General features: G+C 46.0%; 1 protein-coding gene across 1 annotated transcript; it reads right to left on the bottom strand.

Annotated features, from left to right (window-relative positions):
- Positions 1–211: 211 nt before the first annotated feature.
- Positions 212–65,399, bottom strand: EEPD1 (endonuclease/exonuclease/phosphatase family domain containing 1). Its single transcript, XM_080975919.1, has 7 exons — positions 63,665–65,399; positions 24,898–24,949; positions 15,549–15,659; positions 13,976–14,110; positions 12,923–13,055; positions 1,430–1,624; positions 212–690 (listed from the first exon to the last, which is right to left on the bottom strand). Exons 1-7 carry the CDS (start codon positions 64,513–64,515, stop codon positions 491–493), a joined length of 1,677 nt encoding a protein of 558 aa, XP_080832045.1. The 5' UTR covers positions 64,516–65,399; the 3' UTR covers positions 212–490.
- Between the last annotated feature and the right edge of the window lie 56,497 nt (positions 65,400–121,896).

Raw genomic sequence — 121,896 nt, 5'->3', positions numbered from 1 at the left:
GTGAATACTCCCAACACATGCTAAGTATGCTGCCACAATTCCTACTGTAAGTGATAGGATAGCAAACAGACAGCATTCACTAGTCTGTTTATCACTGAAATATACTACATATGCTATACATATATAACAATAAATTAATCTGCCCTTTCATGGGCTTCTCTTTGTTATTGTGTGACATTTCATTAGAAATCAGAGAGGGAGATCATGACTGTACAGTATTAAAAAGTGCATTTTATTTGGAGTTGTCAGGTATCCAAGCACATCCGTGTCCACCAAGTCCCCGTAAAAAGTCACAAAACACAAAAGATGGGATACCCTAAAACATCCATTAAGGGACACAGAGGTGGGAATGGAAAAGGGAGATGTTAAAAGCAGAAGCTGATTCTTTTTAAATGAGAAAAAAGGCAGTTCTGGTTCACTGTCAGGCCTTGAGCAAAGGGATCTTCTGACCATCCCTTCTAGGAAAGGGCATGGTTTGCATTTTCTTTCATCATCGCTCATGTTTAGCATTTGAGTCGCTGCATTCCACTATCACGCCGTTTCCGTTCCGTGTTATCTCCTTTCTGTTCCAGTCCCTCTCGGTGTAAAATTCAGCTAGCACAGGGCAGTGACTTGATGCAACTCCACCCCACGACCAGTTATCAGGGATCCAGGGGTTCGTAAGACCTTCTCTCACAACTGCCCAATGACCTGTGTAAAGAAAAGTTTACAGGGGAGAAAGATGGGTGTGAATACTTGGGGGAAACCACCAATGGCACAAAGCAAAGGGTCTTGAATATGAATGTTGACCTTCTTTTAGAGAATCTAATGGCTTTGCATCTAACTAGTTCCTCTGAGCACCACGAGGAGACGCGTGAAAACTGCTCATGCATTCAGAAGAAGATCATAAAGTGATAGAAAATAAAAAACCAACCCCAAAAAATGAGTGTATCACTGTTTCTTCTGCCTATAAAGGCATCTCCTAAAGGCAACTAATGTATTTCTTTAAAAATCAAGAGGAAATAGTACATTTCTAGGCACCCTTAAAAGCTACATTTCTAATCTTTGTGGCCCTGAAGGAAGTCTTGACAAAGGTAAATGTGTAAATTAAGAAGGAGAGATGTGGATCTGCAAACATGGGGAAATATGTAGAAACAGACCCAGAGGAGCTGGGATGAGTTGCAGATCCCAGCTGTGTGTGCATTATTTTTATAAAGAGACCCATCTCTGCTTCATATGTTTACTCCAACAAACACAGATCAAACTCTGTGAACATACACCAATAATGAACATTGTGTATGTCGCTTGTAAAGTGTAAAATAGGCTAGGAGAAGTTGACATGAAATTTGCCACTTAACAAGCCACATACAACCTTTTGTCATAAACAATAAGGTATTTTTAAAAAATAAAAGCTTGATATTTTAAACTTCCTCCCAAAATGAAACCTTACCAGTGAAAACCTTTTTCAAGCTACGGCTGATCCAGATGTTATCCACGGATTTGGAGCCCTGAGGATTCTTTGTGCTGATGTTTGTAAATGTGCTGGCGGGGACCAAAGGATGGAACTTCTCCTTCCTCAAGAGGTCGTGGTCGCCACTGTCGGGGGCTTGACTGAAGTCACCTAAAATGATCATGTCTTTTTCTCCTAGGAGTGCGGAGAGCAAAAATAAATACAGAAAGAGTTAAGTGATAGGATTGTGGAGCATATCAAGAAAGCAGCTGTATTCTTGGTCCAGGACCTTTATTCCTCAGACTCTGTTAAGGGTGGCTCGATCTCTGGGTTCCTAGGCCTACAACAGGAGTGGGGAGGCTGTGGCCTTCTGGCTGCTGCAGAACTTCCACCAGCCCTGACCACTGGGCAATGCTGGTTGGGTCTGCTGGAGTCCAACAGATTTCCCATGCCTGGCCCACAAAATACCCTCCCATTCTCTTATTCTTCCACCCTCAACTGTTCAAAGGTCTCTCCAACTCTGCCCCTTTTTTCGTGTTGCTCTCCTGAAACTTCTTCTGTGACTGTGGGTGTGAGGCCACCAACTCATCCACCAGATCTCTCCACAAAATCTACCTTTCCCCCCAGCAAGACCTCCGGCTTTTAGCCTGCTGTTGTTACGTATTAATCATATTCCACGTAGGTCTGAAGGCGATGTACCAAATATAATGAAAAACAGCCAAGAAGCAGTTAATGACAGCGCAAAAAGTAACAGAAGGTGGATTTAAAAACGAAGACACTGCGGACACTCATGGCAGAGGCCTATTTGTCCAACTGGGAAAGCCTGTGGGGGCAAAAATGTCCTTTCTGGAAAGTACAGATATTGGGCACCTGTCACTTCCTGACAGCAATGCTGCTCCACAGAACAGGGGCAGCTACACTGAAGGCCCTGCTTCAGTGGGGCGTTCACATCTACAGTGGTTGCAGACCTCCCAAGTGTCCCATAGCTCTTGACAAAGATCTGCTGAAATACGGTATGTCAGTTGATCAATTGCCCAACAAGCCCCTGAATTTTTAAGACGGACAGGCACACACACACACACACACGTCATCCCAACAGTGCAATCTACTCAAAAGTAGTCCCATTAAGCTTTATGGGGCTTCCTTCCTGGAAGGTGGGTATTGGATTGCAACCTCTGTGGCTCAACCCTCCTGTTTCAATTTATGGTGTCCCATGTGACCATATAGAGAATACATATTTTTAAAAATTCCCTCCAAAGGAGCACCACCCATTGAAGACGTTTAAGAGTCAACTTTCTAGTAGCTACTTCTTCAATGCTTAAAACAACGTTGTCATAAATATTTGTAAGTGTTATGTACTGAGTTGAATAGGATCCAAACTGTAGCAGTCTGATTGGTCCTAGAACAATAGGATCCAAAAGGCAGCAGTCTGATTGGTCCTAGAACAATAGGATTCAGAATGCAGCAGTCTGATTGGTCCTAGAACAATGCAGCAGTATGATTGGTTGGCAGGAACCACCCAATCCTGCTCCAGATAGAAGTGAATCCACAACCTGATTGGCTTACAGTAGAATTCCAGAATTAGCCAATCATGTGCAGCCCATTGTGTAAATAATGTATATAAAGCAGATACTGTGAGGGGACATTTATTCATTCCTCCTCACCACTATGAGCTGAATAAAGAGCATGAAATCACTTTGCGACTCTGAGTATATTTCACTGGCGACGAAGGTGGGATCCCGCTGAGCTGACTGCCACACACAGCACCGCAGCACCGCCAACTGCCGCACCGCTGCCTCGCACCGTGTATCCAGGCTTCAGCTCCGGGGCACAAGGAACTCAGAATGGCAGCCAACAGCAGCTTCTCGCCATTCAACCCAGCATCTGGAGACTGGGAAGCGTACGCCTCCCGTTTCACCTTCCTCCTAGAAGCCAAAGGGGTCACCGACGAAGAAGACGCCAAGAAGAGGGCGATATTCTTCAGCGTCTGCGGAGAGGAGACGTTTGAAATCGCCCGGGCTCTCCTTGCGCCTGAAGACGTCGCTACTGTTCCATACAAAACAATAATGGAACAGCTGAAGGGGCACTTTTCGCCGCAGCCCTCAGTGGTGGCTCGTCGAAATGCCTTCTACGCAAAGCGGCAAGCCCCTGGGGAAACCATAACTGGGTTTGTGACCTCTCTCCGCCAAGCCGCCCGGTTCTGCAACTTCTCAGAGCTGGAGAACATGCTTCGTGACCGCCTCGTCGGTGGCCTGAAGGATGAGAAGCTGCAACGGCGCCTCTACGCTAAGAAGGACCTAACGTTCCAGGTCGCTCTGGAGGAGGCCCTGGCAACAGAAGCTGCCGAGAGGTCGACCCAAGAGGCACGGCCGAGCCTGCCATCCCAACCGAGGGTCCACCATGAAGACCTCACCGACGACTCAGGATCCGACAGGGAGGAGGTGCACCGAGTACAGCAGCGCACTCAAGCAGCGCACAGACCACAGCTGCCTCGACGAGAAGGAGGGAACTGCGCAAGCTGCGGGGAGAGTCACGAGAGGAGGACCTGCCGTTTCCGCAACGCAGAGTGCAGGCAGTGCAGAAAATCGGGACACATCGCCCGGGTGTGTCGGGCTCGGCCCACCCGACACCAGGCATCAGATGACCAATCCAAGAGCCCCAGGTCCCGGGGCCCAACGCACCAAGGCAACTCGACGGAGCTCACGGACTTCCAGGTATACCAGTTGCCCCACCCCAACGTAGAGAAAATTTATGTAGAGGTACAGATAGAGGGGGCCCCATGCCGCATGGAGCTTGACACGGGTTCAACTCTATCCATAATCTCGGCAAGGACCTTAAGGAAACTGTGTCCCACTGGGGGTCCCAAACTCAGGCCGGCCCCATTCACCCTCCGGGACTTCCAGAAACGTAAGGTCCCCACAATGGGGGTGGGGACCTTCAGGGTGCAATACCGAGGGCGGACGCGGCAACTGGACTTGCTTGTGGTCAAGGGCCCCTACATTAGCTTACTGGGATTGGCATGGTTTGGACCACTGGGGCTAGCTGTCACCGGGGTGAACCACACTAGCTTACAAGTGGACGTGGACGCCATATGCAAGGAATTTCCAGGGGTTTTCGATGGGAAATTGGGACAGTATACGGGCCCCCCCATTGCGCTACAGCTTGACCCCGCAGTACGACCGGTCAGGCTCAAGGCCCGCCGGGTCCCGTTCGCCTTGAAACCCCGTATAGACGAGGAATTGGACCGACTCGTAGAGCAAGGAGTGCTGGAGCCGGTGCCTAATGCTCCCTGGGAAACCCCAATCGTCACACCCGTCAAGCCTAATGGTTCGGTCCGCATCTGCGCAGACTACAAATGTACCATAAACAAGGCCCTCACGGCCCACGCATACCCAGTGCCAGTGGTCAGCCATGTCCTGGCCACCCTGGCTGGGTCGAAAATTTTTGGCAAGCTGGACTTGGCCCAAGCATATCAACAGCTGCCAGTAGATGAGGCCACAGCAGAGGCACAGACGATTGTGACGCACAGAGGAGCGTTCAGGGTAAAGCGGCTGCAATTCGGTGTCAGCGTGGCACCAGGCATATTCCAGAATATAATGGACTCTCTCCTTAAAGGGATTCCTGGCGTCACCCCCTTCTTCGATGATGTGTTGATTGCCGGCCCCACACCAGAGGAGTTTGAGGACCGCCTCCGCACCGTTCTGCACCGTTTCCAGACGGCGGGTCTCAAGGTGAAGCGGGAAAAATGTCTACTAGGAGTGCCTCAGGTGGACTTTCTGGGATTTATGGTGGACGCAGAAGGGGTCCACCCGACTGGGGACAAGGTACGGGCCATTTGTGATGCCCCAGCGCCCAAGAGCAAGACTGAACTTCAGGCCTTCTTGGGACTATTGAACTTTTACCATTCCTTCCTTCCCCACAAGGCGGCGGTAGCGGAGCCCCTACACAGACTCCTGGACAAGCGGGCCCCTTGGGTGTGGGGCCAGCGCCAGGAGGCCGCATTCCAGGCAGTCAAGGACTTGCTTGTCTCAAACTCGGTCTTGGCACACTTCGACGAGAGGCTGCCGGTGGTGCTAGCATGCGACGCCTCACCCTATGGCATTGGAGCTGTCCTGGGGCACCAACTCCCGGATGGAAGAGAGGTACCGGTGGCGTACTTTTCCCAGACACTCAACACAACCGAGCGGAACTACTCGCAAATCGACAAGGAGGGTCTGGCAATCGTAAAGGGAGTAAAAAAATTCCATGATTTCTTGTACGGGCGGCCCTTCACCGTGGTGACTGACCACAAGCCGTTGCTTGGCTTGTTTGCCCCCGAAAAGCAGACCCCCCAAGTGCTGTCTCCTCGCGTCCTCAGGTGGTCAATTTTCCTTGCCAGCTACCAGTATGCACTGATTCACCGACCTGGGAAGGCGATGGGCCATGCGGACGCCCTCAGCAGGCTACCACTACCGGAAACAGGCCCTGACCCAGCACCTGCACAAGAGGTTATGAGCCTGGAGCTGCTTCCCGACCGCCCCATTCAGGCACAAGAAGTTGCACACCATTCCAAGAAAGATAGGGTCATCTCCCGGGTCCTGGACTGGGTGTGGAGGGGATGGCCCAGCAGCAGCCCCGGGCCAGAATTCGCCGGCTACACAACCCGCAAACATGAACTGTCGGCCCACAAGGGGTGCCTGTTATGGGGAAGCAGAGTCGTTGTTCCCCAGCCCCTCTGCAAAAGGGTCCTCACAGCCCTACACGAGACACATCCAGGGGTAGTAAGAATGAAGGCCCTTGCCAGGAGTTATGTGTGGTGGCCGGGGATCGATGGAGAGATAGAGGCCTGGGTCAAACACTGCCAGGCCTGCCAAGAATCCCGCCCAGATCCCCCAAGGGCCCCAGTCCAGTCCTGGGAGTCCGCCCGAGCACCATGGTCACGCCTGCATGTGGATTTCGCTGGCCCCTTTCAGGGGAAAACATTCTTCATAGTGGTGGACTCCTACACCAAATGGCTGGAAGTCACACTGGTACCGTCCACTTCCACGTCAGCAGCCATCCGGGTACTACGCAGGCTGTTTGCAACCCACGGGCTCCCTGACACTCTCGTCTCAGACAACGGGACTGCATTTACGTCAGGAGAATTCCAAACCTTCACAGCGCAGAACGCCATCCGCCACATCCGTTCGGCGCCGTTCCACCCTGCCACCAATGGCCAAGCAGAACGCATGGTGCGGACCACCAAGGACACCCTTCGCCGCATGACGCAAGGGGACTGGGAGTACCGCCTTGCCACATTCCTTCTAGCACAGCACAGCACCCCCAGCTCAACGACTGGCCGGAGCCCCGCTGAACTACTAATGGGTCGGCGCCTTGCAATCAGATTGGACCGCCTTCACCCCGATAGAGCTCAGGATGAGGTAGTGGTGGGGGAAGGCAGGAACCCCCGGACCTTCGAGGCCCAGGACCCAGTGTACGCAAAGAATTTTGGGGCAGGCCCAGCATGGGTACCCGCCACAATCACCAGGGTCACTGGCCCCGTGTCGTACGAGGTGCTAACGGATGGGGGGCAATGCTGGCGCCGCCACTGCGACCAGATACGGCGACGATTCCCGGGAGAAAACCAGGAGGAGGACAGGTCAGAGGAGTCCCAAGGGAACAGCGGGGCAGTGAGGCCCATAGAGCAGGAGGGGCCAGCAGGAGAGGCAGAATCAGTAAATACAGAGAGGACCCGTGAGGCCGAAAGGACACCGGAACCAGAACCACGACTGAGCGAGCCGGTTGCACCAGACCAAACAGCCGCATCACAGCCAGCATCCTTGGAACACGAGCCAGAACCCGGAGCCCGGACCAGGGAACACCCCAGGCCACAACGCACACGTAGGCCGCCGGCATACCTTGAGGACTATGAATGCGACCTCCCGGGCAGGACTGGAACTTAGAGGGGAGGGGTGTTATGTACTGAGTTGAATAGGATCCAAACTGTAGCAGTCTGATTGGTCCTAGAACAATAGGATCCAAAAGGCAGCAGTCTGATTGGTCCTAGAACAATAGGATTCAGAATGCAGCAGTCTGATTGGTCCTAGAACAATGCAGCAGTATGATTGGTTGGCAGGAACCACCCAATCCTGCTCCAGATAGAAGTGAATCCACAACCTGATTGGCTTACAGTAGAATTCCAGAATTAGCCAATCATGTGCAGCCCATTGTGTAAATAATGTATATAAAGCAGATACTGTGAGGGGACATTTATTCATTCCTCCTCACCACTATGAGCTGAATAAAGAGCATGAAATCACTTTGCGACTCTGAGTATATTTCAGTAAGCTTCCTATAACTAAATACCTTTGGTATATCATTTTATACTTATTTTGCCTTTAGATTTCGACAGGATATATCTTTGCTAAATTTCTGTGTATAACTCCGTTCCTCCAGCTGAAACACTGCAGCTGAATTCTAAGTGAGCCTGTTTTGTTTAAACTTGATCTTTCCATATAATCTGTTGCCAACCCTCTTTTCCCCCTCCGAGTTTCTTCATTTGTTCTCGGAGTTGACAGCGCTGGCCTTCTGCCTGGCAAGAAGGAGCCTCATGCTCAGCTCCCAGACAACTCCAAATGACAAGCTCAATAAGGATGCCGTGCTGACAAAAACCAGAGCCTCAAAATTCAATGAACATCCCTAATTAACATGCTAAGAATCCGTAATACTGTACATTGTGAAATGCACCCACGCAATTCAAATGCTGACTTTTGCTCGCATGATACCAGGTGGCAAAGACTATTAGGTGCCTGTTTCGGAGGAAATTTATTGCTTTTTGAGCAGGATATATTTTTAGAATATCTCCTGTTGATTCAAAATAAAAAAAATCCTTCCAGTAGCACCTTTGATTCATAAGGCTACAGGGGGAGTTAGGATGAAGGGCTGTAGCTCAGCGCTGAGAACAGCTGCTTTGCACACAGAAGGCGCCTGGTTCAAGCTCTAGCATCCCCCCATAGGGCAGGGGAAAGACGGCTGCCAGCCTGTTTCTGCAGCCACCTGCTGCCAGTCAGAGAAGCCAGGACATACTGAGCTCAGTTCAAGGCAGCTTCCTACGTTTCTGCTGCTATGCAGGCCTTCAGCCAGCAGAGGGTGCTCCTACTCAACAGCACTATCTAGTATTCCAAGAGCACAACCTAGCAGAGCTGCTTCAAATGCAGAAACTTCCTACACCGATTGCATTTCTGTGCAGGCGGGAAGCATGCAAACCCTATTCAGATTTCTACAGGTGGCAAAACACACCTGTCTGTGTGCATGGGGTGCATGCTGTGAAATAAGAAGAATGTACAAAAATCCCTGCTGAATCCAACCAAACCTAAACCAAGGCTTGCATCCCTCTGCCCACAGAGGCCAACGAAATGTCTATGAGAAGTCCAGAAACGGTAGGACAACTCCCCTCCCTGCATCCCGCCTCTGTTCCTGCAGGCCGTACACAGTCATAATTACAAACCACACTGCAGCCTTACACTGCACTCCTTTGGGTTAGCCTTTCCTGAATCTTTTTCAGCTCTAAATATCATTACTGAGACACAGTGGCTGGAACCGTCCACCGTATTCCAAGTGCGCTCATGCTATACTTGCTACAAAGGCATTACGACGCTCGTTTTATTTCTGACAGGTATGTGATTGCCACATGAGATTTAACTGTGCTTTCCAATACGGTTGGGCTTCTCTAGTCTAATCTTCCAACGTAAATATTCATCCAAAATTATCCTATGACAGAGTAAGATCGATGGGGGAAGCCGGGGGGGGGGGGGGACGGGGACGACGTGGACTAAGAAAAAAGAAATCAGTATTTGACTAAGGACCAGTAGGTAAGAGTTTCGTCAATATCACATGGTCTGGTATATATTCTATTGTCACAACACAAAGTCTTGCAAATATCACAAAGAAGTTAAATGAAAAGTCCGGGCCCATAGCGGTTTTCAAAAGACATGCACCCATTGCCCATTGAACCCTCACAGTCTATAGGGCACCCATCATTTCATCTTAGGTTGGCTCCTCCTCAGTCTTTTTTTTATTGTTTTAAAGAAAAAAGGTGCTGGGACTCAGCATTAATTTGTTACAGTAAGTGTCACACTTTAAACATTTTTTTTGGGGGGGGGAGCTGCTGGTACATTGTAGCCATAAGTATAGGTAAAAGGACCCCTGACCATTAGGTCCAGTTGTGGCCGACTCTGGGGTTGCGGCGCTCATCTTGCTTTATTGGCCGAGGGAGCCGGCGTACAGCTTCCGGGTCATGTGGCCAGCATGACTAAGCCGCTTCTGGCGAACAAGAGCAGCGCACGGAAACGCCGTTTACCTTCCCGCCGGAGCGGTACCTATTTATCTACCTGTACTTTGATGTGCTTTCGAACTGCTAGGTTGGCAGGAGCAGGGACCGAGCAACGGGAGCTCACCCCGTCGCAGGGATTCAAACCACCAACCTTCTGATCAGCAAGTCCTAGGCTCTGTGGTTTAACCCACAGCGCCACCGACGTACCTTAAGTACCACCCCCTAAAAAAGTACGGCTCCTCCTAACTCTAACCATGCGCACCATTTGACAATAGCAATTCCACATCCAACATGAGGCATGTAACGTGTGTGGAAGTAATCAAGCAACATAAAAGTATTTGTTTTCCAAGGTACCGCGTCATCCTTGGGGTCCCCCAAAAAGAGATCCCATCTCTCTGGGCTGTCAGATTAGACCATGCATAGGCAAACTCGGCCCTCCAGATGTTTTGGCACTACAACTCCCATCATCCCTAGCTAACAGGACCAGTGGTCAGGGATGATGGGAACTGTAGTCCCAAAACATCTGGAGGGCCGAGTTTGCCTATGCCTGGATTAGACCGTTGAAGTTCTTGATGCTCCCCTACAAATGGGGTCTTAGGGTAAGGCTTGCCTTCATTGGACTTGCAGGTGGGTGAAATACAGAGTTCTTCGACATTGTAGGAGACTAATCGGATTAGAAAAAAAGATGTGGTTCCTCTTCCCTGGTCACTGATTGGGATCAGTTCCATAATATCAGATCTCGATGCAGCTGGGCTGGCTCTTAGTAACAGCCAATGTGGCCAAACTGATACACCTGGCTGACAGAAGGAGAGGTGGCTTTGTGGTGCATAAACATATTATGTGACCCAGTCAGATGGGTGGAATATTTAGACATTAGCCAGAATAGCAGGAGGTGGGGGGCAAGGGCCCAAGGGGGGTGCAGGGGTAGATGCCCCCCCGATCCACAAATATTATTGAAAAGCATTGAAAGTGCTAAATTATCTGAGGTTCTGGATCACCACCCCCAGCAGGTGGTGTACTTTTACCTGTGATTTCCCAAGAAGAGCTCAACAACTTTGATTGCCTAAAAAATGCTGAACAACTTTGGCCCCCCCAAAATCCTGGCTACGTCCACAGTGGGGGCAGCCACAAAAATGGGAGCAACAACCCTGCCCTGGGAATGTGAAAACAGGAAACCATTTACACTAACTCGTTTCAATGTTCTCCCCTCAGCTATTTAAATAATTTTATTTAATTTCAAGATTTATCTGCATTCCAGATCTGAAACATGTATGTCTGTGTTATAGTGAAGAGTTAGAAATTGTACCACGCGTGTTACTACAGTGCACTTTTTATAAATTGCCCTCACTGTATGGAATCAAACATTTTGCTTTTGGAAACTGAAGGTCCGTGGAATACAAATAAATTTGACTACGGCTCTTGGGTGGGGGATGACGACTTGAAAATGCAACTTTACATTTTCACCATCGTACTAAGCACCACAGAAGTCAGTGCAACTTCCTTCTGAGTAAATACACTTTGGACAGCGTTGAAAACCTCACAGACCTCAGAATGTTGCTTGAGAGTGCTTCCATTTAACAGAAAGGACATTACTATTTTCAACTCCATTTGAACCAGAAAGAAATCAATACTTGCCTAATGGAGAAGAGAAAAACAACTCTGGAAGCTGTTTTCTAACTTTAAAATAAATGTTAAAAAAACACACAAAACAACACCAATGGAGGTAGGCACTAATTAAATTGTGACGCAGCGTACTTGATTTCAGCTCCAGTCTTTCAAAGTACTGCTGAGTCCAAATCAGATCTGCAGAACTTTCTATACTTCCCCTCCCCGTTAAAAAAATCTCACAACAGGGTAATCAAATCCAGGAAAACACAATTGATACCTCGTAACTCAAAACAAAAATGACAAGTTGAGTATTTGTTAGCTGTACTCTTCACACACCTCTTCTGAAACTGGAGATGGGTGTTGATTCAGAATATTTTAAGCTGCTGACCTTGGAAAATGGAGCTAAGTCATCCAACATTTTTGGCCTTTGTTAAACAGTAAACAAAAGTGCTGGTCACTCCTGTCCCCCAACAGTGGCCCAAGGGCTACATTAACTACGGTGAAATCAGGTTGGCTTCCCAGAATCTATCTGCACCTAACTTAGCAGATTTAAGGTAAAAAAAAAAAAGGAATAGTTTAAATGCAATTGCTTATCAAAACTGTCACTGACAAGCCCCATTTTGAAATACCATTCTATCTTTTCCCTAACACCAGGGGGATGCTATTTTAAAAATGATGCCTCCTAAGACACATGGGTTTGCCATCTAAAAAGGAATACAACTTTTTTTTTTTGAACAACTGTTCCTTCCCATATTCAAATTTTATGCACATTTAATCAATGAATTGACTAAAATGTATGTGATTCATTGACTGGCTTTTTAAATTGGATACCAGTCTACTTGATGTAGGTCTTCTGAGGATGCCAAAATGTCATCTCCTGGGTATTCCCAGGGACGTGGGTGGCGCTGTGGATTAAACTACAGAGCCTAGGGCTTGCTGATCAGAAGGTCGGCGGTTTGAATCCCCGCGACAGGGTGAGCTCCCATTGTTCGGTCCCTGCTCCTGCCAACCTAGCAGTTCAAAAGCACGTCAAAGTGCAAGTAGATAAATAGGTACCGCTCCGGTGGGAAGGTAAACGGTATCTTCATACACTGTTCTGGTTTCACCAAAAGCGGCTTAGTCATGCTGCCCATCTGACCCAGAAAAACTGTCTGTGAAAGCGGACAAACGCCAGCTCCCTCAGCCAGTAAAGCGAGAAGAGTGCTGCAACCCCAGAGTCGTTGACGACTGGACTTAACTGTCAGGGGTCCCTTTACCTTTACCTTTAGGTATTCCCTACAAAGCCAGCCTGCAAAAGGTAAAACGGCTGATTGCAGGGTCGGTTTGGATCCAGCCTGCAAATGGGCAACTTCTAAAGGGCCTTGCGTCAAAGAAGCACCCCTCGCCAAGGAACTACTGGGGCATATGAAACTGCTGAGAATTGACACAGCTTTTGAAAATAAACAGTGCAATTCTGTGCTTATCTACTCAAAAATAAATCCCACTTAACAGGTAAGTGTGTGCAGATTGCAGCTTAAGTAGATGAAGAGTCCCATCTGCTAGTTTTTATTGTTTTTAAGCAAACTGGTTGACGCTGAAGAAAAACATGGCCTTACCTTTCAGTGTTTCCTGCAGCGTCTGTGCAAAGGCTGCTAATTTATGACTATCGTGGTTTTTCACAGCATTTTCTCCCACTGAGGGCAAAGGAGTCAGATGAAGGTTAACCAGAGTTAGGTCATTCAGTCCGACCTGGAGGGGTGCAAGCAATGTGTTAGTATTAATTACATTTATTTGTTGCTTACTACATAAAATGTCTTGAAGGAAATGCGGCAAGAGTGTCGGCAGCCACAAAACTCTGTCATCTAAGTTTCAAGAAAACTGCTTTTTGTGCCCAGTTATGACATGCGCACACATTTGAATAACCCAGATTTGTTCCCTTAAAAAAAGACGCCCTCTGACATCGATGCCAAACTTCAAGCATGGCACCTTTAAAGAACATTCCCTTATCCACATTCACCCATCAGCAGTGACTATCAAGATGACCATCCCATATGTACAAAGAGACAAGTGTATTATTACGCAATCAAAAGTAAATGGTTGTTCTGTTTGTACATATATGAGAAATGATATACAGTGGTACCTTGGTTTATGAACTTAATCCGTTCCGGAAGTCCATTCTTAAACCGAAACCGTTCTTAAACCGAGGTGCACTTTCCCTACTGAGGCCTCCCGCCACTGGTGCCCTTCCACCATTCGGATTCCATTCTTAGACCAAGGTAAAGTTCTCAAAATTCCGGTTTTGCAGAATTTGTAAACCAAATCTTTCTTAAACAGGACTGTTTTTAAACCGAGGTACCACTGTATACTAATAACCATCTCCATTCTCCAGAATTGGCACCGATTTCTGGCGAGATCTTGTGAGATCTCACAGAAGTCACATGAGATCTCAATGGAACCTGCCGCCATGGCGCAACCCAGGTATGGGATGCGGCAGTGACGACACTTCCTGTTTTGCCTCAAGCGGTGAAACAGGATGTGCCGCCCTTGGCTTGCGTTGACAGACCTTTGACCAAGCATGGCGCTTGAATCCTCCCTCAAGGATGTAATACAACTGAGAACATGCCCATGCTCTCGATTTCTTTCACTCAAGAACTCTTGCGCACTGTTACCTTGAAATGTGCAACATAAGGGTGAGGATACGTCTGCCTCCCGTTGCCATTGCTGGGGGGGTTCTCATGGGAGATGGCATCCTTCAACTCTACCCCTGCTGTTGTGTCCCACAGGAAGCCAGAATATTCGACGCACTAAGAGGCAAAAGAAAGACAATCCAATATTCAAAAATATATAGATCCACTCACACTCTGATCCTGTCCTTTCCCCTCAGCCCGCTTAACAATGAGTTTCCAAAAATGAACTGAATTGACAGCAATGTGGTCCAAAGCAAGTATTATTTGGGCATCCATAGCTGAATCCATGTACCACACAGCAAAACTGAATTTGTATGAGTGTGGGTGGTATCTACTCTTAGTAGACCCATTTAAATTCATGGACCTACATTAGCTGTATCTATTAACCTCAATGGGTCTACTCTGAGTAGGAGAGTGCTTACATCTGATCAGGGTGCTGGGTGTTTTTTTGTGTGTAAATGTATGCTTTTATTACCATCTCCAAAAGGATACCACATATTTATAATGTTATATTTACAATTCAACAGGATATCCTCCTATGTGCAGGTACTTTTTAATAGTTGTTTTCACATTGTCAGTGAGCCACTAGATTAGTCATTTCGAAACCCATAAACAAATAAATATACTGTCTGGGTTTGTGGCTAGCAGGGACATTATACGCACAAATACATTTTATATTTAAAATGCATTGACAATAAAACTCTTTGCTTTCCTGGCACAAAATCTGCTGCAGTCGGACAGAAATAAGCATTTCCAAAATCAATAACAAGGTCCAGGAGAAAAGCCAGTTATGAGTAGTCAGCTCAAAGCAGAACTGAAATGCAGTCCTTGGCAAAAACCAAAACCATAGAAGCTTTTTGCTCAAAACAAGGGGTAGCTATGTCCTCAGCTGGACAAAAACACAATGTTGTGGAAAGGTCACGGCATGCAGACTAGAGTACCGTATTTTTCGTCCTATAGGATGCACTTTTCCCCCTCCAAAAATTAAGGGGAAATGTGTGTGCATCCTATGGAGTGAATGCAGGCTCCTTGGCTTCAGCGATAGCAACGGGAAGCCTCCGAAGCGCAGAGGGAGGGCTCCCACCGCGCTCCGGAGGCTTTGCGTTGCTTTCGCTGAAGCCTGGAGAGCGAGAGGGGTCAGTGCGCACCGACCCCTCTTGCTCTCCAGGCTTCAGGGATAGCCGCCTTAAGCCTTCGGAGCGCAGCATGAGTTCCCGCTGCGCTCCGCAGGCTTCGGGTTCCTTTCACTGAAGCCGGGAGAGCAAGACTCTCCTGGCTTCAGCGAAAGGAACCCGAAGCCTACAGAGCTCAGCGAGAACTCATGCTGTGCTCCGAAGGCTTCAGGGATAGCCACCAAGACACAAGTCAAGACAGCCAGCGGGATGGTTCCTTTGCTCTTTGGGGCTGGAGGGGGGAACCCGGGCTTCCCCCAGCAGCCCTGAGAAGCTCTGGGAGAAGTGGACAGGCTGCGCGAAGAACCCCCCTTGATTTCCCCGTCTAAAAACTAGATGCGCCTTATGGCCCGGTGCGCCTTATGGAGCGAAAAATACAGTACCTTGTGAGGCTGGCCTGAGGGCTTCTCTGAAACCGCTGTCTTCCAGCATCCTCGAGGGCCCTTCCATTTCCGGATGTTTGGCAGGGTTGGCTGGTTCAACTCCATGCAAAACTATAAAGGGACCAAGCAAACAAATAACAGCCATTACATATGGGGAGACATATCTTGTGAGAGAGGAGAGGATTAACCCAGGCTACCTGGTGAAGAATATTCCCAAAAGCTTCATTTTTAGCTGGCTCACATCCCTTTTCTCCGTGCGCAATTTTGTCAGCATTGCTATCTTAGGTTCGGCATTGCAGACCTTCACACTGAAAGCAAATGGAAAGCCTTTGAAATTGCCTCGATTTGCAAATTAACAGGAGGCCAAAATGTTTAAGGAAAATAAATAGGTGTAACAAATGTAGGGGTCAGAAAAAGCTACAGGGAAGCGGGGAAGGAAGAAAGGCTTCACAGCAAGAGCATCAGCATCGGGGTTTTTTTAATAAAAAAAACCCCGATTCAACAAAATTCAAAACACTGGGGAGAAGACTAAAGCTGCAAAGGCAACTCTACAGTTTTTCAGTGAAGCGGCGCTGCTTTATGCCAGGTAGAATGCCAGACTGAGGATTGTGAGGCAGCCTCCACAGTCAGAACAAGCCGAAGAATAAAGAGTCTGTTATTTAAAATAAAAATAAAAATGAATGCCATCTCCATAGAAAGGGGAGCTGGCTAGTCTCCCAAGTGTTTCAGTCCAGGCTCATGCTCTCTGAACATCCCACCCAATCCTTTTTAAAAAGAGCTGGCTGCTAGCATATTGAATATTCCCAACTGGGCTCAAAAATGGGATTCTCAGTTAAGTCAAGAGCAGTCAGTGATAAATGTTAGCCACTATACTCCTAGCACCCATTTCTGGCAACATAAACCAAGGCCACCTCTCTTCTTAAGTCTGATCACCAGGAACGGGTTTACGATGAACCAAAAGCTACCAATTTATAAAAAAATATAGACCTGGATCCTAAATTGCTCCTTTATTCACGTAAAGGGGGGGGGCAATTTCCACCAACTCCTGCCTTCACCTGAAGCCCTTCCCACAGCATATTCCACCCCATTCCCAAGGGCCCCCCAACTTTCAGAAGTCGATTTTCAAGGAGGCACAGGAGTCCGCAGAGCAAAGAGAAAGAAAGGCTGAAAAGCGCAGTTTCATGAACTGTGTTTTGTTGGTGGGAGGAAAGTAAGGATGCAAGCCAAGCTGAAGATTACTGGAATATTGTCATTAATGTACAGTGTGCTTTACACACAATGACACAACAAAGGAAAACATGTTCTTGCCACAAAGATGCGTTGTCTGTTCTGTCCTAGCCCATAAGTGACGTGCAGTGCTAATGTAATGGCTCCAAAAATAAAATAAAACATCTTGGGAAAATGATACAGGGACACATATTGGCACATCCTGAACTCTGTGAGGCAGTGCTAGCCATCCTTGGGAGTTACACTCAGCAGCAGTTCAGATCAGCATCGCTGACACATTTCTGAACTTCAGGAGAGACTGTCGGCTGTGACAAAGTGAAATCTGCAGCCCTCCTGCACAAGAAACATTGGCAGATTCAGGGGAACATCAAAGTTTGTAGGAATAGCCCCCCCCCCCAAAAAAAAAACCATGGCAAAGGAAGCTGCAGGGAGCAGGGAATCAAAACAGCCCCATAAGAACTCTTTTATTTTATTTTTTGTAAATGCTTTTTAACAGCTTATTATTACAACACACACACACACACACACACACACACACACACACAGCACTTTGAAAACAAACTACAAGAGAAAACACAAAACAAATGATAAACATATATCCATAAATCCGCAAGTATCTGCACACGGATTTACGTTATCCAATCTTTAATTCTTTTTCTATTCTAATAAGACTTCCTCCCTCCTCAACGCGGGTCTGATTTTAAACTCGATAAACTGTTTCTTTCTCATTTCGCCTTTTCGACCCTTCTCTCTGTGTGTTGTATTTGTAAACCGTAATTTGTTTTGCAAAAATTATTCGAAGCAAGTCCAGGTTTTAATTTGAGGCCACCGTTTTTTTAAAAAATAATCTCTGTACGTTCCCCACTCTTTTTGAATTTTTTGTTTAGACTGTCCCCTAACTGCATCCGGCATTTTTGCCAACTCAAGGTAATCAAATAATCTTTCTTGCCACTCTTTTTTGGTTGGTACTGTTTCACTTTTCCAGTTTTTTTTGCAATTAGCATTCTTGCTGCGGATGAGCCCCATAAGAACTCAACAGTGTGGAATGCCGGGTTGACAGCCAGGTAGAAGATTAAAAGTAAAGAGCAAGTCTTTGGTTCTGTCGCCCCCAAACTCCTTCAGCCACACACTCAAGGTAACATGCATTCACCAGGGATGCCACTCGTCACCCCTCTAATATTTAATGATTTTATGGCGCACAGAACAAAAGAAACATATTTGAGATAAGGCAGCTCCGTTATAAATGGGAAAAAGGAATGTCCTTATCTTTATAGTGCAGGTGCCTGAATGAGCAACCCAGAATACAAACCAAGAGACATTTGACTGCTTTTTCTCTCTCTCAAGCCATCTGTCACTACTATAAAGCGCACCTGCGGGCTACACATCCAAAGAAAAAAAGGAGACCGATTTGCTCACAATGAATGGAGAACGAAAGATGAATCGACGGATCCAGAAAAGAACATCTATTTATGTCAGACAATATCAAAAAGAGACTTTGATAGCTGTTTCTTAGCAGCAAAGAAAACTCCTTTTCAAATACCCTGTTAGGGAAATTTTTAATATGATGCTCTTATTGTCAGAGGCCAGGATAGAGAAAGCGGGACAAGAGGAACCCTAACTGTGTGGTTGGCTGGCATGCCGAAGGCCTCGTGTTCAACTCCTGCCAACTCCAGCTGAAAGGATTGGGTTGCAGGTGATGCCAAACACCTTTCTGCCCGAGACCCTGGAAGGTCACTGCCAGGCAGGGTAGACAATAAGGGGCTAGATGGACAAGACTTTGACCACTTAGACCAGACGCAGCCAATGTGGTGCCCTGGTTGGATGGCAAATCTCACCCTCCCTGATTATTAGCCAGGCTACCTGAGTCTGAGATGGAGCCCATTGGATCCGGAGAGTAAAATATTGATTAGTCCTATCTAGACTATTAAAGCAGTTCTCAGAAAAGAAAAAGCTGACGGTCCTTTCTCCATCCCAAGATGGCTTTTTCCTAGTCAGCTGGAAAGCACAGACTTTTGTTTTCTTGGCTGGCTATATTCCAAATGCCAAAGTGTTCTTCGCCAGTTCTTACCCAAGCAGGTCAAACGCCTTTGCTATTTTATAGCCATCAACCATCGAAAGTCATTAAAGAAAGATCTTTCACTGCTAGATACACAAGAGCCTAGAGATGGCTATGTTTTCTCTTGATATCACACAATGGCACTCCTCATAATATCCTCGCATTTGTCATGTCCGGTGCAGTGAAGGTCAATATGACCTGACTTTACTCTTTATTTGCTTGTACACGTCTTGAGGTTCAAGCCTTAAATTAAAAGTGGGAGATTTATGTAGGCATTTGCAACGATGCAATTTCCTCGGGTCAACTGGGTTTAATTAATTTCAATTCGCTTCAACTTTGATAAACCAGCAAATTGCAGAAATCAAAGACAATGTGTACTCATTCAGTTAGTTTTGGCTGGATGACTAAACAATTAATCTTGGCTAGACGGAACATGCAAGCTAAGTGAATTACACAAGGCTGATGAGAGCATTTGCAATGTTTGCAAACTCTGAAGTTTTTCTCATGTACTGCAATTTTTAAAAATTTGTTCTGTAATTTCTGCAGGAAAACTCACTCTCTTTCTCAGATAGGTACAAGAGGAAGGATTCCAGAGCTAATGCCAGTCATCTGCTGAAGAACAAGTTGGAAGTTCAACTCTTTAAGATCTCAGCTGAACTAGGGACAAGCTATGTTGTGTGGTTACTATACTGGGAGCCTTCTAGTTTAGAAAAACGGTGAGTAAGTCAGGAAATTGTAGAAGTGCAATTTCCCCCTCCATGTTATGGGGAAGGTGGATGGAAAGAAAATTTTCTCCCTTGTTCATAATGTAATAAGAATTTTAAAGTCTTAGATATATATTAAATGTTCACAAATGTACCAAGCAAACACGTACATAAATATATAAACCACATGTCTGAAGCAGCACAGGAAGACAGTCCTGAAACCATTTTGACTCCCAAGCTGACCAAATGTTTCTCTGCAAGGAGGGAGGAGGTAAAAAAAAAACCTTCCTTATTACAGGAATTTAGTAATAACCATTTCAAAGGATAACAGACTACCAGGAAAAGACTACCAGGAAAGGCAATCAGATAAGGCATTATCAGATAACCTGCCAGACAGGAGATAAACAATGCACTCAGATTTCTGTTGTAGACCACCCTTTCTGTGATGTAGGTATGATGTATCTGGGGGGTGGTCTTGAGCTACACCCCTTTCTGTGATATAGGTATGATGTTTCTGGGGGGTGGTCTTGGGTTACACCCCTTCTGTGATATATGTATGATGTATGGAGGGGTGGTCTTGACCTCCAGGGCAGGGAATTTAAAATGTCTGTATAAGGCCTTGTGCGCCATGGTTCGAGGTCCTCCTCCTTTCCTGCATGTGAGGGGAGCACCCTGTTGCAACAGATCAGTAAAGATCAGGCTTACCAGCTGCTTTGTTTCTCAATATTCTCTGGTTGGCCTCAGTTATTTTCTCCTACCAATAGGGAACCCACGTAAGGGCTCTATACGGGCTCTTGGATACCCAATAAGGGGAAAAGGGCAGATTTTTATTGTTTACAACAATAAGACTAGAACTTAAGGTCATTCAATGCAACACAACGCTGCAAGATTACGTGCAAAAAGTACTTCTCCTCTGGTTGGCATGGCACAGTAAGCCAAACCATTGTTTACCAGGAGGGTGCAACTGTATAGGCTCCTCTTCGCTCTTCCTGGGTCCTTTTTACTTCCACCCTGCACCAAGCTAAGCCACGCTTTTGCTTAGCATATCGTCCAAACCTGGGCTTGTCCTTAAGCTCTCTCTTCACGACATACCCTGTCTGCATTATAAATATAATATATATAGGAAGAAGACTGAGAAGCTGCCTAATCAGTCATTTTGTTCTTCCTGAGTGAAAGATGGTCACAAAACAAGGCTGGAAAAAGGAAAATCCTAGACTGGAAGTATCACTGAGAATTGCTTCCGACAAATGAAAGTTTCAGTATAATTTCCCTCACAGTGAGGTGAGTGAAACCTAACGCAACGAGTCAACTTGAGCTCTCCGGCCTACTGTGATTCCGCTTCATATCTTTCTTGCTTTTTTGCATTTGGCATTCACCAGTTTATTAAGCCTGAGACGCATGATTCAGCCTCGCTCGGTGAAACCCGCTTGGTCAGAAACACCCACAATAAAGGAGAAAAATTGTCAGGCTCCTGTAAAAGGTGCTGCTGGGACAACTGGCTGACAGACAGGCAACGGCTCTCCAAAGCAGTTAGAACTATTGGCTTCTTCTGCCTGTTTGCTTCGGCAAATGTCGTTGTCAGTTCCAGCCACTGACCTCAGGGGCGATGAACTGGGAGGACATACTTTCCAAGGCTGTGTATGCATTATTCCTTTAAGTAACACTGGAAGCACATTGCTTCCCTTAACGAATTATGGGCGCTGTACTTTGCAGAGGGTTGCTGGTTCACTGTAACTCTGTGAAGGGAAAACTGCAGTGCCCAGAATTCTTTGAGGGAAAGAGTATGCTTCAGATGTGCTTTAAAAGTATAGAGTGTATGCAGTCCAAGTCCAGATTGGCTATGTGAGTCGATAGCTCCAGCTGGCTCTGATTCCATTTAGCCTTGATGAACTCTTAGAAAAAGGAGTCGTTGGAAGACCAAAGAGAAGACAGTGATCACTTGGGGGGTGGGGGGAAGCACTTAAAAGCAGAGGTGGGGTTGAATGGAGATGGCTTCTGCGGCTAGGAGATGCTAACTCATACCTACCATACTTTTCCGTGTATAAAACTATGTTATTATCTTTTAAAATCATGCTAAAAAGTGGGGCATAATACATAAGGTGGACGTTTGATTGGTTGCTGCTGCGGCTGTCAGTGGCTATTGTGCGTGTCATTGGTTGCTGCGTCAATGGTTGATGTTGATTGGTCGACACATGCAGGTGAGAAATTTTGGGCACCCCCCCCCCAAAGCTCAAAAACTCTGGGCAATCCTTCCCAAAAGAAGCTCAACAACTTTGTGCCACCTCCCCCCATTTTCTGAAATTTCATGGGGGGACGTCTTATACACAGAAAAGTACAGTGCATTTAAGTTTTAAAGAAAAGCCGCAAAAAAATCAATTATTGTGGTAATAAAACCTTGCTATGCACCAGTTCCCTTTCCCAAAGTTATTTATCTGTGCATGAATATATACGTTACACACAAGCATGCTGCGTGTGCAGAAAAAGTTACATGTTCTCTCAAAGAACTGCCAGGGCTTTGGCACTTTTGAGTCCGTAGAAAGGAGGAGTGTTATTTGGGCAGGGTATAGCTCTCTCTTCTGCTTAACAGTCGTCGCATGAACAGTCTGCTTTGCTGTGAAAGTGATTTAGGACTAACAAAGATAACAATGGGTTTAATCACGATGAAACACTGATCTGGCTGAAATGTATGGAAGTTGATGTGCCGGGGAGACAAGAAAGCCATTGAGAGCGCATTTGTCGAATCTGTTATGTTCCATGCCAGATATGGGAGAAAGAAATGTTCTCTCAGAGCGAGGAAGCTGCGAAATCCATCCATCCTAAACTTGTTTTCACATGTCTATATTTTGTTAGGCGAAGGACAGAAAGCCAGCCAAACGATACAAAATAAGTTTTCGAAACTTTGCAAAAGACGCGCGCGCACACCCCAGTTCATATATAAACGAATATACCGTATTTTTTGCTCTATAAGACTCATTTTTTCCCTCCTAAAAAGTAAGGGGAAATGTGTGTGCGTCTTATGGAGCGAATGTAGGCTGCGCAGCTATCCCAGAAGCCAGAACAGCAAGAGGGATTGCTGCTTTCACTGCACAGCGATCCCTCTTGCTGTTCTGGCTTCTGAGATTCAGAATATTTTTTTCCTTGTTTTCCTCCTCCAAAAACTAGGTGCGTCTTGTGGTCTGGTGCGTCCTATAGAGCGAAAAATACGGTACATTTTCATGCCACTCCTTCTTATAGTGAACTCAGGGGGTAAACAGGAAGGCATCCAAAAAAAGAGGCCACAAAGGTGGGGAGGGAGAAAGGGAGATAGCAGTATGCTCAGAGGAACAACCATGTTTGCAGAAATACAACATTTTGTCAACCGAAAACCCATGAGAAACCACCCTCCGTGCACTCTAAACAACAGCAGCCACGGCCTAATGAGGACTGAGATGGTCACTTGCCATGCTATGTTGATAGACACTTCTAAAAGAAAACATGAAAATGGGGTGTGGTCTGCTACAGAAGAGTAGGACTGGCTGGATGGCATCCTGTGACCCAAGGCAATTGTGGGACATTTCCCACAACAATGCGGAAAGCTGCAGAAATCAGGAAGCTTCGAGAAAAGCTAGTTTTTGTACTGTAGCATCTGAAGAGGGATCCAAAGAATTGCTTTAGGCATGCCCAAAGGGTTACATGCACCCAGTGGGGATTTTTTAAAGCCCCCCCATCTGAAAAGACATGAGAGTTTCTCCCTCTGTCTGTCTGCTTCTGTCTCTCTCTCAAACACACAAACACAGTCATATCGCAAGCTCTGAAACTCAGCTCACTTTCAAAAGTGGTTTGCTGTGCAGAATTGTCAAAGATTCTGTGAGCATGTTGAAAACTTGTATGAACAGTACATAGTCATGTGGTTAATAATTGCAGTCCAGAGAATGTTAAGAGAAAGAAGAGCAGAAGACTCTTACTCTTTTACACGCTGCCTTAGAGCAAATAATAATAATAATAATAATAATAATAATTTATTTATACTGTGGGTTAAACCACACAGCTTAGGACTTGCTGATCAGAAGGTCGGCGGTTTGAATCCCCGCGGCGGGGTGAGCTCTTGTTGCTCGGTCCCTGCTCATGCCAACCTAGCAGTTTGAAAGCACGTCAAAGTGCAAGTAGATAAATAGGTACCACTCCTGCAGGAAGGTAAACGGTGTTTCTGTGCACTGCTCTGGTTTGCCAGAAGCGGCTTAGTGCCAGCCAATAAAGCGAGAGGAGTGCCGCAACCCCAGAGTCGTCTGTGACTGGACCTAATGGTCAGGGGTCCCTTTACCTTTACCCCGCCCATCTGGCTGGGTTCCCCCAGCCACTCTGGGCGGCTTCCAACAGAATATTAAAATACAATAGTTTATCACACATTAAAAGCTTCCCTAAACAGGGCTGCCTTCAGATGTCTTCTAAAGGTCTGGTAGTTGTTTTTCTCTTTGACGTCTGGTGGGAGTGTGTTCCACAGGGCGGGTGCCACTACCGAGAAGGCCCTCTGCCTGGTTCCCTGTAACTTGGCTTCTCGCAACGAGGGAACCGCCAGAAGGCCCTAGGAGCTGGACCTCAGTGTCTGGGTAGAACGATGGGGGTGGAGATGCTCCTTCAGATATACTCGGACGGGGCATAAGAATGAACCAAATTTCCTCTGGCACTGACTGCATTCAGGTGTCATGCTAAACCATGGTTTAGCACTACAACAATAAGTCTCAACAAGCCTTGAGGTTGTGCACTGTCTCCTCCCATCTGGCACAGCTATCAGAAGGAGATTAGAAATTTAGATTAACTACAGTTTAACAGCTGGGATAGCTCAGTCGGTAGAGCCTGAGACTCTTAATCTCAGGTTCATGGATTCAAGCCCCACGTTGGGCATTAGAGGGGGTTGGACTAGATGACCCTCATGGTCCCTTCCAACTCTACAATTCTATGAATGTAACATGTTATCTGAAACTTAAACTGTGGCTAATCTTAACCATGGTCTGTTGAAACAAGCCAGCTTCATAAACCATAGTTTCAAGTTGGCAGGTTTTCACTAACCACAGTTAAAACTGGTTAGTTTGCTCAGGTCCAGACAACATCGCAAGTTGCTGCAAATCTAAAACAGAAAAGGAAACGTCCACACTCCTGCTCAAGTTGCACAAAAGAGAAGTGGGAGGAGGTGCGGCCACACAAGCCCAAAGATCACCGCAGTCCATCCTTACCATGCTCAACTAGCATTATATCTGGTGCAATATGTAGTATGAAGTGAAGGGGATCTATACTATATGAATCACAGTAAACAGGGAATCCTATAGCTAAAAGAAGAGTTGTGCTTGAAAAGATGTGTGCAAGCTCTACAAACAGGTGGAAATACCTTTTCCAGTGCATCTCTGTCCACCAGCTCCTGCACAGCCAAAAGCTTGATGCTGGAAGAGAAAAAACAGCAAAAGAAGTCATTTTAAAACCAAGTAAAAGTAGCTCCTGAAAGTTTGAAAACCCTCATATGGCATGCTAGTCAGCCATTTACAACGGTGTAGTCCCACGCAGTCATTAAATCCCCATCTATCTTGCAAAAGAATGAACTGCAAGAGCTTACGCTACTTCCCTGGACACAGCTGACTTTGACTGCTCTGATACAGTGTGGGCAAGCAGGTTCTTGGCTGAGAACCCAACTACCATACCAGAATGCTGCATGCAAGAATCAACAGCGTGAAGTGGGAGTTGCTTTATTTACATCTGAAAGGCAGCTCCTTGACTGCTAAGTTTGTTTGAAGAGCTGCCTTGCTAGATCAGCCAGAGAAGCAAAGTGGTGAAGCGTTTCTTTGTCAACCTTGGCTAACCAGGTGCTTCTGGGAAGTTCACAAGCAAGACGTGCAGGGGGCAAAACAACCCTTGTGATTTATCCTGAAAGTCAGGTATTAATAGGTCTACCGTTTTGAACCTAGAAGCTCCATTTTGCTCTCACAGTTAATCAAAATATATCCACTCCCTACAAATTTGCCTGATCCTTGTCTTTTGGTTTTTTTCATTTTTTTTTTTAAATTAACATAATTGTTACAAAATATAAGCAAAACACTGCAAATACGTACACACATATACACTTCAAATAAGCACATATACATGAAAAAAGAAAAAAAGAAAAAAGGAAGAAAAGAAAAAAGAAAAAGGAAAAATTGGAAGAATTTCTTCCAAATTTATTCTACAAATATCTCGATATTAAAATAATAATAAAATTTCATTGACTGACTTCCATCGCTTACACTGCACTTCCTATATACATTTTAAGCAAGATTGTATCTGTTATTCCATATTTTTCCCATACAATCTCACACAAATATTCTAATCAATAGGTTTTCTAAATCTTTCATAAATCTATTCTAAACACAACCAACACCTTACATTTAATCCTTGTCTACATAAATAATCATTTAGACATTTAGACATTATTTCTGGATTATAGTTTTTTGTTTTTGTCTTATCAAATCAGTCAACTCTGCTAATTCCAAGTATTCGCAAAAGATCCTTGTCTTTTGAAGAGTCACTCCAGCTACTGCTAACCACCACTTCTAGGGGTAATGGTTCACAAAAGCACATCATACGGTCCACAGAATCACAGACATGGCGGTCAAGGGAGGAGGGCCCTGCCACTGGAGTCCATAAATCTTCTCTTACATACCAGGAAACTTCTCCACCTGGCTTGGTATTGAGGGCCTGGGCATAAGAGACAGACTGGGGATGCTGCTGAAGGCCATCTCTGGCACAGTGGTGGCGAACCCAGGGACAATTGGAGATGAGGGATGGAGTTAGACCAGCTTTGCCCCAGATACCTCCCCAGGAGGGGAGCCCTCTTGGCTAACGGGAGGGCAGCAGAGGCGGCTCCTTGGTGGGTGATACTGGGCTTGGAGTATTCAGCATCATGGGGCTGAATACTTTTGTGGCAGCCCTCAAGGCATGTCCCTGGGATCTGGGCCTCCTCTCAGCCTGCTGGGGTCCTTCTCTGGGTTGAATTTTTCTTGGGATCCCATCTTCTCATTCCGCAGCCTACTGTGACCTTCCCTGTGGTCGTCCACTTCCAGCTTCCTGATAGCCTCTCACTTTCCTTCCTTTCCATGACATCTGCAATAGACTCAGGACACCCTGGAGGAGAAGGTACTTAGTCTGAGGCTGCTTCTAGATCCATCACCGTGGACACAGTTGTCCTCAGCGGCTGGGGTACTGTTTAGCAGCTTTGGCTTTTAAGACAGCTAGGTTATTCCTGGATCTTGATAGTTTGACCACATGCACTGGTAGCCTCAACACTGGATTACTGTAATGGGCTCTTTGTGTGGCTACTCTTGAGGTTAGTCCAGAGGCTACAGGTGCACTGGCAGAACAGCAACTAGGCTGCTTATGGAGACAGACTGGCACAAGCATACAACACCTTGTTTGTGGGATCTGCATGGGCTCCCCATCTGCAGTTCAATATTTTGGTGCTAACATATGAGGTGCTACAGAATCGAGTTGCTTGAGAGACTGCCTTATGCCTTAAATACTCAGAAAGGCACTACAACCTGCAAGGGAGTTTCTCCTTCAAGTTCCTAACATACCAAAAGCTCACGCCACAGTAATTTGGAGAAGGGCTTCCCCTGTTTCGTGGAACAGCATCTCTGCTGAGATAAGACAGGTGCTCAAAATCTGTACTTTCCGGAAGAAGAAGAAGAGTTTGGACTTGATATCCCGCCTTTCACTCCCCTTAAGGAGTCTCAAAGCGGCTAACAATCTCCTTTCCCTTCCTCCCCCACAACAAACACTCTGTGAGGTGAGTGGGGCTGAGAGACTTCAAAGAAGTGTGACTAGCCCAAGGTCACCCAGCAGCTGCATGTGGAGGAGCGGGGAAGCGAACCCGGTTCCCCAGATTACGAGACTACCGCTCTTAACCACTACACCACACTGGCTCCAGCCAGTGGAAACAGCCAAAAACATTTTTTAATTCAATTAGCTTTTCCAGCTGGGTGAAAAGATTTCTGCCATAGATGTTCCTTTTGTATGATTTGTAAACCCAACTTTGGTTGTTTTTCTCCTATTTTAGAAAACTATTTTTAGTTGTTTTTATGCTAGGTTTGTAAATCACCCTAAGACTCACGTGAAAGGTGATTCCTGAATTTATAAAATACTATTAATGACAACAACAGCTGTTATTGCATCCATTTGTCATTACTCGAATAGGCTGCTCTGTATAATTAAACCCATCTACAAAGTTGCCTAATAAAATCCAGATTGATTCTGGCAATCTTTTCTTATAATGGGTGCACACAGATAGAGCCACATGCCCCAAAATGCTGTAGAAAGAGAAGCAGAGGGACAGAAATGAGAGTTTGCCATTGACTTTAGCCCAACCCCTGTGCTGACTCATGAAAACATGAGGCTCGTAAAGAAGCGTAAGCACCAAGCGAGGATTTATAGCACTGCATAGGGAAGGAGAGATCGTTTATCTAAACGGCGCAAGGCAACCTGCCATCCATGGCTGCTGTAGAAAGCAGAACTGATTGGATATCCTCTGTGGTTTTTACAGGACATGCAGTGCAACTGATCTAAAAATAGGAGGCAGCTATTGCTGGCTGTCCAATAGATTACACTCCTCCAAGGGCTACAAAGGTTGACTTTAAAAAAATAATAATTCTGCAATTATATCGACAGCCTTAGAGAATAATCATCCACAGAAGTGGCACAGTGTAGAGTCCAGAACTCAAATCCACAGTGAGTCTCCAACTGGCAACTTAAGGAGGATCAGAAATTCCACCTGTGTGCAACTGGGGTGAAATGGTGAGAAATGCAGGGAGACCAGTTGCACCAACAAGGAAGCCTAATATTTATTCTAGTAAGCCACAGCAGATCAGGTGGGTAACCTTTTGGCCCCTTTAAAGGCTTCTGGGTCAGGATTGCTCCGCGCTGCTCACTAATCAGAGCAACTAGCTCTCACTGCTGCCTCAGATTGCCTTGGCCTCACCTCCTAAACTCAACCGTAAGCCCAGTCTGCCAAGTTGAAGAAAGACAAGTTCATTCAAACTTTGCCAGCTGGCTTCAACCCACCAAGGAACAGGGTGTACCTGGAATGTACCAGAGAATCCACAGAGACCCAAAGTCATTCTCGGCACAATATACTTGTTTGTTTCATCCTGGTCAGATGGACAGTTCCAAAATTTTGACACAATGAGAACCCCTAAATTAAGGAAATCAAAGCAGCTCTCTCTGGGTACAAAATGAAGATACTTGTGTCCTGACCTGGTACAAATGCGTTCAAGGGGAAGGAGTCAATAAGAGCCAAGGGAGAGAAGAATCCCCATTGAACTGGGAAGAACAGTGTTTTTCCCAATGTGTGAAGGCAAGCAGCCTTCACACACCTGGCAGGTGCAAACATTATCTCCCAGTCTGCAAATACTTCATATCATCAGTTGTCACATGGTCATTTGCATTCATCCACTATCAACCAGCTAATGGGAGAGGCAGGCATAGCCACCTGACAATGTTGTACCGACTGCAGAAGAGATCCTTAAACTCATTCATAAAAAGGAGGTGTAGACTTAAAAGCAACAACTGGGCTTCCTTACTGGATAACTGCAATCGGCTAACACAAGCCTATTGTCTTCCATAGCTTTCAGGGACCAGGCTTGTAAGGTTTCGTAGCCCCGTATCTGGTGGTACCAATGGCACACCATCGTCCAGAACAGAAGCTCTTCTTACAAGAAGCCACTGTATCTGCCCATCAACGAAAGAGCAACCATTCATAGCTGAAAACGTTGCATGAGTGATGGATGAGAAAGAGATAAATTATGTCACTGAGCTTTGCATCAACGGGTAAGGGAAGAATCGAAATAAAGCCATCAGTTGGAAATATATTTTGAATAAGGTGGGAAGTTTGGCAAAGGCGCCTAAGAAATTCACAATAGTCAACACAGTAACTCACTCATTTGACACTGGGAAAACAAACAAAGGCTTTCTGACAAAGATAATATATTGTCTGTGTCATGTTTCAACATGGCAACATAAAATTACTCACACATTTTTCACAATGCTAGGAAGGTTCTTAAGCCTGATAATGTATGAAGTGGGATTTGGTGTGTTTTTTTCATCCATCCCTAAGTAACTTGTTCAACTGGCGATTGAGCCTGAGGTTATATGATGTCACATCAAACAATTCTTATCCCACACTTTCAAGGGCATTTCCTCATCACTTTCCTTCCTGCAAAAAGTGGGGCTTGGAAGCAGGTTTGATGTGCAACAGCAGCAAATCCACTTAGAATCACCGAATCTTTAATTGAACAACATGACTTTCCCTGGATGCAATTAAGCCTCTCAAAAAGTAGCAACAGTCTAGAAGCAGTTACACTCCCTGCCACACAGTTCCCATCATTTTTATTCTTCTTGGATCTTTGTTTCCATGGAAATGCAGGTTTAAAAAAACCTACGGTCTCCTACACACACCCGGTAATGCAGATTGCATCAGTTAAAGAACTGAAAGTATGACTTTTTAATCCAGTACTAATAAATTTCTTCATAGCAAAAACAGGCAAAGGAGTTAACTATGACTCAAGCAGTTAATATAATAAAGAGAAAAAGAATGTTTTTGGGGTTTGGGGGGGATACACTGAAGTTCAGATGAAATGGGGTGGCTTTTTGTAAGGCTGTCTGCAGCAGATGAATATTACTAATCCTTGAGTTCTTCCAACACATTTTGCCTAGGGCTGGTAGTGATGTGCTTCTCTGTCAGCTAACGAGGGATTTCTCCCATATTATACAGGCACTGCCCATTTAGCACAGGGGCTCCATTCCCGCCCCCAGTACGTGTCAGCAGAACATGGATAAGCATGACCCCACCCCCGTTACGTTGCCTCACGCCCTCATATTGCCTTCTTCCGGGTCCAAAAGGACCCACGTGTTGGCTATTGCATGCCATTCGGACACACCTAAAATGGTTGCCATTTGTACGTAAACAATACCAGAAAGCCCCCAAGAGTTCTTCCTTCTGGAATGACAACAGTGCCTTATTTAACTTTGCCACATGGAGAGCAGCGCATAAGACCCCAACTATTCTGATGTTCATACTGTTAAAGTTTTTTTGAGTGGGGCTCAAACCCTAGTGGTAGGATTTTGATTATTTGGAGCATTGAATGGAAGGTTGGAGGCCAGTGGAAAAGCACAGGCTAAGCTTCCTGTCTAGTGAGGGCCTCACCTGCGACAGAGGCATGAACCTGAGAAAAAGTGTTGACAGCCCATCCAAGAGGAATTCTTGGGTCTAGGCAGACAGAGGGTGCCATGGTGATGAGGTGTGTGCTTGAGGGGACAGGAGAAGAAAGTATTTACAGAAAGGCATGCTGGGAAGAAGAGGGAGAGGACAAAGAGAGAGATCCATCTTGGGCAGGTTGGCTGAAGGCTGGCTGGGAAAGCTGCTTTTGACTCCAGTGCTGCACTGCCATGGGGAAGAAGCCCCTCTTGAGAGGACCATGCTGTAAGATCTGGACTCTCTCCATCTAAACTCAGGTGTAAGTATGTGAATAAAGCACATTTCTTAAAGCTACGACTATCTCTGCCGCACCTTCAATTCTCCAAAGGCACACAGCCCCTGGTGAGTGCCCAGAACCCGCTGGAATCTTGCTACTGCTCAGCAGAGAGTGGGGGCGGCACCCAACTTTGGTAACAATACCTAAGTATCAGCTACCATAACTTGAACCCTGTTGAAGGATACAGAAAACAGAAGCGACTCCTCCCTCCTCTTCTTCTAAGAAGCTAAACCAAAGATCATCAACCTTTCTTGGCCCATGGGAACATTTTGTTTTTCTGATTTTTGAGCAAGTGCCATGGGTGCCGTCTCCTTGCCCCATCAGCATGCCACACACACACGGAATGAATGTGCACACAAACTTCATTTTTCCAAAGATAAAATGTTGTTGTTTAGTCGTTTAGTCGTGTCCGACTCTTCATGACCCCCTGGACCAGAGCACGCCAGGCACTCCTGTCTTCCACTGCCTCCCGCAGTTTGGTCAGACTCATGTTGGTAGCTTCGAGAACACGGTCCAACCATCTCGTCCTCTATCATCCCCTTCTTCTTGTGCCCTCCATCTTTCCCAAAATCAGGGTATTTTCCAGGGAGTCTTCTCTTCTCATGAGGTGGCCAAAGTATTGGAGCCTCAGCTTCAGGATCTGTCCTTCCAGTGAGCACTCAGGGCTGATTTCCTTAAGAATGGAGAGGTTTGATCTTCTTGCAGTCCATGGGACTCTCAAGAGTCTCCTCCAGCACCATAATTCAAAAGCATCAATTCTTTAGCGATCAGCCTTCTTTATGGTCCAGCTCTCACTTCCAAAGGTAAAATAAGAATGAGCAAACACACCAAAACTAACCGTATTTTTCGCTCTATAAGACGCACCAGACCACAAGACGCACCTAGTTTTTTGAGAGGAAAACAAGAAAAAAATATTCTGAATCTCAGAAGCCAGAACAGCGAGGGATCACTGCGCAGTGAAAGCAACAATCCCTCTTGCTGTTCTGGCTTCTGGGATAGCTGCGCAGGCTGCATTCACCCTATAAGACGCACACACATTTCCACTTACTTTTTAGGAGGGAAAAAGTGAGTCTTATAGAGCAAAAAATACGGTAATATGAACCTTGAAAAGCACCTCAATGGGAAAGAGGCAGTGGGAAAGCATCCCTCTTCTAACTTAGCTCTATGTACTTTTAAAGGGAGAAAACAGTAGCCACCCGAGGCTCCTCGTGACCAAGGGGCAGTGATGGAAGAGGGTGCGCCAGAGACTTCATGGGTGCCAGGAGAAGAGCTCACGGGGACCCTTGCACCCACAGACACCATTCCAGCAGCCCCTGTGCTATAAACACTAGCTGCAGGCATTACTTTTGTTGGGTACGCCAAACTGTACAGGATAGGACAAAGTCCGCAGCAGCTTCAGTAAGCCTCAGTGCAGATAAGCAGACTTGCCACTGAGTGCAACTAGACAGCTGGCCAACTTGGGAGATGGCCGTTACGCCTCCTGGAAAGCAAAGGCAATGCCTCTGCCACAACCTCAACATGCAGGGAACCACAGTGCCCAGGGCAAGAAATGGCACGCTCTTAAGCAGAAGCATCCAAGTAATAAAGAAGAAAAAGAGAGATCATAAAAGCTAATTAGGAGCACCAGAAGAGTACAGTAAACTAATTTCCTGCATGTGCTGCTTGTTACGGGAGTTACATGTGTTGTATACACCTTCTAAATCAGGGGTCAGCAACCTTTTTCAGCTGTGGGCCGGTCCATCGTCCCTCAGACCTTGTGGGGGGGCCGGACTATATTTGGGGGAGGGGGGGGAAATGAACGAATTCCTATGCCCCACAAATAACTGAGAGATGCATTTTAAATAAAAGAACACATTCTCCTCATGTAAAAACACGCTGATTCTCGAACCATCCGCGGGCTGGGTTGAGAAGGCGATTGGGCCGCAGCCAGCCCCTGGCCCTTAGGTTATCTAAAGATAAAGGTAAAGGGACCTCTGACCATTAGGTCCAGTTGCAGACGACTCTGGGGTTGTGGCGCTCATCTCGCTTTATTGGCCGAGGGAGCCGGTGTACAGCTTCCGGGTCATGTGGCCGGCATGACTAAGCCGCTTCTGGCGAACCAGAGCAGCGCACAGAAACGCCGTTTACCTTCCCGCCGGAGTGGTACCTATTTATCTACTTGCACTTTGACGTGCTTTCGAACTGCTGGGTTGGCAGGAGCAGGGACTGAGCAACGGGAGCTCACCCCATCGCGAGGATTCGAACCGTTGACCTTCTGATCGGCAAGTCCTAGGCTCAGTGGTTTAACCCACAGCGCCACCCACATCACGTATTTAGGTTGCCTACCCCAGATCTAAATCTTATTTCCAGCATGCAGTCTGATGAAAAGAACTGGCATTTAAAAACACATGATATTGTGAAAGTCCTTTTGAAACAACGCATATACAGTAATCACTTTCAGCTTTTCCCGAGTTCAACGTAGCTGACTCCCCACCTGTGAGTGAGCTTAGGATTCTAGCCGTGAGACTGGAGAAGATACAATGCTGGCAAGTAAAACAGGGAAGAGCCTTGGGAAAGCGTGTTCTCCTTCATGGAGAGCACGTGTTGCGGTGGGGTCTGCTGAGCCACCCCTCTGTTACCAGGCAGGGTCTCTAAAGATGGCCTGGGGCAGTGATTGGTTCACTGGGTTGCTGGGGTAAACGTTATGTTGCAATTTTGGTGGGAGGGGTAAAATGTTTAAATACTCTGCACGCAGCCTGGAGCTTTCTCTCTGCTGCGTGCAACGGATCACCCGCCCACCCGCCCTTGAGTAAGGGGTTGTTGCATTGACCTTGCTATGCCTGTCATGGGGTCGTCTGCCGTTGGGGCAGGGGCCTGGTAGGAATTTTGTCCATCTGGCTGATTGGCTGGCGCCATTTGGTTTTTGCCTACTGCGTAGCAAATCGTCACAACTTGTAAGGTTGCGGTTAGGCATTGGTTATAAATTGGTGGAGGAGGGGTTAGGATAGGCTGGGTCTGCCCCTCCATGGTTGCAGCGGAAAGGGAATTCCGTTAAAGGAATCCTGGGGCTTGCCATCTTTTCGTCCAATCCCTGGAATGGGACTAGGGCCGGCAAGCCTTCGGGGAGCATGCGGATGAGAATTGAGGGTCTGTGACTCAGCTCCATTTCTCCCCGACTTGCTTTCCCCCGCACTGTCTTTCGGTGGTGCCCAGGCGGGGGGACAGATAGTCTTAACCAATGCCTAAACAACCACTCACGGTTTTGTATTTAAAAAAAGTTGTGGCCAAAATTATGCCAAAAACCTTAAACAAAAATTAAGTGTGCGTTGTGAGTTATTTGGGGGGTGGCTTGGGGACCTCGACACGCAAGACATGTTTTGACCCTTCAGTCCTCTGCTCAGCGGCATGAATTCCCCTTCCCCTCCACGGATGGCCTCAACTATGGCTTAGTAGATGTGCAGGCAGGCATTCCTAAGACTGCCTCCTGATTTGCAAACCATAGTTTCCAGACAGACAGCATCACACTGGAACTGGGCCTTGATCTGTCAATAGAGTATCCTTTCATAAAAACAAAATTCTAATCTAATCTAACCCGTATTTGTTTGCTATTACGTTAACGGGGGGGGGGGGGGGATTAATCCCATCTTACTGTGCTCTAAAATAGTCTACTTGCAATTATGAAATAACCGCTCTATCATTTTTTAAAAGCAGGGTTTGTCTGTTTTTGCCAGACAGATTGGGGGATAACAGTCTTTGTGTGTCTTCTGACAGAGGCATTTACATTGGGTTTGGATGTGTCATTTAACTGATTAAAATAAAATTAAAATCCTCTCTACTGGAAGAGGTAAGGCCAGCATTCAAAACAAAGATCTGAAGGCCATAAAAACAATAGTTGGCTTACAACCTCCAGAAGACTGAACATGATTATTTTGCAGATAAATAAGCTTTTCTGTTTGGCTCCTTCGCTTTGTTCTTCTGAATTTCCCTTGCGGGTTACACTTTGATGCTTCTAAAATATCTTTTCCTCCCTCTGATTCTCCCTCACTGCCCCAATGGAAGGACTGGAGAGCCCTTTATTAAATTGTGTGATTTATTATTTTTAGAGGATGTGCAAATTTTGAAACATGGCCAGTGACGTCTCATCGTTCCTTGATATAAAACAAAGCTAAAAATAAAATTAAAGGGCTGCATGAGGAACTCAGAAATAGCAGGGAGATTGTTTTTCTTAGGAATTTACCATTTGAGGAGCTTAGTTTTGTGTGCTTGCCAAACGGCTTTAAACCCTGGAAGCAATCAAATGTAATTTAAGGTTGTCTAATTCCCTGCTTTTACAGAGCGCCTCAGCTAAACCCTAAATCCTATGGAGTCTTTCAGTGAGAAAACTTTCATCTTCTGTTAATTCTCAACAGTTTTACGCTCCTTAGGCTATATTTTTGACCCACTTGCACATTACAGACTTTCACCTATATTTTCTTTTCTGTGACATGAGTGCTGGGGACCATGCCTTGAAAGGGACAGAGCACGAAACTGCTGCTCATCTCATGCAATGTCAAGTGTGACGTTTTCCTCTGTGCATACACACTGTGGAGCCGCCATCAGTCAGCGCTTCCACACATATTTTCACGTGGATAACAATCAGGCATATAAAAATCAACTACAGCTTTATTGGTTACTAGCAGTTTCATACCTAGCACTGGCTGGGAATGCTAAGAAACAAAACAAAACAAAAAATCAGTGTAGTTTTGAAAGGCTCAGTCTACAATATAGGTAGGCAAACTAAGGCCCAGGGGCCGGATCCGGCCCAATCGCCTTCTAAGTCTGGCCCACAGATGGTCTGGGAATCAGCATGTTTTTACATGAGTAGAATGTGTCCTCTTATTTAAAATGCATCTCTGGGTTATTTGTGGGGCATAGGAATTCGTTCATCCCCCCCAAAAAAATAGTCTGGCCCCCCACAAGGTCTGAGGGACAGTGGACTGGCCCCCTGCTTAAAAAGTTTGCTGACCCCTGGTCTACAAACGTGATTCAAAATGGCGCCCAACTGTATCCAGACAAAGGACTCAGCTTATGAACATGTGACACCAGATGGCGCTGCAGAGCAGCGATCCATCACCAATGGGATTTTGCATTGAGAGTTTTTATAGTGTTTTCCCCTATAGCGGTTTTTTTTATCAGTATAGATCCAGCCAAGGACCCAAACCTGTTCCCTGATCTCAGGAACCACCGGACAAAATTTGGTTACAATATCTGGAGAGGTGTCCAAATGCAGAGAGAACACCCAGACAACTTCCCAAAATATATGTTTGTAACAGCTTTTCAGTGTATTATGTATTTAACTCTATCACCAATCCATTTCTCCGTTGTAATTTGTAATTGCAGGCACTTTCAAAGCAGCAATTTGCAATGGCACATGCCTTTTTCTTTTTAATGAGACCATGAACTTTCCAATTTTGCAAACGTCTCCCGAGTTTCATGCGGGAAGCTGCATCACTGTTAAAACCAGCAATAGAGAAATTGAAGCTAGTGGCCTATACTTAGTGGGCCATTCTAATTTTTAAAAACCACAAAATAAGCAATAGGATTTCTCCATTAGGATGCAGATGTCCCCCTCCCACAAGGAGAAGCTAGATGGTGCCATATGAAACTTCAAGCTGCAGGTCTGTGAGTAGCCAGAGCCCCACACAGACATTGCTCTGTGTACTACTGGCCAATATTGCCACGGCTTTAAATATCAAATGTCAAGTGCTTCTGATTCAAACATTAAGGACTGTCTCTCGGCTTTCTCTGTAATTCTAATCCACAGTAACATATAATTTTCTCCCAGGTCTGCAAGGAGGAAAATAGGTTGAATCGACTTGACCGTAGCCAAATGATGCCCCTTTTCTTTGTGAAGTTACACAAAACAGGTCCTGCCAATTTTAACACACAACACAGTGGCTCCAACTTAGGTTGCAACAAGAGGGAAAGAACAGCGATTGGCAGAGTTCTCCTGTGCAAAGAAAACTCTGAAGAATAGGGAGTTTCTCTCTGAGGTACACCATGGATAACCACATTCAGAATAAATACATCTTTTGTTATATAGCTACGCTTGAAAGCCAGAGGTTCTGCAAAAATAGTTTGGGAACAACCACTAGCAATTGGGAATGTTCAAAATGGCTTCTACACAAATGCTACCTGATAAAATTGAAATTTGATGCCAGGGCACTTGGGATGTATGTATCTATAAAAAGGAAAAGGGACCCCTGACCATTAGGTCCAGTCGTGGCTGACTCTGGGGTTGCGGCGCTCATCTCACTTTACTGGCCGAGGGAGCCGGCGTACAGCTTCCGGGTCATGTGGCCAGCATGACTAAGCCGCTTCTGGCAAACCAGAGCAGCGCACGGAAATGCCATTTACTTTCCCGCCGGAGCGGTACCTATTTATCTACTTGTACTTTGACGTGCTTTTGAACTGCTAGGTTGGCAGGAGCAGGGACCGAGCAACGGGAGCTCACCCTGTCGCAGGGATCTGAACCGCCGACCTTCTGATTGGCAAGTCCTAGGCTCTGTAGTTTAACCCACAGCACCACCCACGTCCCCCTATGTATCTATACTGTAGACCTAAAACGGTACCTTCCTTCCTCTCTTTCTTTCTTTCCTTCTTTCTTTCCAGAGAATACTGGAAACAGTAGTTCAGTGAAATCGGATTGTGGTATAGAGATCTTCCTTTGCACAGAAATTTCTTAGCATTGCCAATAAACTACAAATCCCACAATTCTTCGGAGGGAGCTCTGAAGCTGATCTGATATAAAACCAATATAAGTTTGTAGTGTAAACTTTTCTAGGGAAAGTCCGTCCACTGACCTATGCTCTCTATGTTGTCTTTCATGATTCATTCACCTCGCCCTCTGTTCAACTGCTGCATTTATCTCTGTAATAAACAGATCGTGTCCCCTGTGGTGAGAGTCTCCCAACTGCCCAATCTGATAACCTATCAAAGTGGGAAAGGAATGACACACGCATATTGATGCTGGAGTATCACTACACGAACATAGCAATGATACTGTAAAAAGTTATAAAGGGAACTTCGTTCAGGAAGGGCGAAAGCGTTTCAAGCCAAAGTGCCAGATCTTTGCTCCCACAGCTCAGCAAGATTCAGTTTTGCACGGACAGGTGGAGACCTCCTGACCCCGGGCAACACCCGCGTGGAATAATGCCTCAAGACAACATGTTATGGGATTAAAATTTGGCCACAACTTTATTAAAAAACTCCTGATGTAGGGAGACCTTGGCTTAGGCTTTGGGCGTTTATCCCTCCCAGTCCCTGGCTGGGGATCTGGGGAACATCAGGGTTATCCAGGATATGTGGGGATTGGGCTGGCTTTGGAGAACGTCTGTTCAAGCAGAGAGAGCCCGCCCACCCGCCATTTTGCTACCGATGCAGGGAAGAGCAATGACAACGTCTCGGCGTATGGCCAATGCCTCCCCTCAAAACAACCCCTTTGACGGGGAACCCTGGGATCGCCACTGCGGGGGGGGGGGGGCGTGGGTCACAGCTTCACGCCCCCCCCCCCCATTTAGGGAATATAGACTGAAGGATTCTGCCCAAGGCCTGAAACCGCCAAAGTTGTGACGTTTTGCTACGGGGAAGGCAAAACCTGCCAATGAAGGAAAATTCCTTTCCGGCCCTTCAACAGCGACCATAGCGTAGCAGCGCCCGCGTACCTGTGGAGAAGAGGTTAACCTGCAAAAGCAGGCTTAGCTAAGGGAGGGCAGGGAAGCCAGCCTAGCAACCCAAAGCAATCACTTTTGGACCGGCATGGTCCGAGAGGCCCGGGGAGTTTCCCATGACAGGCTTAGCACAAGACGTCTAACCACCAGTTTCTGGAGTGTATTCCTCTTTTATATATGCCTATCAGCAAAACTGAAATATTCTCTTGGATTTTATGTTGCAGAGAGGGAAAGCATATGCAAATCTCTTCCCCCACCCCAAGAAAGATAGCCTCTCTGTACACAGGGAAATAGGGACGCGGGTGGCACTGTGGTCTAAACCACAGAGCCTAGGGCTTGCTGATCAGAAGGTAAGGGGTTCGAATCCCCGCAAAGGGGTGAGCTCCCGTTGCTCGGTCCCAGCTCCTGCCAATCTAGCAGTTTGAAAGCACGTTAAAGTGCAAGTAGATAAATAGGTACCGCTCCGGCGGGAAGGTAAATGGCATTTCCGTGCACTGCTCTGGTTCGCCAGAAGCGGCTTAGTCATGCTGGCCACATGACCCGGAAGCTGTACGCTGGCGCCCTCAGCCAATAAATCGAGATGAGCGCCGCAACCCCAGAGTCGGTCACGACTGGACCTAATGGTCAGGGGTCCCTTTACCTTTACTTACACAGGGAAATAGCACACACGTCAAGTCTAGCGTGCAATTCCTCTATTTACAAGATTTTATTTATTTTTGAGAAGTGGTGGAATCCATGTGGGCCTTATCACTTGATTTTGCCGATGTCACACAGCCCCATGAGCAGATTGGCAAACTGCTGCACTTGTGTAGCGATTACTCATGCAAATGGGAATCCCTGTCATCTGTCAGATACAGATGTGACAGATTTCCTGCTCTCTGCACATCCTTTTATTACTTGCGTGCCACACAAATCATGTGGTGGCATGTGGCAATGACTACCTGCATGGCTCAAATCAATTAGCCAACTGCAGGTATATTTATGGTGCTTACGCGATGTCATTGATCATGACTAACTTGGGGGGAATGGGACCTAATTTCACTGCCTTCAAACTCTGGGAAACAAAACAGCCAGTGCCCCCAACCCTGGATTCATTTTTCATTTCCCCTTGGTATGGTATGATGGCACTCAATCTCAGCAGCTAAATCTCAGACTTCTGGCTCCTCTGTTTTCAGCCAGGCAGATGTTTGTTTCCAGACATTCCTGAAAAAGGAGGTAGCACTTTTCAGCAATAGTGGAGATACTTTGGATGAGAGGAAAATTATGTCTGTGATTGACACGGGCTGTGTCTTGTTGTACCGGTTATGTAAAATAAAAACATCTGTACACACAGCAAGGGAACTCCCACTGAGTGAGAGAGAGCAGACCTAAATTTCAAGTCTTGGAAAGCAATATAGTAATAAAAGGCTCAGAAGACAGAATGTAAACAAAATTCTCTCTTTTCCCCCTCTCATTTTAGGATGAAACATTTGAGATGAACTTTTTAAATTTAAGAAGGCATACCTGCCTCTCTAGAACCTCCACTGACAGTTCATGCAACATATATGAACCACAATATATATAAACATGCCCACACAAATACTATAACTGGAGGTTTTTAGAATGGTTCCCGTGCACCCCAAGGGCTCTTACCTTTTAACACAATTTACTTGCTTAAAATGTCCCAAAGATGGGTGACAACACTTATTTGAGGTTTGAATCAGCTGGGAACTTTAGAGAGCCGAACTGCCTGATGACACTGACGTTTTGCCAGAAGGGCTAGCCAAATAAGTCAAATTAAATCACCACATCATTTTACCTACTTGTTAACCCATCAACCATTTTTCAGCAAGGCTACAAGGACACCACTTTCAAACCACGACCCACCCATTTATTGCAAACAGAGAATTCATTATAAATTCCTAAGTTTTAACCTGAGGTTTCCTGTTAATGATTTCTTTTTATGTCGTAGGAAGTACTACGAATTTCTTGTGAAGGAAACAAAAAAATGGTGCAATGTGGCAATTGTGTGGTTTCTGCCTTTACCAGGCAGAACTGTAAAAACTGCCTGAGGAGACTTTTCAGGCCTGTATGAACTTTGCTAAGAGTGAGTTTGTTGAACTCAAGTAACTCTAAAATGGGCAGAAATCCAGACAGACGTCTCAGAGGTTACTAGGATTCCTTGTGGAAGAAGAGGAACATGATTGTTTTGTTTTTAATCTACTAAGAACAATAATTTCTGAGAAGAGAAGTTCTGTGTCTGTGCCATGCATAAGACAGTGTCTTCAAAAAATAAATCAAGAGTCTTCAGTTATTTTAATAACTTGAGCAATGCTAAAGGGATGATTTCTCCATAGAGCCAGGATGTTCCCCCAAGTTCTTTAGCCAAAGGAGGAAAGCATGAACCTTTTTTTTGACATCAAATAACCCCCAGAGTCTGCCAGTCCATTTCATTAGGATACAAAGTCCTATTTCCTACCCAGAAAGATGGTCCATACTGTGCATTGCTATGCTGCCAACATGCTCAAATCCAAAACTCCAGTACGCTGGCCGAATATTATTAGCACCGCCCTCAAATTCCTTAAAGGAAGATGTTGAAAAATCAAACTTAAGAGGCTTCTAAGCAGCATATTAAGTCTGGAAATAGGGAATACAGGTTCAAAGCCCAGCTAGAAAGTTCTCTGGATGCGCTTAGACTGAGGGATTTGCCCATGTTGGAACAGAAAGTCCATCTGCTCCAACAAACCTTCCCTGACTCTTGCTATGTTTTTTTTCTAGAATTTGATTATACAAAATGGTATTTAGTTCCATTGCTCTGTATAGAAAGAGAGATACAAGTTTAAGATTTGTTATCTGATATGTAAACCACTTACAGCAGGCAAAGCCAGTGTGGTGCCTCCAGATCTTGTTGGACTACAACTCCCATCATCCCCAAACCAGCCTCCATGCCGGCAGTGGATGGTGGGGCAACATATGGAGGGCACCACATTGGGTACCTCCAACTTAAGTGACTATTCTAGGAATATGTGGCATGTAACTACGTGAAACAAACAAGGATTCCCATTGGAAGCCAATCACACAGTGGGCTCTGGGAGACCACCAACTGCTGCTACCCCAGTGAGGGCACAGCACCTCAGCAAAAGAACAACTACTGCCTGGTGGTGCTTTGAGAACATCTGCCTAACACCTCAGCAACCAGGCCAGCAGTTCTGCTTTCACTGTGGTGGGCGAACTCTATTGCCTTGGGCAGCAAGAAAATGGTTCTGTTTTATTTGGAGCAAGAGTTTCCATAGTTACACACGGCTCTTTTGCAGTGCTTGACCTCACAATGCAGCCAGCTAGACCACATATACCAGCACACACACACCCCCCAGAGACCTCGCTTGGTGTCCACAGGGTCTCCTCATCCTGACCAGATTAGGCTCAAAGTATTGCTGCAGCCAATTCTGTAAACCGCTTTGAGGTTTCTTTTGTACAATCAAGCGGTCTAGAAACGTTATGAAATAAATAAATCGGCAATAGAATGAAGTTGTGGTGTGTGCTTGGTTGTGGTTGTGGTTGTGCGTGTGTGTGCCCACAATAGTTTTTCTGGTTTGCAAATATGCCCCTGGGCCCAAAAAAGTTGGCAACCTCAGACGCACTCCCCAACCACTTCCAAATTGGCCTGGCAAAGTTAGGAAATAGTGTGTGTGTGCATGTGTGAACACTGGTTCCCTTTCTGCTCAGGCCTGCCACTAACCAGACCACCCCACAATTCATGTCAAAATTGCGACACAAGAGAAACGTGTTTCCTCAAACGATTTTTTCAATTTCAACTGCACTGAGGCAAACTGTTTGAAACAAAGCAGAGCAAAGTCCTCCATTGTCTTTACTCTGCTATTAAACAGAGACGTGATATAGAAATAATTTCCCCCTCTTCCTACTTGTTAAAGTGTTAAACAAAGAAAATGTATGTTACAGATACTTAATACGACAGGGAAACGGGTGCTTGCTGCAGCCCATAACATAAGATGTTTACATGCGTGGGCTTGGCGGTGATGGGTGAACTCATAGCCTGTTGGTGTTAAAATCTCAGCAGGAAGAGCTGTTTTTAGATATCAAGCAACAGGGAAGGCAAATTAAAAAAGCATTGTTTTTTTAAAACAGAACAAAAGAGAGGGAAGGCCTTTTCTACAATGATTAAAATATCCTGTGGCATTTAAACCAGGATTTCCTATTTTAGGGAAATGGCACTGGGAGGGGGGAATGTTCACACAGAATAAAATTACAGCATAGCTTTCATAAGAGAAACGCTCCTTCTGCCACAAAATCCTTAAGGACTGTAGTCATGGGTGCTCGCCCCTTGTTTCAACACCCAAGCAAGGGAAGCAGAGTCTGACTGAAAAGCCTGTAGCACAAGTATGTTCACAAGCCATGGCTGGAAAGGAGGGCTATGTCCTGTCAACCTTATTGGAAACTGTGCAAACCAGAGAAATATTGTTGCATTCTCTGCCTACCTACAATTTATTTTTTATTTGCAGAATAACGAACTCGGCTGTGGAAGGACAGGGGGCTTAAAAATTGAAGGAAGATGATTTCCTAGCACTCAAAAGATGTGAGATCACAAGTCTCCAGTCACCACCCAACCTATCTTCTATAGGCCCAGGGCACCATCTAAAATTAACCCCCAACTTTGGCAATATGAAAACAGTCACATTTCTTTCTACTTCTGCTGTCTGCCTCACAAGAGACCCAGCTGTTCAGCTGAGTGATCATTCACTGCCAGATTTTATATGGAGAAGCTGTAGTTTTTCCTCACCCAAGCAGCACAGTTCAACCCTGAAATCTGTTTTGCATCTAGCAGAGTCCAATGCAATGAGCACTCCATCGTAGGGCAGGAATGAACTGCAGACTTAGGAACTTGAGCATCATGCCCAGTGTCTTCTTTCTCCTTCATCTCACTGTTTTGTTGAACATCCAGTCTGAATAAGAACTGGAAGGCTTGCTCACTATTTTACGACATTTTAGTTGGACCTAATAAGGCGGTGATCCCTAAAGCCACTCACAGTAGCTGCAACCAGGATTCAATACATTTATTCGCTTTGATTGTGGGAGGCAGGGACTATTGTATGGAGATGACAATTATTACTCACGTGTCTTTGATGTTAGTGGACTATAAAGTACTGCAGATCTGGATTTTTAAAAATACCCAGCGCATTGTAAGGTAACTTTTTTTGCTGTGCAGGAAAGATCTATTGATTTGACTGCAGCGGAGAGTAAGAATTCGTTGCAGTTTATTAGGCCAGGAATTTTTTGCAGAATGGAAAACAGTCGGCAGGTTTCCTCCTTAGGGGATATTCATGTGCCACATATGAGCAAAATGGGAGGGTGAGATGAGGAGAAGGCAGGCTCCTGTGTTTCTGAGGGGCAACAAATCTGAATATTTATTTGCAAGTCTGCTGTACATCCCACCATTCTCCATCACTGACCGAACAACAACAATAGCAGCAGCAGTCCCCATGCTCTCCCCTTTCCCCTCTCTCACTGGTAACATTATTATCCTCCCAAGTCATACATTGACAGTCAGCAGCTACAACAGGAGACCTCTACTGTGTTTCATTATTTGCATGAATGCTCTTGCATTCTCCTCAAGAGGAGAAATTCCATTATGCCTGAATTCTGGCCTCTTTTGCTGCTCTTCTAGGATATCATGAGGATGTAGGCGGGTGGGAATAATAGTGGGTAATCATTGCTCCAAGAAAGAGAATGTTTAAGAAGCAATGTTCATGAAAGTTTTATCAGCATAACTACTGGCTATTAGAAAAAGAGCGGGGGGTGTTTGTGTCTGTTCAGGGTGAAGGTTTTGACAAAAAGGACGGCGCTGGAGCAAGCTTTTAGAACGCGATCAATATTTATGCGTTTGTGGAACTGGTAAAAGGCCTCAATGTACAAGTTCCACTGAGGTCCCTTGACGATACTTGTGAAACAGACCCCAGGTTGGAAGAAAATAATCAAGACTGAGGTGGAACCAACAGCTGAGAATAACAGAATTAGGGGACCGCTTCTCTGGAAAATAACTTCCCTGTCCTGCGCACAAAAATGCCGCTCAAGCCAAGAGTGTCTGCTAAGGAAAATAACAAGATTGTAAGGCAGCCCACCCCAAGCACCACAAACACATCTCTTAGCATTACAGCTCCCACAATTCTTTGGGGGAAACCGCAGAAAAGAAAGCGTTCTGAAAACAATTTAAAAGCCAGTCCTTAAAATCAATTTACCTTGGAGTAGACTCTGCCATCGAGACAATCTTGAGTAAGTTATTAAAGGTATATTTCCTTTGGCCTAAGGAGATGCTAAGTCTTGTTTCCCAATAATTGAGAAGGCTTAAAGCAATTATAAGGAACAATTCTGTTGGCATACATAATTTGCATGTATACCTGGAGGAAGTAAGAAATTACATGGCCTTTTCCAAGCTGGAAACCCGTCAGGATTGTCACAATGATAAAAGTGTTTTCATTCGTACGGAGAGTGCTCGTGATTTTGTTTATACACTATTCTAGGCCAAGGAAACTCGTTCAAAATAAATACAAAAATGCTATCAGCTCTCCAAAAGCATCGGCCAATACCAATCAAATTTCACTCCATGGTGCATGGATTTGCAAGAGGAGAAACAGCAAGAAGTGCTTCCGCTTTGTTCTCATTCACACATGGCTGATTCAAAAAACCTTTCTGTATTGATACCATTTTTGAAGATGAAGAAGTAAAATAAAGAGAGAAAAGTATCTTGCTCACTGACAGACCACAATGATGAAGGATCTGTGTGTGTCCTTCAGAGAAGATAGCCAGGCTACAGTGAAACGAGGCCCGGGGTTCACACTAGCTTAAAGCTTGAAAGCCTAGATCAGTGGGAGAGAAACTGTGGCCACCCCCACCAGACGTTGTTGGACTCCAAATCCCATCAGTCGCAGCCAGAATGCCCAATAGTCAGGGATGATGTGAACTGCAGGCAAACAACACCTGGAGGACCATAGATTTCCCATCCTTGGACTACGCTGTCTGAAGACCTATCTGGCAAATGCCCCCGTTATTAAGATCCTCACCAGAGAACCATCAGTGCATCCATCTTCTCAAGAAAGGTGGCTGGCTACCAGCAACAGAAGCCTTCTCAATCATGAAGATCATCTGTGAACTTACCTCCCTTTATCCGTTTACCTGGAGCCATGTTTCATGATTTTAAGGTATCAGCTATGTTTGCTTTTAATTATCTTGGTGATGTTCTGAATAACATAATCTAGAAGGCCACAAGTTTTCATACGATTCAAATGCATATTAATTGCTGCCCTTGTAATGAGTCATGAAACTGGCTTTGGGTTAATCAGAAAAGTACTCTTCATGGAACCTGGGGGAGAAACATCCATTTGCAAACAGACAAGAATCTGTTTTGGATCTCCTTATGGCTTGGTTTCCAAGGAAAATATGCAAAGCTTAACTGTTGCAATATCCATATATGAACAAGTGTTTTCTTAAGGATTTTCACTCCCATTTCTATACTGCAAAAAAACAGAAGTCTCTAAACACAGTGAGGATTGTGCTGATGGATCCAAAGGTTCAAAACTGTAATCTCTGAACTATTTCAGCTTGTTGCTAAGTAAATATTTCAGTGCTATGCGGGTTATTTGCAGCCAAAACTGAAATATTCCACGCTGCCTGCAAGCCAGGGAGGCGTTTCAATGTAGCAGAGGCAGAGTCGGCTTTCAAAAACAGAATTGATTTGTAAATGCTGAAAATGGACCAATTTAAAAAGCTGAAGTGTCCATTAGGCTAAGCACACTACGGAGCAGGAACTCAACCAAATCACAGTCCGTTCTTTGTGCTTCCCTCATCCCGTGAGCACATGGAGTTGGCTCATACCAAGACCATTGGTCACGCTAGCTTAGCGCTAACTCCTCTGACTGGCAGAGACATTGCAAGGTTTCAGGTAGAGCTCTCCGCAGGCCTGCTACCCAAGATTAACTGGAGATTATAGGAGCTGAACTATATGCACACAGAGTATGGGCTCTGCCACTGAGCTCAAGGGCACTGGCCATATTTCACGACTAACTCTGAGTGGTTGGATCTAGCCAACATTTTAATTTCCCACAATGCCCTCTGCACAGCATCATCCGAGGCCATCATGGGAAATCAAAACAGTAGCTAAACCCAGGAGAAGCTCAGAGCCCTGAGTCAAATGGGGGTTTTTTAGTGGAGGAAACCCACAAATTGTCTGTATTGTTTCGTGATGTACTGGTTGGTTTTCCCCACTCCAGAGGTTCATTATAAGGTTACCAGATTTTTTTCAGTGAATCCGAGGACACTTTTCAACTTTCTACTAAATAGATGGATTTTGTCAGGGGACTGATTTCCCCCAGGAAACGGGGACATCTAGTAACCTTATTATATTAGCCACCTTCAACACTTTGCTGTTGATCAGAAAGGCAGGATACAAATCTTAAAATAAATGAGTACAGCACTCAAAATATGTTTGAATGACAGATTTGACAATGACATGCATTCCTTAACTGTCGCCAGATCCTATGCCATTAAGTCACTACATATCTGCAGTCGCTTCTTCTTACATTATACAACAATATTGACTATGGACTGGAGCAAGTACTCCTCTTTCAGCTGCAGGAACAGCTGAGTCTAGAAAGAATTTTGGTGGCTGGGCAGAGGAATTTCAGAGGCCCCAAGGCAGGCACTGAGGGTGGGTCGTGCAAGGCCGCTGGGCTCCTGACCACTGCCCAAGTACACCATGTGTTGATGCCAGCCCTGGAACCAGAAAATAAGAGAATAGAGTCAAGCGACAAGGGTGGGGCAGAAAAAGAGGGAAAATAAGCTTTCCTACATCGCTGTTGACAACAACATGCTAGACTGGCTTCATCATAGCAATGGCATGCCCATGAATCTAGAGAAACAGGTTAGGTGCCTTGCACTCATTTGAACAGCAAGACCTTAAGTATGTTAAACATTACTTTTCACTGCTAAGGTTGGCAGGTCTATTCCATAGCAACCCACAGGCTGCTTATGAAAATAATGCTTCGTCATCTCTAACTGCATCCTCCTCCTGTATGTCCCCAGCATATACATTTTCACACCTGCATTACAGGCTGATGACACCATAACTGCCCAAGTGGAATGCAACTGCTGCCGCTTCCCTGTTTAGAATTCAAGCAGTTGCCTTGCCAAGGGTTGATCATTTTTTCCAGCGTGTGGTTATAGTCACTACTGATAAATTACAGCAGTGAAATGTTTGGGTTTCAGCATAAGAGGCTAAAATATTTTTTTTAAGTATTAATTGAAGCTGAACGGGCTCTTCCAATGTTCAAAACAGATTATCATAGTGTTGGAATTGACCCCGGGGTCTTCTAGTCCAACCCCCAGCAATGCGAGAATTTAAACTAAAGTATGGTTACCAGATTTTTTTCAATGAATCCGGGGACATTTTTTTCTTTTTTTTCTTTTTTGAAGCTGAGTAGCAACAGGGAGTCAGTAGTGCGGATGGTGAGGCAAAAGACCCTGGGCCCAAGCACACATACATATTGTATAAAGGTGCAAAGCTCTTCTTTCGCACCCTGTGAAACATAAATACACAGAGTTTTAAAAAACTGTGCAACTGTGCGCCACCTGCCCATGACTCCCGAGCCTCCCCCAATCTCCTGCCCCCTCCCCCTTTGTTTTGACAGATTGGGGGAGGTTTGGGAGTCGCGGGCGGGCGGCTGTTGCCCAGTTTTTGTTTCACAGGGTGCAAAAGAAGGGCTTTGCACCTTGCCCGACAGAGAAACCGCGCACCTTGCGCCCCTCCTGGGCAACAGCCGCCCGTCCACAACTCCCAAGCCTCCCCCAAACTGTCAAAACAAAAGGGGGAGGGGGCAGGAGATCTGTACTGCTGGACGTCCCCAGTTCCAATTTGGCAGTGGCAGTGGCAGCGAGCAGCTCCTGAAGCCAGCCAGAGCCAACTGCGCTACCAGGCTGGCTCTGTGCTGCTGAGGCTGCCGCTGCCACGTTTCCCGGGAACAGATTTGCAAATCTGGGGACAATCTGGGGATGGAATTTGTCCAGGGACAGATTTGCAAATCCAGGGACTGTCCCCGGGAACCGGGGACGTCTGGTAACCCTAAACTAAAGCATCCATGACAGAGGCCATCGTGAGTCCCCAAATACCCGAGGGAGACCGTTCCACTGTCGAACAGCTCTTACTGCCAGAAGGTTCCCCCTGATGCTTAGTCGAAATCTCCTTTCTTGTAACTTGAAGCCATTGGTTCAAGTCCCGCTCTCCAGAGCAGGACAAAATAACCTTGCTCCGTCTTGCATGTGTCAGCTCTTTAGATATTTGAAGATGGCTATCCTATCTCCATAAAGAAGGCTGATCACCGAAGAATTTATGCTTTTGAATTCTGGTGCTGGAGGAGACTCTTGAGAGTCCCATGGACTGCAAGACGATCAAACCTATCCATTCTTAAGGAAATCAGCCCTGAGTGCTCACTGGAAGAACAGATCCTGAAGCTCAGGCTCCAATACTTTGGCCACCTCATGAGAAGAGAAGACTCCCTGGAAAATACCCTGATGTTGGGAAAGATGGAGGGCACAAGGAGAAGGGGATGATAGAGGACGAGATGGTTGGACAGTGTCCTCAAAGCTACCAACATGAGTTTGACCAAACTGCGGGAGGCAGTGGGAGACAGGAGTGCCTGGCGTGCGCTGGTCCATGGGGTCACAAAGAGTCGGAAACGACTAAACAACAACAATCCTATCTCCTCTCAGCCACTTCTTTACCAGGCTAAACGTACCCAACTCCCTCAACTATTCCTCACAAGGGCCTGGTTTCCAGACCCTTGATCATCTTGGTTGCCCTCCTCAGCACACGTTGCAGCTTGTCAACAGCCTTCTTAAATTGCGCCGCCCAGAACTGGACACAGCATTCCAGGTGTGGTCTGAACAAGGCAGAATAGAGTGGCACTGTTACTTCCCTTCATCAGAAGGAAACAATAGCTTCTGTCTAATGCAACAATTATTTCACATTAAAAATGGGGTAGCTTTCTCTGTTGCAAAGGAACAGTAGTCACCATCACAATAGGGATGGCTTTGTTCCTGTTAAAAAAAAAAAAAAAAGTCCCGTGATATAGAAGTTTTTCCACATCAGCAATTGCTGCATGTATGATGACAAGCCTCTTCAAGTTCAGAATGAGCACACTAAGCCAGCCCCACTGAGGTCAATGACCAGGAATGACTGTGGGAAATCCTGGAACAGACCCAACCAGGCGAGAGCAAAACTGAGCGTGTATTTGGCAATCACAGGCATGTGATGAAAGGGGGAGAAAGAAGCCTTACTATGACAATATTTCAGAGCGATCTACTCAGCTGCAGATTTAATAGACTCGTTTTTTCTTCTTCAACGAGTGAATCATTATAAGCTTCCCATTCCATTTACATATAAAGTACAGCTCACAGAAGCACCTGGAACACCATTTTGTAGCAAAATCATCATTTTTAGCCAGCGGCTGTTCACAAGCAATCCGTTTAACTCTCTTTTCAAGAATCAACAGATGAGATGCCTTGGAATTATTCTGCAATAGGGAAACACTTTTTTTTATTATTTTATACTTTATTTATCAACTGCACTCAGTAAAACCAAACCTGATCTAAGCTTTAATGAAAGCTGCCGATATCATAATGCTATTATGCAAATGGGGAGACTCAAGACAGCACTTGGAATACTGTACCGTTCTGGTCGCCTCACCTCAAAAGAGATACTGAAAAGCTGGAAAAGGGTCAGAAAAGGGCAACCAACAGGACCAAGCAGCTGGATGAGAGAAGGTTACTGCATTTGAGGTTTTTTAGCGCAGAAAAAAAGGGAGAATGCTGGAGGTGGATAAAATATGCATAGTGTGGAGAGGGTGGATACATTCTCCCTCTCACAACATTAGAATCAAGACCATCAAATGAATCACAGGATCACAGAATTGTAAATCTGGAAGGGACCCCAAAGGCCATCTAGTCCAACCCCCCTGCAACGCAGGAATCTCAACACATGGACATTGGAAGATTCGGGACAGGCAAAAAGAAAGGACTCACTCACACAGCACGTAGCTAAAGGATGGAACTCCCTCTAACTAGATATAGCAAAGGCTGCCAACTTTTAAAGGAGAGAAATTCATGGAGACGAATGCTATCAAGCTAAGGCACGGTAGCTAGGCTCTACCACACACTGTTGGAGGCACTGTGCCTCTGTATCCCGGAAGCTGAGAATCGTAAATGCTGAGAGTGCAGCTACTTACTTCGCCAAACCTTTACAGTGGTACCTCAGGTTAAGTACTTAATTCGTTCCGGAGGTCCGTTCTTAACCTGAAACCGTTCTTAACCTGAAGCACCACTTTAGCTAATGGGGCCTCCTGCTGCTGCCGCGCTGCCAGAGCACGATTTCTGTTCTCATCCTGAAGCAAAGTTCTTAACCTGAGGTACTATTTCTGGGTTAGTGGCGTCTGTAACCTGAAGCATATGTAACCTGAAGTGTATGTAACCCGAGGTACCACTGTATTAGGCATTACAAATACAGTCAAACCTCTTTCTGTGTCCGCCTCCGCTTGCGTCTGCTTGGGCGAATGTTAGCAGCAAACCCGGAAGTACTGGAATGGGTTATTTCTGGGTTTGCCGTTCGCGAATGAGCAGAAGTGCTAAATTGCGCTTCGCGCATGTGCAAACACGGCACTTTGTTGTGTGTCATTTCCGGGTTGCAGTGGCACCTCCGAAACGGATCCCCGCCGTAACCCGAAGTTCCACTTTATAAGTAAAGGTAAAGGACCCCTGACCGTTAAGTCCATTCGAGAACCACTCTGGGGTTGCGGCGCTCATCTTGCTTTATTGGCCGAGGGACCCGGCGTTTGTCCGCAGACAGTTTTTCCGGGTCATGTGGCCAGCATGACTAAGCCGCTTCTGGCGAAACCAGAACAGCGCACGGAAACGCCGTTTACCTTCCTGCCGGAGAAGTACCTATTTATCTACTTGCACTTTGACGTGCTTTCGAACTGCTAGGTGGGCAGGAGCAGGGACTGAACAACAGGAGCTCACCCCGTCGTGGGGATTCAAACCGCCGACCTACTGATCGGCAAGCCCTAGGCTCTGTGGTTTAGACCACAGCGCCACCCGCGTCCCATTACAAATATAGGCCACCATAAAAAACCCATATATATATAATTTTAAAATATATACAAATAAGCAGCCATGTAAAATATGTAATAACAGGGATTTTCATTGGAATTTCTTCACAGTAAATCATGGGTAGGCAAACTAAGGCCCAGGGGCTGGATCCAGCCCAATGCCCAATCGCCTTCTAAATCTGGCCCATGGACAGTCTGGGAATCAGCATGTTTTTACATGAGTAGAATGTGTGCTTTTATTTAAAATGCATCTCTGCGTTATCCCTTCAAAGTATAGTCCGGCCCCCCCACAAGGTCTGAGGGACAGTGGACCGGCCCCCTGCTGAAAAAGTTTGCTGACCCCTGCGCTAAGAAATACTATCGACAACAACTCAGTGCTGCCATTCTCTGGTTTTGCTTGCAGGCATCTGGTTAGTTTCTATGAGGGCCGGATGGTGGGCTGGATGAAACTTTGGCTTGATCCAGCAGGATTCTTCTTGCACTCTTAAAAAAAAGTGTATAAGGCTGCAATCCTATTCACACTGATCTGTGAATAAGGCCCCATGGAATTGACTTCTGCCCTGACTTTACACTGTAATCTGCAATCCTAGGCACTTGTTCCTGGAAGGGAGCCTCAGCTGGGACTGACTTCTGAAGAAACCTTGCACTCAATTCTGCTGTCAGGCTGTGATACAATGAACACTTCCCTTAGGATTGAATGCCTAAGTCCTGTTAATAGTAAACAGAGAACAGGGTGCTTCCTACAAGCTTCTCCTTTTACAAAGGGACTATTCAGAGATGTTTGCCTTCACTAAAGTCATTGGATCTTAAGAGAGCAGGTAATTCTATCCCCAAGGCAACAAAGAATACATCCTGCATCTTGAAGGAGGGAAGAGCAGAGAGCAAGAGAAAAGGAAGATCCTTCATCTATGTGACCTTACAAATAGAATTGCCCAGTTTCTTTAAAAATAATAATAATAATTGTGCCACCATATGAAACAACACATGAGGAGTTGAACTTCATACAAGTGAAGGAGAACCACAAATTAAATGCTTTATTAAGATCAAACAGGAAGAGGTCAGAAGGATAACCAAGGGCAGAGAGAGAGAGTATTTTTAAGAAAGCTCTGTATGTGCAATCTTCTTACAGTAATTGGAATACTTGCAAAAGGGCAGACTGCTTTACGACAAAATAAACACTGTATTTTACAGAAACAGTCATTAGGGAAACATGAAGCATGAGAATTCTATTTTTCTCTACAACTGTGTTTCATTTCCAGCAACGGTCATTCTGTTAAAACCCTCCTCAAGCTGTCCTCACATCCTTACATGGTGTTCTGCAAGCGTGCTGTGACTACCCATTGCAGAACAGAGAAAAAAGAGTGAGTAAAGAGCAGATGAAAATCAGATCTGTGTAACAATTGAAGTTTAGATGATACAACCTGCACTTTGGGACTATTCCTTACTTCTAAAGTGCTCTGTAGCCTTACGTCTTCTGCTCTTGTTTCCAGGTGTAGGCCTGCCACACCAAAGCGTCCCGCTCTTGCCAGTGTTTCAACCCATTCTCTCTCGTCGTTTCTCAAGCCTTGAACTCCCTCCCAAGCCACCAGCACAGCCGCATCTCTCTCTTCCTTCAAATCCTTCACAGAAAAAGGGTTACGTTTTGAGCCCAGTCTTCATCTCCAACTGTGACAAACAATGCATTCAAGCCTTGCACCAGAGGTTCGCCCACCGATGGAAGATTCTCTCTGTTGTGCCTTTGTCAACCTGCAAAAATGCACTTTGTGGACAACTGGTTTAACGTGGGCTACATATGTCTTGAGACAGAGCTGTCCATTTGCCAGGCACAGACACCACTGCCTTAGAGCAGGGGGTGGCAAGCTTTACCTCGCCTGGGCCGGTTCACTCCAGCGGAGATCCCTCCATGGACCGGACTGTGTGCGCGCCCGTGATTTCCAGCGTCGGCCTTTGCACAGACGTAATTTTCGACATCAGCACATGCGGAGACACGATTTCCGGTGCTGCGGAAGTGAGTCCTTGCACTGTGACGGTTTAGCGCAGTGCGCAGGGACTCGCCAAGCGGGCAGCTCGGTTCGGGGGGCGGCTCCTGGGCCGGTTAAACGACCCCCGTGGGGCGCTTGTGGCCCATGGGCCTTAGGTTGCTGACCCCTGCCTTAGAGGATGCAATGTGTGCTTCTGAGCAGCTCCTGCTCCTTTCAGGGTAGCCATAGGCGGTTATCAGCAGCCAAACCCCTGGCATATAGAAGCCAGACCCTTCCCACAGCGGACCATGCCCAACCCAATCTTCTGAGGGCCTGAAAGCAGGATTGGTTCAGAACGACAAGGAGCGTTTGGAAACTGGTTAACTCACTCGTCCAGCGCCGAGGGCCTTCTGGCGGTTCCCTCACTGCGAGAAGCCAAGTTACTGGGAACCAGGCAGAGGGCCTTCTCGGTAGTGGCACCCGCCCTGTGGAACGCACTCCCACCAGATGTCAAAGAGAAAAACAACTACCAAACCTTTAGAAGACATCTGAAGGCAACCCTGTTTAGGGAAGCTTTTAATGTTTGATGTATTACGGTATTTTAATATTTTGTTGAAAGCCACCCAAAGTGGCTGGGGAAGCCCAGCCAGATGGGCGGGGTATAAATAAATTATTATTATTATTATTATTATTATTATTATTATTATTACTTCAAACTGGTTTGCTTTATTTGGTTGATTTTTCATCCTTTCCTCTTAGGACAAGAGCTCCTTTCCAGGACTCAGAACCAAATGAGGACCAGAAACCATTCTCTCCTTGACGTTCTTTCCTTTTTGTGCTACAGATGTGTTCGTATGCATGCAGCCTTTGTTAAAGACATGCTAGTTCTGAGTCAGACGACTGTTCTCTGGAACAGGTCGATGTTGCAAAGCATTTCCCCATAGCACAATGTCTGAGCTAAATTCCCCCTGTTGTCCGTGTTCCTAAAGAGATTATTCCTCTAAACACGGAGAAGTAGCCTAGCAGAAAGCAAGACCAGCTTGACAACAACATGCTTTGTTCTTAAAGTCTCCCAATGAACGGGAGATGCCAAGACTGCAATGCAGAAGAGAAAGGGGGGAGAAAGAAATGCTTGAATTTTTGCAAAGCAAACCACAAGCCTTAGGAAAAGGGAAAGCAACCCTGTACTGCTGGTTGACAATGCCACAAAGTTTCTACAACACGTGAAGCACAATCCTGCACATGTCTACTCTTATGTAACTGAGCTCAACCAAAGTTAGGGCCAGATCACGGTCTTTAGTGCTGCATCCTGAATAATCCATAAGAACATGGGAAGTTGCCTTACAATGAAGTCAGACCATTGATCCATCAGCGTTGTTTACACCCGGACTGGTAGTGGCCCTCCAGAGTTTTGAGACACAGGGGTCTTCCCCAGTCCTACTGGAAGATGTAAAGGGTTGAGCCTTCTGCATGCCAAGCAGGTATTCTACCTGTTATTTACTGAGATGAATATGATCCAAATTGCAGCAGTCTGATTGGTCCTAGAACAATAGGTTTCAGAATGCAGCAGTCTGATTGGTCCTAGAACAACAGGATCCAGAATGCAGCAGTCTGATTGGTCCGCAGGAGCCACCCAATCCAACTCCAGGTGGAAGGGAATCCGCAACCTGATTGGCCTACAGGAGAATCCCGGAATTAGCCAATCACGTGGGGCCCATTGTGTAAATAATGTATATAAAGCAGACATTTTGGGGGAACTTCCATTCCTCCTCACTACTATGAGCTGAATAAAGAACATGAAATCCACACTCGACTCCGAGTATATTTCACTACCACTGACCCACAAGAGTACATTGAACAGAAGCTCTGCTATGCAAGCTTAGGTGCTGGCATCTGGCACAGAAATGGCTGCCTTTGCCCACCACGAAAGCAAACTCTGCTGGCTCCAGAGGAGATGGCAGCGGCATTGCTCCTCCCTGATCCCTTTTGCACAGGGACAAACCTAGGATCGTTTGGGGACCCATGATGACATGGCTCCCCAAATCTCTTTTCTGATGAGAGCAGCTTTTGCAGCTCATTTGGAAACCAAGGACCCAGAGTCTGGAGGAAGAATGGGGAGGCACACAATGCCAGATGCTTGAAGTCCAATGTGAAGTTTCCACAGTCTGTGTTGATTTGGGGAGCCATGTCATCAGCTGGTGTTGGTCCACTGTGCTTCATTAAGTCCAAGGTCAACGCAGCCATCTACCAAGAGATTTTGGAGCACTTCATGCTTCCTTCCACAGACGAGCTTTATGGGGATGCTGACTTCATTTTCCAGCAGGACTTTGGCACCTGCCCACACTGCCAAAAGTACCAAAACCTGGTTCAATGCCCATGGGATTACTGTGCTTGATTGGCCAGCAAACCCACCTGACCTGAACCCCATAGAGAATCTATGGGGCATTGCCAAGAGAAAGATGAGAGACATGAGACCGAGCAATGCAGAAGAGCTGAAGGCTGCTGTTGAAGCATCCTGGTCTTCCATAACACCTCAGCAGTGCCCCAGGCTGATAGCATCCATGCCACGCCGCATTGAGGCAGTAATTGATGCAAAAGGGGCCCAAACCAAGTACTGAGTACATGCGCATGCTTCTACTTCTCAGAGGTCCAATATTGCTCTATTTGCAGTCCTTGTTTTGCTGATTTCACTTAATATTCTAATTTTCTGAGATTGTTAATTTGGGGTTTTCATCAGCTGTACGCCATAAACATCACAATTATAAATAAAGGCTTGACATATCTCGCTTTGCATGTCATGAGTCTATCTCATATATTAGTTTCACCTTTTAAGTTGAATTACTGAAATAAATGAACTTTTCCACAATATTCTAACTTTCCAAGTTTCACCTGTACTCTAGCTTTCCAAGGTGCATGAACCACTTCAATATAGCATCCCAAGAATCTCAGACACTCTGTGCCAAATCAGCAGGTCATTAGTGCTAAGGGTGAGAGAGAAATTTGGAAATGTAGAGAACTTTTTATCAAATTGCAAGGCAGATTCCACTGGTTAGTTACCCAAGTTTTATATTTCCCAGCACAGATTTTTCCCCCAGTCTCCCATTCAGGGTTGCCAACTTGAACGAAATATTGTGGGGCCCCAGGTAAGCCCCGCCCAGCATAATCGATCACATGACACGGTGCACACACACCATTTGAATGGCGATGCCCATCAACTTGGGGGGTGCCGGCCCCCCAAGTATTTTATTGCATTGGCTAAAGCCCCCCCCCCAGCCCCTAGGAGTTGGCTCCTATGCTCCCATGACTACTTTGCCACTACAAACAACAATTATTTGCCCTCTGACACTCCTTGTCCAAAGTTTTCGGATTCTTTGACAAGCTGAATTCTTAAAGATTGTGGAAAGCAAGTCTAAGGTTGCATGCAGTTCTTCTCCTCTTCCAAGCTTACATTTGCAGAATGTATTCTGAGTACAGCATGATTCTGTGTTTTGACACAGGGAAATCTGAAGGGTTAGTCTAAGTGTTTGCGTTTCCAGATTATCAGGGTTCCCACCTGCAGCGCAGCTTCTAAGTGCATACAGGCCTCAGATTTCCTCTCTACAAGTTGTTTAAACACAGTCAGCCTCCCAGAGTGGCTGGGACAACCCAATCAGATGCGTGGGGTACAAATAATAACATTGTTATTATTTTAGATTTTCGGAGCTTAGACTTGAAAAATGCTAAAACAAGAGTATATATTTTTTTTTATTGCATGCTTTTGGAGCTAATGATTTCTGTGTGTGCTCATGTTATTAGGGCTGTGCTTTTTCCTGCTCTTTTATTACAGCCGAGTTTGTCTTGGATGTACTCCAGAGTATTATTAGAATGGGTACAGGAAAATATACAAGGAGATAAAGGAAGAGATAAGGAACAAAACAGACACACCTTACCACTCTGCCAAGCCACCAAGAGCTGAGCATACAAAAATAAACTAACAGAAGCACACAGTCTTTGTTGGTGCTTTCAGACATGTATATTGTTGGATTATCAGCAGAATGGTATCGGTCCTAATGCATGAACATCACTCCTAGCAGAGCTAGGAGGAAAGAGGTGCTCTGAAAGCAGCTCTCCATTGGCTGAGAATGTTCATTAGCCCAAGACTTGGAGGCTAGACAGGTTTCTAGGCATGATATTTGCCAAGGGAAGTTTGGGATGTGTGGGCGGACTATGTACGCAGCTTCCTCTCAGCTTCAAATAAAACTAGCAGTCCCAGGCCTTCTGAGTAAGACGACTGCCACTCACAAAGCGTAAAGCTTTGCATAATTCAGTTTTTCTGGGAACAGCGTTTTAATTATTCTTTAGTTTTCAACATCTTTTTCTTAACTTCAGGCTGCCCACAGCCCTGCCTAGATCTCACCCTGTTCGTTTTGTGACAGGAATCCTTGCATGGAGCAACTTGTTCATTTATCTCCCCCAGGAAATCTATTGCAATCTGGTGTCGCGATGAGATCCTACCCACTGGGCGTGTCATTTTGAAGCCCAAAAGATATAGGCATGGGGAAGACAGCACACATTAGAAATACAGTGGCACCTCGGGTTAAGTACTTAATTTGTTCTGGAGGTCTGTACTTAACCTGAAACTGTTCTTAACCTGAAGCACCACTTTAGCTAATGGGGCCTCCTGCTGCCGCTGCTCCGCCGGAGCACGATTTCTGTTCTCATCCTGAAGCAAAGTTCTTAACCTGAAGCACTATTTCTGGGTTAGCGGAGTCTGTAACCTGAAGCGTCTGTAACCTGAAGCGTATGTAACCCGAGGTACCACTGTATGCCCAACACAAGGAACACCAGCAATAAAATAAAAGCAAAAAGCGAAAGTCTCATTACCAACCACACATACAGTACATTTATTTGCACAAATGAGGGAGCCCTTTTTGAAAAGGGAGAGGGGGGTCAATACTAACCCCCAAGGAGGGACAAAGGGTGCAGCTTTTTCCTATCACAGCTTAAGGCAATGCCTACAATACACATTTTAAAACCAGTTTGAAATTTGCCTTGTTGTCATGGCTTGGAACACGGGACTGGGGAGTGTGGTTTTATAAAGAGGCTTGAATCTGTGGCTGCACACACACCAAACATATAAAGCACGTGATCTCCCCCAAAGAACCCTGGGAACAGTAGTCTTCGCACCACAGAGTTACAATTCCCAGCACCCCTTTAAAAACTACAGTTCCCAAGGTTATTTGGGGGAAGTTGCGCGCTTCAAATGTAAGGCGTGTGTATACAGCCAAAGACTTTTTGGTCCTTGCACAAAACTGCCAGTGTTTGTTGTTCTTTACAGGAAGCCAAAAATCATCCAAGCAGTTTTATATATGTGTTGAAATATGCCCTTAGGAATATCACTTGTAGAACAATCGACCGCATAGTTATGGGAACGCTTCTGATCCACTAGTCAAATGGCTCACCATCACTTTTCGACAAGCCAGTCTCCGTTCCAAATCCAATATGAGAGACGTAGGGGTAGAAGGGAAGGGTGGGAGTGCTATCCTTTTTTAAAAACAAACAAACAAACAAACAAACCACAAATGCAAAAGACACCCACCACGATCTTTTTGAAGAAAGAAGAAAGAAGATGCTGTTCACAGTCAAAGACGAATGCCACGCTCATCTTCAGAATGGAAAAATCAGAAAGCTCAGGAAGAGAGATTCAAAGGTTTACTGCAGGTCAATAGACAACCTTACCAACTGCCGCCTCAATAACCCCACCACGGACTAAGTGTTAAATACTGCTGCTACCAAAAAATGAAAAGGGGGGAGTTAGCAACCCACCATTTAAAACAGAGGGAAATGATCCATTTCAAAAAATGGGGGAGGAGAAGACCGTGCTGTCTGTGAGAAGCTGGCATATTCATTCATAGGATAGAAGAAGCTTTTGAGAAGGATTAACACAATTGATGTGGCGGAGAACATTCAGCGTAAGAGGATTAAACAATTTATCAGCCTTCGCCAAGCCGGTCGCCTCCAGATGTTTGGGATTGCAGCGGCTGTGCTGGCTGATGGGAGTTGCAGTCCAAAGCCTTTGGAGGGCACCGGCTTGGAGAAGGATGCTCTGCATCACGGGAAGACAACCAAACCCTTCTGCAGGCTGTTCAGAAAAGCGAAGGATTCCTTTCAGCCCCAGGAGAGTAAATGGTGGTGCATGTTTTGTTTTTGCTGCTCAGGAGCAAGGCACCAAACCAGCCCAGGGAGATGCAGGATTCAAGCAAACTCATCTAAAGGTAGCATATTGTAAAACAGAGCAAACGCCTTGAGGGGCAGCTTGCTTCCTGAACCTAAGAATGACTGTATCAAATATGCATTAGCAATAAGCGCCAGCTGTTGCAAGAAAACGATAAAGAGAGACGTCGAAGCAGAACCGTGGGTTAAATATTACCATTATGTTCGTTGGGGTTTGCAGGAAAGGTGTGTGTGTTTGGGCCGAGGGGATCAAAGATCCCTTGTGTTTGTCTTCCCTCATGCCCAGAAAAGCTGCACCTACTGAAATTTCTGCACATCAGGATGCTGTGGGTGGCAAAGGAGCAGGTCCAGTAAGGAGAGAAAAAAAGTAAAGAGATTCTCAACGTTGAAGAACAATTTCGCCCCAAGTTACTAGGGCCAGCCCAAGATATTTTGGCATCTGAGGCAATCCACAAAATGGCACCTCCCTCCTTGCCAGGGAAGATGGGGTGAGGGAAGACCTACCTCATGAACTAGGAGGGAGTAAATATCTACATTGGGGTCTGCTGCCCCTGTGGATCCTTCTGCCTGAGGTATTTGCTTCACCTTGCCTCATAGGTGGGCTGGCTCTGCCAGTAACAATGATCAGAGGCTAGGGTGAAACTTCTTATAGGTCATGTTCTCTCCCCCCATGAAAGTTGATGTCCTTAATTAAATGGATCAAGGTGCCCCGTTGTGCCCAGACCCTTCCATCTAAAAGTGAAAGGGCATGTTTCAGATGCTTCCCTCATGTCATGTTTCCCTGCTCACAGAAAGCCAGCATGTCAGGGAGAACAGTTCTGGCTTGTCTTGTTCCCTGACATGCTAGATTTGGATCTTTTTCATGGGGTGGGGCAATTTCCTTTCACTTGACACAGTACTGTATGGGAAGGGCTGTACAACATGACAGTTGAGCAACATGATCAACACTTCTGTTCCTAGGCACATTTACTTGGGAGTCAACTCCATTAAACCCAGTGGGACCTACTTCCGAAAAAAGTGTATGAACTCTGCTACCTGGCAAAATGCAAAAGGCTAGTCATATTTGTCTGTAACCGACAATGAGGCTATTTGAGCACAATAAATTCAAGAGTAGCTGGTCTAATCTTTCCCTCCATTAAGGCTGCTTTCCTAAGGTGTGGGAAACCCACAAGCAGTTGAAACTGTTTATCGAAATCCCAGCAGGGCTGTCAAAGGCAGGGTGCAGAGTGTTCTTGCACTCCTCTGTCCGTTTTGTGGCTTAAAAAACAAGACACAATTTGCCAGGACTTCCATCTGAAACCCTAGAGAGCTGTTGACAGTTAACATGGACAATGCTGATCTATATGGAACAATGGCCTAACTCATTTTAAAGTAGCATCTAATGTTTCTATAATGTTTCTACTATAGGCCCCAGGACACTCTCCCAGGGCCACCTGATTGCAACCTGAAGATCACAAAATAAGTTCTTGAAGCTGCCAATCCCTTTGTTATTGGGTGATGATATGTAATTGAAACTTCTGAATCCTGTGCATGAGACTGTCCGAACCTGCTTGCGACCCAGACCAGGAACTTTTGAAAAGGGGTGTGTTCTTCTGCTTCCCTGAAAATTTTCAAGGCAAGGACTGCTATGTGTACGTTTTTGATCACTCACGGCCCTGTGTTGCAAGGGAGGAAGATTGCAGCACAAGATTCACGGCTGTAAACACAAATTGCTCATTCCTTCCTTTTGGTCCAAGCACAGAAGCTTCTCAGCGCTCCAGCATGCTTCTGCTTGTGGGAAAACAAAACGTACCGCAATATGGTATATACCAAATGCAGAGTTTCATCTCTGCACTGCGGACATGTGAACAATGGCCGTTACTCAAGTTCAGATTGCAGTGCAGGCTGGGGGGAAAAGTTCTTTGGCAAAAATACAGTAAATCACAGGTCTGAAATCACTCCTACGAAAAATACCCCTTTAAGTCTTTTATGTGTACTTTCCCCATCTAGGAACCAAGGCAACTTTATCAAATCAAGCTTTTCTGAAGAGAGAGAGAGGCTATTTTTCCACGAAAGAACAGAAAGAGAAAATGGGGTTTGACACGCAGCATTACTTCAGTTTCAAAATAATGAGGTCACTTCTCGCTGAACCTCCGATGAACACAGCACGGTTTTCAAGCAATGCTTGCCATGGCAACGTATATATACACAAATTCTTGCTCACGGTGCCTTTTTCTAAAGAAACTGCTAAGCACAAGAAGTTGCAGCAATAAAGTACTCACTTCTTGTTCCTAATGACTATTCAAAACTCTTGACCAGACAACCAAATCCTTGCCCTGGAGCTTGGCTTGACTGAAACACATTGACTAGTAGACTGCCAGGGCAATTTAAATTTGACAAGAAATTCACATTGTCCGGAGGCCCACCTCCCTCATTCATTAGCCTTAAGACTGATTTAAACACGAATGCTTCCATGCAAAGGTCCTGAGAGGGCACTTACCTGTGTTGTACACACAACAACGAACACAAATGCAATTTGAGATCAGTGTGGACACTACCTGGCTGCAGAATGCTGGCATGTTAACAGGTCAAATGGGTGAGCCAGCACACAAGATGTTATCCACACGTTGTGAACACATACATGAGCGCATACTTTTCAGTGGCCTCTGCATGGTAGCTCTCATATTTTGGGACTCCCAAGTCCATGTGATATGCCCAAGACCTCCAAAATCTCACGTTCAAACTTCATGAGAAGCTGGCTGCAGATCTGCATGTTTAATCCCGGATCTACCCAAGCCACACGGAAAACAGACAGCAGGGGATCCAGATGAGAGTAAAGGGGGGAAATCGGGTGAAGGGGAAGAAAAAACCTACACACCTCAAGTGTTTTTGCCGCACAACCAAGCTCACTTTCAGTAATGGGAAAAGAAACATCAGGAGACAAGACAGCAAGGAGGAAATTGCAGACAGGAGAATGAGAATTATGCCCCCTCTGATTTTGGATCCATCCACCCACCTTTTGCTTTTTAAAAATTGTTAAGGAATTGGAGCAGATTCAGGCTTAAATGCACACATCTGCTAAGAGATAAGTAACAGAACGGGGAGCGTGGAAATATTCCTACTTATGTATACTGTTCTCGGTTGCCATTCATGGGACACTGGCCCAGATGAGTCAGTTTCTGAACATATCTCAACAGCAGTTACACAGAAAGGTTCAAATGGTAGGCTGTGGCATCAGGATGGAGCATACATAGCATCTCTGAATATGTCCAATGGGCATTATTTTGGGCCTATAGGCAAAGGTTAACAGGATTAGCTATGGGCTTACAGATAAACAGGGAACAGTTGAGTTCAGTTTGTCCCATCATATTTTGTTTGAAAGCAGCGGTGGGGAACCTGCGGCTCTCCAGATATTGCTGGACTCCAACTCCCATCAGGCGTGGCCAGCATGGCTAACTGTCAGGAATGATGGGAGCTGCAGTCCGGTAACATCGGGAAGGCCAAAAGGTCCCCCATTCCTGGCTTGAACCAGGAAGTCATCACAAAGCCAAGGGAAGCATGAAACAAACAGGCGAAGGATAACTCCCCGCAGGTACTGCACAAGAGGTCCCATACCTGTTCTCCAGCAGCGTCATGCACACGACCTCTCGCACGCCAGGATTGTTGGCTTTTTCAACAGAGCAGCTCTGCAGATTCCAGGTGGCCAGCCTCAGCACAGGCTTCCCATCCCGCACCCCACCAAACATCTCCACGGTGGGCCGCGTGGAGATAATCTGCGTGGGTCCTCCAGGAGGGAAATCCAAGTCCTCGCTCTGGAGGCTCAGCGAGGTGGGGCTCGGGTGAGGCTTGACCATGAAGTTGAGGCCGCCATTGGTATTCGTAGAAGGAGGCCTTGAGCGCTCGGCAAATATCTGGTGCCGGATTTTGTCCAAGAACGAAGAGTTGATGCAGTCCATCTTGACCATGTCCTCAATGTTCTTGAAGGGCCCGTGCTCTCGGCGGTACTCGACAATGCCGTTGGCTATTTTTTCCGTGACGCCACGGATGCTCATGAGCTGGGCAGGGGTGGCCGTGTTGATATTGATCTTCGCGGCTGAAAGGTGGTCGAGGTTCTGGTCCTTGCGCAAGGAGCTGGGCGAGTGCTGGGCCGAGCTCCCTTTGCTGCTCACGCAGATCTCAAACTTCACCTGCTCCAGCTTGGCAGCTCCGACCCCGCTCACCAGGGCCAAGTCCTCGACCTTTTTGAAGCCCCCAATATACTCCCGGTATTCCACAATGCTCTGCGCAACCGTCCTGGTGACCCCGGGCAGAGTCATGAGCTCCTCCTCGGTGGCCGTGTTGATATTCAGCCTCTCCTGGTTCACGAGGATGTTGCTGAAGTTGCAAGCCGCGCTAAATTTGCGGCTGTGGCACAGGTCCGAGGGGTCTCTGGGGATGGAGCGGTGGCAGCCAAGGTTACCCCCCATGCTGGCTGGCTGGCTTTAGCAGCGGTGCAATAATCCACGGTCGCTCTGGAGGCGCTTGGTGGCTCTTAAGAAGACAGCTGGCCTGCACGGCAGTAGCGTGGCACTCTCCAGGATTCCCTCTTTAGCAGGCAGGCAACATCAGAGGCAGAGGACCTTAAGCGTCTCATTCAAGAAACTGGCGACAAAATATTCCTCCTGGGAGGGAGGGAGGGGCGGAGGCGGGCTGTAAACACCGGGCTCCAAAATCAAACTTGGCAAGCGGCTGGGATATTCGCGAGCTGCTGGACGGCACTCCAAGCGCAGGGCAAAGTTAAAAATATTCCAAATACACACAGGCGCAGGCATGCGTGCCTGCAACCGAGAAGGGCAGCCGCAAAAGCTGATGGTCAACGCGCCGGCTGCAAATTTGGGAGAAAGCGCTTCTTGCTCCGGTTTCTGCCCCGGATCAGCGGCTGCAGCGCGGAGGGGGCGCGCAATCGCGGCGTCCCTTTGCCAAGAAAAAAGCTGCGCTTAGCGGAGCATCGCGCCGGGCTGCAGCCGAGGCTCGGCAAGCCGTGCGCGCTTCCTTTCCTTGCGCGGCGTCCCCTCCTCACGTGCGGCTCCCTTTCCTTCCTCTCTGCCCGCTGATTTCCCCACCGCGTTGCTTTTTGGCCAAGCCAGGAAGAAGGAGGAGAAATGGGGCGCTCGGAAGGGAAGCGCCGTCCTCCTCCGGAGGGCTTGTACCGCTCGGCCAACCACTCCCCCCCGGGCGGCCCTATTCCGCTCCGGGTCTCCGCTGCTATCCTGCAGCCGCGCTCTGCTCCCTCCGCCGGCGCGCCCGGCTTGTTATGAGCCGAGGATCAGCAAAGCGCCGCGGCCAAGGACCGGGCGCTCGGCCCGCCCTCTCGGCAAGGCGGAGCCGGAGCCGCTGGGGCTGCTACCTTCGGGGGCGGAGAGTCGCCTCACGCCCAGCTGCGGGAGGGAGAAGCCAGCCTTTGCCTTCCACTTGTTCCCCAAGCCAGGAAGGAGCACCTCATCCTCCCCTCGGGCCACCTCGCCGATTTTTACGCACGGCGTGACTGGGGCGCATCACACCCAAGGCATGCGCTGGGAATGCGCGCGGCAAAGGCGCAAATCCCGCGGCTTCCAAAGTAGAAGACGGGATGCCTCTTTTGACTCACCTCTTTTTGTTATTGTGCTGCATGGTTAGAGCTACTCGCGTAGGAAATAGAAGGAGAAGGAGTGCCTTCCATCAGCTTGGGCTGGTGGCCCAGCTGCGCTCCTGTCTGGGCAGGGATAGCCTAACTTCTGTGCTCTGTGCTCTGTTAATCTCTAGGCTGGATTACTGCAACACGTTGTACATGGAACTGCTTCTGGAGACGGTTCCGAAACTTCAGCTGGTGCTGAATAAAGCAGCCAGGTTGCTCACCATGGCATGACAGTTTGAACATATTACGCTGATTTTGCCCCAACTGCATTTTCCAGGCTCAGTTTAAATGCTGGTTTTGACCTATAATGCCTTAAACAGCTCAGGACCACGATACCTCCAGGACAGCCTCTGCCCAGATGAACTGAACTAGACCCTGCAACCATAATCTGGGGGTCTTCTTTGTGTGCCTCCTCCTCCACAAAGAAGTCCAGAAGGTGGGAACATGAGAAAGGGCCTTTTCTGTGGTGGCTCCCTGTTTGTGGAATGCTCTTCCCAGGGAGGCTTGTCTAGCACCTTCATGGCATATCTTTAGGGGCCATGCAAAAACATTCTCATTCTCCCAGCCCTTTGGCTAATTTAATAATCTATGGCCTTTTAAACTGGGCAGGAGCGGGTATTGTTTTCTTCATTATTATGGTGACTGGGAGCGGCTGCCGAGACCATATAACACCGGTCTTGAAAGACCTACATTGGCTCCCAGTACGTTTCCGAGCACAATTCAAAGTGTTGGTGCTGACCTTTAAAGCCCTAAACGGCCTCAGTCCAGGATACCTGAAGGAGCATCTCCACCCCCATCGTTCTGCCCGGACACTGAGGTCCAGCGCCGAGGGCCTTCTGGCGAGAAGCAAAGCTACAGGGAACCAGGCAGAGGGCTTTCTCGGTGGCGGCACCCGCCCTGTGGAACGCCCTCCCATCAGATGTCAAAGCGATAAACAACTACCTGACATTCAGAAGACATCTGAAGGCAGCCCTGTTCAGGGAAGTTTTTAATGTGTGACATTTTAGTGTATTTTTGGTCTCTGTGGAAGCCGCCCAGAGTGGCTGGGGAAACCCAGCCAGATGGGCGGGGTATAAATAAATTATTATTATTATTATTATTATTATTATTATTATTATATAATAAGCCGACGTGGGGATCCAGGGCACAGTCCTTCAATGGCTGCGCTCGTTTCTCTCCGGTCAGGGACAGAGGGTGGCGCTTGGGGGGGAATTGTCATCCCGCCACTCCTTGGTGTGTGGAGTGCCTCAGGGTGCGATACTCTCCCCGATGCTTTTCAACATCTTTATGCGCCCCCTCGCCCAGCTTGTCCGGAGTTTTGGGCTGGGTTGCCATCAGTATGCCGATGACACCCAACTCTATCTGTTGATGGATGGCCATCCTGACTCGGCCCCAGACACACTGACCAGATGTTTGGAAGCTGTGGCTGGATGGTTACGTGGAAGCCGGTTGAAGTTAAATCCTTCGAAGACAGAGGTCCTCTGGCTGGGACGGGACAATATGGGATTGGGGGGGCAACTCCCATCTCTTGTGGGGGTGCAATTAGTGCCAGCACCTTCCGTTAAGAGTTTGGGTGTAATCTTCGATACCTCCCTCTCTATGGAGGCGCAGATTACAGCTATAACAAAGGCGGCATTTTTTCATCTCCGCCAAGCTAAGCAGTTGGCCCCTTATCTCTCTCGCCCTGACCTAGCCACTGTGATCCACGCGACAGTCACCTCCAGACTGGATTATTGTAACTCGCTCTACGTGGGGCTGCCCTTGAGACTGACCCAGAAACTCCAGCGGGTGCAGAAGGCCGCGGCGAGACTCCTTATGGGGTCTTCGCTGCGAGATCACATTCATCCGGTACTATACCAGCTGCACTGGCTCCCGGTGGAGTACAGGATCAGGTTTAAGGTGCTGGTTTTAACCTTTAAAGCCCTATACGGCCTAGGACCCTCGTACCTACGGGACCGCCTCTCCTGGTATGCCCCACAGAGGAACCTACGGTCTGCAAATAAAAACATCCTGAAGGTCCCAGGCCTCAGAGAGGTTAGGCTGGCCTCAACTAGAGCCAGGGCTTTCTCGGCTGCGGCTCCAATCTGGTGGAACGCTCTGTCACAAGAGACTAGGGCCCTGCGGGACCTGACATCTTTCCGCAAGGCCTGCAAGACAGAGTTGTTCCACCAGGCCTTTGGTCAGGGCCCAGCCTGACTCCCTCCTCTGGCAACCTGCACAGAACTTTGCTTAATGGTTGCCATTAATTTGATTTTAATTAATTTTTATAATGAAATGTTTTAGAATGTTGGATTATTTGATTGTTTGATTATTTGTTTGTTGTTAGCTGCCCTGAGCCTGGCTTTGGCTGGGGAGGGCGGGATATAAATAAAATTTATTATTATTATTATTATTATATTATTATTATTATTATTATTATTATTATTATATGTGATCTTCGGATGAAGGGCAGTATAGAAATTTAAATCAACAACATCAATAGAAGAAATAAATAAACAGCCACAAGTGCAGACAAAATAACAGGGTATTTGTTTCTTAACAGTTAAAGCTTTTGGGCCTGAATAAAATCTAACCCCATCCAAAAACTTAACAACAAACTCTGGATTGGTACTGCAGTGCCAGGTACACTTAGCTATTTCTAAGTCCTATGATTAATTTTGAAAAGGGCAGAATGCAAATCTGTTTTGGAAACAGTGGTGTGGTTTCTTACCAATATCAAAGCCTCCAGCCTCATGCTGGCTTGTGGTGTAAATTAACTGAACCGTTTTATGCATTTATTTGTTTTTAGAGCTGGAAAGCGCCCAAAAAGAGAGAGACATTGGAACTCAATGCCACAAGGGGTTGTTTCCAAATCAGAATGCTCTACAAATATAATGTCTTCATGTCTGGATTCGGATCTGAATATCACTGAGCAGCTCTGGGAAAGCAGTTGTGCACCAGCCTAACCTACCCCCACCTGTTCGTTGGAAGGATAAAATAAATAACCTCACCTATGATGCCCTGAGGGACGTGGGTGGCACTGTAGGGACATGGGTGGCGCTGTAGGGACGTGGGTGGCACTGTGGGTTAAACCACAGGGCCTAGGACTTGCCAATCAGAAGGTCGGCAGTTCGAATCCCCACGACGGGGTGAGCTCCCGTTGCTCGGTCCCTGCTCCTGCCAACCTAGCAGTTTGAAAGCACGTCAAAGTGCAAGTAGATAAATAGGTACCGCTCTGGCAGGAAGGTAAATGGCGTTTCCGTGCGCTGCTCTGGTTTGCCAGAAGTGGCTTAGTCATGCTGGCCACATGACCCGGAAGCTGTATGCTGGCTCCCTTGGCCAATAAAGCGAGATGAGCACCGCAACCCCAGAGTCGGCCACGACTGGACCTAATGGTCAGGGGTCCCTTTACCTTTATGATGCCCTGAGCTTCTTGGACAAAGAGCAGAGTGCAGATGTGATTTGTAATCATTATCAATAGGCGCATTCAGATTAACATCTGGTGCGGTGAAGTCATTCCAGGGTGAATTTTTGGAATGGGAGTGATTACCCATGTGCATATGGTGTCACATTGCAAAGAAGTTGTGAGGTTGCAGCTGACTCCCTCTGGTTCCCGTTACACCTGACAAAGAAATTCCTGGTGAGGTTTCCTGTTTGTTAAGAACTGCAGCAGGACTCTGGAGTACTTATCTTTCTTCTCTGGGTGCCCAAAGATGAAGAGTATAATTTTCATTACGCATTTCCTTTTCAGGTCCCCTGCCAAGCGGAAGCAACAACAAAAAGAAGTTGTAAATATAAAAAAAATAATTCTTGGCATTCCGTCAGAAAATGTGGTGCGGGAAAAATTGTGAGTGGGAAAATGAGTTATAATACTTCACATTTGTTATGTAATGCTTTGCCTTTTCAAAGCATTGAGTAGATACAAGCTAATTAATAGCATTCTGAAGCTATGCTAATTGAATTTAGTAGCCTTTCCACAAGGGAATTGCACTTAATCACTTTGGGGGGGGGCAGTTTGTGTTTTATATGGTTCCAGCATTTGAATAGCAGCCTTTGGACTGATTTATTGGCATTCATCAGCACTTTGAAGTTAGAGAGCTAATACCATGATTTAGAAATCAACATGTTTTCCGGTAACCTGGGATAGAGAAGGCAGCTTCCTGATCTCAAAAAACAAATATAATTTTGAATACCTATATTTTGATGTGTCTGTGCAGGATCTGCCCTTTATTATGCTTGGGGCTCAGTGGGGAATCAAGGCTGTAATATAAGCACAATCACCAGTCTTAACACATACACAAAATGTGTATCTTTTGCCCTTTGGGAAGGAGATGTGAGCTCTAGGACCCTGCTAGTGCCCTTGAATCTCCTCCTCTAAGCCTGGCGAGGGGGGCATAAAATTTTGACCTTGTACAGGATGCTATAGCACCCAAGTCTGCCACTGCTTGCACCCTCCTGGAGTCTTCTTGCCTGAGTAAAATGTGTTCTTGAACTCCGATAACACTTCTTGCTTCCCTGGGTAGAGGATGTGGGGGGCGAGGCGAGTGTGTGTGTGTGTGTGTGTGTGTGTGTAGAAACTAACATATTGTAAAGAAGTAAAATTTACATTTCTTGCTTGCCCACTTCTGCCTCTGTTCCTGCCCACCAAATACGTGTGGACCCCTCGCCCCCCAAGGTTGCCCACCCCTGGGCTATTAGAACAACTTAACAGTACCATAAGTCTGAAAATTGTGCTATAACAAAGCATAACAAAACATAGCAAAGTAATAAGGCCCATCTCTACTTTCTTAACTATTGTTGGTTTCACATTTGACAGATACCTTCCACCAAGAGAACTTGAAATGTTTCCCTATTGTTAGTTATGTGAGGGGAATTTCCTGATCTGGACCTTGTGCAAAGCATGAAATCAATAAGCTCTCCACACCCAGAAAGTTCAAAGTTCTACTGCAAACTGTCTTTAAACTTGTTACCAAAAAAAGTTGTAAGTACAAATCAACACATTGCTCTTAAAGAGCTAGCGCTGCAGTCCAGTTTTTTTTTGTCAAGTTCCTTACTTGTTAATATAGTCCAAGAACTATTCTTTCTCTGAACCCAGAAAGAGATTCAGATAAGCCAAGTTGCTTGTTCAATATAGTGGCAGCTTCTGAGAGAGACCCAGACTCCCAGGGGTGAGTCATCACTTAACATAAACACTGAAGTGAAGACTCCACCCCCTGGTTGCAGCTTTCGTTGCAGAAGCATCTCTGCAAAATGGACATTCTGCGAATGCAATACTCCACTATCACAACCAGTGATGCAAGGCAGTTGAGAAATCACCGTTACTGGGCAAAGCTCCTGTAATTTTGCATCGTAACTGACTCTCTTCAGAAGGCAGCTCAAAGGAATCGAGAAGACAGCTCAGATGCAGCAACATCCATAAAAACGTTTGCATCTTTTGTTGATCTGGCCTATCAACTGATCAGCTAGTTCTCAGAAACTGATGCATTTCGTACTTAAGTCTTTTCCCAGCCGTTAACAATGTTACATAAAAGAAAAGAAAGCTAAAGGAGCCTTTAGGTATTGTTCCACAATGATAAGAAGTGCCCACAACTTACCCATTCGGTTCAAATCCACACTTGAATTTTATGCTTGGTACTATGTGCAGTTAGCTTATCTCCCAGCTATACTGTGAAAATAACAACAAAAGTTGTTTAGAGATGAGTTGCTATTATTATTATTATTATTATTATTATTATTATTATTATTACTTATTTATACCACCCTTCATCTGAAGATCACAGTTAGGCTCAAAAACCAAGGAAGAGTCTTGTGGCACCTTGAAGACTAACCAATTTCCCAGTACATTTCCAAGCACAATTCAAAGTGTTGGTGCTGACCTTTAAAGCCCTAAACAGCCTCGGTCCAGTATACCTGAAGGAGCGTCTCCACCCCCATCGTTCTGCCTGGACACTGAGGTCCAGCTCCGAGGGCCTTCTGGCGGTTCCCTCACTGCGAGAAGCGAAGTTACAGGGAACCAGGCAGAGGGCCTTCTCGGTGGTGGCACTCGCCCTGTGGAACACCCTCCCACCAGATGTCAAAGAGAACAACAACTACCAGACTTTTAGAAGACATGTGAAGGCAGCCCTGTTCAGGGAAGCTTTTAATGTTTAATAGACTATTGTATTTTAATATTCTGTTGGAAGCCACCCAGAGTGGCTGGGGAAACCCAGCCAGATGGGCAGGGTATAAATAATAAATTATTATTATTATTATTATTAATTATGGTTAGTCATGTTTGTCTCCTCATCAGTGACTACTAAGCACAATGGCTTTGTAGTTTCAAGCTTCTGAATGGCCGTTGCTGGAACCTTTGGGGTGCGGAGGTCCTCTTGTACTCAGGTCCTCTTGAGAATTTCCCACAGGTCAGCCACTGTGAGAACAGGATCCTGGACTAAATGGGCCTTTGGCCTGATCCAGCAGGCTTTTCTTATGTTCCTATGTTGCCCTGAAGTTTGACACAAGAACCAGGTTCTTCAGACCTCCTCATGACTGGAGTTGCATTGTGATGGCAGTTTGGGCAGATATATGCCAGTGGTTCTCAAAGGGTTTGATGCGCCACCCTGGCATCGCAGGAGAGAATGGCAAGTGGGGCAGGAAGATTCAAGGGCAATCAAAGAAACATTTAAACATTTCAGTCTAGTCTAGTTTCAAAATAATTCTGGGGGATATACAACCAGAAACTGTATCCACACCTGTCTTCCAGAGCATTGGCAATTCTTCTACAGTTCTCCATGACACCTTGTTGTGAACAGGGATTTTCAACTCTGACAAATGTGAAAGATCAGAAAAGAGAAAGGCTTCCTTGTGCTGATGATGAAATGAGAGTTTGTCTCAAATTAGACCTAATGTAAATGAGATTACCTGGTAAAAGCAAGCTCACACCGTTCATTGAGCTTGTATAGATACTAAAGGTACATATGTAAGAGGCTTGTTTATGATGATATTTTGGGAGTGTTTCATGTGCTTATGTAGCTGCATTGTTTTATAGTTCCTTGATGTCCTATAATCATTTTATAAAAGTAGTTGTCTTCTGTGTCATAAATTAATCGCTGCTAAAAGTTGTTCCTTTTTGCTTTCCAGTGTATTTCTTATCAATAAAAACATTTGGTGTTCTGCGAGCAAATTTTTATTCTCAAAGTGTGGCCTGGAGAAAAAAAATGAAAACCACTGGTCTAAGTTTAATAATAATAATAATAATAATAATAATAATAATAATAATTTTATTTATTCCCCACCCTCCCCAGCCAAGACCAGGCTCAGGGTGGCTAACACCAGGTATTAAAACAATTGATTAAAATACAACTTAAAAACAAGATTAAAATACAACATTAAAATGCAGCCTCATTTCAGTAGAAGCTCAAATCAAAAACACTTTGGGGATGAAAATGTCAAATCTTCACCAAGGCCAACTATCCAGACTGGTCCTACGTGGGCCAGAAAAAAGCCAGGGAAGTCCCCAAATAGGAGTTTCATCACAGAAGGAGAAAGGAAAAAGGAAAGATGGGGTGGGGATCAAGTTGATTCCAAGCCAAAGGCCAGGCAGAACAACTCTGTCTTACAGGCCCTGCAGAAAGAAATCAGATCCTGCAGGGCCCGGGTCTCATGAGACAGAGCGTTCCATCAGGCAGGGGCCAGTGTTGAAAAGGCCCTGGCTCTGGTTGAGGCTAATCTGACTTCCTTAGGGCCCAGGACCTCTAGGGTGTTGCTATTTATGGACCTTAAGGTCCTCCGTGGGGCATACCGGGAGAGGCAGTCCCATAGGTACAAGGGTCCTAAAGGAGTAGGAATGCTGAGAAGCCCTTTAGGCTGGTGGGAGATTCACATTCAGCTCACAGAACTGAGTTTCTGCGGCAGCAGTGGGAGAACTTTTTCAGCTGAAGAGCTGCATGAGCCTGGAAGGCAACCTCTTTGGGGTAGAGGCAGAGTGGCAAATGTCCCGGGGGGGCACGGTGATGTCACCCCTCCGGGGATGACACCCAGGGCGGGCCACCCCCACCCCCTTCCTCCGCCACTGCCTTGGGGTCCAGAGGGGGGAAATGGGCAGAGAGCGAGAGAGACGGCCTTTTATTTTGTCCCTGCATGGAGCCCATAGCTTGAGCCTCTTGCAACAGATTTTTAAAATAATAATTTTTATTAAACATTTTCTTGGTTTACAAAAGTACGTGCACTGTCTCTTTGCCGCATTGCACCTCTTATGACCTCAGTTTTGAGCCGCCGACAAAGATATGCAGAAAACTCCTCCTGCAGACATAGCCGCTCTCTGCACAGCTGTAATAGTTCTCAGTCTGTCATTCTGGAGCAGGGGTGCTCATCCAAGTGGCGAAGACTTTCCAGAGCCATTTAGGTTTTCAAACTGTGGTAAAGACTGAAGCACTTTTTATGCATAGATCTCAGCAGCAGAAGCTTCTGGGGTGTAAGTAACATTAGCATTAATAAAAGCCCAAGGAGGGTGCTTTGAATAATAGCTGCTGTTTGGGAGCCGGAATGAAGGGGGGGATTGCTTCTCCAAAATTGAATTTCGTCTCACTGCTGCTTCTGCAGCAAAGGTTGCAGACACATAGGAATATGCCCCATTAAACATCTTGGGACTTCTCAGTAAATATACATAAGAGTTGCACTGCACCTCATAGCATATTGCTATGCTGAAAAATTAATTCAATAAAATCCCTAAGGCAGGAACAGGAAATTTAGGGGGCACACGCAGCCCTCAGGCATCTCTGTCTAGTGCTCAGGACACCTGAGCCATGCCCATAGCTGTCAACTTACAGATTTGAAAATAAGGGACCAGCAGCCAAAATAAAGGATTTTAGTCAGCCAGCTGAAATACGAAGTTAAAAGGGACCAGATAATTTTGGAGAGCAGCGATGGTTTTTAGCCCTTCGTTTCCAGAGGTTGCTGCTCAAGACACCAGCTGATGAAACACTGCAATTAAATAACTACAAGCAGCAACCACTTTTCGCGCAAAACGAAGTCCAAGTTACGAAGATGCTGCTGCAGTTCTGTATCTTTTCTCTCGTGCTCCATCTGCAGCTCTCAATTCCATCAGGCGGGGTGGGAGGAAGGGGGGGAAATAGCGCCCGAAGTAAACCCGCAGATCAGACCATCTATGCTAGTCTACCACTACAAATCTATGGGAGAAGCACTTGCGGTCCTTCCCTTGTAGCCCTTGGAACACCAGCCCGCGCCTCCGCCTCCTCCTCTTCCTCCTCTCTCTGAACTGCTTTCTCTATGGTTGCCCTCGTTCTCCTCTCAAGGCTCCTCAGCAATTAATAGGCTGCGCCAGGCTGCCCATCTCATCCGGGTCCTTCGGCGGCACAGCCGCAGTGTGGCCTAGCAGGAGCGGCGGCGGGCAGAGATGCTCAGTTCGGTGGCCGTGAGGAGGATGGCAGCGGAAGGGCCCGAGGCTCCTGCCAGTCCCGGCAGGGAGGGGCTCCCAGGGGCCGAGGCTGGTGAGAGGAGGCTGGAGGGGGGCGGGCCGGGCAGCCAAGCAACACAGTTGAAGCATCCCTGGCCAGCAGGGAGAGAGGGAGAGGAGCTGCTTCCTTTGAAACCCAGGAAATTTAAGGGACATCATCAATAAGGCACAGCAGTGGGACACGGCGCTGGGATAAGGGACTGTCCCTCCAAATAAGGGACGGTTGACAGCTATGGCCATGCCCCGTAAGCCAAAGCCACACCTCTCACTGTCTCTGTTTTACATTCTCAAGTGCTTTTGCCAGGCTGGAATGTGTCCTTGATCTGCAGAAGTGCCTCTTGCTTACATTGATAGTTGTGCATTTGTGTGTGAGAGGAGCAAGCCAGCAGTAAATTGCACGATGCATATTGCAGTTAACTCTTTATTAGCAAGAACCTGATCAGCACAGACTTGGCAGAGTGCCAGGCCTAATGAGCACAGTAGGTCTCCCTGGTAGGTCTTCCCCCATGAAACAGTTGCTGAGACTGAAAGTTCCCACCTCCCCACAGCTGCTTAAGACCCCTCCTCTCCAGGGCTTTCCCCAAGCAATCGGAGACTGTGTCCGTGCCTCACCAATCTCTCCTCATCTCCTTTTAGGCCTCTACTGGTTCTGGGAGGCTCGGGTGGGGTGGGGGAGCTGGTTGGCGCAGGAGGGGGAGACACCTGTGACTCTTTACCAGCCAGACTCATGTCTTGGCCTCCCTCATCCCATTCTCCTGCTTTGGCTGCTGCCTCTGATTCCGGACTTCTCTCTGCCACAGACTCTCCCAGCTCACTAAACCCTGTTACATCTTCTTCCCAAACTTCTCCCTGTGACCACTCATTGTCATCTCACCACCACTCCTGGGGCTCTGAGCTTTCTTCCCTTGGTGGTTCCCCAGCTGGTTCCTCCCACCATTCCTCTGTGTCCAACCAGCCCATGATTATTATTTTTGTGTGTATATCTGTGTTACCCACTCGCTGGATCATCACTTTGTCGTGGTGATTGGGCGTGCACGTTCTTATGACTCTTGTGAGCAAAGCCGCCGGGAATCTCGTACTCCCAGCAGGGTCACCCAAGGCGGTAAGGTCAAAGGGGAGGAGCTAAACAAAGAATGATCCAAGAAGTCCTCAATGGCAGAACAGGCGGATGATAACAAGCGGTATGTTACAACGGCTGTGAAGGCAGATGAAGGCTGCAGCAGAAAAGGATCAAACAGTCGTCATGATTACTCATGCCATCAGAATAGAACCTTACTGAGAAGACGGTGCGTTGGTCAGCATGCACTGATCTACACACATACAACTAATTCACACACAGGTGTCTTCCAAAAATGCATCCCAAACCCCAGAAGTCCCATGGCAATCGGCAAATGGTAACAGCAGCAGGACTGTGAAATCTGGAAACCCCTAGTCACGAACCGGCACATGGGCGGTGGATACAGATTCAGTCGTTCTGACTCAAGGAATGAGGCAGTTGAGCAGCTTGGCAGCTGTATCCATGACTGAGCAGCTCTTTTTAGGATCCACTCTGCTAGAAAAGGTGCCCTAAACATAGTCTGCCTCCCTTTTCCCCTGACTGGAAAGACTGTTTAAAGGCAAATTTAAAAAAATGTTGTATAAACACCAACAATTGGGAAACGCTTGCCCGTGAGCGCTCCAATTGGAGAACAGCCGTTACCAAAGGTGTCATGGGCTTTGAAGACATTCGAACTCAGGACGAAAGGGGGAAACGTGCTAAGAGGAAGGTATGCTTGGCAAACCCTCACCGTGATCAACTCCCGCCCGGAAACCAATGTCCCCACTGTGAAAGGACATGTGGATCCAGAATTGGCCTCCACAGTCACTTACGGACTCATTGTTAAAACCGTGTTCATGGAAGACAATCTTACTCGGCTACGAGAGATAAGAAGAAGAAGAAGAAGAAGAAGAAGAAGAAGAAGAAGAAGAAGAAGAAGAAGAAGAAGAAGAAGTCTCTCTGTGTCTCTCTGTATGTGTTTGTTTAGGAGTTGTAAAAACCTCTGGTGTTTGCATAGCTTGACTATAGCCTACTCTACAAAGATTAGGGTCACATGCATTGCTCTGCCTACTTTTGTCTTTACCCGCCCCCCCCATGTGGCCCCTGGACAGCCACTCGTGGTAGGATGCAACCTCAGAATGAACAACGTTCTGTGTGCTACCTACCCGTTTCCTATCAATAAGGTGTTCTTCTCATGCGGTTAGATTTCCATCTCCATTTGTCACAAAAGAGTATCTGCGAACAGCATCGGAAGGTTGAGATAAATAGATATATTTATGTGAGAAGGAATGACTCAGTTAGCTGGTTCAATCTACAACTCCTGTGCAAGGAAAAAAACAAAACCAAAACAATATTCTGCACCAGGGAAAGTAGAATGTTGCAAAATTCATAAATAATGGGAAAGTTCATAATTCTTTCTTCTGTTTTTACTCTTTTGCAAAATTTATTCTGCCTTTGGCAGGCGGGGTGGGTGGGAACTGGGAATGTTATTCAGCAATCTGTTAAATTTCACCAGGGCACCAAAGTTTTGAAGCATACCTCTGCAACCATGAAGGGTAGAATCTTCCTTTTAAAAATAGCAGGGATTTCCAGGAAAGTGCACAAAACAAAAATGAAAGTCTTGTCCTGCTACAGGTCAATATGAGGTGGCTGCCCACCTTTAAAATCTTTCCTTGGCGTGAATGACATTGAAGCGAATAGGACTTGCTATGGAACAGGGAATAGGGCCGTGCTCACATTTCTGTTTACAGTGAACTCACTAAGTTTCCAATGCTGGATTTGTTAATCTGTGTTTGTGCGACGTTATCCAAAATGCATAGGTGTCCAGTACTTGGTCATAAGATACTTTTGTTTGAAACGTTGTTTCTCAGACTACCTTCACGACAATTGGAGTTCCTTAAGCTGTTCCTTAACAGGATGCGGGTGGTGCTGTGGTGTAAACCACTGAGCCTTGGGCTTGCCGATTGGAAGGTCGGCGGTTCGAATCCCTGTGATGGGGTGAGCTCCCGTTGCTCGGTCCCTGCTCCTGCCAATCTAGCAGTTCGAAAGCACGTCAAAGTGCAAGTAGATAAAGAGGTACCACTCCGGCAGGAAGGTAAACGGCGTTTCCGTGCACTGCTCTGGTTTGCCAGAAGCAGCTTAGTCATGCTGGCCACATGACCCGGAAAAACTGTCTGCGGACAAACGTCGGCTCCCTTGGCCAGTAAAGTGAGATGAGCGCCGCAACCCCAGAGTCATTCGCGACTGAACTTAACTGTCAGGGGCCCTTTACCTTTACTTTAAGCTGTTCCTAGTTCGTCGCTGGCCAATGTGTGAGTGCCTTTGCATAGGGTAAAGGCATCGCTGCCCTGTCAGCACCCCCACCCACTCAGTGTGGACCCAAACAGAAACAACTCTGACACTATTTAAGCCAGCCTTTCTCAACCTGTGGATCCCCAGATGTTGTTGAACTACAACTCCCATCACCCCTAGCTAGCAAGGCCAGAGCTCAGGGATGATGGGAGTTGTTGTCCAACAACATCTGGGGACCCACAGGTTGAGAACCACTGTTTGATGTTGAATGGGGGGCGGGGCTGTGAAATGCTGGGTTGGGTGGGTGGAAACAGGACAACGACAGCAGCTTCACTGCATTGTAAAGTGGTCATGTGAACACAGTCTCGGACTGTAGCAGAGCCATCTCAGCAGCTGCTCCTAGACTTTGGACCTCCTTCCCAGGAGAAGCCAGACTGGCTCCCTCCTTGTTGTCTTTCCACTGGCAGGCAAAGACCTTCTCGTTCCAACAGCCTATGGGGAACTGACTGCCTTTATTGTGGGGAGCGGGGCTGGGGATGTGCTGTTTTTGTTTCGCTTGTAAGCTATTCATATATCTTATATTTATATCATAGAATCATAAAATTGTAGAGTTTGGAGGGATCCTGAGTTTCATCTAGTAGTCCAACTGCCTACAGTGCAGGAATCCTGCCCACAGCCATCCCTGGGGTATGTGCGTGTATGTGCGTGTGTGTGTGTGTGTGTGTGTGTGTGTGTGTACACAAACACACACACCAGCCTTTCTCAACCTGTGGGTCCCCAGATGTTGTTGGACTACAACTCCCATCTCCCCTAGCTAGCAAGGCCAGAGCTCAGGGATGATGGGAGTTGTAGTCCAACAACATCTGGGGACCCACAGGTTGAGAACTACTGACATACATGCACACACATGCACACGTCTATTAATGCTTAATTGTTTTTTAATTATCGTTTCCCCCAGCCTCATGTTTTTAGCCTTTCCGTTGTTCAGTCCCAGCTCCTGCCCACCTAGCAGTTCAAAAGGTACTGCTCCGGTGGGAAGGTAAACGGTGTTTCCATGTGCTGCTCTGGTTTGCCAGAAGCGGCTTAGTCATGCTGGCCACATGACCCGGAAGCTGTATTCCGGCTCCCTTGTCCAATAAAGCGAGATGAACGCTGCAACCCCAGAGTTGTTCGTGACTGGACCTAATGGTCAAGGGTACCTTTACCTTTATTTTATCTGTAAGCTGTCTTGAGTCCCATCATGGAAAAAGATGAGGTGGTGGTGATGATAATGATAATGATAATTGTTATGTACTGAGTTGAATAGGATCCAAACTGTAGCAGTCTGATTGGTCCTAGAACAATAGGATCCAAAAGGCAGCAGTCTGATTGGTCCTAGAACAATAGGATTCAGAATGCAGCAGTCTGATTGGTCCTAGAACAATGCAGCAGTATGATTGGTTGGCAGGAACCACCCAATCCTGCTCCAGATAGAAGTGAATCCACAACCTGATTGGCTTACAGTAGAATTCCAGAATTAGCCAATCATGTGCAGCCCATTGTGTAAATAATGTATATAAAGCAGATACTGTGAGGGGACATTTATTCATTCCTCCTCACCACTATGAGCTGAATAAAGAGCATGAAATCACTTTGCGACTCTGAGTATATTTCACTGGCGACGAAGGTGGGATCCCGCTGAGCTGACTGCCACACACAGCACCGCAGCACCGCCAACTGCCGCACCGCTGCCTCGCACCGTGTATCCAGGCTTCAGCTCCGGGGCACAAGGAACTCAGAATGGCAGCCAACAGCAGCTTCTCGCCATTCAACCCAGCATCTGGAGACTGGGAAGCGTACGCCTCCCGTTTCACCTTCCTCCTAGAAGCCAAAGGGGTCACCGACGAAGAAGACGCCAAGAAGAGGGCGATATTCTTCAGCGTCTGCGGAGAGGAGACGTTTGAAATCGCCCGGGCTCTCCTTGCGCCTGAAGACGTCGCTACTGTTCCATACAAAACAATAATGGAACAGCTGAAGGGGCACTTTTCGCCGCAGCCCTCAGTGGTGGCTCGTCGAAATGCCTTCTACGCAAAGCGGCAAGCCCCTGGGGAAACCATAACTGGGTTTGTGACCTCTCTCCGCCAAGCCGCCCGGTTCTGCAACTTCTCAGAGCTGGAGAACATGCTTCGTGACCGCCTCGTCGGTGGCCTGAAGGATGAGAAGCTGCAACGACGCCTCTACGCTAAGAAGGACCTAACGTTCCAGGTCGCTCTGGAGGAGGCCCTGGCAACAGAAGCTGCCGAGAGGTCGACCCAAGAGGCACGGCCGAGCCTGCCATCCCAACCGAGGGTCCACCATGAAGACCTCACCGACGACTCAGGATCCGACAGGGAGGAGGTGCACCGAGTACAGCAGCGCACTCAAGCAGCGCACAGACCACAGCTGCCTCGACGAGAAGGAGGGAACTGCGCAAGCTGCGGGGAGAGTCACGAGAGGAGGACCTGCCGTTTCCGCAACGCAGAGTGCAGGCAGTGCAGAAAATCGGGACACATCGCCCGGGTGTGTCGGGCTCGGCCCACCCGACACCAGGCATCAGATGACCAATCCAAGAGCCCCAGGTCCCGGGGCCCAACGCACCAAGGCAACTCGACGGAGCTCACGGACTTCCAGGTATACCAGTTGCCCCACCCCAACGTAGAGAAAATTTATGTAGAGGTACAGATAGAGGGGGCCCCATGCCGCATGGAGCTTGACACGGGTTCAACTCTATCCATAATCTCGGCAAGGACCTTAAGGAAACTGTGTCCCACTGGGGGTCCCAAACTCAGGCCGGCCCCATTCACCCTCCGGGACTTCCAGAAACGTAAGGTCCCCACAATGGGGGTGGGGACCTTCAGGGTGCAATACCGAGGGCGGACGCGGCAACTGGACTTGCTTGTGGTCAAGGGCCCCTACATTAGCTTACTGGGATTGGCATGGTTTGGACCACTGGGGCTAGCTGTCACCGGGGTGAACCACACTAGCTTACAAGTGGACGTGGACGCCATATGCAAGGAATTTCCAGGGGTTTTCGATGGGAAATTGGGACAGTATACGGGCCCCCCCATTGCGCTACAGCTTGACCCCGCAGTACGACCGGTCAGGCTCAAGGCCCGCCGGGTCCCGTTCGCCTTGAAACCCCGTATAGACGAGGAATTGGACCGACTCGTAGAGCAAGGAGTGCTGGAGCCGGTGCCTAATGCTCCCTGGGAAACCCCAATCGTCACACCCGTCAAGCCTAATGGTTCGGTCCGCATCTGCGCAGACTACAAATGTACCATAAACAAGGCCCTCACGGCCCACGCATACCCAGTGCCAGTGGTCAGCCATGTCCTTGCCACCCTGGCTGGGTCGAAAATTTTTGGCAAGCTGGACTTGGCCCAAGCATATCAACAGCTGCCAGTAGATGAGGCCACAGCAGAGGCACAGACGATTGTGACGCACAGAGGAGCGTTCAGGGTAAAGCGGCTGCAATTCGGTGTCAGCGTGGCACCAGGCATATTCCAGAATATAATGGACTCTCTCCTTAAAGGGATTCCTGGCGTCACCCCCTTCTTCGATGATGTGTTGATTGCCGGCCCCACACCAGAGGAGTTTGAGGACCGCCTCCGCACCGTTCTGCACCGTTTCCAGACGGCGGGTCTCAAGGTGAAGCGGGAAAAATGTCTACTAGGAGTGCCTCAGGTGGACTTTCTGGGATTTATGGTGGACGCAGAAGGGGTCCACCCGACTGGGGACAAGGTACGGGCCATTTGTGATGCCCCAGCGCCCAAGAGCAAGACTGAACTTCAGGCCTTCTTGGGGCTATTGAACTTTTACCATTCCTTCCTTCCCCACAAGGCGGCGGTAGCGGAGCCCCTACACAGACTCCTGGACAAGCGGGCCCCTTGGGTGTGGGGCCAGCGCCAGGAGGCCGCATTCCAGGCAGTCAAGGACTTGCTTGTCTCAAACTCGGTCTTGGCACACTTCGACGAGAGGCTGCCGGTGGTGCTAGCATGCGACGCCTCACCCTATGGCATTGGAGCTGTCCTGGGGCACCAACTCCCGGATGGAAGAGAGGTACCGGTGGCGTACTTTTCCCAGACACTCAACACAACCGAGCGGAACTACTCGCAAATCGACAAGGAGGGTCTGGCAATCGTAAAGGGAGTAAAAAAATTCCATGATTTCTTGTACGGGCGGCCCTTCACCGTGGTGACTGACCACAAGCCGTTGCTTGGCTTGTTTGCCCCCGAAAAGCAGACCCCCCAAGTGCTGTCTCCTCGCGTCCTCAGGTGGTCAATTTTCCTTGCCAGCTACCAGTATGCACTGATTCACCGACCTGGGAAGGCGATGGGCCATGCGGACGCCCTCAGCAGGCTACCACTACCGGAAACAGGCCCTGACCCAGCACCTGCACAAGAGGTTATGAGCCTGGAGCTGCTTCCCGACCGCCCCATTCAGGCACAAGAAGTTGCACACCATTCCAAGAAAGATAGGGTCATCTCCCGGGTCCTGGACTGGGTGTGGAGGGGATGGCCCAGCAGCAGCCCCGGGCCAGAATTCGCCGGCTACACAACCCGCAAACATGAACTGTCGGCCCACAAGGGGTGCCTGTTATGGGGAAGCAGAGTCGTTGTTCCCCAGCCCCTCTGCAAAAGGGTCCTCACAGCCCTACACGAGACACATCCAGGGGTAGTAAGAATGAAGGCCCTTGCCAGGAGTTATGTGTGGTGGCCGGGGATCGATGGAGAGATAGAGGCCTGGGTCAAACACTGCCAGGCCTGCCAAGAATCCCGCCCAGATCCCCCAAGGGCCCCAGTCCAGTCCTGGGAGTCCGCCCGAGCACCATGGTCACGCCTGCATGTGGATTTCGCTGGCCCCTTTCAGGGGAAAACATTCTTCATAGTGGTGGACTCCTACACCAAATGGCTGGAAGTCGCACTGGTACCGTCCACTTCCACGTCCGCAGCCATCCGGGTACTACGCAGGCTGTTTGCAACCCACGGGCTCCCTGACACTCTCGTCTCAGACAACGGGACTGCATTTACGTCAGGAGAATTCCAAACCTTCACAGCGCAGAACGCCATCCGCCACATCCGTTCGGCGCCGTTCCACCCTGCCACCAATGGCCAAGCAGAACGCATGGTGCGGACCACCAAGGACACCCTTCGCCGCATGACGCAAGGGGACTGGGAGTACCGCCTTGCCACATTCCTTCTAGCACAGCACAGCACCCCCAGCTCAACGACTGGCCGGAGCCCCGCTGAACTACTAATGGGTCGGCGCCTTGCAATCAGATTGGACCGCCTTCACCCCGATAGAGCTCAGGATGAGATAGTGGTGGGGGAAGGCAGGAACCCCCGGACCTTCGAGGCCCAGGACCCAGTGTACGCAAAGAATTTTGGGGCAGGCCCAGCATGGGTACCCGCCACAATCACCAGGGTCACTGGCCCCGTGTCGTACGAGGTGCTAACGGATGGGGGGCAATGCTGGCGCCGCCACTGCGACCAGATACGGCGACGATTCCCGGGAGAAAACCAGGAGGAGGACAGGTCAGAGGAGTCCCAAGGGAACAGCGGGGCAGTGAGGCCCATAGAGCAGGAGGGGCCAGCAGGAGAGGCAGAATCAGTAAATACAGAGAGGACCCGTGAGGCCGAAAGGACACCGGAACCAGAACCACGACTGAGCGAGCCGGTTGCACCAGACCAAACAGCCGCATCACAGCCAGCATCCTTGGAACACGAGCCAGAACCCGGAGCCCGGACCAGGGAACACCCCAGGCCACAACGCACACGTAGGCCGCCGGCATACCTTGAGGACTATGAATGCGACCTCCCGGGCAGGACTGGAACTTAGAGGGGAGGGGTGTTATGTACTGAGTTGAATAGGATCCAAACTGTAGCAGTCTGATTGGTCCTAGAACAATAGGATCCAAAAGGCAGCAGTCTGATTGGTCCTAGAACAATAGGATTCAGAATGCAGCAGTCTGATTGGTCCTAGAACAATGCAGCAGTATGATTGGTTGGCAGGAACCACCCAATCCTGCTCCAGATAGAAGTGAATCCACAACCTGATTGGCTTACAGTAGAATTCCAGAATTAGCCAATCATGTGCAGCCCATTGTGTAAATAATGTATATAAAGCAGATACTGTGAGGGGACATTTATTCATTCCTCCTCACCACTATGAGCTGAATAAAGAGCATGAAATCACTTTGCGACTCTGAGTATATTTCAATAATGATAATGATAATGATAATGATATCATCAGTGGAGCACGTCCGTCAGAAGATGGAGAGGAATCCAGCAGAAGGGATTGTTGACATCTTTTTGGCAGTAGCTGTTTCTCTGCTAGAGCAACACGCCTTCGCAATGTTTCTTGCACAGTCTTTGATTGGCTCATCATTCCCAGCACACCGGGAAGGGTGATAAAAGGATAACCTTTCTAACAGGTAAATCAGTCAGCTGAGTTGACTGAGAGAACAGGTATTACTCGATTGCAGTATTTCCTTGTGATTCATCTCATTAACATAGGCCTGGTTCTCACTGGGGAAGCAAGCTTCTGTCCGAAACCACAGATGAAAGTGACCTGCTTTGCTATTAGTATACAGCACCGGTTTTCGAGACCACTTGAAAACCACTTATTTTTATTGTGGCTTACACAAAGATGGCCAGTGGTCTGCCCACGGGTAGCAGCACTCCAGGATTTTGGGCAGGGGTTCTCCCTAGTCATGCCTGGAGGTGCGACAGATGCACACCGGGGCTTTTACAGACATCATGTGCCACGCTCCTGATCCACAGGTAAAACTGCGATGGAGTTCACAGTGGTTCATTTTTAAGTGCTTAATTGTGACCCTACCTTGTGAAAGATGATCTCAAAATGCAGATCAAAGGTAATCCCGGCTGGGAAAGAAGAAAAACACTCCACCAAAGGCCCTGTTGTTTGCAAGGAAATATTTAAAATTGCTGGAGTTTAATTAAGGCAATGATTAATCTTATGATTGTATCAAAATAATTCTATTGTAGTACCGTACAAATGATATTGTAGTGGAAGCACAGCCACAATCATTGCTTTATGCCTGCTTGGTCATTCAAACAGCATGCTAATGGTGTTCATTGCTTATGCACATGCTATGCCTATGAGCTGCATTGTTACAACTCATGATAGATCTCTGCGGTGGTTTCCTGAGTTGTCTCATCATGTTGTACTTGAAGCATCATTCACCTGTTTGCTAATTTTATGGCACACCTTGTTCGGTCTCTGCGTTCTACTGTTTGGAGAAAGTGCATGTGTGAAAAAATAAAATCCAGAATTTTGCAGGAGTTGGCCAAACACGGCCATGCGTTAATGCAGATATAATAATAATAATAATAATAATAATAATAATTTATTTCTACTGTGCCTATCTGGCTGGGTTTTCCCAGCCACTCTGGGCAGCTTCCAACAAAAGATTAAAAAGACAGTGGTACCTCGGGTTAAGAACTTAATTCGTTCTGGAGGTCCGTTCTTAACCTGAAACTGTTCTTAACCTGAGGTTACCACTTTAGCTAATGGGGCCTCCCGCTGCCGCCGCGCAATTTCTGCTCGCATCCTGAAGCAAAGTTCTTAACCCAAGGTACTATTTCTGGGTTAGCGGAGTCTGCAACCTGAAGTGTCTGTAACCCGAGGTACCACTGTACATTAAAACATCAGTCATTAAAAACTTCCCTAAACAGGGCTGCCTTCAGATGTCTTCTAAAAGTCTGGTAGTTGTTGTTCTCTTTGACATCTGGTGGGAGGGCATTCCACAGGGCAGGTGCCACTACTGAGAAGGCCCTCTGCCTGGTGCCCTGTAACCTCACTTCTTGCAGGGAGGGAACTGCCAGAAGGCCCTTGGAGCTGGACCTCAGTGTCCGGGCTGGACGATGGGGGTGGAGATGCTCCTTCAAGTATACTGGGCCGAGGTACAACTTTGTTTGCAGCTGATCTGTCTTTTGTGACGCAATCTCCTTGGGGCATAAGCCTGAGCAGTGTGCATGGAGGTCCTGGGCTGCCCCGTCTCGGCCTCATTGATGTGGACCAAAGGAAAGCAGAGTAATATGTTTGGCACCAGCTTGGCTGTAGGAGTTGCTGGAAGGAGTTGTGCAAGGCACCACCCAACGAGGGCCATCGCTAGAGGGTGGTGAGGTGGGCCCCTGCCAGGGCCGCAGGCAAGGGGGGGCATGCAAAATCAGCTTAAAAATATGTCCATAAAGATGTCTATAAATTAAAATATTGATTATTGCCTCATAAGAAAAGGTTTTAAATAGAGGGTGAATTGAAGGAGAGGCGGAAAGAAGAGCTAATTTGTCAGTGGCTGGGGGCATAATCTGGATCTGCCAGGGGCGCAAGATCACTTATCTACGACTCTGCATCCAACCGTCTTAGGGACTCCCGATTTGTGTTGGGTTTGCTCCTTAGCCTTTTCTTCTCCCAAATATGTCTCGCAAGGCTGCAGAGGTTTAGCACCAGAGTTTTCTTCTAGATGGGCTCCCTTCCCAGATTGACAAGCCCCATCTGCCCCTCAGTTCCCTCTACAATATGTGCAGAAACTGTTTTCTTGACCATTGGGCCCCCTATTGATCTCAACTGCTCAACCCACCAGAGCCTGTCTTCCCAGGCAGGGGAAGTTCCTAGCTCACTGAGGGTTTGAGACCCATCGGTTCCCCTCACCTGGTTTAGCCAGCCAGTCAAAAAGCCATTCCTGGGGTGTGGCTGCTGTCACATGCTGATAGCATCTGGGAGTCACAGGTGAGAGCTGAGCACATGGGGGGGGGGGGACAAAGGTGGGCAAGCTACTCCAGAAAGAGCATGATGTGTCTCCCACCAGAGGTACTACCGCTCCCCCAACACCCCACACACTCCTTTCATTTGTGCCCTATGTCGTAAGAATTTGCCTACATTGGCTCCTAGTACGTTTCTGAGCAGAATTCAACGAGTTGGTGTTGACCTTTAAAGCCCTAAACGGCCTCAGTCGAGTATACCTGAAGGAACGTCTCCACCCCCATCGTTCTGCCCAGACACTGAAGTCCAGCTCTGAGGGCCTTATGGCGGTTCCCTCGCTGCAAGAAGCCAAGTCACAGGGAACCAGGCAGAGGGCCTTATTGGTAGTGGCGCCAGCCCTGCGGAACGCCCTCCCACCAGATGTCAAAGAGAAAAGCAACTACCTGACATTTAGAAGACACCTGAAGGCGGGGTACAATTATTATTATTATTATTATTATTATTATTATTATTATGCCGAAGGACAGGCAAGTCGTCAAAAACTCTGTTAAATTCCTTTCTGGCCCTGTTAACCAGTGACCCTAATGCCCAGTAAAGGTACTAGAATAAAGGGTATTAGAAGCACGAGGTCCAAATGGTCCCATCTGTGAACAATCAGCTGCTTTTTTGCCCCCCGCCCCCCATGAGATCTCTTACACGACCCCACAGCCCTCTTGTGGGAGCATGCAAGGACCCGCCAGGGAGACTGCCTTGCAGAGTCGCCTTGACGCAGAATTCCCAGAATCAGCATGAGTCTCGCAAATTTGGGCATAGTCCATTCAACATTGCACAAATGTTTCATCATTTGGAAAGTGAGGCAGGAGCTGGGCAGAATTCCATTTAGCAAACGCAAAACGTTGCGTCACTTGAGATTTTGATTAAAAAAAAGAAAAAGTTCTGCACTCTTCTGAACCTGGATAGAAAATCGTTTTGGAGTAGTGTCAAGAGAAACAAGAGGGGAGACTCGGGAACTGTATACAGTGGTACCTTGGTTCTCAAACTTAATCCGTTCCAGAAGTCTGTTCCAAAACCAAAGCGTTCCAAAACCAAGGTGCGCTTTACCAAAGAAAGCAATGCAAAATGGATTAATTCATTCCAGACTTTTAAAATCAGCAATTTAACATGAATTTTACTATCTAACGAGACCATTGATCCATAAAATGAAAGCAATAAACAATGTACTGCAGGCACACAATCAATCAGTAGCTGAACTGGGTTCCACACAGTCACAGAAACAAAACAAAAAAGAGCCGCAAAAACAATAATGCAGAATAAATAGCAAAAACAGACAGACCTCAGAGTAACACTCAAAACGGAAGTTTGGCACTCAAAACGGAGCACGTTTGGCTTCTGAAAAAGGTTCACAAACTGGAACACTTACTTCTCAGTTTGCAGTGTTTGGTTTCCAAATTGTTTGAGTACCAAGGCATTTTTAGAACCAAGGTACCACTGTATTTGTAATAGTTAGAGTGCTGAGCTTTGGACTATATGGAACTTGCCGAACTGACTGGCAGACTCCGAGACCAGAGAGAAGAGACGGTGGAAGAAGATTGGAAGAAGTTTAAGGAATATTTGAAAAAATATGTTAATATTTAAATCTTAGAATTGCTTTGGAAGTGGATATAGGCGGTAGGGTTAGAAGTAGAAGACAGTGTATTATATAAGTGATAAAATGTGAATTTTTTTATGGTTAAAATAAGTGTGTGGGTGGGTGGGGAAAGATGGTTAGAAATTATGATATATGTAAACTGCTAAAGATGAAGTAAAATGAAAATCAGATAGGTGGGACTTGGGGAAGCCCACCTTGAGCTCTTTGGAGAAAAGGTGATTTGGAAATGTAATAATAATAAAAAAACAGGCAAGACCTTGTGTTGGGAGCACATGCAAAGCACCATTCAACCCAATGGAAGATTCACAGTCATGTAAAACAGCAATTCTGGTTTGGGTGCAACAGTGGTAAAAAAAGGCCAATCCCTCCTCTGTGAGATCTCAACCCTTGCCTCTTTGAAAACAGGAAGACGATGTGACATTTCCAAGATACTTTCAAATATTATATATGACCACGGGCAACAGAATATGAATAGCTATTTACATTCTCCCCCCCCCCCCCCGCCTGTCAAAATGACGACAGCCCGTTGGCTAGGGCTAGTGATTCAATTCTATTGCATGCCACCTCAATCTCTGATAGGTGTGAGATTCCAGTGTTCATTTTTCCTTTTGGAACGTGGCACAGCGGAGACTGTAGTGTTTTTATGATGCATGGTTTATTTGCACATATATACAACCTGAGCATCCGACGGAGGGGTTCACAGCATTAACACCCCCAATGTTTCTCCCACAGGCACAGCCTTGGATTCAAGCACAAGTCAAACATTTCTCTCTGTCTCCCCAGCTTGCTGCTTTACTTCTAGATCACATCCTTGCCCCTTTCTGCTCTTAACTCAGGTTTCGTCCTAACTATCTCTGAGTTGAGGGAGGGATTTGCCCCCACCCATTTTTCATCTCGCACAGAGCCCTTTCCTTTGTTCTCTTAATGGCCCATCACCCAGGTGATCGCCTCAATGCAGGAAGCTAGTCTGACTTATATTGTAACACTTGCTGGATCCAGGGGATCGAAGGGGTTCAACTCCCCCCCCCCCCACTGCCTCAGCTCATAACAGTACATTTGGGTAGTGGAAACAAGGTTTGTCAAGGAGTTCACAGGCCACTATTCACGGGGAATGGGCATTTGGCTTGGCAGGTCAGAAAATGTGAAGGCTGCCCATGTCTGGCTAGACGTAATCTGGACAAACGATAAGATGTGAGCATATGAAAAGCAAAAGACGACCCTCCTTTTGGTGGAGCAAAATATGGGAACCACATTACCTTATGTTACATCTAAAGCAATAAATTTCATGAGCACTCTGAGAAATAATAGTATATACAGGAGTCAGTTGGTATATTTAGTTTTACTGTAGCGGCTGGTTCCTTGCCTCACTGGGAGGCTGGCACAGTCAAAGCAGGAAAGCTTTACATTCCAGTAAGACATATGGAATGAGATAAGCTCCATTCCTATCCTCGGATGAAACACTCCCTCTAATAGCAAACTAACGTGGTGCGTGCCAACAGAAATGGAGCCAGAATGGGTAGGGAGGCCTCATTCTGTTCAGGGGAACCCCTGGGTTTCCAGAAGTACAAAAGAAAACTGGGTGTGTGGAGCAGCCCAGGAATGGATTGAGCCCCTTGCAAATTATATCAACCTGAAGCTGGCTGACCGATTTGCTGCCCCCGTGAAAATGAGCAATCCTGACAGGAGGTGAATCTGACATCACTGGGTTCAATTCAATTTTTTGTCTGTAGCCAAAGGCCTTCACAATGAACAGTACAGGGCAAAAAGCAAAACATTCCTCTGAAATCACGCAGCATGTGTCTATAATTTAGCATAACATCTAAAATCACAGTGCATTAACATAACCAGGCTGAAGCTTCTTAGCTGCCAGAGAAAATTTGGCTCCCAGATGTGGCATTTGTAGGCATTTATTGGCTAAGAGTTCAACCATCACTTCCTGGGGGGATCGATCTGAGAACCAATAGAGAGCAGGAGATTTAAAAAAAATTCTCTGGGACCATATATCAACATATAGTGCAAGATATCCTCAACCTGATGGCATCCGTAAATTAAGGTTACCAGATATTTTTTCAATGAATCCGGGGACTCAATCAATAATTTTTTTTAAAAAAAGAGAGAGGAAAAAAGTTATTTAAAAAAAGAAGAAGTAATATCTTCTCTTCTGTGGTCTCCTCTGTTACGCATCCTTCCTCTGGGTCCTGGCCTTTCTTGGAGCACTAGTCATACTCCCCCCCGCTCCTTGCACTGCGATCCCCTACAGGCTTCCTCAGGAGTAAGTGTTAGCAGAAACCCCCTCCTCCTGCTGCTGCCCTGCCTGCCTGTCTGGGTGTCTCCTGCGCAGGCATCGTCCGGCGGCCACCCATCCATGCCGTGGTGCACCCAGTCAGTGGGTTTGGGGCAGAGCCAGCCGCGAGCGAGTGGGAGGAGGCGTGCTTGGGCCAGATCAGCTTTTCTCCTGCTCGCCTCTCGTCCGCGATGGCCAACGATGAGCCGCCACTTCCAAGTCGAGGAGCACAATGGCGAAGCCGAGCAGCAGCTGAAGCCACCCAAGCACCAGCTGGAGACCGAGCCCGAGCCGACGGCCTTGGACAGCGGCGCTGATGGCGAGCTGAGTGCCAGGTTGCCAGGTTGCAGTGGCACACCAAACCCAATGACCCCGCGCAGCTCTTGCCTGGCAGTGGCGCCCAGCACCGTGTCTTCAGCCCCTAGGCTGGCTCCGGGCTGCTGAGACTGCAGCTGCCACTGCTGCTGCCACATTTCCCAGGGACATTAGATGAAATCTGGGGACATTCTAGGGATGGAATTTGTCCGGGGACAAATGTGCAAATCCGGGGACTGTCCCTGGGAAACGGGGACATCTGGTAACCCTACCATAAATGTATTTTCCCCTTTCCATGTGTGCTGAGGACATCTGACAACCCTGGGTTACTATTACAGGTCTCTATGTGAGCCTCCTAATTATTAAAAAATTAAAAACAAAGCAGCAGCACCACACGGGGGGGGGGGGGAGATATTGGAACGCTGAGGGGAATGTTATGAGCCACACAGAACACATGGTCTTGGGTTGGTGGGTTCTGACTGAGGAGAAGGAGGGCCTTATGTTCTCCATTAGACAATCCATGGCGGTTGAGGCCTTCAATGTCTGCCAGCCATGAAGGCTGTGTTCTGCCTCCACTGTTGGAGGCTGTGTGCTTTGGAGGGAAAAGGGCTCCTGTGCTTAAGTCCTGCTTGAAGGTTTCCCACAGGTATCAGTTTGGCCACCGTGAGAACAGGATGTTGGACTAGATGGCCTTTGGCCTGACCCAGCAGGCTCTTCTCATGCTTTTATAAAAAAGGAAGAGAGTGGAGGTCTGAATTGTGGAGGACAGAGAAGTTCTCCCCTTTCCACATTGACTTCAGTTGCTTTGGAAAGAGGAGCAGGGATGCTAACTATCCCTTTACTCATTTTTATTATCTCATGTGTCTCCTTTCCTTCCAGCCCACCTCAGGTGAAGACCACTGCCCTAAGACATGAGTCACTTAGGCCGTGAGAACCTATGACTCTGATTACGTCAAAAGGACCTTCTGAAAAGTCCCTTAGGCCATTCACCGTTCGCTGAAGTTGAAGGCAACCCTGAACTTCAAGTCCTTGGAAATGCTGGTCCAACTCGTTCCCCTGCTAATGTGTGAACTCTCGTAACACCATCCTCTGTGTTGCCTGCGTTATGTAACCTGGGTCCAGTTTAGCCAGCTTTGCCTCTGTGTAGGTGGTGACATTTCAGGAAAGGCAAAATATGAGGCTAACCTGCCAAGTGGTTCAACAGCATTCAGGGTAAACTGGGGCTGTGAAACTGAGCGTTGTTAGGGCGGATTTGCTTGATCATTTCGGTAAACACCTTGATCCAGAGTCCTAGGTGCATTCATGTCATGGTGGGATACCAGTCCTTGTAAGGAGTCCCATTTTATTTCTGCTGTACTCTTTACTTGAAATCAAAGAGGTCAGTTGTCTTGGGCAGAACCTTGCCAGGAATGCACTGGAGTTGCCCAGAGTGCTCGCCGGATGAGGCCGAGATGCTGAAACATGCAACTTGTGTTTCATTTGGACCACTCTAATATCCACAATGCAAATTTCATCAGCAGATATTTGAGTGAGACAAAAGCCTGTACGATACAGGGAAGCACTTGAGAACAATGGGAGCTAGGAATTAGGCCTTGTAAAATCCTCTCCAAAAGAAGATTGTCTCGCTTGCCTTCCAAGCGTTGCATCATTTTATCTAGTGACCCATAATAACAGTCCAAATACTGTATCGCTCTTAGAAATCTGCTACAATAAACTGAGGCCATGAACCTGGAAGGTCTGTAGGAGTTATCTGTTGTTGATCCTTTGTGCAGGGTTATATATGGGACGAAGGAAACAAGCTAGTTTCAGACTCTGGGCTGAACCAGACTTGCTGGGAAAATGCTGACTTCCACTTTTTATTTTCACCCTGGAACGGGCAACCTTGGCCCATGGCTCAGACATTGGAGTAGCCAGGGGAAGTAGCAGGTGTAGCCTTGACCTCAACTTGGCCCTATAGGTTCAGCCCTTTGCCTTCTCCCCTATAAGTGATTGGGATCCATTTGGTTCCACACTTGGGAACAATGACGCCTCTTCTGATCTTGGGTGGCCCCACCAAGGAGGGCATCATTAAGAGATGTTGTGCCCCTTCCTTAGGACACAGAGTCTTCCTCCACACACATTCCACCTAGCATAATAATTAGGGTTGCCATATTTCAAAGAGTGAAAATCCAGAAAAGTTGCAAAATATCCAAAAGAAATGAAGTTTCTTATCTATTTTTTTCAGGAAAATTGCGGGGGGGGGGGGGCGCACCTCCGATATGGGATGCCATACGCCTGGGTTTTCCTGGACATTTTTGCCGCTTTCTGGAAATTACGCCCAGACACCATTTCCGAAGGACGAATCCCATACGGCAGCCCTAATAATGATAGGCATTTTGATGGTTAGTAAGAAATGTGAAATCCTTCATTAGACTGTAAAAGACACAGCTTCAAGGTGGACTCTATGGGTCACTAATTCACGCTGAGCAGTGTTTGCACACCCTAACAGTCCAATGGACTTCAGGTACTCAATAAAAGCAATAAGCATGGTGTAATTTGGCCCCAAGATTGTGATCAGCTGTGGAATGAACTGTGCATTTCTTTGTTTTGGCACTGGGTGAGTAAGATTTTTTTTAACCATACTTCTAAGCATAATCTTCGTTGCAATTGTACATTATACAATTATCATTGTTAGTATCTTAAACTACACACACACTGTGGCATCATCACGGTTGCGATAACAGAAACTAGTAATGTAGCAACGAGGCAGCAGGTGACTGTACATACAATGCTTGCATAATGCATCGCTTATTGCTGAAGCTCTCTGGAGAGTACAAAATGTTTTATATTTTTTATATTATTTATCTTCCTATTAGCCTGTGTTGTTTCATTAATAGTGAAACCGCACCACACAATTATCACACATTACTGCTGTGATTCATAACAGCGTTACCCAAAGCCCTGTCTTCACACTCACAGTTTTTTTATTTTTTATTTTTAAGCCAGGTGGATTCCAAGGGAGCAGAGATCAAACTCGTCCAATGTCCTGGAAAGCCCCAGGATTGTTTTAGATTATACTGTGTGACTCGCAGGTGAATTCCAAATATAGGTAAAAGGTAAAGGTAAAGGACCACTGGACAGTGAAGTCCAGTCAAAGGCGACTATGGGGTTGCAGCACTCATCTCACTTTCAGGCCGAGGGAGCCAGCGTTTGTCCACAGACAGCTTTCTGGGTCATGTGGCCAGCATGACTAAACCACTTCTGGCGCAACCGGAAACCATGACGAGTGCCAGAGTGCACAGAAACGCTGTTTACCTTCCTGCCTCAGTGGTACCTATTTATCTACTTGCACTGGCATGCTTTCGAACTGCTAGGTTGGCAGAAGCTGGGACAGAGCAACGGGAGCTCACCCCATCGCGGGGATTCAAACTGCCGACCTTCTGATCGTCAAGTCCAAGAGGCTCAGTGGTTTAGATCACAGCGCCACCCGCATCCCAGTTCCAAATATAGTTAGTATGGGGTGCTCTAACTCACTACAGGAAGACGGCACAGACTACACTTGGGCCACTTTCAATATGGAATCTGCTCTTTGTGAAGCTGCTTTGGAGAGATAATTTAAGTTAAATGGAAGGTACCCAAACAATCTTCTATCAGCTTCAAGCTGAGGAACTACTAAATAATTCAAACCTGCACATTCTGGAAACTAGAGAGATGGGCAAAATCGATCAGGGCTGTAAGTGTTTTGTTGGCTGAAGACCTAATTCACATGCTTAACCTTACAGATCTGATGAGCCTTATTGACTTCCCTGAACATAACTTCAGTTAGTAAGTACTTTGTTGATAAAAGGCCTCTGTTGGAAAGATTGCTGCCCCTTAGAACCTTGTGTGCTGTAAAACAGTCTTCCAGATCACTCAGAACACTTTTTAAAAAAACACAAGAAGAAGAATTTGGAAAATAATGTCACTATAGTTCTCTCCGATGGGTGGAAAACCCCATATAGCAGACGATAAAGGGATGTGGCACATGTTTCCATTTCTGAATGGATAACGCATTAAAATGCAGTAGGTTAAAATTACCATTCAATTGCTTGCACTTGGCCAGGAAATAATTTCCAATATGAAAAAGGGTTTTAACTTCTTCAGAAAGTTTCAGAAGTTACACACTAGCATTTTTTTAAATCTCTGCTGTGGTGTGCATAATCCTAATTCATGCCGTTGGGCCAATTTTGCAATATATGGGGTGAATCTGTCCATTTTCAAAACCTGTGAAACAGCCTTTAAGTTGAAAGGTTTAATCCTCATTGATAATAATAATTTTATTATTTATACCCCGCCCATCTGTCTGGGTTGCCCCACGAAATCTCTGTTGGGATGGGTAGGATAGGATACTATTTATTAATTATCCTTCCTCTTACACACTTGAGTGAGATTAACATCCAGTTAGCAGAGTTTACATATCTGCCATCCTTTGCAGCATCAAATGTGGAAGCTCAGAGACTCAGGCTGGGCCAGACACCATCTCTCTGCATAACCTACAGGGTGGCGATGAGGAGAAAATTCGGGGACAGGAGCGTATTGTCCCTAAACCCAGAAGGGCCCCAGAACCGACTTTAGTTCACATTGCTTAAAGATTTTGGGTCAAGTAGACCCAATTTGAGTCACATGACTCAAACTGATTTTTATTTTGTATATATTTCAACAATCCCAAAGTTTGAGAGTCAGTAGCACAGATTTTGTAAAGGTGTGGCAATCTGTTGTGGAACAACTCTATTGAAGAGCGTAACAGGGGTTACCCAGACTTCGTTGCCGGTTGTTCAGGGGCCCCCATGACAGTTCAAGCTTCAGGGCCCCCCAAATGTAGGTCTGCCACTGTACTGGGGAGGAGGGTCGGGACTTGTAAGTCATTTTGAGCTCTTGGGACGAAGGACAGGATAAAAATATAATAAAAAATTCTTCCTGGCTCGAAAACGTGTTTCAACACCAATTGCTTGAAAGCTTTATGTCACCATAACTTTTCTCTTTAAGTGCTTGCTCAATTCCTGTTTTCTGGGTAACTCCAAAGCTTATTCTAGAATTGTCAACTTTAGTCCAGTACAGTCATACCTTGGAAGTCAAACAGAATCCATTCCAGAAGTCCATTTGACTTCCAAAACGTTTGGAAACCAAAGTGCAGGTTCTGATTGGCTTCAGGAAGCTACTGCAGCCAATTGAAAGCCGTGGAAGCCGTGCCAGATGTTCAGCTTCCGAAAATCTTTCGAAAACCGGAACACTCACTTCTGGTTTTTGATCATTCAGGAGCTGAAACGTACAAGTTCCAAGGTGTTTGGCAAGCAAGGTATGACTGTATTACTGTTTCTTCCTGAGCATGGGTAGGGAGTCTTTGGCACTCCAGATGTTCCTGAACTGCAATCTTCATCAGCCCCAGCAAGCACATCTGTTATTAAGTATAGCAGTTGTGTGCTTTCAAACTGCTAGGTTGGCAGGAGCAGGGACTGAGCAACGGGAGCTCACCCCGTCACGGGGATTCGAACCACCAACCTTCTGATCGGCAAGCCCTAGGCTCTGTGGTTTAACCCACAGTGCCACCCGCATGTAATTAAATCGGCACTAATGTCTTTGAATCGTAACCTAGGCATCACCGTGAATGGGGCAACTCACCTACGCAGTTGTATCGTCTTTGCTTACTCTACACAGACAAGTGCAGTTAAAACTGGTTTTGACAACATCACTAGAAGGCAGGAATATCCATCCTTTTGGTGCTTTTGTTTCCCTGGTCAGACTTCTATATCTGAATGAAATGGAAGGTTAACAAAAGGTATTTGCACAAATCAAGAAAACACCCGCTCCCCCGGGCTGCTTCTTTTTACATCACTTTCTCCAGTTAAGGATCTCTCATGAATGGGTGGATTACAAGCACCTGTAGCTGGCAGATTACAAGAGCCAATGTCTGATGCGACTTGGTGCAAAGATATTTGAGTGATTCCCGGAGACATGGATCTTGAGTTGGGACTTTATGAAGATGGGTGTGGGTGGGGATGACTTAATAGAGAAGGGGAGCCTATTCCAGGAACGTGGAATGGAGAAAGCAAAATGTATGGTGATGAAGTAAAAGTAAAAGTTAGCTTCCCCCACCCCACCCCCCCCCAAAGGCATTACTAACAGGAGCATTACTCAGAGTGTGTAAACAGGACTCCCCTCTCAGGAAAGTTGACTCACCCACCATTGTCTGCTCCCCATTTAATCAACACCCATTGTTTACTCCCCATTCCCAGGGGGCTAAGTGAATTTGTGCCACACACCCTAACATCACTGGCTCCTACAGGAACTAGTATAGCAATTCATTCATGGCTGAGGTGAGGCTCGCAGTGCATACTCTCAATTGCTATGCTGTGTTTGCACCAGTTGGGATAATATTACTTCAGGCACTCATTTGCCTGCAGGAAATGTGACCATGAGATTAGTCTGACATCATCCAGGTGCATAACTGAATCATAGAATTGTGGGGTTGGAAGGGACCCCAGGGCCATCTAGTCCAACCCTCTGCAGTGCAGGAAATCTCAAGACATGGTCCTGCACCCAATCTGAAACCGCACCAGACCCTGTTTAGCTTTGCAAATGTGCTGGCAGTTTTATTGCTGCACCACTGGCAAACAGTACCTTGAGTTTTGTTCTGTCACTTCATTCCCCAAAGAATGGGAGGCTGAAAGCTTTAAAGTGATCCAACAGTCTAATTTTCCAGATTATATAATATCTGTTTAATCTTTTATGTAACCAGCACAGGGATTATGTTCATGTGAGTGACTATGAGCGGGATTCCTTCTGTCCTAGGCGGGTGTGGGTGGGTGATATTTGCAGAATGCGGACATGAATGATCTGAAAACCGTACAAAACTAGTAGGCAGACAACTCCTTCGGGTAAGAAGGAGCTGGAGAGGACTGGGGGTTAATCTGCATGTCCTATTTGCATATAATTAACATCCTGTGAAGCAGGCAGATTGATTTTGAAGAAAATGGATCTTTGAAAGAGTAGCAAGAGGGAGCCCAGCCCCTATATGTTTTCCCCACCAGCGGCTTCCTTCCTGCAGCTAATTCTAGATCAATATTTTTGAGGTAAACAATATGGGACTATGCAGAGGGGGAGCAGTTTAGGAGTAAGTTTCTAAGGGAAAGCAGCTGGTAGGGGAAAGGTTTGACCACCCCATCCTTTCCTGCAGTTTCCTCATGGAAAACGGGCTCCTCTGGATGACACATTGCAAGGGGGACACAGCTGTCAGGCTCTGAAAGCAGGACACAGGGGAAAGAATGCAGGTAACTACAGAACACCATATAAACTATACAGATAAATCAATTTCTGTTTTACGCAGTTTCCAAAGTTCAGATGTGAATGTAGCCAAAAAGGCACTAGCTATGCACAAGAGAAAAGGCATTGACTGTATAGAGCTTTTACCATAACCAAGAGGTATATAAATATTGCAAAATAAATAAAATAAATAGATTAGTATGGTTCGTGAGCCCCAAGGTCTGCAGAACGCCCCCCCCAAAAAAAAGTTTTTGGGAAAACTGAGTGGAACCCCAAAGTCCAGTAAGGATTGACTGTTATGTACTGAAGTTCTCACCCTGGGCCAGCAGGGGGATACTGTAGATAGTTATGCAAATGAAGGATCGAAAAGTGACGTTCAGTGATTGGATAGTTTTGTATGCAAATGAAGGATCGAAAAGTGACGTTCAGTGATTGGATAGTTTTGTATGCAAATGAAGGATCGAAAAGTGGCGTTCAGTGATTGGATAGTTTTAGAACGTTGCAACAGTTACAATTGTTCTGTAGCTCTGTATAAGCAGGCTGACTGAGCTCCTCAGTTAGTTCTGTTCCAGCTTACAAAATAAAGAGCTGCTTTGGAGAAATCACTGTGTCGTCTGCTATGTCAACCCACAACTTAACACTGACCATGCTCATTGTGCCCTCCAAACTCTGGCTGACCACTGAAGGAGGGGAGAATTAGAAAGGGAATGGAATTGGAAGGGAATGGAACAAAGTATTCTGGGGTGGGGCATGATTATCTGAAAGAAGGCATGGCTGGCTGGAACCCTGAGCACTGCACATTTCTCTTATAGGTTCCACTTGTAGCATGTAATACATGAATTTGATGCAACACGGTTGAACTTGCAAAACATCACTCTACAAGCTAGATAAAGGCAGCTCTTTAGTAGAATGAAGTTTTAAGTCGGTGACTTACTGCGCTGCATATTGATGACATATAAACAACCCAGACAAAACAGAGGCCATAACAATCAAGGCTGAAGGAGTTAAGGCAGAAACGGGGGTGCCAGGCTATGTATGGCAGTAAGTTTGGCCTAATTAAAACCAGCAGGATTTATTTCCCCATCAATGTGTTTAGGAGCAGGTATTAGCTGGTTCAATCAATGCAGCAGCAGCACATCAAACATTGCAGCCTTCTCATCAGACGTTTGCTTTCATGCATCCTAATCACCTGGCCATAAATAAAAATTAAGCTTCACTGGATTCAGTGGAAAGGTTGAAAGAGATGTGGCCTGATGTCAGGATGCTGTCAGCGGCTCCCGGCTGGTTGCCCAGAAAAGTATAAAGACAAGGAATGGTTTCTTACCATCCTTTTTTATCTCAGGCTTTACAGAGGGAGGGTCTTTACAGGGTCGGACACGGCAGCAGGGTGGCAGAAAGTGGCACATTCCCATTTCAGATGGGAAAACAGGACGGGCCACCCCTGAAAACTGCATGCAGAAATGTGCCTACTGGGTGAAATTTGTACTAAAATGCTGATGGTGTTTCATGAGGACTTTAAAAAACCCAAACTTAACTGATGTGCAAATGTGAAAAATTGAACTTGAATCGAGAAATAAGAAACAGAGAAACTGAAACTGACAGTATTTCTAATAACAATTTCTTCCTTGATGCCAACCTTCTCTTTGATAAGGGAACAGAAAGGGGAGTATGCAGAGAAATACGTAAGTCCGTGTTGAACTTTTAAACCCCAGAACATTTGAGTGGATCTGAAATTAGGTCAGGAATGCACCCACCACACCATGTAGGATAAAAGGCATAGAGAGGATAAAGTATTTGCTTACAGAGCGGAAATGGAACAGAGAACTGGCATGTATGAAGTGGATGAAAACCATACATTGCAATCGAGCGGCAAGGAAATGATTCTGAACGACACGGGGTTTCAGTTTCCATTCTTTTTATGCCTTGGAGGGTCCAAGGGTATAGACTGAAGTACATGAGGCCCTGCACTACCTTGTTGAAGGTATTCAAAGGCAGTGCCCACCTGCACCACCTTTGATTCTGTGATGAAAGAAAGGCAGGATATAAATGTTAGAAAATACATGAAATCTTGTAGCACGCTGAAGGCAAATTAGGTTGGAAAAGCTTCCCTTGAAGCAGGTTTGCTAAGGGGGCAAGAACAGCACCGGATGACTTAGGAACAAGTAATAATAAGAATAAGAATAAGAATAAGAATAAGAATAAGAATAATTTATTATTTGTACCTTGCCCATCTGACTGGGTTGCCCCAGCCACTCTAGGTGGCTTCTGATATATATATATAAAAACATAAAGGTAAAGGTAAAGGGACCCCGACAGTAAAGTCCAGTCGCAAACGACTCTAGGGTTGTGGCGCTCATCTCGCTTTACTGGCCAAGGGAGCCCGGTGTTTGTCCACAGAGTTTTTTTGGGTCATGTGCCCAGCATGACTAAGCCACTTCTGGCGAAACCAGAGCAGCGCACGGAAATGCCGTTTACCTTCCTGCCGGAGCGGTACCTATTTATCTACTTGCACTTTGATGCGCTTTCGAACTGCTAGGTTGGCAGGAGCTGGGACCGAGCAATGGGAGCTCACCCCGTCACGGGGATTCGAACCGCCGACCTTCCGATTGGCAAGCCCTAGGCTCTGTGGTTTAACCCACACCGCCACCTGCATCCCTATATAAATACATAATAAAACCTTAAAAAGCTGCCTTCAGATGTCTTCTAAAGGTTGTATGGTTACATATCTCCTTGACATCTGATGGAAGGGCATTCCACAGGGTGGGTGCCATTATCAAGAAGGCCCTCTGCCTGGTTCCCTGCAGCTTCACCTCTCGCTGTGAACAGTAATGTGTTTCACTGCCAGAAGCTGGGAAATCTACCTACAGCGGTTAATATTTTCCCCTAGAACAGCTTGTGTGCTGAAGGCATTTTCCACACCCATCCCAAACAGGACAGGCTGAGATGTTTTGCTGCCAAAATCAAGTAACAAGACGTTGTTCTGGTCCCCCACATTCTCCACACATAGAAGCCAGATAGCCAGACCAGCCGTTGAATGTTCCTTCAACATTGATGGCATGGCAGCAAGCTGGCTGAAGGGGTGCAAGGCATGGGCCATGTGGCACACGCAGCTCTGGCATACAACAGAGAGAAATGGTTGTGGGACCTCAGAAGGAATGGGCACGAGGCAGCGCTGGCCTGTCCATGAGGCAGACTGAGGTAGCCGTCTCAGGCGGCAGAAACCAAGGGGCACCTCTGTGCCACAGCTTCTCCGGGGATTTAAACCTCTTTTTTATATTCTGCCTAAATGCTCTTTTAAATCTGTGGGGAGACGTGTCAGAAAACGGTAACGTTCTCATTAGATAAGAGGGGGGAAATATTCTGTTCCAAATTGCCTTGTGGCATTTATTGACCTATTTTTAACAAAACACGCCCCCTGCCCCCACTGTTCTATTTCCTCTTCTGCAGACCTGGATTAGCATCTGGCATACTGGGTATCTTGCTAGAGTCCTTGCACCCTGGCAGGGGTCCCACCTATCTGATGTCTTGACTACATCTTCTGGTGGTGGTGTTTCTGAAGCCTCCAGCATCCCCTCCCCATTGTACTTGCAAGTGAGGGGGCTTCCCTGCTGGGGGCGCTGCAATGGACAGGGGGTCAAGGGTCAGTTTGGCCCCAGTCACTTTCTGCCATCAAGGTTGTATCATCTGCATATCCAAGGTTGTTGATATTTCTTCCGGCAATCTTAATTCCAGTTTGGGATTCATCCAGCCCAGCCTTTTGCATGATGAATTCTGCATATAAGTTAAATACAGCTTCTTGAGATCTTGCCGGAATGCAGAAGCCACAGTCAGGCAACCACGATAAGCGATGCTTTGGTAGGGGCAGCAATGAGTGGCCAAACAACATCTTCTCTTTTCACTTTGGGTGGCAAAACAGGACAGGCCACCCCTACCAATATGGCTGCTGTTGCATACTTTCTTTCTTTCTTTCTTTCTTTCTTTCTTTCTTTCTTTCTTTCTTTCTTTCTTTCTTTTCTCTCTCTCTCTCTCTCTCTCTCTCTCTCACACACACACACACACACACACACCCTGTACGTAGCATCCACAGCCTGAGGCAGTTATCTCACTGCCTATTGACCTGATTCCCAACACACCCTTCTTCATGGAGTACACATGAATTCCTTTAAATATATTTACCTCACAAATATTTTTCTTCCACTCTGCTCTTTAGAGGTTTTACTATTCTGATATATTAGCTCCTGTTGTTTTTCATGTTAATTTCATGCTTTCAAAATGATTTTGAAATAGTGTGTGTGTTTTTCAGTTTTTGTAAGCTGCCCTGGGAGATGAATATATATGTGTGTATATATGCAATAAATAAAAATAAAATTTCTTCTCAGCCATAAGGACTAGATTTAGAGCTTTTGCTTCTGGTATTACTTTTTTAAAAAATTAAAATAAAAAAAACCAAATATTGAAGCTGGCCCTGCCTTTTCTGAATGGTAGGATTTGTTAATTAAATTGTAAGTTATCATACGCTTCTTTCAATGTCTCAATAAGGCACCTGAATACAGCACAAGAAATATGTAATTTAATTTACATTTAACAAAACCAGACAGTCATATGGCAGAAGGTACCAGCCATTATTTAACTGGTTGACAGTCCAATTTTCTCTCTCTTTTCAATTTATTTCTTATTAAAAAATGTAGCCCTTCAAGGCTTGATGCATCTTTCAACAAGCGAAAAACAGCGAAGCAAAATTTAAGTTGGCCGTATCATCAACAGCAGCGAGTGATAATAATATAACCCACAGCAGGAGTAACGCAGGCCTGTGATTCATTTTTCTTAAAGGCACTAAAAAAAATGCCTTAAATATATAAATAACTCTGCCTCATGCCATTTCCAAAACTCCGAAAGATCTGAGCGACTCTACACTGCGCTGGGGAGCTCAAGGCAATTGAATTGAAGGTCTGCCCCTCGCCTCTCGAAGAAGGTGGAAAGCATTCCGTTTTTAATAACAGTGGCGTCTGAAAGCAATTTAAACAGCAGCCTCTTAATCTGGGCGGCATGCCCTTTGCTTCTGATTCTGTTTGATTACACCCTTCGACCACTGCAAAAAGAAAAAAGAGGTTCTCCAGGGATTTAAACCTCTTTTTTATATTCTGCCTAAATGCTCTTTTAAATCTGTGGGGAGACGTGTCAGAAAACGGTAATGTTCTCATTAGATAAGAGGGGGAAAATATTCTGTTCCAAATTGCCTTGTGGCATTTATTGACCTATTTTTAACAAAACACGCCCCCTGCCCCCACTGTTCTATTTCCTCTTCTGCAGACCTGGATTAGCATCTGGCATACTGGGTATCTTGCTAAAGTCCTTGCACCCTGGCAGGGGTCCCACCTATCTGATGTCTTGACTACATCTTCTGGTGGTGGTGTTTCTGAAGCCTCCAGCATCCCCTCCCCATTGTACTTGCAAGTGAGGGGGCTGCAATGGACAGGGGGTCAAGGGTCAGTTTGGCCCCAGTCACTTTCTGCCATCAAGGTTGTATCATCTGCATATCCAAGGTTGTTGATATTTCTTCCAGCAATCTTAATTCCAGTTTGGGATTCATCCAGCCCAGCCTTTTGCATGATGAATTCTGCATATAAGTTAAATAAGCTATTGCTTTCTGTGTTTCTGATTAAGGGAAGATGCTGTTTTGCAAAGCCTGTGAGGTCTCTGCAGCTGCTGGATACGGGCATATCTCTTCAGGAAGTCACCACATCTCAAAGCGCCACACAGCTGGCAGTTTCTGGAACAAATATACCTAGCTTTCCAGAGTCCCTGCTGCTGTTCTTGAAATCAAGGCCAGCAGAGGGTGGGCCTTGGAATAATCCCCATCTGCCATGTAGTTTGCTGGGAAGCAACACAGGAAACAGAAACTTAGCATGTTGTGCTGAAAGACTCGGAAATGCAGTTTCTCAGACTCCACGACCTTGCATGCTTTCCACTACAAGAAGTTGGCTCTCACGACGGAATCCGACTACATTTGCTCTGACGTTCTCTGTCTTCTGCTTGTGCTTGCTTACTGGGTTTTGCCGCCCCTCGGGCTGTGTGAGCCTGTTGCTTAGCGTCCTGTTTTATGGGCGTCTTAAAATGCTTCACACTATTGTTTGCATGCCAGTCTTAGGGCTGGGCTGCTTCTGCGGGAGAGAAGCTCTGTGTAGCCTGGAACGATCAGCTTTTCTTGCAGGCAGTGGCAGCAGCAATATCCGATCTGCAGGATTCCAGTTAGAATGAGGTTTTGAATAGTGCAATAAAATGAGGTGGGAGAAATCTGCCCCACTTCATAGCCATGCTATTTTAGGCACAGTTAATACTCTGAGACCAACACATGCCTGCTCTGATTTCCAGCGGTTAAAAGGCATACGAAAAAGAGCCTCGAGTTGGCACAGACTCATGATCAAAAGCCAGTGCGGATAAGGCCCTCTCAAGGGTTAATGCACAGAACATTGAGAGCTAGAGAAATGCCATTCACTATTGATTTTCCCTCCTTCTGTTTGGAATCAGGACATTGCATCCAAGCTGTGTTTGCACTGCAAAATCTTCTCCCTCTGCCAAGTCGCAGGCCAAACCTAGTGTGATTATTGCTCAGTGCTAAGAGGATCTGCAACGCGCAGGTCAGACATGGGAAATTAAAAACGGGGTCTGAATGTAGAATGTTTGACAGTGTGTTCGACGCATAGCAGCCTTTGGGGATAAGGGCTTGCTTCTAATAATATCACCTTGCATTAATCTCCAGACTATTTTGAGGAGACTGGAGTGCAAGAGGAATCAGTGGAGGAAAGGCAGGCTTTTCAGACGCTGCTGGGCTTGGCAATGCACTCGCTCGTAGGAGGTAAAAAATAAGAGGGTGCGCAAGGCATAATTAGTGCTTGTTAATATTAGGTACAATCCATCAAGGAGCAAGTTAGCCATGAAAAGGTATTGCTGGTTAATTAACTGCAGGAGCAGCTTCCATGCTTTTCAACCCGGCTGAACTAGATTTCAGCAACGACAAAATATGATGGCCTGGGATCTGACTAGATCTTTAGGTGACCCAATGCCTAGTGTCTGCCTAGTGGGATTTTTACCTTCAAACAGCAGGGCTAAGTCTGCAGATCTGCGTCAGCTAGGCCCTCCTCCACATCTGCCACCACTTGAGTCCCACAGTGGATATATTGACACCACCAGCCTCAATGCATCCCTGCCTCCGGTCTGCTAGGAAGTTTACCTAATGGCTGAGTGGCTAAAGCCATTCCAGGTCTGGATTTAGGGTGTTGCAGGCAGTAGTCCCCATGTTGGGGAATATGCACTACACTAATAAAAAATGCAAGATATCATATTTATATCATTAATGTATCCCTTTTGTTGTTGTTGAAATTATATTTTGACAGACTTGTACTTTGATTAATGTGGATGATGATAATAATAATAATCCAACAAACAGACAAAAAATGCTACCTAAATACTTCTGTTAAGGGGTCTTATTGAGATAGTGATAGAGAGGATAATTTAAAGAAATGCTAACACACCAGAATCGTAATGGAATTAAATAAATAAATAGGCATACTCTTAACTTATGGCTCTGTTGATTACCTTTTGTATCATAGATAAACTGAAGCATTAGACCACGATCCTACACAAACTTACTACAGAGGAGACCTGCAACCTTAATTTTTATCATTCAGTTCCACAAATAGCACAATCCTGAACATGACTGCTCAGAAGCAAGTCCCATTGATCTCCATGCAACTTATTGCCCAGTAAATGTGTTTAGGATTGCAGCCAAAGGATCTGCCCAGCACTCCAATATGATATCCTTCCACCAGCCGACTCTTGGGACAGACACATTCCTTTTTTTTTTTTTAAAAAAAGAATATTTATTCCAATTTTAAGATTACAGAAAAAGAAAAAAGTAAAAAAAGAAAAACAGACACATTCTGTGGGACAGACACATTCCTAACGCAGCCGACACTGAGCATCTGTTTACCAGGCTGCAGTTAAAATTAGGAGCCTCTGTCACAGCAGAGCAAACCACAGCTTGTTTCTTTCTAGAATGTGTGAAAATGCAGTTATTTTTTTCCTGAAATTTGTCATGTGCATTTTCCCAACCCTGAAAATAACCCAACCGAGAACAGGGAGTTCTGGCCTTAGTTCAAAACAACTGGCATACATGGAGGTGTAAATCAAACTAAATCTGTTATTCCTTTCCCACACGCAGGGGCACCACCAGCTGACATGAGAGCAACTAGGGCATTTGCCAAGGCCACTAAAGGCAACACTGTCAATGGCACTTTCTGCCAGACCAGGCTCCTGGAAGACCTCTCTGCAGCGTGAGGGCTCCTTTTCGGCAATGACATGATGATCTCGCAAGCCTTGAGTCCTTCCTCTCATGTCACCTAGGTCATACAATACCCGTGGGGAAAGGGTCCTTAAGGGGGCATGTCCCCACATCCTAACACTCCCTATTTGCCATCTTTGTGTGTGAAATAGAAAGAGGAGCTGGGAGGATTATCTAGCGAGAAAACATTTGTTACTGTTAAATCTCTGGCCACATAAATTACCGTATTTTTTGCTCTATAAGACACAACAGACCATAAGACGCACCTAGTTTTTGGAAGAGGACAAGGGGGGGGGGAATTCTTAATCCCAGAAGCCAGGACAGCAAGAGGAATCGCTGCGTAGCGATCCCGCTGGCTGTCCTGGCTTATGGGATAGCCGCGCGCAGCCTCCCCCGGGCAAGGGGAGCCTTCCTCTCCTGCCCGGGAGAGGCTGCGCACGGCTAAGGCTCCCCCAAGAGCTGCGCTCCCTTTAAAGAATGCCCGGAGCGTGTGTGCGGCTCGGGGAAAAGCCCCCAAGGGAAAAAGCCCCCACACGCTCCATGCGGCTCTTTAAAGGGAGCGCTGAGCAGAGCCTCCCACCTGCATTCGCTCCAAAAGACGCACACACATTTCCCCTTACTTTTTAGGAGTGGAAAAGTGCATCTTATAGAGTGAAAAATATGGTAGACACCAAGGAGAGCTCAGCTGGTAGAGACTGAGACTCTTATTCTCAGGGTCGTGGGTTCGAATCTCATGATGAACAAAAGATTCCTGCATTGCAGGGGGTTGAACTCGAAGACCCTCATGGTCCCTTTCCAGAGCTATAGTTCTGTGATGGGACACAGCACAAACAATAAGCCTTTATGGCAGGCATAGGCAAACTCGGCCCTCCAGATGTTTTGGGACTACATCTCTCATCATCCCTAGCTAACAGGACCAGTGGTCAGGGATGATGGGAATTGTAGTCTCAAAACATCTGGAGGGCCGAGTTTCCCTATGCCTGCTTTATGGCATCACAACCAAGGGAGCACCTTTTGCCATTTAATTTCTGCTGCAGGTATGTGCACAGTACAACCTAAAGCTGGAAAGCTGGCAGAGATAACAGTTGTGCAAGGTTTTTTTGCGGGGGGGGGGGCTTGCATTATTATTTTTTAACTTTTTTATTAACAATTTCAACATAACAAAATATCAAAACATATCATATTCATTATTTTTTCCCTTCCCCCCACCTCCCCAACAAACCCTCCCTCCCCCCAGACTTCCCTCAGCTCCTCTCTCTGATTTCTCAACACATATTGTTCTCTGCATACTGTAAAATTGTATAAATCCATATATTATCTATCTACTATATTAACCATAATAAATTTGTGTATGTTTATTCAAAACCTGCCAAGGAATGAGAGAAAAGACAAGATTTTGGACAAAATAAAAGAATTAGAGAAGAAGTTAAGATTAAACCCGAAGTCACAGCCAACTCTGAGAGAAATTAAACTCTATCAAGCACAATACTCTAAATTGATAAACCAGGAAATAGAGTGGAAGGTCAAATTAATGAAACAAAAAACGTTTGAGTCGGCGAATAAATGTGGAAAACTGCTAGCTTGGCAGTTGAAGAGAAGACAAAGATTAAATACAGTTACAAACTTAGAGATTGAAGGAAGAAATATTCAGAATCCTGTGGACATTAGAAAGTGTTTACAGAGATATTTTAAAAAATTATACACTCAAGGGCCGCAAGACGAGGCTGAGATTAAACAATTTTTGGGAAAAAATGGACTACCAAAATTGTCACAAGAAAATAGGACAATCCTGAATTGCAAAATAACACGACAAGAGATTGAACAGGCCATTCAGAACATGCAATTGGGCAAATCTCCAGGGCCAGATGGGCTGACCTCCAAGTACTATAAGACACTAAAAGATTATTTGATACAACCTTTGATGGAGGTCAGCAACGAAATTATGGAGGGGAAGAGGGCGCCGGAGTCGTGGAAGGAAGCGTTTATCACATTGATACCAAAGTCGGAAGCTGAAAAGACACAACTTAAGAACTATCGTCCCATCTTTCTTCTAAATGTGGATTACAAAATATTTGCAGACATTTTGGCAAGTAGACTTTAAAAAGTTTTAAATGAAGTAATCCACAAGGACCAGGCAGGCTTTCTCCCAGGCAGACATTTGTTTGCTAATACAAGGAATATTATTGACATTTTGGAACTTTTGCAAACAGATATAAACACAAAAGCAGTCTTAATTTTTATAGATGCGGAGAAGGCCTTTGACAACATTTCCTGGAAATTTATGAAGGGAAATTTAAAAGAAATGGGAGTGGGACGGGGTTTTGAGAATGGGATTGAGGCGATATATTCAGAGCAGAAAGCTAAACTGATAGTTAATAATGTGGTTACAGAAGAGTTTAAAATTGAAAAAGGAACACGACAAGGCTGCCCCATCTCCCCTTTGTTATTTATTTCGGTTCTGGAAGTGCTCCTGAATATGATCAGAGGGGACCGGTTGGTGGAAGGAATTCAGGTCGGAGAGAAACAATATAAGCTTGACTTCCGGGTTGGCGCCATCGCCGAATGGCGGACTCCCTCCGAGCTCCGGAGGGAGCCTGCTCGGCAGGGGCTGGGTCCTACCGCACCGGCGATGCGGGGACCCTTAAAAACCACGGCCACGAGGGTCGTGGACATGGAGACTCGGCTGGCACCGCTAGCGCCCTCCCGACTCGTGAAGGAGCCTTTTTAAAGGCTACGGATCGGGTGCCGGGGAGAAGCGTGGTGCTTTGAGTCCTCTGCTATCCCTGCCGAGCGCAGCCGCATGCCATCCGGCGGAGAGCGCTGACTTCTTCTATTGAAAATTCGGACTTTTAGACAACAACCCGTGAGTAATTTGGAAACTGGGTTTAAAAGGAGGAAAAAAAGAATTTCTTTTTGAATTGGATACGAGCGGGGGGGGATCCAAAAAGGAAGTCAGTCCCCCCCCCTATTGTAAATCTTTCAAGACAAGGACGGGGAAACCAAGGTCCAAAAAGATTTGTATTGCTGATAATCACTAAGAATTCCACGATGGGGAATCATAAGAACTGTGCTGGAGGATGAATTGAGGGAGAAGAAACGTAACCCCCCCCCCTGGGAACCGGGGTGATTGAAGAGAGAGCCTGGTGAAAAGAGTCGGAGATTTTGACAGCTGTCAAAGTAGCTGTCAAAGTCGGAAAGCAGAGAGGATTTTATTGTGAGAACTTTGCTGGCTAAATTTGTTACAATTTGCTACAACTCGTTAAAACTTGGATACAAAATGGCGAAAATATGGATAACAATCGGACTTTTGGACTAGAGAAGACAAAGTTACAACAATCCCCCTAGAGGAGTTTCGGGACATTACAAAGATGGTTGTAAGTGAAAAAAACACCATTGGAATTTTACAGGACTGGTTATCTTCTGGGAAAGCTGCAAAACGGAAATTATATTTTGTCTACAGGGTGTTCAGCTAAAGGAGACAATAGAATTTTCTATTGAAGAAAGGAAGGGACTGAACGCAAGTTTTTGTTCCTGAATAATAATAATCCCTGCAGACTTACTAAGCTTCTGAATTAGAACGTTTCAGCAGCGGAACAAGAGGAAACTGGACTATAATTTGGAAAGAACAATGGGGGGAGTTTTATTAAAGATCTGAAGTTAAGTGTTCTAAAAATAATTATGAAAGGGAAAAAAAGGAAAAAAAACCAGCAAGGAGTTGGGGGAAATAGGCGATTCATGGATTGTAAGAATTCCAGGCGGTCAATATGGTTTGGTGGTCAGGGGGAAATTAAACCGGGGACAGGGGGGGGAGAACTAAAATCCAAAGGCTTGTCAACTTCTTTTTTTTGAACTGGCTTTGTCTCATCTTTCATATTCTTTATTTCTTATTTCTGATATTTTTATTATGTGGGGTGTTTCTATTATTAAAAAAAGGGAAATTGTGGAATGAAAATGGGGTGGGCCCTGGGAAAGAAGTTTTCTGTGTTTTATTAAGGGTATTGATGTGGAGCGTAGAAATTTTAAATTCGAATAATGGTTTAAACAAATTAAGTTTTTATTCAGAATTGAGAGCTTGTGGAACCAACAATATGAAAAAGGAATATGGTAGGGGTGGGGGAAGGGGGGAGTCCCAGAAAGTGGATTTATGAAAATAAGGCTATGAACGTATTTTAATTATTGCTTTCTGTATTTTTTTTTTTTTTTTTTGAAAATCTTAATAAATATTATTTAAAAAAAAAAAAAGAGAGAAACAATATAAGCTTAAAGCTTTTGCAGATGACTTGGTTTTGACCCTGCAGGAGCCAGAGTCTAGTACGAAAAGAGTATTACAACTGATTCATGACTTTGGTCGGGTGGCGGGATTAAAATTAAATAAACAGAAAACTAAGGTTTTGGAAAAAAACTTGACAGATACAGAGTCAGAACGGTTTCAGAGAGAGACAGAACTAAATGTGGTTAAAAAAGTAAAGTACCTAGGGGTAAACATAACAGCAAAAAATCTGAGTCTATTTAAGGATAACTATGAAAAATGTTGGTCAGAAATTAAGAGAGATTTAGACAGTTGGACAAAATTGAAACTTTCTTTGTTAGGCCGAATTGCTGCTATCAAGATGAATGTATTGCCAAAGATGTTGTTTTTGTTTCAAACACTCCAGGTTGTGGATAAGACGGAGTGTTTTCAGAAGTGGCAGAGAGATATCTCTAAGTTTGTCTGGCAGGGCAAAAAGCCCAGAATTAAGTTTAAGATATTAACTGATGCGAAAGAAAGAGGGGGCTTTGCCCTGCCAGACTTAAAGTTGTACTATGAGGCCGCAGATTTCTGCTGGCTAAAAGACTGGCTACTTCTCGAAGACACTGACGTGTTGGACTTGGAAGGGTTTAACAATACTTTTGGATGGCATGCATACTTATGGTACGACAAGGTTAAAATCAATAAGGCCTTTAAGAACCATATTGTCAGAAAATCAGTGTTTAATGTCTGGACAAAATATAAAGACTTGCTGGAAAATAAAACTCCAAGGTGGCTTTCACCTTTGGAAGCTAAGGCCCGAAAAAGACCCAATATGGAGGCCAAATGGCCAAAATACTGGGAAATACTAGAAAAAGATGGAGACAATTGGAAATTGCAGAGTTTGGAGAAAATGAAGGATAAAGTGCGAGACTGGTTACACTACGCTCAGATTAAAGAAGTTTTTAAAAATGACAAGAAACTAGGGTTCCAGGTGGATAAATCGAAACTAGAAACAGAACTGTTAGAACCAAAGATTAAGGTACTTTCAAGAATGTATAACTTGCTGTTAAAATGGAATACACAAGATGAAATGGTTAAATCGGCTATGATAAGGTGGGCGCAGGACATTGGGTACAATATCATGTTTGAGGACTGGGAAAGGTTGTGGAGTACTGGGTTGAACTTTACTGCATGCAATGCTTTGAAAGAAAATGTAATGAAAATGATATATAGATGGTATATGACCCCAGTCAAACTTGCAAAAATATACCACCTGTCTGATAATAAGTGCTGGAAATGTAAAGAGAGTGAAGGAACATTCTTCCACCTCTGGTGGACCTGCCCTAAAGTGAAGGCGTTCTGGGAAATGATCTATAATGAACTGAAAAAGGTATTTAAGTATACCTTCACAAAGAAACCAGAGGCCTTTCTTTTGGGTATTGTCGGCCAAGGGGTGGCAAAGAAGGACCGGACACTTTTTATGTACGCAACAACAGCAGCAAGGATACTTCTTGCGAAGCACTGGAAAACTCAAGATCTACCCACACTGGAAGAATGGCAGATGCAACTGATAGGCTATATGGAATTGGCTGAGATGACCGGCAGAATCCATGACCTGGGAGAGGAGAGGATGGAAGAGGATTGGAAGAAATTCAAGATTTATCTACAAAAATACTGTAATTTGATTGAATGTTAAGCAGGATGCTAGATCATAAATAATTGAGCACCACTAAATTAGATGATTCAGGATGATAAGTGAGATTGAGAAAACATAAACTTTTTGGAGAATTACTAGACTATAAATAAATAGATGGGACATAAGAATGCAAACAAGATGATAAATTGCTGGTAAAAATTTATAACGATGAAAGTGGGAGCGGGAGATGTGAGGGAGTCCAAAGAAGATGTGAAATTATGTTAGGACATATGTTATATTGTTTATTATATCTATTTGTATTTTAAACCTTAATAAATATTTATTAAAAAAAAAAAAAAAACCTGCCAAGGAGTCCAGTTCATTTGGCTGTCTTTTTAGATAGTTTGCAAAAAGATCCCATTCTTGTTTGAAGTCACAGTTGTCCTTATCTCACAGTTTGTATGTCAATTTAGCCAGTTCTGCATAATTCAACAATTTCTCTTGCCACTGTTCTTTTGTCGGGGTTTCCTCATTCTTCCATCCTTGTGCTATCAAGACTCTTGCTGCAACAGTTGCGCAAGGTTGACACTGTGCCAGGTTAAACTGGAACCTCAAGGAGAAGTTTTCCTCTTTAACTTGGTTTGCCACCCGCAATAGAATTGTTCAGTTCTGCGTTTACAAGCACATTGTTGCAGCTGAGCATTGGTATCTTTCACTCTGGCAGGGTCTGGGTACCAATGTCTGGGTGCACATTGCAGAAGATTCTTGAACTTGTTGTCGTTTAGTCGTGTCTGACTCTTCGTGACCCCATGGACCAGAGCACGCCAGGCACTCCTGTCTTCCACTGCCTCCCGCAGTTTGGTCAAATTCATGCTGGTAGCTTCGAGAACACTATCCAACCATCTCGTTGTCCCCTTCTCCTTGTGCCCTTCATCTTTCCCAACATCAGGGTCTTTTCCAGGGAGTCTTCTCTTCTCATGAGGTGGCCAAAGTCTTGGAGCCTCAGCTTCAGGATCTGTCCTTCCAGTGAGCACTCAGGGCTGATTTCCTTCAGAATGGAGAGGTTTGATCTTCTTGCAGTCCATGGGACTCTCAATAGTCAAGCTGAACAGCCTGTTGGTACATGTAGAATTGCACTGTGATTAAAAAGTGCGATTGAAAGATGTCCAATTGGGCAAGATCATGCATGTACCAGTCTGGCTAGACTAGGATCCTAGTGGATAGGATGGCCAGATCTTTTCCCAGGTTTCAGAAACTAGGACTGCTGAGATTCCAACAGATTTCCTGGAGATATCAGAATGTAGCCTGTCAGAGGAACCATAATTATACCATAAGTTTACCATTTGTAAGTGACATAGAAACAATAAATAATCCTAATGCATCTGTTGCCAGCTTTTGCTTAAATGAACTCTGATCATTTATCTTCTATGAGATGCAGGTGGATGTACATTTGTTGGCAAGGACATGGTGGTGTTGTTCCTACTAAACACAGGGCGCTCCATTAATTTCCTCAAGCATTTGTAAAACAAGTTTTGTGGATGAAAGCGGGAGAGTAACCCTGCGTCGTGGAGAAAGGCATCGTGGAAACTGGTGCTGGCCAAAGTTCTCAAATGGTGCTGCCATCCTGTCAGGGCTGCCTTTACCACTGCGATTGTCAAGAAGATAGCGGCTGTTGTCTTGGCCTTAAAGAGCAGAAGGTACAACGCCACAAGCAAACCATCTTAACGAAAGGCCTAAAAGAATTCAAACTTTTGCGTTACACTGTCTTTTATCCATCAAAAGGAAAAGGCAGTAGAATTTAAGAAGTGTACGTCACAAAACATGACTGGAAAATGGGCTAAACACAGCTGAGAAAGAGGTATCTGCAGTTCCAATTGTCTGAACAGATATCCCAGAATGCAATTCAGTCCACAATGTTAGAGAAAGCTGCCATAGCTAGGTTATAAGACCACCTCTCCCCATTTGTACTGACCTGGACCCTGCGATCCTCATCTGAGGCTCTTCTTCATGTGTCCCCTCCACAAGAGATTGGGGGGGGGGCAACACAAGAACGGGCCTTTTCTGTGGTGGCTCCCCATTTGTGGAATGCTCTCCCCAGGGAGGCTTGCCTGGTGCCTTTGTTACATATCTTTAGGTGCCAGGCAAAAATTTTCCTCTTCTCCCAGGCCTTGGGCTAGTTCAGACATAGTCAAACTCGGCCCTCCAGATGTTTTGGGACTACAACTCCCATCATCCCTAACTAACAGGACCAGTGGTCAGGGATGATGTTAGTTAGGGATGATGGGAACTGTAGTCCCAAAACATCTGGAGGGCCGAGTTTGCCTATGCCCGGGCTAGTTAAACAATCTATGGGTTTTTAAACTGGGGAGGGGGGGGGTATTGTTTTTGTTCATTTTTATGGTATGTATTTTTGTGTTTTTATATTGTATAAAATTGCCTTGTGATCCTCAGATGAAGCGGAGGCATAGAAATTTAAATACTACTACTACTACTAATTAGAATCGGTACTTTTTTCAGGGGATACTCATGGGTACTCAGTACCAACACCTCTTTTTTGTTGTTAAAAAGTGTGTCGCTTGCTGTAACAACTTTCTAGAAAAAAAAGCACTCCTACTACTAATATTATATTAGTTTCCTTGCCAAGTGATTAATTAGCAAACATAAATAAATGTGGCACTTTACCAACATTTCACTATAGTTGCCTTTTTAATGCATTCACGTGTTAGATAACCGACAAATCCAACAGATGAAATATACCATGTGTTGAAAAGGAACACAATTTTCTAGAATTTTATTCCTTGTTATAGTAACATACCAGGGGTGTGAAACCCACTGCGTTCTAAACCTCTGACTAGGCAATTTGAAGCGCTGGTAATGATTTTTAAAGCCCCAGCTGATTTAAGACCAAGTTACTTGAAGGCCTGACTTCACCCAAAAGCCCCACTTCCGAGGTCCTTCTGGTGTGCTGTGGGGTTTTTTTGTAGCGGGGTCACATCCGTAGAACTCTGTTCCAATTTGAATTTACAACTTTTATCACTCAGGCTTTTATGCTATTTATTTACAGGTGCCTTCCCATAATTTTAAGGATGTTACTCAAGCAGCTGCTACTGTGCTATGTTGTTTTGTGATGGTATGATTTCATTGGGCTGTGCTGTTTTGATTCCTTAACGTTTATCGCTGACTGCTATTTTTTAAAAACTGCATCAAGGTTGTGTGCTTTTGTTTTAATTATGTTGCTTTATATATTGCTGCTTTTGCATGTGAGCGTTACTATGCAAGGAAAGTTTCATAAAAGGGGAGTAGAAATTTGTTAAAGAAATAGACGGTGTTGAGCAAGACTTAGTATAAGGCAGAGCTCTATTATCTTAACTAAAAATAGCATTCTAAGTATGCCTTGATTTCCAGCTGCTTAAAATTGGCCCACACTAATTAACCTACCAATTAAAGTTTGCACCCCTAGCAGTGACACATTAACCTTTTATCACGATCTAAGACATTAATACGCTACTACTTCGCTGTATTTATTTTAAGCTCCTAAGGGGCAAAGCCCTCATGCCAGACTTATACAGCATTTTAAGCAGCAAACAAAGCCAAGTATTTCATGTGGGTTGTTGCTGACTTGTTAAAGACGGTGTTCAATTGTTGTATTTTTTAAAATGGAAGCTGGAATGTCAGGCTAACTAGACCTTGGAAACTCTGGCAAACATCACAAATGGTATGGAGACATTGGGCTGGATCCAGAGGAACTTTCAACATCAGTCGTTGCACCTATAATGATGATGATTATTATTATTTATACCCCGCCCATCTGGCTGGGTTTCCCCAGCCACTCTGGGCGGCTTCCAACAGAACACCAAAATACAATAACCCATTAAACATTAAAAGCTTCCCTAAACAGGGCTGCCTTCAGATGTCTTCTAAAAGTTTGGTAGTTGTTTTTCTCTTTGACATCTGGTGGGAGGGTGTTCCACAGGGCGAGTGCCACCACCGAGAAGGCCCTCTGCCTGGTTCCCTGTAACTTCGCTTCTCGCAGTGAGGGAACCGCCAGAAGGCCCTCAGTGCTGGCCCTCAGTGTCTGGGCAGAACGATGGGGGTGGAGACGCTCCTTCAGGTATACTGGACCGAGGCCGTTTAGGGCTTTAAAGGTCAGCACCAACACTTTGAATTGTGCTCAGAAATGTACTGGGAGCCAGTGTAGGTCTTTCAAGACCAGTGTTATGTGGTCTCGGCGGCCGCTCCCAGTCACCAGTCTGGCAGCTGGATTCTGGATTAGTTGTAGTTTCCGGGTCACCTTCAAAGGTAGCCCCACGTAGAGCGCATTGCAGTAATCCAAGCAAGAGATAACTAGAGCATGCACCACTCTGGCAAGACAGTCTGTGGGCAGGTAGGGTCTCAGCCTGCGTACCAGATGGAGCTGATAAACAGCTGTCCTGGACACAGAATTAACCTGCGCCTCCATGGACAGCTGTGAGTCCAAAATGACTCCCAGGCTGCACACCTGGTCCTTCAGGGGCACAGTTACCCCATTCAGGACCAGGGACCACCTATTATCTACTAGTGGACTCTAGTTTAAAATGTCACATCTAACAGCAGGCCCATTTTTATCTACATCTTCTAGAAACGGCACAGATGGAAAAACCACATTGCTAATAGCAGACTAGACAATTAGGAATAAGTGGTTCCTTTTAAAATTGCAGTGTTTGTTATGATCACTTCTTTGGTTTCCACCTTGTGGGCGGAAATAACATGCAATAGGTATTGCAAAAATGTGAATATCAGGAGAAAGTGTCCAAAAATGCTGGTGATTTCTTTTTTTGAGGCCTTAAAAACCCCACAGACATGTAGGAATGGGGTGAACTGAATTTAAGAGCAGAAAAATAAAGGCTGAGGGAAAATGAAATTAACATATTCACTACACCTAACCACAGACCCAATGAACTGATGTTCCACTACAACGGCCCATGTTAAGTTCCGCATATTATTTACTTGTATATAAGTTGGTGGTCTCTGCAGCACATATGCTGACTTATATTTTAGGGTTACCATATTTCAAAAAGTAACCAGCAGGACACCCCGAGAGTTGTTGAGCTTTCTTTTTACAAAAACATTAGAAAAACCACGTGATTTTTCAATTGACTTCCCTAAGACCCAGGCGCACCCCCCTGTCTTTGAAATCCCAGTAATGTCTGCGAAAATCCGGACCTATGGCGAGGCCATGGCCAGTTCCCATTTTACAGATGAGGGACGAAATGTACAGCTAAAAAACTAAGGGAAGGTGGGTTGATCAAGGTCATAGCTGTCAAGTGTCCCTTATTTGAAGGGACAGTCCCTTATTCCAGCGCCATGTCCCGCTGCTGTCCCTTATTGATAGATGTCCCTTAAATGTCCCTTAAATGATGTCCCTTAAATTTCAAAGGAAGCAGCTCCTCTCCTTCCCTCCCTGCCGGCCAGGGAGGAGGGAGGCTCCAACTGTGTTGCTTGGCTGTGTTGCTCACCCAATAAGAAGTCTAAGAACGACTGGGGGGTGAAGCTTGCATGCCTTGCGTGTGGCTAGTTAATGCAAGCTGAGGGGGTTTTTGAATGCTGGACGCCATTTTGTTGTACATGCTGCTGCAAACTTTGCAGTGCAAAGCCAGGCCAGGGAGCCATCTTAAGTTGAGGCTGCATAGGCCTTGTGGTGCATGTGATTCAGATTCTATTCAGTTGAACCTCTGGTTACAAAGTTGGTTGGACAGTGTTCTCAAAGCTACCCAGCATGAGTTTGACCAGACTGCAGGAGGACAGGAAGACTGGAGTGCCTGGAACAGGTGAGGCTGCTGGTCCCTTATTTTCAAATCTGTAAGTTGACAGCTATGATCATGGTAGTTCAGGGACACTAAAGCTCCACTTCTGGTGGAAGAAATGACCTTGATATTTCTGCTAGATGGTGATGTTTTGTGCCACCCTCAGGTGAAATTGTCTCCCAGGCTTAGTAAGCAAAGTGGGATAAAATATATGTACCATATATTTGTGTTTCATTTATTAAAAAAGGAACAATTGGACTTGATTTGTCTACAAGAAACACATATAACAAGGTTACACAGGAAATTATTGATTAATAAAAGACTTGGGCAGGAGTTTATTTCATCGGACAAGGTTAAAAAAAGAGGGGTTGTGATTTATGCAAAGGACAGATTATCACCGAAATTTATCTTTAAAGATGACCAAGGAAGATTTGTGGCAATTGAAATTCAAACACAAGGAGAAAAATTTTTGATAGTAGGAATTTATGCACCAAATGAGGGGAAATCTGATTTTTTTAAGAAGTTGCATGAGACCCTGATGGACTATCTGGATTACAATATGGTTTTGATGGGAGACATGAATGGAGTGGTATCTACAAATATGGACAAGGCACAAAGACAGGTAGTCACCAAGGATGGTAGACTACCGAAAACTTTTTTTGAAATGACAGACAACTTGGACTTAGTCGATATCTGGAGAACAAGACACCCCATGGCTAAAGAAGGAACCTTCTTTTCTGAAGCCAAAATGACATGGACAAGAATTGACCAAATATGGGTAACTAGAGGAATGGCACCAAAGACAAGAAAAGTGGAAATCTGCCCAAAAACCTGCTCCAACCATAATGCTATCAAGATGGAAATGAAACTAACACCAACTGGCTCCTTTAGATGGAGGATGAATGACACCTTATTTAGACATTAATGTTCACTTCCTTATCCCTCTCCACTGTTATAAAAGGAAGCAGATGTTTTTCATCGCTGATAATGAAATATCCAGATATTCAGCATCTGGATAGGCTTTCCTTAGGATTTGAACTGACCCACCCCTTAGTCCCATTCTCAGGTCCTGCAGATTTGGAAGTGCAAATTTACCCACCAGCTGGAGCAATGGAAGAAATGCTGCTTACGCATTTGTGCATACTTCTTGTGGCGTATTAATAGCCGACAGAAGAAAAGGAAACACAGAGAAAGCATTAGTGCACATTTAAATAATAACATTAATACAACGCCTTCCTTTGCTGTGCAAAACTGTGCACATTTTCAACTTTCAAAAACACTTTGTTCTGTGCAGTTTTCTGTAGTATGGAAAGAAAATGTGCCCCCAAAATACTTATTGGCTGTCAAGAAGCCATAGCTTCAAGAATTTAAACCTAGGTGTTTCTAAAGCACATTTGTTTTTCTTCACAAATAAGCCCCATTAAATTCCAGTGCATTCTTGGTAAGTATGTTTTGAAATATTAAGAAAGGATGGAAATATGGATAATATTCGCCCATATTAAGCTTGAAAGAGTTGACCTCTAGTCCAGGGGTAGGCAACTGAAGGCCCGTGGGCTGGATGCGGCCCAATTGCCTTCTCAATCCGGCCCGCAGACGGTCCGGGAATCAGCATGTTTTTACATGAGTAGAATGTGTGTGTTTATTTAAAATGCATCTCTGGGTTATTTGTAGGGCATAGGAATTTGTTCATGTTCCCCCCCCCCCCAAATGTAGTCTGGCCGCCCACATGGTCTGAGGGACGGTGGACCAGCTCTCAGCTGAAAAAGGTTGCTGACCCCTGCTCTGGGCTTTGCTTTTTTCCATTCTGTCCTCTTCAGCTGGCGGTTTCCTCTTAGCTCAGGGTTTTCTAATCTGTGTCTGCCAGCCTGGTTAGATATTTGCTCACCTGCAGTTCACCTGCTTTACTCCTGTCTCCAGAAGAGCAAAGAAAGGTTTTAAGAGGACAGGACATTGGTTAAGCTAGTATTGTTACTACTGTGAGCTCACAAGACAAGCTGAACACATAGTGAATGTTGTTTTTTTTGAGTGCCAAAGCTGTTATCTTGGGGGGTTAGAAGCTTGACCTAAAGTCAATTGTTTTGTTTTGAAACCTAGTGGAATCTCCTTGTTTGATAAATGCTGATACTTCATTACTTAAGAGCCACAACATTCTGAAAATTTGATATTATTTCTGTAATAATTTTGGTATATATACCTTGACACAACTTTGTTAATATATTCAGACACTTTTATCTGGGTGTTTATTGTTCTTCTCTTTTTATGCTTATGTACAGTGCTTTTTTTCTTTAAAAAAATGTTTAGGGGTACTCTCATTTTCCTACCCATATTGAAATACTGCCCCTCAATGAGGCCAAACTTAGATTCACAAAATGTTTAGGGGTAGGCGTACCCCTGTGACCCCCCCCCCCAGAAAAAGCACTGCTTATGTAAATGTTTCATGCCGTGTGCTCTAATGTAAACAAAGATACATCTCAATGCCGCCATGTTAAGCAGTTTAGAGATGAAAAATTATAAACACTACATTACAAAAAATAAAATAAAATGAGATATTATTGCTGAACAATGTGAATTTAAGGATAAAAATACTGGACAGAAATTGTGCAGCCTTAGAAACCACAGAGCATCCTTCCATCGCAACCTTCCTTTGTGTCAGGAAGTCTCCCCCTGGCTTCTCCTCTTCTCCACTGGAACAACTCGGAGAAAAATCCTTTGGGTAAGATTCTTTCATGGAAGTCTACTTCCAGCTCCTTACAACTCCTTGAAATCTTCAGAAATGTGATTTTGCTTATTATCAGTAATAATATGCTTCTGTACCAGTAACGCTAGTGTGTTTTAGTGTTTGATCTAAGCTCTCATACCATAACTTGTTATGTTATAAATATGAGCTTTGCCCCCTTCTCAGATAGCGAAAACTAAGCAGGAGCGATTCTCTTCTTTTGTTATTTTTGCTATTAGTAGTCTCTTGGTTGTCAGATCCAAACCAGTTACACCCCTGTGCACAGTGGTCTTGGGGGAGGGCAACGCTATGGTCAGTCTCTTTAGTATTGAGGGAGCTATTTCTGGCCACCAAAAGCACCAACTCAGCCAGGAGTGACATTACCTTTTCTAAAAAGGTAAAGGTACCCCTGCCCGTACGGGCCAGTCATGTCTGACTCTAGGGTTGCGCACTCATCTC

Source organism: Podarcis pityusensis, assembly GCF_964106645.2.
Source record: "Podarcis pityusensis genome assembly, chromosome: 12".
NCBI lineage: Eukaryota > Metazoa > Chordata > Lepidosauria > Squamata > Lacertidae > Podarcis > Podarcis pityusensis.
Note: the sequence above shows the minus strand (reverse complement) of the source record. Positions and strands in the feature narration are given on the sequence as shown.

Excerpts from the sequence above, each read along its gene's own strand:
- EEPD1 (XM_080975919.1), bottom strand. The coding sequence starts at position 64,515 with ATGGGGGGTAACCTTGGCTGCCACCGCTCCATCCCCAGAGACCCCTCG. Across the intron at positions 14,111-15,548 it reads CCTCAGGCCAGCCTCACAAG|TGCGTCGAATATTCTGGCTT; the intron begins GTACTGTATTTT and ends TTTGCCTCTTAG. Across the intron at positions 13,056-13,975 it reads CTTATGTTGCACATTTCAAG|GTCGGACTGAATGACCTAAC; the intron begins GTAACAGTGCGC and ends GCACCCCTCCAG.